The sequence below is a fragment of the Adiantum capillus-veneris genome, chromosome 10 (genome assembly GCF_014529385.1).
Source record: "Adiantum capillus-veneris isolate H3 chromosome 10, ASM1452938v2, whole genome shotgun sequence".
Taxonomy (NCBI): domain Eukaryota; kingdom Viridiplantae; phylum Streptophyta; class Polypodiopsida; order Polypodiales; family Pteridaceae; genus Adiantum; species Adiantum capillus-veneris.
In genome coordinates this window covers 14,830,363-14,974,541 of record NC_140940.1, presented here as the reverse complement: position 1 = coordinate 14,974,541, position 144,179 = coordinate 14,830,363, and the positions used below count along the sequence as shown (strand labels likewise).

The following is a 144,179-nucleotide window of genomic DNA, read 5'->3' as shown; positions in this document are numbered from 1 at the left end:
GGATCACCTAGAGTAAAACTTTCTCTTTAAAATCGCATAGCTTAAGAGTGTCTTCTTTTGCTGTTTGTAGGGGTAACTTGGGAGTAGATTGTACTTGCTAAGTACCTTGTAGGATTGTAGGATTAGGTAAGGATTTTGAGAATGATTGATGGACAAGACAAGTTTTAATATCAATGCTCAGGAAACCATAAAAAACAAGAAATCAAGTGTTTGTGGACACCTTCCGCAACCCAATTGCAGTAGAACCTAGGAGTAGGATAAGTAGAATCCAAGGTGCAATCTCAAATCATTGCTCACTCCAAAAGAATCATCTGTGAGTTGTTTATGTGAAGTTGTAGTATTTCAGGTCTAGGCTTGAAACAGCACTAAAAGACTGTCAACCATTGATCGGTTTGAGATTATGCTCATAAAAGTTGTATGAACCAGTGAGTAAGCTTAAGGATGCATTTGAGGTAAATTTTCAAGAGTTTGTAAAAACTCAGATTATTTACTTTTTCTTGAGAATTTAGGCCGAATTAAGTTTTGACTTGACTCAAAGGCTTAAAACATGTCACAAAAAGACTGACCATTGAAAGAATTGCAAAAAGTGTTTAATTTTAGGCCAAAAGTAAATAATTATGATTATTTACTTTTAGCTCAAAATTGACCAAGGTTGATACTAGAGACTCTATGCATGATTACAAACATCTTTTGTGAAGGCTCATAGAATTTGAATCACAAAACAAACCAAAAACTTGATAAAATTTGAAATCTATACTAATGAGTTTGACTTGATAAATATTGCTCAAATTAAGTTTTGATTTGAACGGTGGCCTTCAATGTTTCGAAGATGAAGACCACGGAGGACTTGATGAAGTCACTTGACGACTTCTACGAGAAACCATCGGCATCCAATGAAGCGCTTGTTCAATCTAAAGATGACAGAGAATGGTTCAGTTGCAGAACACCTAAATGACTTTAACACAAACATAAGTCAACTTCGATCAGTGAAAATCAATTTCAATGACGAAGTGCGAGCTCTCCTTATACTATCATCTCTACCGGATAGTTGGGACAGCCTTGTAGGAAGAGAAGCTCAAGATTGAGAAGTTCAACGGCAAAAACTACCAACATTGGAAGATGCAGATTGAAGACTATCTCTACCAGAAGGACCTCTATTTTCCACTAGGCGGTCTTGCGAAGAAGCCCGCAACAATGGCAGATGAAGCATGGATTGTCCTTGATCGAAAGGCACTGGGAACAATCCGGTTAAGAATAATCACGATTATTTACTTTGTTCAATTTTCAAACTTTTTTGGCCAACCAAGCATACCAAAAGTTCTATCATGTTGTATTGAGCACTCATATCAAATTTGGTAAGATTTGGATATTTAAAGTGAAAATTGTGGCCAGATTTGTAAAGTCAGTCTGCAAACACAAAACCGTTGACAAATTGAGCAAAGTTTATCCAAATTTGGTGAAACTCGGCAAGGGAGCTTAAGTTGAGTTGCTTTACCTGTTTGTATCAACAATTTGGCAAAAAGTTGCTAAAAAATCCCAAAAGTAAATAATCGTGATTATTTACTTTTGCTCCAGAATTGAGAATTTTTGCATGACTGAGCATACCACAAGGTCAAGCATATCAAGTATACTCCACATATCAAACCCCTTGGTGAAATTTGGATCACAAAAGTGAGACTTAAGCCAGATTCTCAAAAACTGAGTCTACGGACACTAAACAGCTAATAACTTGGGCAAATCTTGTTCAAACTCAGTGAAACTTGTCCAAACACTACAAAAAGATGTTTATATGGCAAAATAATTCTAAAAAGTGAGAAAATTTGAGAAAAAATAAATAATCAAACTATATACTTTTGAGCCCAAGAGACTAGATTTTGGACTTTCAAGCTTGTACAGTGCTAAAACAACACAATACAAGGCCACTGGTCAAGTTTGGATTCCATCGGGTCCAAATTAGTACATGTTAACTCAATTTTCAGGTTGTAGATTAGTCCTTTAGCTCTTTACAAGGGTAGAATTTGGAAATCTCAATTGCTGACTCACTTAGCTCATATTGAAGTGATATACACAGACCAATCACAATAGTTAGCAAAAATTATAGAGTCTTTTAGAGAAAACAGCTATCTTGGTTAAACCTAACACAGGAAGCAGGTTGGAGGCAAAGAATTGAGAGCTTGACAAGAGTTGAATTCAAGTCAAGTGGAAAAACGGATAACAATTCAATCCGTCGGTAAGTACTCTATCTAAGGCTTAACAAGTCTATATGAACCTTAGATCTGGTCGTATACTAGCAAATCAAGGCATATTTGGAGAGACTTCTAGTAGGGTATCCGCAGAAGAGAGTGTAAATCAATGTGATCACTTGGGCACTATCTTTGAAGAAGTCCCAGATACTTATTCTGGTTCAACATCTGAAATGTCTTCCTATTCGACTCAGTCAGGAACCGGAACAACGGTGCCGTATAAGCACATACTCACCTTTTATAAGACTAATGTCCATGGAGCTCAAGTTGACCTGGATCTTAATGAGGAGTATGACATTCGCGTTGGTGACCATGACATAGAGTTTGAAGAGTAAATCAGGGCAAACAAACAAGGAAAAATATATATGGATAAAAACGGGACTCAATATATAAAAGTTCAAAATCCTGATGTGATAGACAAATGGGGGTTAGAAGTGAATACAATAATTTTGGATATGGCAGTAAAAAAAGATCCACCAACTATAGAGTTTGACTAAAACCTCTAAAACGGCTTAGCACTGATAATCCTAGAATTGGAGTCTATTGTTAGGAGGATAGGAATGTCAAGCATCTTTTATGGACCTCTCATGCCAAACTACGGTAGTTAACACCCATGAAGATCATCTATATCTTCAAAAACAAAGACAAGGGTTCATCAAATCTACCATCTTACCTATTTTGGGATTGTTATAACAATAACTTTGTTATGATGAGTCCTGAGGAGGTAGAACAGACCAAATACCAGGGTATTCTATAAGAGATTGGGTATTGGGACAAGTACCTAATCCTATTCCAAGAGAGGAACTCCACGAGAGATCTTTTGGGAGAAATGCTAACCTACCTCATCACGAAGAAAACCTAGTGACATTAGAGCCAATGCACGCTACGTGAGTCACTATTTTTAACAGACTGGTTTGAAGGACTCGAGATAGGACCAACTGCTAGAAGAGTTGGAGCTAAACCAAACAAACGAGTCAAACCAGCTGATTTTCAAAAATGGGTTAGAAATACAATGGATTCGGGGATCCATATGACCACTTAGCTAGCTTCAAGCAACTGCTAAGAGCAGAGTCCATATTTGATTTCCACACTCAATTTGAGGGATTTGGAATGACATTAGTAAGACCCATGATTAAGCCAAGGACTGGAAACTGCTATAATTGTGGCGCAAATGATCATTGCAAATATTAATGCCTAGAACCTGACAAGAACATTAACCCAGTTGAAGCTTTTTGTACACAATGTTGCAAAAAAGGTGGACACTTCCCTGAAGGGTGTTCAAAAAATCCGTTAAACAAAGGAAAAGCAGTGGTGAATATAGTCCAAGTGATACCTAGTAGCTCTTTGGAAAGTGAACCTATTGTTCCAATCAAAGTGATCACTAGAGCCCAAGCTAAGAAAAATAAACATAACTTCTTTGATGAATCAGAGAATACTAAAAATTCCTCTCAAAAGACCAATAAAAGAAGATGTCAAAGGTATGAGATGGGAAGACAGAAACAAAAGGATGAAATTGAGGAAAAAGCCAAGAAACTATTTTGGGAAAAAATGAAAGAAAATGAAAGTGAAATCCAAGAAACCATAATAAAATCTGGAGGATCAATTTTGGTAGACAAAATTTTTTAGCCAATCAATGAAGCCTTGGAATCTTTTCAACCGGGACTTAAAGCAAGCCAAAACATGGAAAACAGATGGAAAAACTATCATTCTCTAGATATGGAAGCAGCTAAGGTTGAAGCTTGTTAAAATTTGGTAAGAATTACTCAAGAAATGTTGAAAAAACAAAAACCAAAGCTTGAGAGTATAGCAAAACATGAGGAGCTTATGGTAGAAACCAATAAAGAGAAATCCCAAGTGGTGGTAGAACCCCTCCTTGAAACTAAAAAGCCAAAACTCATAGTGCCTGATAGTGAAGATGCTTTACATGGAATTTGATTTGTGGAGGAAGACTGGCTAGGACATTTATGAGAAAAAGTAAGAGAGATTAATGATGGGAGCATAACTTTGAAGTCATCTCCTATAGAGGAAGTTTGGTTGGACAATTTACCTCCTAATATGGACATTGATATACAATTCTTGTATGGGGATTGTGGTTCTAAAGCATCAGGAATGTCTAAACCAATGACTCTAAAAATACTACCCTCTTATCTAGAAGACAACAAAGGTGAGTCCATAGTGTGCAAAACCACTCATGTAAAAAGAGCGGAACAGACCCTAGAGGTAGAGAACATCCATACCCTCTTACCTAGAAGACAACAAAGGTGAGTCCATAGTGTGCAAAACCACTCATGTAAAAAGAGCGGAACACACCCTAGAGGTAGAGAACATCCATACAATCATGTCAACACCCATTCAATGTACTCTTAACTTGAGAGAACTGTTAAAAATAAGACCATATTTATGGAATGATTTACAAAAAACTCTAGAGAAGGTGGGGATAATAGGGCTAATTGCAAAAAAAAATTGAAACATGAAATGGATGACAAAGAGATTAGATCCATCCCTATGAACAAAGGTGGAGAATACTACGAGGGGGAAGCAGGAAACACAACCCTTCCGGTGAAATATAATGATGTAGAAACCATGGTAATACTGGACAGTGGAGCTGGCATAGCCATAGACACAAAAGAAGTATGGGAATCATGGGGAAAACCGGCCATTAGACAAACTCGAATGAAATTACAAGAACATACATCGGGCATAGAGCTGTAGAGGACTTCTTCTAAAGGTTGGCCACTCAAATCATAGCACAAGCCTTTGTTATCTTCTAAAAAGGACATCCATGGGGCTCCTGCTTGTTCAGGCTCATGAAAGACTTGGATACATGTGAGCAGCATTCTGTAGATTTTGAATAGCATTGCACATGAGAGGTGGGGAAGTTCGTTAGGATTTTCACCATGTATTCCTCAGTTGCCGGTCCTTGCTCTAGAGTTGGCAGTTTTGGGTAGTTAAGCCAAGTCGGCCTCTTCTTCTTTAATGCTTCATGTCCTTGCCATGTCCTTACCCTTGGTACATAACAGAATGTTGGGTCTTTCCCTCTTCTTGCATATCCTTGTAAAGTCTTTTTTTTACTTGGAATAGCTCCACCTTTGTCAAAGGGTAAGGCAACGATTGTTGATGCTATTGAGAATTGATTTGGTTGGGAGTGAGCTGTGTTACATTGACAGAGTGAAGAACCCCTCAACTTCCAATTCATAACCGCTTTCCATTCAGCATCAGCTTCATGAACAACCTGCTCTTTAAGTGCATCTTTTTCAGCTTTAGAGAGTTGGACCATTGGCACTTGTTCATTTTTGGTGATTGGTACTTGGAATTCAAAACCTCTTGTATGCCCTTCTGTTGGATATGTTTCCATTTCTTCAAAGGAGATTGATGGTATCTCTAGATTTTGCTATTCAGATGTACCTTCCTCCTCCTGAGCTTCCACATCCCCTTCTCTCAGCGACCGATTGGCCTCTATCTCTTTAAGCAACTACTCTTCTTGTTGTACCCTCATCAGGGCGAGGTCCCTTCTTTGTGTTTGTTCCAGCTTCAACTTAAGTTCCAGGTCTTTGTTTCTCTTTTCCAAAGTCTTGTAAACTTCATATGTCCCCTTGAGTGAAGATACGGCTGGGTTTTCCCTGATTTGCTTTAGGAATGCCGCTTGGTCATTAATTCTCTGTTTTGAGTATTGTAAAGAAGCATTTGCTACATTTAATTGTACATAAAGATTTTATACTAACTAAGTAGTGCTCAAAAGTTTGTATGTCACTTCACTCAGCTATTCGTTCTTGCTTTTACATGCATCTGATAGCTTTGTGAGAAGCTTCCCTAATTCTTCCATCTCTTTTTGTATTTTTTCCTTGACGTTTGGTGTTGTTCCACTTCATTCTCGAGCTCTTTGATCTGGCCTTGGAGATTTTCAATGATGTTCATCCTGTCTTCAAGCTCGCCTTGGAGACCATCAATCACATGTTCTTTGTATCTTCTTCGTCATCATCTGCATCTTCTTTGCATATTCATTAACCTGGATGATAACTCCATCCGTTGTTTCCCATTCTTCAGATTCTACCTGAAGCTGCTTAGAAGGTCCAACAGATTCGGCTTGCATATCTTTAGACGGTTCCGCAAATTCTGCTTGAGGTTTTACTGAAGGTTCAGCCTCATCTTTGTCTTTTTCCTTGGGATGTTCATGACTGGCTTCCTCCTCTTGTTTCTCTTCTTCTTTTGTTTCCTTGCCTTCATTGGATTTGTCAATTGCTGAAGGGCTTGGACTAGGACATGGTTGATCTTCTTGTTTAGTAGCGGGTGAAGGTGGTCTTGGAGACATCTCTCCTTGTTCATGTTGTGGTTCAATCGATTGTGCAACTTTTGTTTGCTGTGTTTGTTGCACAGTCGACTCTTCTCTCACTTTTCTTTGCGCTTCTAAAGCCTCTTGTATCTTCAGGGCTTTTGCTTCCGCATACATTCTCTCGAGCAGATCCTTTGGATCTTCTTGGATCTTCTTCTTGGGGTTCTTGCTTCTAGGACCCTTGATTTCCCTTGGACTCCATGATTCTGGGTTCTCTCCTACAGCTTGGCGACTTCTTTCATAAGATTCTTTCTCTCTTTCAAACCTTGCTTTTTTCTATTGAGGTTCTTCCTGATGGGCTGCCACTGCTTTTCTTTTCATTTCTTCTCTCCTTGCCTTTTTTTCTTTGTTGTCAGAACTCTCTTCACTGCAATGGGCTTCAGGTGAGCTTTTTGTTGATTCTTCATCTGATTTTTAGATTCTTTTCTTCTTCGATCTAGTGGCTCGTGGAGAGGGTTGAGCTGTGACTATCCATGTATTCTGATCTGGGGCTGGCGGCAAGTTATCGGCCATCCCAATGTCATAGTATGAAATCCAGGTTAGAACTTCTAGAGCTTTTAGATATGTTACTCTTCCTTCCTTCTTTGTGCTCTTGAGTGTTGTAAGCACATACTGAGTATGATCTATAGTTTTTCTTGTTGCTGATTTCAACACCTGCGTGAAGGTGGTTGCAACCGCATGATTTGGAGTAGTGTATCTTGGTGGTCTCTTTGCGAGGAAGTGTAAGTGCTGGTGATAGAGACGGGCGGGATCCTCCACTTACTTTAGAATAAGGTCGCGAAGGTGCAGCAGTTGTATCCTTTGTGAATGTACCAGTTGTCTTCCCATCTCTGGCCCTCATTGTCATACCTTCAGTGGGCAGTTTTAGTGCTTTAGTCACATTGTCTTTGTTAATGACTACTCCAACCTTCTGTCCTTGCTGGTCTGTGATCTGGGCACATCCATCCTCTTTGATTGTTGACAGTAGTTCATAAGCTCTCTGGAAGTCTACTCCGCATGGATCTTGATAGTAAAATTCTCGAAGTCCTAACCTTCTGTTGGCTTCTTTTGTTGATGGCTTTATGGCTACATCATAGACTTCTTTGGGTAGCATCTGCAACTCTACCTGATTTCCATCTTCACTCTTGAATCTGCCGGTGAAGACTGTGGTGTTGTGTTCTTCAAGCTGTTCTTTTGATATGTAGGTTACTTTGGCCATTTTCACTGAACTCGGCTCCAGCTGATATGGTGGAAACTCTTGCAGCTTTTCTTTCTGGGTCATTCTCTTCTTTGCTTTCTCAGCAGCTTGCATTACGCCTATTAGGAGAATACAGTTTTAAGTTAGAAAATTCCACGAATTCTGCTCTAAAATGCCGTGTGTCTGAATTGCTGGCAAATGATGTCCATTTTGCTTCAAATCAATTTTGAAGCATGCATAGATGCATAAAAACATGTAAAGATCAAAACCATTCAATCCAAGTAAAATTTGCAACCAAAGTAAATGATCAAGATTATTTATAACAGGGGAATTTTTCAATATTTTTGCACTTTTGACTTCATAGGCTTGAAGAGCATATCATTTAGATACTCTGAGTGAAATGTGGGCTCATTTGAGTGTACAGGGTAGAAATGGTGCCAGATTTAGTCTTCAGATTGTGAAACAATAGATATGAAGGGATTTTGGGTTTTTGAGATCCAAATGTGATCAAACTTGATTGGTGGGCTTGCCACATCATGTACTTTGGTCCCATAAGGTCAAAGTTGAAATTTGAACTCATTCTTGCAAAAATGTAAATAATCGCAATTATTAACATTTTCATCAAATTGGACACTTTTTGTTGCAAACTGGTTCTAGACATGCTACAGACCCTCTGCGTGAGATATGGAATATTTTGGATCAAAAAATGTGACAATTAACTCAAAATTTGGACAGAAGAGCCTTTAGTGCGTTTTTTGACAAAATGTGAGATTTCTTGATCTTTTGGGCTCAAAGTTAACATGTGGCTTGAGATAGATGTGTACAAGTGATAGATGAAGCAACATAATGATTTTCAAGCCAATTGTGCACAAAAGTAAATAATTAAAATTATTAACAACACTTGCAATTTTTTTGCTTGAAAAGATAATTTTATGACCTACACATCTTCATTACATCTAAAATAAGTTCTAAATTGAGTTTGGTAAGATTTGGCAATGTCGGCATCACTTTGTGCTCTTTTCGACTCTGAAATCATCGGTTTTTGTTACTACTTGGTGTAGAGTTGTTCGGTTACTTTTGAAGCCATACACTTGTCCGCTACATAGTCCTGATGTTGCTCATCCAGTTTGGGCTCATTCGGAGTCAGTTTGACTCCATATGTCAAAATTGACACCTTGTAGTCTTCGAGCTATTTCTTGTTGTTAGAGAGCTTGCCTTGAGTTTTTCCTTGAAACCATCTAGGTACATTGTGTATAGACCTTGTCTATAAGCTGCCCGTGGAGCCAGAATTCAATTCTAGCATGTGGCCAAAACCTAGGTTGTTTACTTAGGGACCCCCTCGACCCTTGCCAACTGGTCAACAAATGATATGGAAGTGTTCTACTATCCAGGGGCATGCTACAGTTCAAGTTTTGTCTAATTAGGTTGAGCTGACATGCCGCTATGGTCGTTTTTGTGTCATAAGAATTCGTACACAACTGAGATTCTAGGATTTTTTCCTCGGCTTAGACTTGCTACTTGATCGTATAGAAATGTTCTTTGATGAGTTTAGAACTTACCTCTCATGTTTTGTGTGAAATGACACTGAAAATGGGCGACTATGGACTCCGGAAATCGCGCGCGAAGAACGTAGAGAGATCTCTTCTCCAAGAGTGACTAGTGAAAATGAGATGATTTTGGGCTACCTTGGATATCTACACTCGGACTTCCCAAACTATTTTTCCTCATATTCACTTGTTAGTCCTAATAGGCCGTGAAATCTATGTTAGACTCGAAAATTTCCTCAATCGGACTCCGTTAGCTCATTCTGCAAAAAATTGCAAAAACACATCCTGGCGGCTTAATTTAAGCCTCCAGCTTCCGTTTTGTCGTTTTGATTGAAAATTTTTGTGTCTGTCGTCTTGTGCTTTTGATCATCAACATATCTTCAGTTTCTCCATCTGAGCTCATTTGCTATTCATTATTAATTTTTGACATGTTTATTGAAAAATCAAAGAAAATAATAAAATGTACTAAAAAAGCAAATTGAAAAATCAGTGATTAAGAAAATCTATTGAAAAATACTATTTTATTACATTTTGATAAATTTCTTCATTTTTAAACTCTAATATCAAGAAAAATTAATGAAAATAAGCAAAAAAATATTTTTTGATAGTATATACTCTATTTACACTCATCTTCCCATGGTGATGATTTTTAAGGACATTATTAGGTAGTTTTGCAAAAATCACACGTTAACATCCAACTTTTTCCTCTCTCTTCAAACATTGCCCTTAATCAATGAAGTTTCCTTCCTTCCACCCCTCCTAGATGGAGTACTCCGGGATGCTATGTGCATGGGTTGAACAATTGTGTCTATGCATAGTCGTGGTTGGCTCTATCATGATTTGAAGGTCAATGGAATTCAAAGCAATATGCGGTGCAAGAGTTGGGTCTTGAGCAGTTAACTCAAGGGTTTCCGTAGTCGAGGTTTCTTGTTGTTGTTTTCTAAATAGCAGATTTTGTAATTTGTGTGCTCTTTGTTTGATTGTACCATCTGGATGCTTTGGCACACTAATTTACTGAGTTGTAGGTAGCAATGATGACGATTGTTGAGAGTTAACTCTCCATTGGTATTTTGGTTTTCTGTTGATGAATTGTTGTGGTAGAGTTTTTTGAGATTCAACTTTCCACTTATTCATCAGCTTTACTGTTTATGGAGAAGATAAATGCTCCTTTGGTTTCCAAACCCATGTAGTACTAGTTTCTCTTCTGAATGATGTTTTTCTTTTAGTTGTTAGATGTGAAACTTTCTTCAACATGATAGATGAGTTGTCGGGCACCCAAATTTGAGACGGATTGTCCTTGATTTGTGCTTTTGGTACCCAAATATGTCTGACTCCTTGCATGCTACTTGTAGCATTTACTTGTCTAGAGGTTGACGTAGATTAATTATTCCCTTGTTTCTTTTGTGGGTGACCTCTTTTCCATTCCTCTTTTCTTGGTGCAATTGGAACTAAGAGTTGCCCCCCTTTAAATGAGAGCTTGAGTTGATTGGTATCCCAGTCTGGTACTGCCTTGTATGTCCGCATCCATGAGATTCCAAGAATCACCGTTTCATTCATATGTTCATCTGGTATGCATACAAATTGATGAGGGCATGAAAATCCATTTACTATCACATTCAAGTTAATCACTCCCAATGCCGGTGTTTGGTTTTTGTTGCATCCTTTGATAGCAGATATTCCCGATGCTAAAGACTGATTCGTAGCTTTTTTTTAAGTTGAATAACTGATTGCATTCATTCGAGCTTTGGTATCTACTAGTGCATTTGTGCTATGACTGTTCAATTGTACCATGATGCGAAGGTCAATTCCATCCGACGATTCATCATCCGTTGGCACTGCATCATTCTGTGATTCCCATAGTATTTCATCTGGTTCCAAAATTTTGATAGGAATAGGTGTTTGTTGATTCCTTAAAGCAGCTTTCCTCTTGAGTACTTGAAGTCAAGCTTCCTCTTGAGCTTCATCAATAACCTGTTGTCGTTTAATCTTTCTCTGCTTTGCTGCATGCATTTTCTCTAGCAAATCATTGGTTAATGGCAAATGGTACTTCTTTAAGCGACATCCACTAATCCAGTTAGCCATTGGTTCACCATCTATAGTAGACAACTTAACTTCTCCACTTGGAGATATGTCTTCAATGATAAACGGTTCATTTCTCTTTTTCTTGAATTTTTGAGAATGTGTTGCTTAAGGGAATAAACTCAAACTAGGTCCCCTTTTTTGAAGATTTTTGTGATTGTTTTTGCTTCCGTTTTTGTACATAGATGTGAGCTACAACTGTTAGCCTTTGTTCATCAAGATTTTCTAAACCTTTAAGCCTCTTTGACAATTCATGCCCTGTCCACTCAAGATCTTTAGCTACCCTTAGTGTCGGCACTTGAAATTCTATCGGCACTATGGCATCAACACCATAAACAAGATTAAAAGGTGTAGCATTTAAAGTTGTCTTGAATGAAACTCTATAAGCCCATAGAGCAGCATATAGATTCATTTCCCAATCTGTTCTTCCTGAACTAACCACTTTAGTCAATACCGGGCTAAGAATTCTATTCGTGTGCTCAGCTTGTCCATTTGCTTGTGGAAGATATGGAGCGGATTTGTTATAGATGACCATAAATTCATTCAACAGATACTCAATTATCTCATTGAGGAAATGAGTTCCCCTATCACTGACAATTTCTATTGGAAATCCATATCTTGTGAATACATTCTCATACAAGAATGTGACTGTTGTTTTGGTATCCTTCTTCCTGGTTACCTTAGCCTCTGTCCACTCGGTCAAATAGTCCATAGCTACAACGATATATTGAGCTTGAGTTCTATAAGCAAGTGGTTGTATTGATCCAACAAAATCCATGTCTCATTTTGCAAATGCTCTAGCCCCCATCATTGGTCTTAAAGGCAGGCTATCTACCCTGGTTTGCATTTTTGCTCTTTGGCATGCATCACACCTTCGAACATATTCTTTGGCATCTGCAAAAAGTGTTGGCCACCATATGCCTGCCATTAAAATTGTTGTAGCGGTGGTTTCACTAGAAAAGTGACCTCCAGCTAATCCAACATGTGCCTGTTCTAGAGTGGACATATATGCACAGAGACGCAAATGTTGATCCCTCCCTCTCTGATACAATTGGTTCCACTAAGAGCATAGTCTCTTGCTTTAGTTTCAATAGCTCTTTGGCAGGGTTTACTCATATCCTCCAAACATGTTCTGCTTGATAAGTAAGTATATAGTTACCCCACTTAGGAACAAGTGATATTCGAAATAATGTCACATGAGGTATGGGTGTTTGTTTATGGCATTGAAGACAATTTTTCACAAATGAGTGAACATCACTCCTCATGGTTGGCCAAAATACTCCAAGTCTCAAGATCCGTTGCATAGTTTGGTCTTCCACAAAGTGAATTCTTTCATGGTCATGTGTGCTTGATTTAGGTACTGGGTTTTCTCCTCAGGATTAATACACAAAAGCAATATTTCAAGTCAATTTCTTTTGTATAGCCTTCCAGGTAGTAATTGATACATAGTTCATTCCCCAATTAATTGTAATGTAATAGGAAGTGGTATTTGAGAACCCACTTGAGCTATGGTCATCAATGAAACCATATTTTCTGACCAACGGGGTATCATTTCCACGGAGAACAAATATGCATCTGGTAGATCATTGTCTATCCCTTTTGGTGGTTCTCTTGAAATAATCCTTGATAAATGATCTACTCTTTGGTGTGGGGTGCCCTTTTTTACAACTATAGTGAAATCAAATTTTAAAAGAATGATGAACCATCTCACTATTCTCTCTGTGTTGCATGGCTTGTTGACCAAGTACAATAAAGCTTGGTGGTCCACAAAGAACACAAATTTGTTGGCTAATAGGTAATGTCTATACTTTTTTACGACATAGATCACCCTAATCCTTGTCTTTCAGCGGTTGCATAATTATTCTTTGCCACATTCAGCTGTCTACTAGCATAAGGAATGGGAAAATCAAATTTTTTGTCTTCTGGTTGAGCTAATATACAGCCAATGGAAAAATTGGAAGCATCAACATGTATATGGAGTATCTTATTCCAATATGGTGCTTTCGATGTTGGGGCTGAAGTGAGAGCTTGTTTAAGCTTCATGAAGGATTCTTCACACTCATCAGTCCATACAAAGTGTGTAATCAAGCCATACATGAGTTTTGGGATTATAGCATCCATATATATAACTCATCTCTAATATCCACAATGTCCCATAAAAGCATGAATCCCTTTGACTGTTGTCGATCTAGGCAATTCAACAGTAGCATGAATTTTATCCATATTAATCGCTATGCCGTTTTTAGACACTATATGTCCAAGAATTTTTCCTTGTCTGTCCATAAATGTACACTTTTTTGAGATTTAAGCAAATTCTATAAAGTTTACATTTCTTGAATACCTTTTTGAGATGTTCAAAATGATCAGCCCAGATTGATGAATGTACACATAAATCATCCATATATACTTCCAAGAAATTCCTAAGATATTCTTTGAAAGCATGGATCATCAACCTTTGGAAGGTGGTAGGAGCATTAGTTAACCAAAAAGGCATAACCCTATAGGCCCCAATTCCCCATTCAATAGCAAAGGCAGTTTTATGTTGATCTTTGGGATCAACCAAAAGTTGATTGTACCCGAAAGCCATTTAGAAATGTGTAAGCTTCGTTTCCTGCAACTCGTTCTAAAACATGCTCAGTTGATTGGAAGAGGGTAGTTAACTCTAATGGTGGCTGCATTCACTTTTTTGAGATTAACACACATCCTTAATTTTTCATTTTTCTTGGGTACCACCACAGTTGGAGACACCCAATCTGTCTATTCAATTTCATAAATGAATCTGGCTTCCTTGAGCTTCTCTATCTCTTCTTTGATCTTTTTGGAAAATGTTTCATTATAAGTATATGGCCGTTGTCTACTTGGTTTTGCATCATCTCTCATAGGTATGGTAATTTGACAAAATTTTGGATCAACACCCTTGAGATCTTTATAAGATCAAGCAAAGATATCTCATTATTCTTTCAGTAAGCATAGCAAAAGCTCTTTTTCTTTTTCAGTCAAGTCGTTTGCAATGTAGGCAGGTCTAAGCTCTTCTCCTGGTTTGGCTAGATCTAGTTTCTTTGCATTTTCAGGTCCTTCATATGACTCAACGTGTTTTCTTAATTCCCTTACAGGTTGTTTGATCTTTCAGTCTTGGAGAGTATATTTCTTGTAATGGGATGGAACACTCTTACATCTTTACCCTCTTCTTTAGTTGTTTCCATTTTAGTGGTATACACCTCCTTTAGAGTTTTCTTTAACTCTTGATATTTTTTCTTTTGTTCAACCCGTGTCATGGATGATCCATCATCCTGGTGTTTAGGTTTTGATTGAGTTTCCTTTCTCATTTTCCTTGATGTTTTTGATGTCCTTGTTTTGTTGTCTGAAGGATATCTACTCGTGATTTTGTCTTTCACACAATCATGTGCATCTATCTGCATAAAAAACTGTGTTGTGCTACTAGAAACTGATGGCATAGGTCTAGATTTCAAATTTTTTGTGTCTCTTTTTCTTCTATACCATTTTTGTCTTCTTGTTTTTTGGTTTGGAAAGTCAAAAAACTTTTCCTCTCCTCCTTTTCGGTGTAGTTGGGCTCTCACATGGTCGTTTTCTGACCCAAAATCATTAGATGTAGCTGAATGTTATTCAAACTCGTCAGTAGCATCATAATAGAGGTTTGAAAAGACTAGTTGAGCTCTCAGTATATCCTTGGGTTCCTGAACTTCATCTTCAACGTGAAGAGTTGAGATCATTTGTATAAGAATTATGTCATAGCCATCCTTATTGCAAAATTGAGTAGGCATAGACGTATTCACCCAAACATCCATTGTTGCCAAAATTTGAGTCCATTCAAATGGCTCAAACAAATGCTCTGAAAAGGGTTCAGGTACATATACTTCATCTGTGCAATCCCTTTCTAAGATACATTCTTCTCGTTTTAAACTCTCGTTTTCTAAGGGTCCACACATCCAAATAGGTGTGTCTTTGTTTAACCAAGACGGAAGCTTTGATTCAATTGAAGAGACAGAGTCAAATTCTTGAATGGGTGTTTTCATTACATCTCTATAAGTGTGATATTTCAAATTAACCCTTGTGATTGATCTTACTTGCTTCAAATACAGGTAATTGTTTTCCCAATCTTGAATGATCTCATAGTTAAGCTTCTTTCCAAAGTCCACTATGGCAAAAGTATGTTGATAATCAATCCCACAAGAACTAACTATCACTTTTTCAAGCAGTCTTAGGGGTTTTGCTATGTGTCTATCAGCCAATGAGCCCTCTGCAGTTGACAGGTTTTCAGCAAAAGACGAAATCGACAGAAGTTAAATCTTTTTTTTAAACTTAAACCTCACCCTTTGTGTGCAAGGGTGGGTGCACACCTCCCCCCCCCCGGACTCGCAATCAACAGCTCATTCACATGAGCTTAACCGACCCCAACTCTTTGACCACGTTCTCACACACTCTTGGAATGGCTTACAACTTGAGAAATAGATGCGAAAGTGAAAGAGGGAGATAGAGAGAGAAAGAGATAGATTCTTTCACTCCGGGAAGAGCTTGAGATAGAGAGAGATTGTGAGAGAGAGATGGAGAGAGAGTGACAAGTAAAGACAGAGACTCTTTTCTGGTGTGCGCTCATGCACACAGGCACAAATGTGTGCAGGTACTGGCGAGTAAGCCCGGACATCACTCGGCATCGGCCCGATTTCGCCGCCCTTTACGGTGATTTTTTCTTCTCTTCTAGACTTCAGATTTCGGCAACCCGACAACGGTTTCGACACCATTTTTAACGTTTTTTCTCAGCATCTCAACATTCCTCCTCTACGGCTTCGAGCATTGACGGCTCGGCTTGGCGCATCGGTTTTGACATCGATTTGCGGCTATTCGACTAGCGCGCTTTTGCCCGGAGGATGTCGGCGAAAGCCGACATCCAACGTTTTCTCGACTTCAAGCTCAAGTGGCCATACCATTGGTACTTCCGCCCGGCGATGGAAGACAACTCCGACGGCCATCCCTGGCTTTACGACTTCGACAATTTTCTCCAGTTTCGGCTTCGACGGCACATATCGACACATACGGCTCTGACGGACCATTCTAGAGCAGCTTTTTCCTTGAGCGCACACACCTCTTGGATAGCATTTTCAAGCAACATGTTTATCAATCGATGAGGTAGTAGTTGCCAGTTTTCAGCAGTTTTGCTTACAGGTTGCGAGCAGTTGTGTGGAGATCTAGAGAGCGGTGTAGTTTCAGGCTATGTATGCTTATGTGGATACAGCTTGAGCTAGGTATAGCTCATAGGTAGCAGATTTATAGGTTTACAGGTGTTTTTGGACAGGTACACGTCCATAAAGCCACTCGGTCAGGAGTGAGCCAGACAGTTCGCCAGGCTTTTGGCAGTGCATGTAGACCATTTGTGGATCTGTTTACTAAGACACTGTGTGTCTAGTTTTCATGCGATTTGGTGAGATCTTTTGAGTTTTTCTCAGATTCCAGGGAAAACTCTACCGGATTTTTTCCAGATTCTTGCCATGGTTTGCACGTATTCACAGTTTGCTCTCTGATGGTGTAGTGGGTGAGTTGACTCCCACTCTCGCAGTTATTTGCAGTTTTTTGGCTTGCAGTTTGCGTTGAGTTTTGACACATTTTGCAAAGAAAATTCTATTCATTTTTCCCCGTCTTCTCGCCATAAGAGTTTGTAGTGTTATGCCATCTTGTACAGTGGTTGATATATTCTCACTTTGACAATGATTGAGTGCTTACTCTCACTTTGATAGATTATGACAGGTTTTGTCAGTTTGGACACAGTTTGGTGTTCTTGTACCCACTCTCGCAGGAGTGAGGATTGTGATTGTGTATGCTTGTGTGGCTACAGATAGAAAGTCACAGGTTTCACAAGTTTTTGCAGATATTTGCAGTCAGTTTCTCTCGTGGGATGCGTTTTGAGCTAGCTTGTTCTCTACTTGCGTATATGGTTATGCGCTTTACGCTCAGTTGAGCAGTTTGTCCCAATTTATGCTTCTAGCATGGTTTATGGTTGAAATTGTACTTCAGGTTTTTCTCAGTTTACAAGGGAGATTCTGTCAGATTTTCCCAGATTTCTCGCCATACTTTGGCTCTTAGCCATTCATTTATAGTATGCTCGTAGTGGCGACAGGTTTCCTTTGATTTTGCCTCATGTTCTCACATCAACACATATTCCAAGTGTGAAACTACAGCATGCAGGTTACAGGTTTTCATTGAGCTACAGGTTGGTTTATGCTTGATTAGCGTAGTGGTCGAGTGATCTCCCACTTTGTTGCCATTTTGGCGTTCACTTATGGCAGCAGACATGTGTCACATTGAGAGATGGTGATCTCATTCTTGCCGACATATGCGTTGTTGGCATTGCGGTCACACAGGGCACATTAAACACCATTGTTTCAGACATATGAGACAGCAGCGGAGATGGATGCAAGATGCAGTTACAGCTTTGACAGATGTTAGAGAGGCAGTCCCAGTGGCAGCCTATGCCAGGGATGGTGATGTCACGCTTGCCTCCAGTGTACCTCTTGCAAATTTTTCTATGGTTAGCACACTTGCTCCATAGTGGTTACTAGATAGCGATGAAGTTTTCCATGTCACACCATGTCTTGAGTGGTTTAGCACATTTTCTAGTGGGCGACTTGGTTGTGTGCACTTGGCCGATGGTTTGACGTTTGACATAGAGGGTGCAGGAGATGTTTGTTTGTCATTGCCGAATGGTGCGTCATACACGCGACATGTGCGTTATGTTCCTCAGTTGAGAGAGAGCTTGATCTCAGTGAGACAGTTGGCAGATTTTGGTTGTCAGGTACTGCTTAGAGAGCAGTCTTTCTAGATGCATTGTGGTTCACTAGTGATTGCAAGAGGAGCCGGTAGTGGCCTGGTGTATCCTATGCATGTGTCTGAGGTTTGAGACGCGTAGTTTCAATTTTGTTGCTAGCATGCTTTCAGCGAGAGACAAGACGTGTCTTTTTCGCCAGTGATCTCCATCATACTTAGGAGACAGAGCATTTAGCTGTGCAGGACGTGCTAGTAGACTCTATAGAGATAAAGCGGCAGTGCTCTAGTGAGACACAGCAAGCATTTTCAGACTTTGTGCAGGCAGAGGTAGAGCAGGTCTGCTTTCTAGAGACACAGACCGAGCTGACAGATATGGAGTTTTTGACATGATCATGTCAGAGGCTGATGAGTTGGTGTCAAGATGCACAATTTTGCCTATGGGTGAGAGGGACGTAGCTTCCCAGTGTCGGTGTTGACACATCCATACGTGGTGGGTAGTCCTGAGGATGTAGTGATTGCAAATAGCGCAGGGGAGGCGAATACAGTCAGTCTTGCGTAGATTTCATCAGTGTTCGAGCGTCTCATGTTCGACTTGTTACTGTCGAGGCCCAACCTAGCAGCTGTGCAGTGGGAGCGTTTGCAGCAGGGATTGTCAGTCGTATGATGGCTGACACTAGCATGACGTTTTATGGTGCTTTGCAGACCATACAGAGTTGTCTGCGGAATTTACATGCAGGCTCTAGCATGGGTACGCACACTCGCCTACCACACCAGAGCCGATACGACTGCTTGTAGATCAACAGAGTGAGCCAGTGGGTGTAGGTTGAGATACCACTCTCACCTAGTTTCTTGTACATACTAGTAGTTTAGCTAGTAGCCCTCACTTATCGGCGCATTGCCTTTAAGTGAGAGATTGTTGGGGTAAAGGTGCTACGCCTTTTGCTCGCCTGGACGTCCAAGCCGGTCTCCCGCCCACGTGTGTACATATCCTTATTCTTCATCACATATGAGAATAAGGAGCTCCTCATCTTGAGTCTTGTGAGGCTGCTCCACCCACACTAGCTTGTGCCCTTGTCCCTTCCCCGCACGCACGCACGCATCCACGCCCACGCGCACTCATCTGTCACAAACATCCTCATACAAGCAATCCATAAACTTAGCTTCAAAAAATTTGGATTTTCTGCATGAGTTACCTTGATAAGATGCCTCCAAAGGGCTTCAAACTCCCTCTCAAAATCTCAAAAGTTGCCATCTAAGCTTTGCTTCAAACTCTCCAGCTTTTGATTTATCTCACCCAACTTTGTATGTGCCACAAATTTGCACCAAAAAGCTTCTTTCAAAGAGCTTTCAAACTTTCCCAATTTGCCTTCTCTTCATTGTGCAACCCATCATATCATATATTTGCTTTACCATGAACCAACAGAGGAAAAACTTGAATTGTATCTACTTCTCTTAACATTCCATTCTCTAGAAAAAATAGTCCATAATCCTGTAGCCATGTTTCCGCATCTTCAACCCCATTGAAACTTGGAAATCTTGGCCACATCTCTTCAGCGACACCTACTCTTCAAAATCCACACATCCAACATCACCAAAATCCTGCTTTCACCTTCAGCAATCAGATGCTCCTCAGTGGGGGCACCAGAAAATGGAAAGATGGAAAGGGGAACCACATTTGACAATGTTGGAAATAGGGTTGTAGGGAAACACACACAGCTTGGAGAAGATGAAGAAGCTCAAGGCACACAACAGAGAGTAGGATTACTTAGTGTGCAATGGAAATATAATTTAGCCCTGGAGTGATGGGAGTATATACAATGCTAGGGGCGAAAAACCCCCTAGTGAGGGAAAAAATACCTTGGCATTCCTAAGTGTGTTCACACATATCACTACCACATATGTATGGTAACAAATTCCCCTTGGGAGTGATGGGGTGAACGAGAGTTGGCACATAGTGTATAGGAAAGTGAGACATGTCCTAAGTGCATGATCAATCCACAAAGGGGAGTAAGCCCAAAGCTTTGCAAAAAACTTTGAACTTCTCACGAGGCAATGGCTTTGTGAACATATCTGCAAGGTTGTCCTGTGTTGGCACATAAGCCAAGCTTATCTTTCCCGTTGAGAGTCTCTCCCTGACATAGTGGTAATGCACCTCAATATGCTTTGTGTGAGCATGAAAAACTAGGTTCCTCGTAACTGCCAATGCGCTCTTACTGTCAGCGTAGATGATGTTTGCAATGTCATGTCCAACACCCAAATAAGCTATAAGGTGTCTGAGCCATACACACTCAACCATAGCTATGAAGAATGCCATGTACTTAGCCTCACAATTGGAAGTGGCCACCACAGATTGCTTCTTGCTCAACCACAATATGCATGAGCTGCCAAGCATGAAATAGAAACCACTTGTGGACACTCGCATGTCAAAACAACCAGCCCATTTTGAGTCCCAAAAAGCATGTAAATCTGGCAGCAATAATCCCCCCTTGGGATAAAACAACCCAAGATGTAAAGTGCCACTCAAGTAGCAAAAGATCCACTTGACAGCCTGCCAATGCTTAGACCCTGGGCTATGCATAAATCTGTTGACATGTGAGACTGCAAACTGAATATATAGTCTTGTGTTGCATACATAAATAAGGCATCCAATAGCAATTTGGTAAAGAGTGACATTGGCACCAACATCATGAAGATTCAATTTTAAACCAGTTTCCTTGGGAGTAGTAATAGGCTTGTAGTCCTGAAGTCCAAACTTACATAGTAATGATATTATGTAGCTTGTTTAACACAAGGCAATACCACCGTCACACTGCTTAAACTGTATGCCCAAGTAATGATGCAGCAGCACTAGGTCTTTCATCTTGAAAGTAGAATTTAAATCAGTCTTAAATTTAGCAATATGTGTCTCACATACAAAGTTCTTTTCGTTGGACTGTTACAAAATCCTCGTTTAACCAAATGAGTGTCAACTTTCTCATACCAAGCACAAGGATATTGGTTCGACCCATACAAAGCTTTCTTACATTTGATTCCTACCCTTTCATGACAGAATTGTGAGGCTGCATTACATAAACTTCCTCAAATATATCACCATTCAAGAAAGCAGTAACAATATCTAATTGATGTACATCCCATCCAAAATGAGTTGTCAATGCACATAGAAAATGCACAATAGCCATGGGAGAAAAAATCTCTTCATAATATATGTTTTTTTCTATGCATAACCCTTTTCAACAAATCGAGCCTTATAGTTATCAATCTCACCATCCGGCTTACGTTTCAACTTGCAAACCCACTTCGTACCAATGGCCTTTTTGCCAAGAGCTAAACCACATAAGGCCATGTGTCAATTTCTATAAGTGCATCATATTTTGATTGCAAGGTAGCCATCCAATTTTTAGAATTGTGTGCTTTATCAAAAGACAGAGGTTCCTCTACATCACACAAGCTAGAAACAGCCAAAGCATAAAAATCTCATGCATAAGATGCATGGAAAGAACCTGAACGAGTACGACTAGACAAAGGTGCATCTAATTTACTGTCACGCAAAGTATATACCAGCCATTTGGCATACCTCTAGCCTACTCATTCTCATTCCTTTCCACATTAAGTACATCATGTACATCTGCATCATAAATTGGTTGATCCGTAGTATTTTTTGAAACTCCCATAGACTGTACATTTGCCTCATTGGAATTTACAATCAAGTTTCCACCACTGGAAAGAGGAAACAAAATGTCATAAATGTCATGTGAGCTTATACTATTGTCTCTAGTACATGACAGCAAAGGCTAAATAGAATTTTCCACAAAGACAACATCCCATGAAGCCAAGATACACTTTGTTTGCGGATGGTACAACATGTAACCTTTGCTTTCAGTATTGTAACCAACAAAAATGCATTTAACAACCTTATCATCTAGTTTTCTACGTTATGTTTGTGGCACCAAAGCATAAGCCAAACAACCAAAAACGCACATGTGATCAATAGATGTCTTCCTATCATGCCATGCTTCATAAGGAGTCATAGACTACAAGATTTCATAGGACACCTGTTAAGTACATAAGTAGCACACATGATTGCCTCAAGCCAAAACTTTTGACCATACATTGTGCCATCTCCGTAGACGACTTGTTTTTCCTTTCAGAAACACCATTTTGTTGAGGTATATATGGCACTGTACATTGGTGCTTTATCCCACGACTAGCCAAAAATGCATTAAACTCATGAAACATATACTCTCCCCCTCCATCTAAATGGAGGGTGCCCATAGTACATTTAGAGACATTTTTAGCCATAGCCAGAAATTGCTTAAAGCACATAAACACGCCGGACTTAGATATAAGTGGATACACCCATGCATGCATGGAGTAATCATCAATGAAGGTCACGAAGTACAGGTAATTGCCGAAGGACGGAGTTTGCATAGGCCCACAAACATCACTATGAACAAGCTGCAAATTGCATGTAGCCCTTACGGAACCATCCTTTTCAAACTTTGAATGCTGCATCTTACCCAAAATACAACCTTCAAAAACATGCTTCACAGGTGCTTCAAGAGGTGGCAAAGTAGCAACCATATCAAATTTTTGCAAACGTGACAACCTGGCAAAATTTAGATGCCCAAAACGTGCATGTCAAAGTTTTGCATCCAAAATAGCTTTTGAATCCACAACTATTTGCAAAATTCTACCCACACTTGACATACAAACTGAGCTTATACAACCCACATCATAAAATGCCAGATGCAACAATTTCATCAGAGAAATTGAGACATGAATTGTACAACAATGAAGATATGCCTTACCTTGTGTCCAAGGACCTTGAGCTTGAGATCTTTCAACATTCCAATAGGTGTAACAATAGATCCATTGGCCATTTTTACCACTACGTTTGTGACTTCAAGATGAGGTCTTCCCATAGATTCCCAATAGCTTTTTGTTACAATGTTGACTCCCACACCACCATCAAGGATTCCCTTGACAGTTAATCGTTTAGTAGTGATTGGTAGGCTTGCATTAGATTCATCACCTTCAAAGCCCCAACTTGCTAACATGTATTTCAACAATTGAGCTTTCATTTGGTTTGGGTTGTGGATCCAAGCATTCCTCCTCGATTGGGATATTGTTGGGCCTATTCATCTATGAAAATTGTGCTAAGCTAACTTTTAGTTCTCCGATGAGAATGCTCAAAGAGCTAGGAATAGCTATGGATCCCCTGTACAATCTAGATATGATAGTGGTTTTGACTTTTGAAGCCATGAAAGCTGTTAATTTGGCAATATTCAAGGGAATTTTTTTCAATTCTGGTCCATGGCCTAAGGCTGGTGAAGATGGGATCTCCATTTCTTTGATGGGGTTAGGTATTCCCTCTCAAAAACATTCTTTCAATCAAGAAAGGAGTATGTCCACTTTCCAATGTTTTGAACTCACTTTCTTCCCAAATGATACTAGGTATGGCCAGTGGGTTAGGATCTACTTGAGGTTGAGGTTGTGTGGAAGACACTGTAATTATAATCCTAATCCGCCTAGGTTCTAGCTCAAGCCCTCTTTGGGTCTCCTCGACCAATTTTCTTGAATGCTTGACTCGCTCAATCTCCTCTATAGGGTTTGAGTAAGTCCCAATTTTCTTTTTGGTTTATTTGGGTTTTGGTCCTTGTGGCCTCACTTGGAGGCTCTCACCCAATTTGGTTAGCCTTGAAGGCACTTGTTGCATCATCATCAAGGGTATAAGAGTGGTTTCCTTATGTCCCCCCCTAATACTATCTTTGCTTGATTTCCTCTTGTGGTGGTCCTCATTGGTTTTCTTCCTTATGGTGGCAGTTTTAGTCTCCATGGTTTCTATTGAATGGGAATCATCTTCACGATCGTTCATATACACGGGACGGGGTCATCACCGGTCCCTATGTTGGTCTTTGAACTATGGTTTGATTTTATACCTTTTAGTGATCTCTTCCTTCATGTTTTCTTTTTCCTTGCTCGGCCAATTGATGCTGCATCTCTCTCTTCGAGATTGTAGTTTTGGTTTTGAAGCATCGACCGTGTGAGTGCATTCACTAGTACTACAGGTGTAGTTTGTGGTGTCCCATCAATAATCTTGATCGTGCTCAATGGTGTAATCTTTGGTACATTCGAATTATTAGGACATTGGGAAATCAAATGATTTATGCTACAACATTTACAAGTATTGGCATTGCCAATGTGCTCCTTTGACTTGTTTGCACTGGTCCAACATTCATTTGCATTCAAGTAGGACACTCGGCTACTCGATGTGGTCAACCACATTCGTAGCATTGAAGAGGTGGTCTCTTGGCAATGATATTGATATTTTGGCCTCTTGCTACAAGAGCACTAGCTTGATATACAAGCTTGAATTGCCCCAACTATCCTCCACGTAGTGCTTTGGACACTCCTCAATCGTATCAACTCCATAGGTGATACCAGATTCTATGTCATCTTCATAGTCCAAATAAGTACTAGATGGCTCACGACCTACTTGGTTCATAAGGGTAACCCTCGGATACAGAGGCTGTAATGAAAATGGAAAATGATTTATTTATTGCAGGTGACAAATGGAAAAGACTAAGGGTTATGCAAAATGAGAGCATTTTGGACATTTCATTATTTAAATGCTCTTTATGAGCTAAGGCCATTTAATTTTGGTCGGCCAATGTGTATTCATTTTTTAACATGGAAGAATCTATAGATAAATATGTGCAAGAGGGAAATGCTCACTCTTGCACGGGGAGAGATTGCACCCAGTGCTTGTGTCTTTCTTCTCTCTTCTCCTCTCCTCTCCTCTCTTTCGTTGTGTCGATGTAGCACTCAGCTCTAGGATGTGCATCTGCACGCGCTCTCTTACTCTCTCCCGCTCTCTTTCTCTTTTTGTTCGTGTATAGCAACGATTATTGTGCACAAGTTATTCGTCAGGTATACAATTTTGTTGATTATGACTTGTAGTATGTTGTTTTTGCTATTTGGAAGGGCCTTTCGCATCTCTGTTTGTAGTAGTGGTATCAAAGCTTTGGCAACGTTCATGAGCATAGAAGTTAGACTCTGGAGAGCTCCAAGGGCTAGGTCGAGCTAAGCTTCTTTTTCCCTCGTATGTGTTATTTTCACTCTTACATGGTGAAAATGTTTTCGTATAGGGAGAATATATACATGTGTGTGTGTGTGTGTGTGTGTGTGTGTGTGTGTGTGTGTGTGTGTGTGTGTTTCTTTTTTTGCATTAAAGAAAGACCCCATAACTGCATAATTTGTATGTTTTATAGCATGATTTGTACGTCTATTGACTAAGATCTATAGTCAATATCAAGTAATTAATGTAGTAGCATTGTTGGGTATATTAAACTATTTTTTTTAATTTAAAAAAAAACAATCCACAGGGAGGGAGTGACCTCAGGACGATGATGAAGAAAGTCAATAGATTTTACCTTAGTAGAGACTCATATGCATCATGAAGTAGTAGAAGAATGAAAGAAGCTCTACTATTGTATCATCCTAGTAGTTCTTTATAATTTATTTAAATATATATATATAGTTTTTAAAGAAGAGAGAAATAACACAGGATTCGTTGTCGATGACCATCATTTAGGAAAATAATTGCCCAACTTCTTGGTATGTTCGAGCAATCCTTGTGTTGTTCGTGCTTGCAATCATATATCCTAGCATTCTCTAGTTGGCCAAGGTGATATAATGAATTGGAAGGGGTGTAGCATCATCTTGGCCATGGCTACATACCACGGTTGATGGAGCTACACAATATAAGGGGTGAGGGGGAGCTAAAAGACAACCACAATCTTTTCTTCAACTCACAGGAACCCTCCCATATTGAAAGAACAATAGCAATAGCACAAGGCAAGCCCACACGAGCACAATGCTAAGGCTAGAAGTAGCAATAGCAACACATGTTGCACTTGCACCATGAACCGGCTAAGAAAAGCTTCCAACCAACCACGTCACCTTCCCTCTTGAGTCATTAGGTAGCAATGGCATCGTGGGCGAAATGTCATTACAGCAACAATATTAACAACTCCAGGAGCATGCAACCACTAGATGGCAGCAACCGATAACAACCCGGAGCACAGAGAACCACAATGGTGGGCAATAATAGAACTTGACACTGGTGGTTGGTAATCCCCTCACTCTTTGGAGCCTCTTGCTACAGTTTGTGGCCGATTCTTTACCTCAAGCAAACTCACATGCACCATTAGTTAGTGGCTCTACCCACAAACTCAAGCTGAGACTGGTTGCCAACTTTTTCATCGTCCACCACCTCACATCCATCTACCATGAAATTCATTAACAACCAGTATCTCTCTCTCCCTTGACCAATCATTATGTGCGTGGTGGCCCAACCCATTAATCACCCACGCCACATAGCAGTAGTGGCCTCTATAAAATAAGCACTCTCGCCCGTAAATTTTTTTTCCTTCGCTAGCATAGTCCTTATTGTGCCAAAATTGCCATGTGGTGCACACTGCAACCCCCACCCACTTAACTCTCTCTCTCTCTCTCTCTCTCTCTCTCTCTCTCTCTCTCTCTCTCTCTCTCTCCTCTCTCTCTCTCTCTCTCTCTCTCTCTCTCTCTCTCTCTCTCTCTCTCTCTCTCTCCATCCAACTGCCAGCTACACACACCATCCCTATCTATCTGGTTTGGACTCCCATTCATGGACCATCATCACTTTCACCATGCATCCCACTTTATAGATGTGGAAAAAGTATCAATTGTCTCTCTCTCTCTCTCCCTCTCAATTTATAGCATGCCGCTGGCTGCGCCCCACCCTAGCTTGTCATTTCTCATGGACCACACACACACACACACACACACCCGTCTCTCACGTACACTCTCTGTGTCTGCTTGAAGGAGCTTCCTTTCCATCTATAGGAGAAAACGTTTTCATGGAAGGAACATGGATACCGACAAGTGGTGGTGGGGTGGGAATGGCAGCGGTGGCGCTGCTCGTTGTAGTGGTGTGATAGCTGATAAGGGGAGGCAAGCTGATGGGAGACAAGATGCTTCATAGAGACATAATCGGTCGCTCTTTATTGTTCTTGATGATAGGGTTCATTCCCACCCTCGTGCCCTCAGACATCATTTTCGTCGGAGCTCATTGCTTGAGCGGCCCAAAACGTAGTCTTCTACAACCAGGTATCCTTGGAAGTTACACACCATGACAGTTTTGGGCAAGCATCAAGTTTTCTATAAGGAGATGAGTGGCGACATGTCCGCAAGCTCTACCGCCTTCAGCTCTTCACTTCAAAGAACGTGAGAAAATTTGAACCTATATTATGCAATAGCGAGATTATGGAACTAATGTGAAAATTGCACTCCAAATAGGGCATCCCCTCAACGATACTCAAGCTATTGCAAGCCTGTTGGCGGCTACCATTTGTAAGATACTTCTAAGCAAGCCATTGGCACACACACTGATGCAACCCTCGGCGTCAACATGGCCATGCTAGTGCGCCCCATGATCGACCTCCTCATAATCCTGATCATACGTGACTTCATTACACGCTTGGGCTTTTTGCAGTAGAAGCTAAAATACAATTAAGATGAGATTCACACACAATTCGACACTCATTGCTGAGCTCATTAATAAATGAGAGCAATGCCTACCAAGTTCCTCCAAAATCATTTATTGCTTGAAAATCTAGAGAGAGACCAAACCAAGACTACCATCATGTGTGCTACTCGTGTATCTTGCAAGCCCTACGCTCTCAACTGTAGCAATAGAGGCCATGCAAAGCATCAATCTGTACTATAAGATGTGCTCTACATTCTATGATGACTAGCTTTTCTCATAGATGACATCATATAATAAATTGTACTCGTGTATTTTTCTCTATCATCATAATCAACACGGACTATTAGTATGATCACTTTTTCTTTATTCACAAGCCAATAATAATTATGATACAACATGTTCAAAATCTACAGGCCCCTTAATTAACACTAGGTTGGTAATGGGACACTTTTATGTCCAGTTAAGTAACCATTTTCCTTGAATTATGTCAAGAGTTTCAAAATGGATTTTGAGGTGTTATCTATCTAGAAAGTTGTCTCATGAGCTGAAAAAAACTCGACATTTTTTTGGAATATCAATTCCATCTTTAACCTTGTCCTTGCACAACATTTCACAACCTAAACTGTGTGAAAAAACGGGTCCTGTTTTTGGCTTTTTTCAACTTTTTGCAACTATACCACTCTAGAATTCATGTTTGTGAGGTCTATAATGCTAGAGAACTAGTTATCTTTAGTAGTCTTCAACATGTCCTAATGCTTCTAGGGAGAAATAAATGTTAAAGTTGTAAGTTATGACCAAATTACAAAAAATGTCAAATCCTTTTTTTTAGCCAATTTTAGCTCTTCTATGATTTTTTTGTTGGCTTTCATGATATCCAAATGCAGTTTTGATTTTCTATGTCGCATATTGTAACATAAAGCTAATATTCCTTGAGTTTTGGGGCACCTAATACCCTATTTTGCATAGTAGACAACGATGGTTGATTTTTTCAATTATAGAAGAAAACAAAACATTATAGTATATCAAGCATAGCTTTTTCAATATTGTTAGTTTCTTGTGACAACTACATGCATTTTGTAGGTAGTAACCATATCTAGTCATAAGCATCAAATTTGGCTAGATATTGAATAGTTTCTATGGGATTCTACAACTCATAATGTTGAACCCAGTTTTTTCATGTTTGTTGTATTTAGTACTTCATCTTTGTCCCCAAGATTCCCCTTGGTAAGAGATGTATTATTCTTTTGACATGCTCCATGGCTCCTTATGAACCTAAAGGACAATAGGGAACTAAGAAACATGCATATATTATTTGTATTGAGCGTGGCTATAGAAACTTTGATGATAGGTTTGCAGAATGGCAAAAATTCAACTTTTTTGTACCTATTTCTTTTGGCAAAACAAAAAATAGTGAGTGAGAAGCAATCATATGTTCTGATCACCAACCCATTGAAGTTAACTAGGGAATTTATCTCAAGTCCTACAAAAATCCCTAATCTTATTTTTATGCAACAAAACGTAAGAAATGACTATTTTAATGAAAATGTACTTGTCCATCAACTTTGGAGGCTTGGTGTGACCAAAAGATGAGAAATTTTACAAGTTTTTTATTTTTTCCATGTGTAGTGGGCCTTGAACTATAACCTCATGAAAGGATTTTACAAAATAAGTGGATCTACTATGGTTTTGGAGGTTTTTTTCAAAACCCTGAAAGGACACTTTTATGTCCTGTTAGGTTACCAACCTAGTGTTAAGCTTTGAGCTTTGACAACTTGGCTAGTTTGCTCACAACGTTAATGAAAATATTATTGTAGATATTATAGCCCACCTGAAAGTGGTACTTATTCCTTTCAATTCTAGCTAAAATAAATTGGAGCTTGGTTCCTACATTTGTTTGTGATTCTAGTTGATATAATCTATTTGCAGAGTTTTCTTCTCACTCCGTTCCAGCTTAATTTATTTTAACTCTGCGGTTGTTGAGTCAAGGTGCTAGGATTGTACGTTCATATTATACAATTGTCTATAATCCTTTGATTTTCTAATTATGTTGTATACAATCATAAACAAGACAAGTCCTCAATGTGCAATCAAATTTAATATCTATATTGAATCTTTTATATAGTGGTATCATTCTAGAGACTAAGTGATAATCCTATCCTTTTCAAGTCTTTTTGGATATAAAATAGTTTTTTTTTTTAAAGAAGGAATATTGTTTTATTTCATACCCAATTATCATCACAAAATTGATAGTTTTGACTTGCTAATTATACTTTGAGGCAAGTTTGATAGTTACAGTTCTCCCTAGCTTATACAAGAATTGTATTTGACAAAGCGTGAGATTCACATTATGATTCTTTCAATTATAGTTGAGCATTGCATTATTAATTTGATTTGTGAAAATACGATCAATTGTCCAATATTGTGTTAGCAGATCAATGAAACGGTACGTGCAATACATCAACCTCACTCATGTTTCATATTTGTTTTACCTACATTATCTTATGAATTGTGGAATTTAACATCTCTCACGACATTGCTTGTACTTACACTAAATGGAATCACTTTTGTGATTATTTTTTCGCTGAGATGGAATGATGGAAAATAATTTGTAAGTACTTTTGCACTCCAACATACTCTAGTATTGTATTAAACAGATAGTAAATAATTGTCTTTTTAATGTCAAGGAGTACAACTGAAGGATAGTATGAACCTTGTCAATGCTTACAATGCTACATTAGAGTAAGCAAATGTACAAAATTCTTTTAAATGACTCATGTTTTTGTCTTATATGACTAGTCCTCTTTTTAATTGTGCACAAATTTAACTAGTATGCATGCTTAGAATCATGTTTGTGATGACGACGTCTCTCAAACACCAAGTAGAATTTGTCACTCTACATTGGGAAGAATGAAATGGACTAAAGAGCAGACATGCTTGCGGCAGCTATGTCTCCCAAGCACCAAATGGATTAGTCATCCATCTTGGAAAGATGTCGTAGGGTAAAAAAGGGATCCTCTACCCGCTAAGTACGATTGACTAATGACTAAGCCTTTATCTCTTCTACCTCATAGTCGAGGACGACTATGATTTCAAGAGAGAGATAATGTCATAAAATCTAATATCTAACCAACCCAAATGATTTTCTCATATTAAATTGATCACTTAATGTGGGAGAATAAACGGGAACAAGTGTTAAGATATAGATATGTGCTTATAGATCTATCTCAACACGGGGCCAATAGTAAAGGGGCCCAAATGGGAGATGGTCTATCAAGAGCAAGGCTAACCAATGGAGCATAAGACCTTAGGGTTATCTTCATTGAAGACCTCCAATAATGTGTGAAAAAGTCCTTTGAACTTAGGTAAGCTAGGGCTGAGCTTGAGGTGGGAACCCAGCCCAAGCTCGAGGTGCTTGACCTGCTTGAGGTGCTTGTCGTGCTTGAGGTGTTTGTCCTGCTTGAGGTGCTTGATTAAGGTGCTTAAGGTGCTTGACTTACTCCATGCTTGAGGTGCTTGACTTGCCGCTTGATTAAGGTGCTTGAGGTGCCTTGACATTCTTGCCTGAGATGCTTGTGGGAATACCCCCCTAGTCCAAGTGCTTTGTCATGCTTGATGACTAACTTAGGTGCTTGAGCTCCTAAAGTCCAAAAGATCCCTACAAGGAGGGGGGCGAGCCTACAAGGGGGGGGGGGGGGGGGGGGGGGGATGAGAGAGAACACACACACACACACACACACACACACACACACACACACACACACACACACACACACACACACAAGGGAAGCCCCAGCTTGAAGAGGCAGCAAGGACACTTGTCAAGTTCCTCCTCATGTTGCCCTCATTGTGTGCCTGAAGCCTATTGGTTGGCCACCCAAGGGGTCCAATGATAATTTAGGATATTTAATTAATTGATTTTGCATTTATCAAGTCCTCTCTCTCTCAAAGGGGAAAGGGGGACACTTGTCCCAAGGCTACCCCTGTTGCTTGTAATGGATCCTGCTTGTTATTGTGTGCTATGCAAAGTGCAAGAGCTCCCTCTCCAAGCAAGTAGAGGTTGAGAGCCTACACCAACACTCTTGGCTATGGAGTGTAAATCCAACCAAGAGCCATGCTTCAATGCTTGAGCTTGTCATCTCCTTCTTCTTCATTACTATGCTATTATGTATGCTAGCTCAAGAGTTATGATAAGTGAGGAACTAGCTCTTTCTCGTATGAAATGTTTCTTCTTCCTCTTCCCTACCCTCATTCCCTGCTAGCTCTCTCCACCTTCGAAGGTGTTTGAGGTCTTGGGACTGAGGCTTGGTATAGTTAAAGCTTTCTTCAAGTTTAGGTTATGCTATGATGGTGATGCATGAAGCTTTCCATCTTCATTGCTTCACCTAGGTCACAAGGAACACAAAGAATGTATTGTAACAAGTCTCTCTTTATGGGAGAAATCATAATAAAAATGCCTATTGGAGGGGGGGACCGGCTCCACATAAATCCGGTCCTCAACTGTTGTTATGTTCTCTAAATTCTCTCTCTTGCAAAAGTATTGTCTATGCCAGGTTAACTAATTGCTATGATTATGTTGCTATCTTCAATTATGTCTACCCGCTATGCTCACAAAATCATTTCTTGAAAGTATTCTCATTAAATTCCGCTACTCTCAAATTGAATAGGCAAATTCCATTACATTGGTATCAGAGCATTTGGTTTCTCTTTTCTTGCTTAAGAAGAGAGGTCCTTAAGTAGCCTATAAATGGTTGATGTTGTTAATTATAATAGAGTACGTGGAACTGGGATCTAATATCGGTTTTGTTAAGCCCACTATGTGGGGGATGGTGCACACCTCGGGAGCTTTGGACTTAATAATGGAGTCATTTTAGACTTGCCTACGGCTTTACCATTATTGAGCCATAAGAAGTCCGAAAGGAGCTAGCCCTTGGCAACTCTGCTATGTTAGACCTACTCCTCTACTCTCTATAATTAACCACTTTGAGCCGTGGGTGTAGATACTTAAGAGCCGATTTTCAAAGGCTAAAGGAGTGGCAACTAAGGTTTTGTATTGCCAAAGCATACACTAAGTATAAACATAAATTTTGTTAACATGGCTGACAATAATCAAGAGAGTAGAATGAACATTGATAGCTTTGATTTTGCACATGAAGGTGCTAATGATGATGCTCCCATGTTTGTGAATTATGTCGTCACTAGGTTGCAACAAGCTATGGGCAACCCTGTTTTGCAAGCCGAAGTTACTCAACAACTTCGTGCTTATGGAATTTCCCTTCCTCTCCCAGAAGAAAGAGAGCTTAGGAGGCCTCTTGAAGAGACCCCCAAAAGAAGACTCTCTCCCATTCGAGAGGAGGAATCCAAAGAGAAAGAAAGCAATGACAGTCTAAGTTCTTCTGAAGATGTGGCTCCACGAAGACGGCGGTCTAGACAATCGCCTACTCCTCCCAAGAGGAAAAGAGCAACCTATAGTCCTTCTCCTCATCACTCTGAAAGGCAAGGGAGGAAACAAAGGAAGAAAAGGGCTAGGAAGAGGTCACCCTCTTCTCCTTCTTCTTCACCTTCCTCCTCTTCCGATGAAAGTTATGGCTATTCTCCTAGAGAATACAAGAGGGGAGGACATCGCAAATCATTTCCTGCATGGCGAAGGTCACAAAAGCTAAAGAAGTTCAAGGAGGGAGGAAAGAGTATCTCTTTTCTCACCTACGATGGCACCTTTGGTGCTACCGGCAAAGTGTTGGCCTTCATCCAGCAATTTGATGCGGCCTTTGGGGACGAGGGCTTCACAGAGTCCTCCAAGCTACGCCATGTAGCTATGCACTTCCAAAAATCAGCTCGTCAATGGTGGGCTAGCCTTCGTGGCAATGGAGAAGCCCCAAAGACATGGAAAACTCTACGAGTTTCCATCATGAAGCAATTTCTTCCAAGCGATACTAAAGATAAAGTTCTTACCGAATGGCGCGGCTTGAAGCTTCTCTATCATGAGTCTATCAACAAGTATGTAGACAAGTTTTGGGATTTACATCTCAAAGCTACTGTCTTTCAAAAGATAGACTTTGCTGAGCAAAGACAACAATTCTGTGCGGGATTACCTGAAGAGATGGCCGAATACATCAACTCTCAACGGCCTGGTACTATTACCGAAGTAATCCATCACACCATGGTTGCTTCACGCATCAATTTCCATCAAGGGGCTAGACGTAATGTCAAGCCCATGGAAAACAAAGATAAAAATTATGCAAAGGGGAAATCCAATGCTCAAAATAATTCTTAAGGCACTTCCAACAACAACAACAACAACAACAATCGGTCCAAGGAGAAGGGAGTTTACAAAGGTAAAAACAAACTCTCTCCTGAAGAGCTTGAAGCTTTTCGCAAGGACCATAAGTGTTTCAAGTGTGGAGAGCAAGGACATGGCTATCGTTCTTGCCCCAAGAAGAATACTCACAATGAGACTCCTAGGGCTTCCACCATCGAAGCTCCAAAAGAGGATGGTCATTGCAAAGGATCATCACTTTCCTATGCGTGGGGAAAGGTAAGAGAGCATGATGCCTTCATCCTGTTTGACCCAGGCTCTACTCTCAACTTCATATCAATAGAGTTGGCCACCAAGTTGGGCATTGAAGCTTTTGAGATGGGAGATATAGTAACCGCCGATGCAGCTTTCAAGGGACAACAAGCCTCTGTTACTCCCTTGATTGGGAAGTTGAGGCTTCATGTCCAAAGCTATGTCGACAAAGAAGACTTCTTCATCTCTCCTCTCCAACATCAGGATGTTATCCTAGGGGCACCATGGTTTGATCGCATGGCTACCAACATGAAGTTCCACAGGGGAAAGAACATGTATATAGATGTTAGTGAGCGTGTCGCACTATTCCACTTGTAAATCCTCTTTCTTGTGATAAATCAATGAAGAGCTTTGTTTCTGCGTACATGATTTATGTCAAAGAGTCTCTAAAAGCTAATAATGTTTCATCAAATGAAAATGATAGGAATCAAGAAGAGTTAGACTTGTCTACTTTTCTAAAAGGATTCCAAGATGTGTTCATCGATGATATCCCTATGGACCTACCTCCAAAACGAGGGGATGATGACCATCGTATTGAGCTCCTTCCAGGAAGCTCACCGCCTAACAAACCTCCTTATCGAGTCTCACAAGCTCAACAAGAGGAGATTATGAGGCAAGTACAGGAATTGGTAGACAAAGGGATGGTGAGGCCTAGTTCCTCTCCCTTTTGTTCTCCAGTCCTTTTAGTGCAAAAGAAAGATGGTACATACCGTATGTGTGTGGACTATCGAGCACTAAACCATATCACTATCAAAAACAGATTTCCCGTGCCTCGGGTAGAAGATCTGTTTGATAAGCTACAAGGCTCTACCTACTTCAGTAGGATTGACCTTAAGAGTGGCTATCATCAAATAAGGATAGTGGATGAAGATATCCTAAAGACCGCGTTTCGCACAACATTTGGTCTTTATGAATATCTAGTCATGCCTTTTGGCTTGACTAATGCACCAGCTACTTTCAATCGTCTCATGGAGAAAATTTTTAGACCATATCGTAAATTCACTGGAGTGTTCTTTGATGATATCATCATCTACTCCAAGTCTTTGGAGGAACATAAGCAACATCTCCAAGTGATTTTTCAAGCCTTGAGGGAGAACAAACTTTTTCTCAACCAAAAGAAAAGTGAATTCTTCCTTCAAGAGATTCAATATCTAGGTCATATTATCTCTCACGATGGTATTCGTATGGATCCATCAAAGTTAGAGGTAATAAAATCATGGCGTAAACCAAGGAATCTACATGAGCTAAGAAGCTTTATTGGTATGTGTGCATACTATAGACGCTTCATAGCAAAATTCTCTCAAGTAGCAGGACCACTACACGACTTAACCAAGAAGAACGTTAAATTTGTATGGACTGCTAAGGAGCAAAATGCTTTTGAAAAACTCAAAGAGAAGCTTACTTCCCAACCAGTCCTCGTGCTTCCGGATCTCTCAAAGCCATTTGAGGTCCAATGTGATGCTTGTGGTGATTGCCTTGGAGCGGTTTTGCTTCAAGAAGGGCATGCCATAGCATATGAGAGCCGAAGGCTCAATAGTGATGAACGAGTCTTGGGCATTTATGAGAAAGAGCTTTTAGCTGTTCTACATGCCCTAGACACATGGAAGCACTACCTATTGGGGACTCCATTTATCCTACGAACCGACCACCAAAGTCTCAAGTATTTCATGACGCAAACCAAGCTTTTCGACAAACAAATGAGGTGGGCAAATTTTCTTTCGCAATTTAATTTCCATATTGCTCACATAGCTGGTAAGCACAATCAAGTTGCCGATGCACTTTCACGACGACCAAAAGTTAATGCGGTGTCTATAGCTACTCACAATGATCTATCCTCTATGATAGATGAGTATGCTATTGACCCTGACTTTAGAGACATAATGTCAGCCCTTGCTTTGGGGAAGAAAGAGGAACCATTCACCTTGCAGGATGGTTATCTTCTCCACGGCAATAGGCTATGTGTTACCCATTCCCTTCGTGAGAAGGATATGTATGAATCCCATGCTCCTCCATATGCAGGGCATAGAGGTATTCAACCTACTCTCCGAGGAGTAGAGACGTATTTCTATTGGCCTACCATGAAAGTGGACATACAAGAGTATGTTTCAAAATGTGTAGTATGCCAAAAGACCAAGTATGATAGAGGGAAGCAACCTGGATTACTCCAGCCATTGCCTATTCCAAATTCACCATGGGAGAGTATATCCATGGATTTCATCTTTGGATTGCCCAAGTCTATCCATGGGAATACATGAATATGGACAATAGTCGACAGGTTTAGCAAGCAAGCACATTTTATTCCTGTCAAAAAGACTATTAAGGCACATCAAATGGCAACTCTCTTCATATCTCAGATTTTCAAGCACCATGGATTACCCACATCCATCGTGTCAGATAGAGATCCTAGAATGACCAGTAATTTCTGGAAAGGTCTCTTTGAAAATCTAGGAACAAGATTGAATTTCTCTTCGGCCTATCACCCACAAACGGATGGCCAAAGTGAGATAGCCAATCTTACGATACTCGATCTACTCAAAACTTATGTTACCGAAGTAGATCAACGCTCACAATGGGAAAAGTATTTACCGCTAGTAGAGTATGCCTACAATAATATTGTACATACTTCTACGGGGAAAGCACCTTTCGAGATCATAGAGAGAAGACCTAAAAGTCCCTTGCTACTGAAAGTACATGATCTTTGCTGCCGATGAGTATAGCCGTGACCTACAAGAATCTTTTCAAAAGATTAGGGAGGCTATAGCCATCTCTCAACAAAGGCAAAAAGCTGCTGCTGATAAGCACAGAAGAGCCTTAATGTTCAAAGAAAATGATTGGGTCTTACTCAAGTTTCCTAAGGCTCAATTAAGGCAAACGACGGGCAAAAATCCTACGGGCCATCAAAAGTATTATGCTAAACTAGCAAAAAGATACTATGGTCCTTTCCAAATCTTGAAGCCCATCAATGAGACGGCTTATCAACTCAAGTTGCCCAACCAATTTGCTTATACACAATGCCTTTCATGTAAGCCTACTTAAGCCCTACAAAGGAAAGCCACCAACTGAACCAATTATTGAAGACCCTCCCGAAGTCGAAGACCAAGAAGAGGTGCTACAATCCGAAGCTGTCCTTCGGCATGAAGACAAGGTACTACGACATGGTAAGATAATCCGACGGTATCTTATTAAGTTCAAAAATTATCCTTTTGAAGATGCTAAATGGATGCAAGGAGTACAACTGAAGGATAGTATGAACCTTGTCAATGCTTACAATGCTACATTAGAGTAAGCAAATGTACAAAATTCTTTTAAATGACTCATGTTTTTGTCTTATATGACTAGTCCTCTTTTTAATTGTGCACAAATTTAACTAGTATGCATGCTTAGAATCATGTTTGTGATGACGACGTCTCTCAAACACCAAGTAGAATTTGTCACTCTACTTTGGGAAGAATGAAATGGACTAAAGAGCAGACATGCTTGCGGCAGCTATGTCTCCCAAGCACCAAATGGATTAGTCATCCATCTTGGAAAGATGTCGTAGGGTAAAAAAGGGATCCTCTACCCGCTAAGTACGATTGACTAATGACTAAGCCTTTATCTCTTCTACCTCATAGTCGAGGACGACTATGATTTCAAGAGAGAGATAATGTCATAAAATCTAATATCTAACCAACCCAAATGATTTTCTCATATTAAATTGATCACTTAATGTGGGAGAATAAACGGGAACAAGTGTTAAGATATAGATATGTGCTTATAGATCTATCTCAACACGGGGCCAATAGTAAAGGGGCCCAAATGGGAGATGGTCTATCAAGAGCAAGGCTAACCAATGGAGCATAAGACCTTAGGGTTAGCTTCATTGAAGACCTCCAATAATGTGTGAAAAAGTCCTTTGAACTTAGGTAAGCTAGGGCTGAGCTTGAGGTGGGAACCCAGCCCAAGCTCGAGGTGCTTGACCTGCTTGAGGTGCTTGTCGTGCTTGAGGTGTTTGTCCTGCTTGAGGTGCTTGATTAAGGTGCTTGAGGTGCTTGACTTACTCCATGCTTGAGGTGCTTGACTTGCCGCTTGATTAAGGTGCTTGAGGTGCCTTGACATGCTTGCCTGAGATGCTTGTGGGAATACCCCCCTAGTCCAAGTGCTTTGTCATGCTTGATGACTAACTTAGGTGCTTGAGCTCCTAAAGTCCAAAAGATCCCTACAAGGAGGGGGGCGAGCCTACAAGGGGGGGGGGGGGGGGGGGGGGGGGGGATGAGAGAGAACACACACACACACACACACACACACACACACACACACAAGGGAAGCCCCAGCTTGAAGAGGCAGCAAGGACACTTGTCAAGTTCCTCCTCATGTTGCCCTCATGGTGTGCCTGAAGCCTATTGGTTGGCCACCCAAGGGGTCCAATGATAATTTAGGATATTTAATTAATTGATTTTGCATTTATCAAGTCCTCTCTCTCTCAAAGGGGAAAGGGGGACACTTGTCCCAAGGCTACCCCTGTTGCTTGTAATGGCTCCTGCTTGTGATTGTGTGCTATGCAAAGTGCAAGAGCTCCCTCTCCAAGCAAGTAGAGGTTGAGAGCCTACACCAACACTCTTGGCTATGGAGTGCAAATCCAACCAAGAGCCATGCTTGAATGCTCGAGCTTGTCATCTCCTTCTTCTTCATTACTATGCTATTATGTATGCTAGCTCAAGAGTTATGATAAGTGAGGAACTAGCTCTTTCTCGTATGAAATGTTTCTTCTTCCTCTTCCCTACCCTCATTCCCTGCTAGCTCTCTCCACCTTCGAAGGTGTTTGAGGTCTTGGGACTGAGGCTTGGTATAGTTAAAGCTTTCTTCAAGTTTAGGTTATGCTATGATGGTGATGCATGAAGCTTTCCATCTTCATTTCTTCACCTAGGTCACAAGGAACACAAAGAATGTATTGTAACAAGTCTCTCTTTATGGGAGAAATCATAATACAAATGCCTATTGGAGGGGGGGACCGGCTCCACATAAATCCGGTCCTCAACTGTTGTTATGTTCTCTAAATTCTCTCTCTTGCAAAAGTATTGTCTATGCCAGGTTAACTAATTGCTATGATTATGTTGCTATCTTCAATTATGTCTACCCGCTATGCTCACAAAATCATTTCTTGAAAGTATTCTCATTAAATTCCGCTACTCTCAAATTGAATAGGCAAATTCCATTACAATTTAGGCACCAATTATACATGCAGATCCACCGATTTAGGCAACACGAGTACAGATCCACCGATTTCAACAACACATCAACAAACTACAGATTCATTATTTTAAACAAAATTACATGTAGATCAGCCAATTTAGACAGCATTAGTGCAGATTCATTGATTTAGGCAGCACGTCTCATTGGTGTAGATTCATCGGTTGAGGCAACACCGATCACAAACTCATGCTGCAAAACGATTTTGTTACATAGATATATCTTAGCAGATATTTGGAATTGGATTTGGAATTGGTGTACAATGATTTCTTGTCGTGAAAGTATTATGGAATTGAACCTTACATTAATGAGAATTGATTAATTGAATGATGAGTGTGACCAATGATATCCTAATTCATGAGGGTATGACATATACTACTCATTCTAGTGGTGTGGGACACTAGAATAGGTAGTATGTGGATGAAGGCAGGTATAAGCAATGTTGTTTAGTTCTATGACTTTTTCTTTTACTATGTGATATTTCTGATAAAGAATACTAACCAATGTTTTTGACAAGTATGGTCCTAGCACTGGAGGGGGTAATGGTGTGGTTTGGACAATGTTTTGGGTTCTAGGGACCATGTGCTATGCTAGTTACTCAATAGGTGGGACATGCATTGATGCAGGAACTCAAGGCGTGTCTGTCCAGGTTAAGGGTGGTCTATTTTCCATTATGCATTTAAGCACTAGGCAATCCTTAGCTTGATGGCCATACCTACCACACGCATTGCAAGTCCCGTTAAGTTTCACTATAAAGGTAGGGCATTCACTGGTGTTATGTGGTCCCAATCAAATAGATCACCATTGTTGCTCCCTTCTTAGATACATATGATTGTTTTGTGGAGTACGATTACCCCTAAGGCTTTCTTGGATAGCCTTAGTGAGATCGACAGTCATCTTCGATATCTTTTTCTCTTTCATGATTGGTTTTATTGTCATTGGCTCATGCTTAGATGCTCGTGAGCTAGTAGACTTGGGTTCAGAAGATACCCTGGCTCCTGCGATCATTGAATTGTCTTCTATTTGGATTGCATTGGCAATGACCGCTTCCCAAGTAGTGATACCTCTATTGACTAGGCCATTGTAGATACCCTCATGTTGCAATCCTCTAATGAATCTATTGAGCAGCTGCTTATTGTTGAAACACTCATTCGAGGTACAACGAGAATTCAAATGCTTCAAACGACTAATAAAATCTCTCACTGACTCCCCTTCCTCCCTTTTAGATTTTTGTAGTTGAGATGCTACGCCCCAAAGTACACCCTCTTGTATGTACTCTTTCAAGAGCAATCTCCTAAGAGTAGCGTAATGTGTGCGCTCTTCAATCCCTAAGTTTCTATACCAATCTCCAACCTTCCCACTTAGGGTCAAGCTCAAGGCCTTATATTTATGTAGCTCATTGTGCTCTTCCAAGGAATCATACATGTGTTCAAATACCTCAATATGATTTCTAACATCTCCATCACTACTAAAAATTTTTGTGAGCTTGGCCACTTGTATCGCTTTACTTCTAGGCTCTCTCTCTTTGGTATGCTACTCATATTATCCGCAGTAGATCGACCGGTAGTTCGAGCAAATGCTGCCAAATCTTCTAAATGAGTAGATATAGCATGTGTAGGTGATCCTAGAACTACATGTGGAATGGGGGATGGCTTGGTCTTGGCATACACAGGGTCCTTAGGTCCCATACTTTGTACGGTGTTGTACCATGTGGTGGTCTAAAGTTCACAGGTGTGGCTCTAGGCATAGCAGGTGCATGATATGACATGTTATTGTTAACTAGAATGGCGCCGCTTGAATAAGAGCCTGGATAATGCCATTGTGGAGCAGAAGCCCTTGGAATAATTGGGGGTATAGGAGCTACATAAGCATGAGGGGCAACATGTACATATGATACACACTTGTAGGTACTGTTGTAGGCACTGTGCTACTTGGTAGCAGAGCTTTACTAATGAATGAGGTTCTAGATGTACTTTTTGCCATGCTTATCATTGGGGTAGGCATCATAGCCGTAGTGTCTTTGAGAGAAACATGATCTAAATTTGGAAAGGTAAAACTATTGATTGTGCGCTTAGATTGTACCGATACTCCACGTAAAACAACACATGAAAGATCCATGGGACTCACTAAGGGAGTCTCCATTTGTGATAGGGTCAGTTGTTTGGCCTTTCCCATATCCAAGAATCTCATAAGACCCATCGAAGGAATGTTAATCCCCTTGTTTTGCCTCTCCAATTGGGCAACCCTATGGATGACATCATAGACCACCTGTTGCCACTCCTCTAGAATTGTGGCACTGGACATGGATTGTACAACGTCTAACCAACACACATGTTATGTGTAGCTCGTGTACACGTTGGTCAAAGTCTTGGCTTGCAGGTCATATTCCCAATTTTTCATTCATGACTTGACGTTGTTTTATCATACATAAGCTCACAATTCCTTCTCCCTAGCTGCTTGCACATATCATTCAACTTCTTGTACTTTCGTAAGACTTCTACCATCGGGTAGTAGAACTTCAGAGGGTGATTTATTTGTAGGGTCTTAAGTGAATGAAAGAGGTAGGATATTGACATGGACACTCTTGGGGAGTATAAGGTCTACATGAGATGTGAAAGGAGAATCTATCTCCCTGTCCCCTTTATTTACTTCACTACCCGTAGGCTCCGAACGAGTGGCCCAACTAATGGTTTCCATTAGGTGACTAAACATACTAGCACTTGGTGGTGGGGATGAGACATGTACAATTTGGTTTGTATTTTCAGGGTATTGGGTAGGATGTCCCTCCATCATGTCGGAATCAGAGGAAGAGTCTGCTCACAAAGTATTTTCAAAATTGATTCAAAGACTGGCTCCTTCTAAATACAATAGGCAATTGGTCGTCTTCTCCAACATCAAATTTTATGAGGCTCACTCCTTGTTCTACCCTAGTAAACAATGTTCATAGGCCTGGGAGCTTCAAAGATCTACAAAGTGGTGGTTGAGAAGATTAAAGCAGATTTGTTCCTTGAGACGCACCTTTCAACAGGAGGTTTTTCTTTGAAGAATTATAATAGAAGCTTTGGACCTAGACACTCTCTCTCTCTCTCTCTCTCTCTCTCTCTCTCTCTCTCTCTCTCTCTCTCTCTCTCTCTCTCCCTCTTTTGATCTGCTATCACCTATGCACTCACGTATACTTGTGTCTTGAAGGCTAGTGCATGCATTCACGATGGGTGGGAGAATTCTTGATGAGATTTGTGTGGCGAGAGGCAAGGAGGAGGGAAGTTGGGTAGGGTGAAAGGGAGGGGGGGCCCGAGCACAAACAAATCTTGATGACAAGGTGCTTTTGACTGTTGCAAGGAAGCTCTACGCTAGCGAAGGCCTCTCTCTAGATGCAATAGGTGGGGTAGGTGATTGTATGAAAGGTGGGTGAGAGGCAATTGGAAGAGGAGGGAAGTTGGGTAGGAGGAAAGAGGAGTCAGGAATCTCTAGATGCAATAGGTGGGGTAGGTGATTGTATGAAAGGTGGGTGAGAGGCAATTGGAAGAGGAGGGAAGTTGAGTAGGACGAAAGAGGAGTCAAGAATCTAGAGAAGAAATGGAATTTTTAGTGCGAGTATACTAGAATGTACGATGCTCAAGTGCATGCACGCTAATCGGCTTGCGTGTAACTTATTTTGGTCTCTTTTTATCGTAAAAGCGGGAGAAACATTAGTCTCTGGTTGAGTTTAGTCTTACACTAGTACGGCCGGCCGCCTTCGGCGGTCTCTCTCTCTCTCTCTCCCCCCCCCCCCCCCCCCCCCCTCTTTATCATGCGCAAAGGAGCTTATCTTGTTTCACAATTTTCGACACATGTAAAGGGCACTCCCTCTGCTGTTAGGTAAGTAGTCATGCTCCCTTATCCACTTGTCTCTCCCTATATGTGTTTGAAAGATATGCCCTAATGAGAACTACTGTCTACAAGGTGGTGTGGTTTCTAGTGCTTTTAAAATATGAAAAACGTTAGTACTCGTCATTTTCTGGAGGCCAGCAGAGCGGCTATTAAAAAAAGCCTACTCTTAAGTAGTGAGTACCGAGCATGCCATTGTACCGAGTTGCAAGGACGATCTCAGCACGCAGGTCTCCCTCACCCTTCTCCCATACCCATACCCGTCAATGCAACCATGGAAGGCATCAATCTCATTGCCATGCGCAGCAAAAACGTGGATGGGAGGATCTCTTGGCCGTCTCTTGCGCCAAGCGATCACATATCCAGCTCGCCATCGCTGCTGATTTTCGTAGCCACATGAAATCATCAGCTCTGTAGCTTCTTCAAGTCTCCAGAGCCTTGGAAAGCCCTGCTCACCCTCACAGTAACCTGCATTTCCATCTACTTTGTCATGATGGCAGGGGCTTTGTCTCCAGGAAAGGAGAAGAAAGAAGCAGCCGGATCCATTCTTAGCATGAACAATAACAGCACGAGCGGCAATCATCTACTGCCACAATCAGTGGGGGGCAGTAATAAGAAATCTAGCAGGCTTTTCACTGGCAGCTTAATCGCAGGATGGTACTGCTCCAACATAGGCGTGCTTCTACTGAACAAGTACCTTCTATCTAACTATGGTTTCAAGTACCCCATCTTTCTCACAATGTGCCACATGATGGCATGCTCATTGCTAAGCTACATGGCCATTGCCTGGCTGAAGCTGGTGCCTATGCAAACCATTCGCTCACGTGTCCAGTTTTACAAGATTTCAGCTCTCAGCATCATTTTCTGTGCATCAGTTGTGAGTGGCAATATTTCATTGAGGTTTTTGCCAGTCTCCTTCACTCAGGCAATTGGGGCGACTACTCCTTTCTTTACTGCAGTGTTTGCCTATTTGATGACATTCGGACGAGAGGCTTGGCTGACTTATGCTACCCTTGTGCCTGTTGTTGCTGGTGTGGTGATCGCCAGTGGGGTATGTAATGGCTGTATGTGGTAACTTTCATCTGCTAATGTTAGCTACTCTAATTTTGGGGATGTGTATGGAGTGTTTATGGCCTGTCATGCCTTTTGTACCATTCCAGTGTTTTTGAGTGTGTTGATTGTAGGTCCTTAGTTTCCTCCACTCTGTTGATCTTGTTTAATGTGGAAATGGAAGTTATTGGTTTGAAGAGGAATGGATGATGTTATCAACCGCTTTTGACTCCAGAGGTTAAGGCACCTGGTTTGATGTACAATCTCTTTATGAAATTAAAGAAAGTAAGATTTAGAATATGATGAGTGGAAATACAAACCAGATGCAATGGTTCTATAACCTACCATTAGACCACCCTAGCCTAGCCCTTATGTATGCAGTTGAATGTTCATGGTGGATTGACAATGTTGCTTACAAGGCTTGCTGCACAAAATACTTGGACGGCTAGCTGTCGTAATAAGCTACTTAATTACGTCAATTGTTTGGAACGTTCAATTAATTAGATTGCCATTCAATCTTAGAGGAATGTTCAAAGAGGTTTCCTAGATGGATCTCTTCTCTTGTGGCATCAATGATCATACCAGTGTGCATTCTGCATAGATGACTGCGCTGGTCTACTTTCTTATTTATAGTTTTAAAAAATACTACCATGAGCTTACATGAAAGGATGGAATTGGACATATTGCCCACATTTTAGTAGGGGAAATGTAGAACATAGGAGATTTTGACTCCGGGTAACCCTAGGAATAGGGGTTCCGCCTCATGCTAGCCTACCGGATGGGCACAACAGTGACCGTAGGAAATGCAAACATTGAATACGGGGGTCACAGTTATGGTGCACCCGCGAGAGGGTAGTTGACTCGGTGTGCTCTCGTGACCACCTCGACATAAAGAATTCCTAGCATGGATATTTGTAGTCATAACTCATGACAGATCGCATCATCGAAGACACGCATTGGAACATGAAGATGTTGATTGTAGGTATCGTAATTTGTTAGCGGCCTATGACGACAAAGGAAGGCGCCATCCAGATCAGCCTATTAGCTTTGGAGTCTTGGCATTGTTTGAACAACCATCTCTCCCATCTGCTTGAAGAATTCCATCATTCCAGAAGAGGCATTGCATCGTCATTGATGTGTACACATCTTTGGCAGCACATCTTGTCCACACCGTTTGCATCTTCTTAGCAATCGGTAGCCATCAATCTGGAGCAAAAGGATTCCAATCCAGAGACAACCACCGTGGGAGTTCGCAGGCACTGCGAGCCTACATTCACAGCCGCATCTGCTACAGAGATGAGGATTCATCTAGAGCTTTCATTATACGACAATCTAGTCGAAGCTCCAAGAGGAGCCTCTATCTTTGAGGAGTTATTTGGTAGTTTCATGAGACATCATACAGAGGACTTGCCATGATTCGTGGGCATTCCAAAGGACATATCCATCTTCATCTCCCATTCGGTGTTGCTCTCGTCAATCTTTTCGTTTAGGGGCAGCATAGGCTGGCTGGTAACCTTCGTGGACATCAACGTTTGCGTAGGCGTGACGATGACGAAGGTGTCGTCGTCAAGATAGGGACTGCGATGACGATGACGATGTCGACGACGACGATGGTGTCGACGACGACGTCAAGGCTGAAAACTGAAAACCTAGATGCTCTGCTGGGGATCTGCTGCTATGGTGGTACTGCGGCTTGAAATTGTAGCTGCTTCGCCAGACTAGGGCTGAAATGCAAAAACGTTGGGCTGATCGGCTGAAATCTGAAAACTTTGGCTGATCTAGTGAATTCTGAAAACGCTAGGCTGATCTGGTAGTAGATGGGAATCTGGCGAGGATCTGCAACTGGGTGGGAGTGGGTTCTCGCGAGGCTAAGGGCCGAAAACTTAGTCTGGTTGCACTTTGCACATGTGCACCGAGCCTGACTTCTGTTTTCTACTCCTACTGGGTGTCCATTGGGTTTCTTTTATAATTCCGTAGCAATTTGCCCTACCTACTTTTTCAACAAAAGTCACTTATTAATAAACAAGTGAAAAATGTGTACTTTGGCAAAAAGGTTCTATGCTCTGGAAAATGCTCATGATGGGTACTGAATCATGAATGTCATGCTCATGATCCTACTGTGTGCAATCAGAGGGTATGCAACTATTCTAAGTGCCTGGACATGCACGGCCTGCGCACAGGCTCACAAAGGTGCCAGAACACTTCCTAGCATAACGTGAACCCTAGACCTGAGATAATTGTCCACATGCACATAGGGGTTAGATGTGCATGTGACAGGACGTGGATTGTGTTTTGGTTGACACCGGAGGATTGGAGGCAGGAGATACAGGCAAGACGATGCAAACTGATTGGTTTGGCCTTTCCTCTTCTTAGAGGCCCTTCACAACGCAGACTGTTGAGTCTGGCTTTCCCCTCATCTTGGATTACCCTACCTACTGACAGGACACCATCCGGTGGTGGTCCGTGCGGTCTATTGGTGACTGTTGTAGCTTACGATAGCTTCTACAGTGCAGATCGCTTAGTTTGGCTTTCCTTGATTTGGAGGACGTTTATGGTGTAGATTGCTACATTTGGCCTTCTTGGAGTTTTACACAGCTTAGCCACCTGGCCACCTGGGTTATACGTTCATGCATTGACAGCCTTCCGTTCATTCTCACGACGGTTCCTAGGTTTCCCCATTTTCTCTAGACTGTTTGACTAAAGACACCAATATCTTATTGGGCAGGACACTTGCAGGTCTATTGGCACTTCTTTTACGACAAGGAGTTGTTTTTACACTCACTTCGGGATCTTCACGCAATACTTTCACCGTGTGTTGACGGAGTACAACAATTTGCTACACTGTTCGTGACGGCACTTTACCATGGAGATTTCTTGGTGATCGGGACACCCTAGACTATTGCTACACTTGCGGAATATGCGGGAATATTGTCCTTCAATGGACATCGCAACAGACTAGTGTAACAGGGAACGAGCGAAACACACCCCAAACATTATGAAACTGCATTTTGGAAGAGTCCCGTTCTTGAAACAAAGTCGGGAACGGAACGCCGTTCAGGGATGGGGTGTAACCGGAACGGTGTTTCGGAATCGGGGGGAACGGGAGGCGAAACGCGGGGCGGAACTGGCAAAAGCCAACATTTGGGGGCAGATTTAGGATTGTTTGGGGGACACATTTGGGGCAGTTTGAGGGCAGGTTTGGGGGATAGTTTTCGGGTTGTTTAGGAGTTGATTTGGGACTAAGCTAAATGAAGGTAATTCAAGCCATATTTTAGTCGACCGTTCTAGCCCCGCTCCCGTTCGGCCCCCACTCCTCCTCCCCGTTCCTATCCCGTTCCGGATCCTCATGTTCCAGTTCCCCGTTCCTGTTCTGGGTAACTATGCAACATACATCTTCATCATTTGCCTCACATCTTTCGCTTCACGCGGTTTGTTCAGCATCCGGTGCTGAGAGGGGGTGTTAGACTTACATCACTCTGCTGCTTCACAGGTCTAAGGCATACATGTACGGCTAGTGTGCCTCCGGGCTGGCCATCCATTGCATATGCATTTTCTCTGCACTGTCTGGCCACCCACCTTGTTCGGATGGCCTCTATATTCCTATTTTTTCTTGTTGGGTCGTGGGGGATTTTATTTGGCACTGCCCTACCTCCCCTTGGGCACCTATTTATGGGGGTAGGGGGGTATCCACTTCCACACTATCTAGTTATTGTGTATTGGGTCTTCTGTTCTGATAGTCAGTGGGGAGGACTGATCTCCCCCCTCTTCACCACATCTCTGGCGTTTGTGTCTACTGCCTCTCAATCTCTCTCCTCTCTCACGCTTTCGCACACGCGCACTCTCACAGATCAAGCCTAATTGAATGAATATTGAGCAGTGACAAGGGCTTGATAATAAGCAAGTTTAATGCTAAATGTATGCTAGATGCAGCTTTAAAGGGCTTGAAGTGACCACATGTAAGGTGCAGCGGAATGAATGTTTGCGCTTTTGCTCAAGATGAGTTCTCCGAACTGTGCTCAAGGTTCCTTTTGTTCTTATGGAAGGGAGAGCCTTCCGTTCTTAATGAGAGAATGCTATGGTCACAAACAAAGTGAATGGACATTGTGCGTGCAAGTGTATGAGATTGAGAGATAGAGAGAGAAGAGGGATAGGAAACCAGAGACGTTGTAAAACCCTCCTCTGAAGGCCCCACTCTCGTCGGCGAGAGTGGTCTACTTATGATTGCACAATCTGGTACAAATGGTATGCATGAGACTGATGCAACTTGGGACTATGCCGATGACGACGATGGTGATGACGAAGTCGACCTAAGGGCTGAAATCTGCAATCTTTCTACTGCTGTCCAAAAACGCTATGGGCTGAAATCTGCAAATCTTGTATCTGCTGAATTCTGACTCTATGTCGATGAGGATGTCGATGGCGACGATGCAACGACGACGCGCTGAAAACGCAGGTGCTGAAATGTGCGTTGTCCGGGCTGAAACTGTAAACCTTGCGGAAACTGACCGTGCGGCGAGGAACTGCTGCGGGAAGGTGAGATCTGCGAGGTTCGGGACTTGATCTGCGTGTACTAACTGCTGAAAACTGAAAACACTAATGATACTTGACTTTCCGCTGCGATGATCGGCAAAAACGGTGAGGTGGTGCTGCAAATCAAAAACGCTAGGGACTGAAATTGGTGTTTCTGTTGCCGGGATTCTGCAAATGCAAAAACGCTAGGCTGATCTGCTGTGGTCTTGTGGCCAGGGATTTGCAAGAGCAAAACACTGGCTGATCTGCGGTGGTCTTGTCCAAAAACGCTAGTCAAGTTGTTGTGAAGCAAAAACGCTAGAAGTCCTTGGGTTCTGCTGAGAAGTTGCCTGTTGAGCAAGGTGCTCCTGCTGCCTCTTCTGCCATTGAGTGCTAACTTTGGTTTGCTTATATATTTTCTTAGCAAAATTGCCCTACCTACTCTTGTTGGAAAGTCACTTAAATTAATAAGTGAAAAATGTTGGAATTAGGGTTGCAGAGAAACACACACAGCTTGGAGAAGACGAAGGAAGCTCAAGGCACACAATAGAGAGTGTGTTACTTAGTGTGCAATGGAAAGATAGATAGCCCTAGAGTGATGGGCGCAAAGAGGGAAAAAATGCCCCGACGGTCCTAGTTTGTTCACACACATCACTACCACATGTATATGGTAACAAATCCCCCCTAGAGTGATGCGGTGAACGAGAGGTGGCACATGAGTAAAGGGAAGTGCCATGCCCTGAGGACAGGATCAGTCCACAAAGGGGAGTAAGCCCAGAGCTTTGCGGAAAGCTTCAAGCTTCTCACGAGACAATGCCTTTGTGAAAAGATCTGCAAGGTTGTCCTATGTTGGCACATAAGCCAAGCTAATCTCTCCTGGTGAGAGCCTCTCCCTGACATAGTAGTAATGCACCTCAATGTGCTTTGTGCGAGCATGAAAACCTGGCTCCTCGCAATTGCCAATGTGCTCTGACTGTCGGTGTAGATAGTGTTGGCAGTGTCCTGTCCAACACCCAAATCAGCCATAAGGCGTCTGAGCCATACACACTCAACCCCGTAGCTGTGAAGACTGCCTTGTACTCAGCCTCACAACTCGAAGTGGCCACAGTAGGTTGCTTCTTGCTCAACCATGATATACATGAACTGCCAAGCATGGAACAAAAACCACTTGTGGACACTCGCGTGTCAAAACAACCAGCCCAATCTGAGTCCGAAAAAGCATGTAAGTCTGGCGGCAATGATCCCCCCTTGGGATAAAACAAGCTAAGATGTAAAGTGCCACTAAGGTAGCGGAAAATCCTCTTGACAGCGTGCTAATGCTTAGACCCTAGGCTATGCATAAATCTGCTGACTTGTGAGACTGCAAACTGAATATCCGGCCTCGTGTTGCATACATAAATGAGGCAGCCAACAACAGTTTGGTAAAGAGTGACATCAGCAGGATTGCCAGCATCATGTAGACTCAACTTCAAACCTGTTTCCATGGGAGTGGCAATAGGTTTGCAATCCTCAAGTCCAAACTTATATAGCAATGTCTCTATGTAACTTTTCTGACACAAGGCAATACCACCATCACACTGCTTAAACTGTATACCCAAGAAATGATGCAACAGCCCCAAATCTTTCATCTTGAAAGTAGCATTCAAATCAGCCTTAAATTCAACAATATGTCTCTCATTTGGTCCAGTGATCATCAAATCATCAACATAAAGAACCACAATGAGAAGTACATCACCCTCATGCTTTACATACAATGTGCTTTCTGTTGGACTGTTACGAAAGCCTCGTTTAACCAAATGAGTGTAACAGACTTGGACACTCCAAGTCAAGAATCAACCGCGACAGCACCAAATAACCACTTCAAAACAATTCACAGATCACAATAGATTTGCACTGGCCCGGCGGAGTTCCGTGCCTAGAGATATTGGCCCCAAAGACTAGCGCCCCTTTCGGTATTTCTTTTTATATTAATCAGATCAAAGTACAAGAGAGTGGCTAGGGTTTCACTCTCAGACTCTGCGTCCAGATGCTCTGAGAAGTGAAGCCCTGACCACTTATTTAAAGATACAAGGGATGCCCAAAAGTAGAGCCCCAAAAGCTTCAAATCAAAAGCAATTGCTCTCTCTCTCATCACAGAGAGTCAAAAAGCAAAATTTGCGTCGCTCATCATTTTCCAAACTTTATTTTATTTTTTTAATAGCCTCTGCGATTTCCGGAAATTAGGGTTTCTGGCAGAAATTAGGGTTTGCAAGAATTTTAGGGTTTCTAGCAGAAATTAGGGTTTTTGCTATCCGCCACGTCATCACTTTGTGACATACCCCCCTCTTGAAAGCATTGTAATCGACCGTGATTACGCCTGCAAAACCGACAAAAGCCATAAACCGTCTTAGCAGACACTGACTGTTAGTACCTACGTACTAGGAACACACATCTAGCACATGTACAAAATCGACAGTCACATCACACGACATCACAGGACATCACCAGACGTCACAGGACATCACATGACATTCAACATTCATTCGGATCTTAGACCATGATTTATCGGCAATGTAGCTAGCAATCACATCTAGGTCCAATCGGGACCTCATTGATGTCCGATTGACTAACCCCTATTGCAACCATGTCTATTCGAGATCAATCAGACCAAAATGCTGCAGTCATTTCGTCTATCAGTTCCTGCAATCACAAGAAGTCAAGAACAAATCAGTATCATAATCAGGAATTCCATTTCATAAAGTCATCCAACAGAATACTGCCAGCTCTCAGTATCCCTGAAGCTCAAAGAGACATCAGTGACTTTAGTATCAAAATCGAGGCATCTGTTGACAAGGGAGCGGAGTGACTCCCCTCTTGTGCATCCCACTGCACCAGATCTCCGGCCAAGCTGAATTTTTGGTTTCTGTTTGGAGTAGACTATGCTAAACCAAAACATCGAGGTAAAGTTTCACAATCCGAGGAGTATCTGCTAGGTCCTCCTCCTCCATCCACTTCGCATCAAATGCAGGAAAGTTCTTGAACTAAACCAAGAACCGCCTTCGGACTTTACCTTTCTTCGTATCGTTATGTGCCAAAATCTGTTCAGGAACAAGGATCTCCTCGTTTTCTTCCACTTCGGGTTGCTCATCAGGCTCCACATCATCAGACACATCACCCTTAACAGGGTTCAAGAGACTCACATGCAATGCATTATGAATCCTCCAAGTATCTGGCAGTTCCAATCGGAAGGAGACATCATTTATCTTGTCAGTGATCTGGAAAGGTCCGTAGTATCGCATACTAAGCTCTGGAAAAAGCCTCTCCTTTCCCTTTTTCTTTCTTAGGCGTGCCTTCTCAAAAGTAAGAGCACGCAATCATCCTCCTTCAGTTTCAAGTCGTGACGATGGCGATCCGCTGCCTTTTTCTGTCGTTCTTGAGACTCCTGCAAAGTCTCGCGAACCTTGGCAAAAGCCGTATCCAAATCTCGCGAATATTCAGCCGCTTCAAATATCTAATCTTCATGCTCAGGAAGGATGGAACCTTCGCAGCACTTTCAGCAATCTCACATGGCGTCTTCCCCGTCGAAGAGTGTATCGTGTTATTGTAGGCAAATTCCACCAAAGGTAAGTTCTTTTTCCATTGAGTCTTCTGATCCGAGATACAAGACTTCAATAAATCTAAAATCACTGAATTGGCAATCTCAAATTGCCCGTCAGTTTGCAAGTGGAACGATGACGAGAATTGCAACTGCGTGCCAATGTTCTCCCAAATTGCCTTCCAAAACAAACTCATAAATCTGGGGTCTCTGTCGGAGACAATCGTCTCAGACGTGCCATGTAATCGAAAAATCATCGTGATCTTTCTGTGTTCTCGGGAGATCAAAAATGAAATCCATTGCAATACTTTCCCAGGGGTGGGTGGGTATGGGTAAAGGCTGTAACAATCCTTGTGCCTTATGCCTGTCAAACTTGACCTTCTGGTATACCAAGCAACTGCGCACAAACTCTTCCACATCCTTTTTGAGTCTCGGCCCAAAGAAGTATCTCTCTACCCCCTTCATGGTGGTAGCAATGCCGCAGTGACCCGTAAAGGGTGGACAGTGGCATTCAGTCATAACCTTATCCCTCAAAGGCTGTGTAACGCACAATATAGTCTTTTTCATCAAGTAGCCTTCCCGAAGGGAGTATCCAGCTACTGTCTCCCCATCCCGTATCCGTATGAAAATATCGCAAAATCTGTATCTGTGGCATACTGATCGACCATATCCTTGAAGCTCCTATGATGTATCGCGGAAACAGCCAGAACCAACGGTTTCCGAGAGAAAGAATCTGCCACCACATTCTTCTGTCCGTGCACATGGACAATCTGGAAGTGGAACTGTGACAAGATGTTCGCCCATTGCATTTGCTTTTCCGAAAGCTGCTTCTGTGACAAGAAGTAGCGCAAACTCTGATGGTCTGTAAAGACAGTAAAATCTGCTCCGAGTAGGTAATGTCGCCACTGAGTAAGAGCATGGATAACCGCCAAAATCTCTTTCTCATAGATCTGTGCTGTCATCTCCGGCCTAGAGAACAAACAGCTCTCGTAAGCTATGACATGGCCTTCTTGCATCAAGACCGCACCCAGACTACGACCACAAGCATCACAATATACTTCAAATGACTTCTGCAAGTCCGGCAAAGTCAAAATAGGTCTCGTAGTCAATTTCTCTTTCAATGTCCGAAAGGCAGTCACCTCTGTGGGTCCCCACGAAAAAGGTACTCCTTTCTGTGTCAAGGTATGCAAAGGGGAAGCAACCTTTGCAAACTTTCGTATGAACCGCCTGTAGTACGAACACAGTCCCAAGAAGCTTCTAACTTCATGGACATTCCTCAAATCGGGCCAATCACGGATAGTCTCTATCTTGGCCGGGTCCATTTGCACTCCTGCTGTTGACACAATGTGTCCCAAAAAGTGTATCTATGGTAGGAAAAATTCACTTTTCTTTGCATTAATCACTAGCGTGTGATCTCGTAATGCCTGGCAGATGATCTCTGTGTTCTGTCTCATTCTTGGAGAAAACAATGATGTCGTCAAAGAAAGTGCCAACAAATAGCCTGTACTCTCGAAAAATCTTGTCCATGATCCGGTTAAATGTCGCAAGAGCATTGGTTAAGCCAAAAGGCATCACCAAAAACTCAAATAACCCAAAAGTCGTCCGAAAAGCTGTCTTGTAGACATCTCCTTGCGCTATCCTGATCTGATGATATCCACTCTCCAAGTCAATCCTGCTAAAGCACGAGGATCCCTGTAACCTGTCAAGTATATCATCGATCCTAGGAATCGGAAATCTGTTCTTGATGGTGATTTTGTTGAGAGTGCTATAATCGATGCACATTCTCCAAGATCCGTCTTTCTTCAAAACCAACAACACTCGAGAGCAATATGGTGAAGTACTAGGTTGGACAAGACCCTTTTCCAAGAGGTCTTTCACTGGGTTCATAATCTTTTCATTCTGTACTCGGCTCACACGATAAGGTGGCCGATTCGGTGGCGTGCTTCCAGGTATCAGATCACTGGTTTGATCTTCAGGCCCTCTGAAAAGCAATTGGCATGAGTGTGGAGAAAAATCTTGGCGTTCTTTTGATCAGGTCAAAACATATTCAACCTTTATCCAACGTTCAGTTCTCTCCCAAAAGAATGAGTAAGAAACTGAAGTTCATCAAGTACAACTCTAAGCCCTTCATTTATCAAAGTCGCTTTCTCGGCCCGGTAGTCAACCACGGCATAGTTCTTGTGGTACCAAGGGATTTTGAGTAGAACGTCACTCGCGAGCCTTGAACACCCCTGTCATTGCAAGCGAAGTTTGCCAATGCTCTGTGTAATGGCAACATCCCATCCGGGTGCCAATCGAACTACCTCCGCCTGTGGCATCAGTCTGTGGGGCGTAATTTCCAAATCGAGCCGCCAATTCCAAGTGAAAAGAAGTTGGCCTTGGCTCCTTCAAAAGAGCTTCCTGATCCTTCACTTTGCCCCAAAAGCGGCAAAGTTTGTACTTTCATTCATTAGATTCGGTGCACGTCCCACGCCATGTGGTACCAGTTCTGCTTTTCTATCTGCCTTTTCTGCCATGTTCCTCAATTGCTCTCGAACTCTCAGGCCTGTCGTCGTCTTTATCATTCTGTTCTTTCTGTGCCTTTTTAGGGCACTTCACGGAGATATGTCCATGTTCCCCGCATCCAAAGCACTTCCCCTCTTTGATGAAGTGAGCTCTCTCCTCAAGAGTAAGCTTGGGTCGTGCATCCTTTTTCTTTGGGTTGCTCTTTTTCTTTCTACTTTCATTCCTAGAAGTCTGTTCGGCTCGTTGTGTCATGGCCTCATCTGTGGGGTAGGTCAGACTGCCAGAGTGAATGGCAAAGGCCCGCTTCGCATGACTCATCAACTCCTGAATAGAAGCTGACTTCTGTTCCAAGCAGTGATCTCGGATCTCTGTAGGTAGACCCAAGGTAAACCGCTCAATCTGTTCTCTGAACGAGATCTTCTTGAATGAAGAGGCGGGTAGAAAAGAGCTCCAGAATCTTTCACAGTAAGCATTGATTGTATCTTTCTTGGTCATCAGAAGATGGTTCCAAGCAGCTCGTATATCTCGTTCATATTCTTGCGTCAACCAAGAAGAAATAAAAAGCTTCTTAAATTTCAGCCATTTACCTGGCGCAGTCTTGTTTAAAAGAAGCGTGGACCACCGAGTACGAGCATTCCCCTTAGAGTAAGAGGCAGCTCTCCGAATCTTGGAGTGCTCTGAATAGCGTCCTCCCGCGAAAGCGATGTCAAACTGCTGTATAAAAGACAAAGCCTTCGAAGCATCCGAGTATCCTGAAAATTTCATCTTCGAGAAAGTCATACTGGTTGGCTTTGTAAAAAATTCTTCTTGTTCGCATAAAAGTTTCCATCATCGGAATCTGAGCTGTCTGTAGACGAGTCCTCAGTAGAACTGTCAGTCTCTGGGTGAGATGTAGCCTTCTTTGCCTTTTTCTTGCCCTTTCCGAAGCTTTGTTTCTTGCTTGCTTTTTGCTTTTTCTGTCTTCTTCGCTCGAATCCGAGGAGCTAGAAGAACTGTCAGAAGAAGAAGAAGAAGAACTGGGTACTCCTTCAAATCGAACACGCTTCTCCCGTTTCTTTGCCTTGTCAAAAGTTGACTGACTACCCAAATAACCTGGAAAGTCAATGCTTTTCTTCTGCTTTTTTGCCATGCTTTTTGGCTTTCCTTTGCACGTCAAAAAGCTGAGCAATCCGTGCATCAACCACGTTCTCCAGTTCCTTCTCTGTATATTTTCTTGGAGGCAGAAGGTTTCTTGAGAGCGGGTTTCGGGAGTGGTGTTGTGGTTCTCTGCCACTCCATCTGTACCTCTTCCAAAGAGGTATGGTTCATATATTTTGCCATCTTCGGGTCCTTGGCAAAATTGAGCATCATCTTTGTTGCATTGCCGATCAACTGGCGACGCTCCATCTCTCGCCACTCCGCCTAAGTAGGCCAAGGCGGGCCATACTCTCTGCCGGAATCTTCGTTGTGATCCCTACCCGCATCTCCAGATGCAGAGGGAGTCGACTGATCATTGCCTGAAGCCATAGGTGCCGCGGAAAAAAAATTCGAGGATCGAATTTCCCATAGAAGAGAAATCGGCCGTGCTCTGATACCACTGTAACAGACTTGGACACTCCAAGTCAAGAATCAACCGCGACAGCACCAAATAACCACTTCAAAACAATTCACAGATCACAATCGATTTGCATTGGCCCCGTGGAGTTCCGTGCCTAGAGATATTGGCCCCAAAGACTAGCGCCCCTTTCGGTATTTCTTTTTATATTAATCAGATCAAAGTACAAGAGAGTGGCTAGGGTTTCATTCTCAGACTCTGCGTCCAGATGCTCTGAGAAGTGAAGCCCTCACCACTTATTTAAAGATACAAGGGATGCCCACGAGCAGAGCCCCAAAAGCTTCAAATCAAAAGCAATTGCTCTCTCTCTCTCATCACGGAGAGTCAAAAAGCAAAATTTGCGTCGCTCATCATTTTCCAAATTTTTTTTAATAGCCTCCGCGAATTCCAGAAATTAGGGTTTCTGCTATCCGCCACGTCATCACTTTGTGACAATGAGTGTCAGCTTTCTCATACCAAGCACGAGGAGGTTGCTTCAACCCATACAAAGTCTTCTTACATCTACACACTTTGCCCTCTTGTCCTTTTATGGCAAAACCGCGAGGCTGCGTTACATAAACTTCCTCAAATATGTCACCATTCAAGAAAGCAGTAACAATGTCTGATTGATGTACATCCCAACCGAAATGAGCTGCCAATGCACATAGAAAACGTACAGTAGTCATACGACAAGTGGGAGCAAAAGTCTCTTCATAATCTATGCCTTTTTGCTGTGCATAACCTTTCGCAACAAGTCGAGCCTTATGGCGATCGATCTCACCATCCGGCTTGCGTTTCAACTTGTAAACCCACCTCGTACCAATGGCCTTTTTGCTAGGAGGCAAATCACATAAAGTCCATGTGTCATTTTCTATAAGTGCATCATATTCTGATTGCATGGAAGCCATCCAATTTTCTGAATTCTGTGCTTCATCAAAAGACAGAGGCTCCTCAACATCATGTAAGCTAGACACAGCCAAAGCATAACAATCTAATGCATAATATGCATGGCGAGAGCTTGAACGAGTACGACTAGACAAAGGTGCATCCAATTTACTGTCACGCAAAGTGTGCACCAGCCATTTTGGCATACCTCTAGCCTGCTCATTTTCAGCCCTTTCCTCATCACGTACATCATGTACATCTGCATCAGTAATAGGCTGATCTAAAACATTTTCAGAAACCCCCATAGGCTGTACATTTGCCTCATTGGAACTTACATTCGTATTTCCACCATTGAACATAGGCAACAAAGTGTCATAAATGTCCTGTGAGCTTACATTAGCGTCTCTAGTACATGACAGCAAGGGCTGAACAGAATCTTCCACAAACACTACATCCCGAGAAACCAGAATACGTTTTGTTTGCAGATGATACAACCTGTAACCTTTGCTTTCAGCATTATAACCCCCACAAATACATTTGACAGCCTTATCATCCCATTTTTTGCGCTGCACTTGTGGCACCAAAGCATATGCCAAACAGCCAAAAACACGCATGTGCTTAATAGAAGGCTTTCTATCATGCCATGCTTCATATGGAGTAATAGACTGCAAAGCTTTCGTAGGACACCTGTTAAGTACATAAGTGGTACACATGATGGCCTCAAGCCAAAAAGAATGCGGCAAAGCTTGACTTTTGACCATACCTTGTGCCATTTCCGTCAGTGACCTGTTTTTCCTCTCAACAACACCATTTTGCTGAGGTGTATAAGGCACTGTACATTGGTGTTTTATCCCACGACTAGCCAGAAATGCATTAAATTCATGAGACATATACTCCCCCCCTCGATCGGAACGGAGGGTGCCCATAGTACATTTCGAGACATTTTCAGCCATAGCCAGAAATTGTTTGAAGCACATAAAAACTTCGGACTTCGCTTTAAGCGGAAATACCCATGCATGCCTGGAGTAATCATCAATGAAAGTCACGAAGTACAGGTAATTGCCGCAGGACGGAGTTTGCATAGGCCTACAAACATCACTATGCGCAAGTTGCAACATGCATGTGGCCTGAACTGAACCATCCTTTGGAAACTTAGAACATTGCATCTTACCCAAAATACAGCCTTCACAAACATGTTTGACCATATCAGATTTCTGCAAACGCAGCAAACTGACAAAATTCAGATGACCAAAACGTGCATGCCAAAGTTTTGCATCTGAAATAGCCCTTGAATCTGCAACAACATTTGCAAAATTTTGTCCACACTTGTCATACAAAGTGAGCTTATACAGCCTACGGCACAAAAGCCCAGATGCAACAATTTCATCACCAAAACTGAGATCATGAACTGTACATCTGCCATCCACAAATTTGACTACAAGTCCAAGACTAGCAAGTGCGGATACAGACAAGAGATTCTTCTTGATCCCAGGTACATAAAGTGCATCAACAAGTGTGAAGGAACTGCCATTAACAGCAGTGAGCACAATCTTTCCAATTCCCTGAACTGGATAAGAGGCGTTGTTGGCACAAGTGATTGAATTCCCATGAGGGACAGACTCGAGAGAGGTAAACAATTCACGATGTGAGGTAATGTGCTTTGTAGCACCACTGTCGAAATACCACAAATGTGAATCTGCAGCAAGTGACAAGCATGCATCATGGACAGCAGGATTGTAAGTGCACTCTGCGCTAAAAGCCCATTCTACATCAACATCAACATTACAGTCTCCTTTCACAGAAGACTCAACAATGGCTGCATTTGTAGTGGAACCAGCATTTGCAATGGAAGCACCCTCTTTCTTCTTAGCCTCTTTGGCCTTCAACTTAGGACACGACTTGATCAAGTGATCATTAGCTTTACAATAATGGCAACGCATCTTCTTTTTGCCCTTGTCACCAGAATTTCCAGACGAATTGCTGCCAGCAGAAGCATTAGGAACAAAATTTTTGCCACTCGTAGCAAAACCATAAGAAGTGGTTGCAGTACTGTTACCACCCTTTCTTTGAGAAGCAATAAAAGCCTGTTCAACTGCACGCTGCCTAGTCCCGTTTTTTCTGGAAAGTGACTCTTGCAACAACAATGTGCATAATGCATCAAACTTGACAACTTTTGGATTTCCTTGGGTCATAAGTCTCCAAGTACTAGCAAAAGTCTGGTAAGAATCTGGTAAGGCATCAAGAACAGTCTGCACAAGGGAATTGTCTGAAATGACTTCTCCTGCAGAAATAAGTTGCTCATTGATATCCTTGACACTAGCAAGGAAAGTGTCCATATTATCTTCTTTATGCATAATCTTCGACTCCAGCTCTTTACGCAGCAAAGCAATTTTAGCTCACAGAAATCGGAGAAAGTGAGCAGGCGTGTGCTGGAGTAGCTGGCGACTAAGCCCGGGAGGACGTGACGTGCTCTGATACCAATTGTTGGAAGTAGGGTTGTAGAGAAACACACATAGCTTGGAGAAGACGAAGGAAGCTCAAGGCACACAATAGAGAGTGTGTTACTTAGTGTGCAATGGAAAGATAGATAGCCCTAGAGTGATGGGCGTATATACAATGCACAGGGGAAAAAACCTCCTAAAGAGGGAAAAAATGCCTCAGCGGTCCTAGTGTGTTCACACACATCACTACCACATGTATATGGTAACAAAAAATGCGAAAAATAGGCTAAATGCACTGGAAAAATCCCCTGACTAATTCTGATGGATTCTGATGGAAATACTGATGATCATGCTGTGTGCAACCAGAGGATGTGTGTCACGTGACACATCCAACTCTATGTGTCCGTGGACAAGCTACACCATAGCAGGGTTCCCGTCAGTCCAGTCAGTGTAGATTAGAAGTGATCTGGCACTTTTGTGAGTCTATTCGTAGACTGTGCATGCCCAATCACTCAGTGTAGATGCATATCCTCTGGTTGCACACCGCATAAGCATAAGCATTTCCATCAGATTCCATCAGTCAGTTTGGGGATTTTTCAAGTGACCTTATCCTATTTTTCCCTATTTTTAACATTTTTCACTTATTTATTAAGTGACTTTTGTTGGGTACTCAGTAGGGCAAATTGGGTAAGTTAATATATAAGCAAACCCAAGTTAGCACAATAGGGCAGATGAGCAAGGAGCACAGCAAGCTACCAAGCAACATGTGTTCCCTCCCTCTTTCAGCAAGACCCCAAGCCATCTTGGTGAGGCCATTCCATATTCAGCCATCAGCATTTTGGATCGCCAGCTAGCCTCTCTCTTCCCTTGGCGTTTCCATCACCTGCAGCATCGCCATCAAGCCTCCTTGCCTGGCGTTTTTCCCCTACCACAGGCAGTCAATTCAGCCATTTACTAACGCTAGCCAACCGGCCCTTTCCAGCGTTTTTTTCAGCATTGGAAAACCTGTCATTTCCAGCGTTTTTCAGCATGGGAAATACCTGCAAGTCCAGTGTTTTCAGCCTACAACAATGACCTAAAAACGCAGCCAGATAAGTACAAGAACTTCAGCGTTTTTTTATCCTCATACGAACCTCGGCAAGCGGGTCATTTTCAGCCATAAAAACAGCAGTAAAAACCAGTCATTTTCAGCCCCCAAAGTGGTCAAGATTCTCAGCCTTTACCCCTTTGTGGACAGCAGATAGAAGAGCATCGAATTCAGCCCTAAAGTCTTCATCATCGTCATCGACATAGTCACCGTTTGCATCAGTTCATGAATCATCATTGTACACCTTTGTGCAATCAGAAGTAGACCACTCTCGCCGACGAGAGTGGGGCCTTAGGAGGAGGGTTTTACAACCTCTCGGGTGTCGTATTTCTTTTCTCTCCCTCTCTCAGTCTCATTCACTTGCACGCACAATATCCACTCACTTTGTTCGTGACTATAGCACTCTCCATAAGACGGAAGGCTCTCTCCTTCCCTAAGAACTAAAAGGAACCTTGCAATATAGATCACTAATCTTGAGAAAATACAACATTCATTCGGCTGCACCTTACATTGGTATCAGAGCTTTGGAAGTGTTCTGTACTACTCAAGGGAAGAACCACAAGAATTTTTTTTTGTTTGTTGCGGTCGCACGAACCCAAGTTCACTTGGGCGTGTCTATTCCTAATCGTGTTTTGTTGAAGAGTGACAGGAATCGCAAGAAAGAAGGGCTTGTCCAGCCTCCCCTTGTGTCTCTTTTCACTCATTGAGAGCGGACCGTGCACTTAGCGACCGGCCAATCAACGTGAGGTGGGAAAAAGCAACCTTGGAGTGAGCGCAAGGCCGCCAAGGGGTGCGCCCGTAGAAAGGAGTAGAACTCGGGTGAAGAGAAGAAATTTCTCCAACGCGATTTGCAAGTAAAAGAAAACCTCAAGAACCTCAAGACCCTCAAGAACCAAGTTCCTCGTGAACTTAAGAACCAAAGATCCTAGTGCATGGTCGTCACCCGAAGCGGAATGGATACTTCGCATTCAGGCAATGAGCATGAGAGAGGCGACGAAGGATTTTTCCCACCAGGAGATTTTTCCAACCCTCCCCCTTTGCCATCTACGCCACGAGTTGTCCTAACTCCTATGGAGATGATGGTCAAGTCGATGTTGGACATGATGGCACAACAACAAGAAACGAATCGAGTTGCATTGACACAACTCGCAAGCAAAGCAAAACAACAAGAAGCTCGAGACCGTGAGCGCGACGACAGAATTGTAAGAATTGCTGCAGAACAAGTAGCTAAAGACCGTGAAGAAGAAGCTAAGGACCGTGAGCAAGCAGCCAAGGACCGCGAGCGCGACGAAAGAAACGCCAGACTTGCCGCACAACAAGAAGACAAGCGCCTTGCTTTCGAATGCGAGCGCGACGTAAGAAAAGAAAGAAAAGAACTAAGAAAGGAGGAAGCGGCAGCACGAAGCGCGGCCTTGGAGGCCAAGCGTGAAGCTCAAAGGGAGCTACGCACTCAAGAATTGCTTGCCCAAGTACTAGCCTCGAAGACCGAACCACCCAAAGATCGTGGGAGTTCCTCAACTGGTACAAGCCACGATGCGGATTCCAACAACCCAGTTACTGAAAAGTTGACTTTCAGTAAGTATGATGGTAAGATGGATGCTACGGTTATTCATTCTTGGTTGCATCAATTTAATGCTTATTTTGCGACAACTAAGAAAACAAGAAATAGCAAAGTTTTGACGGCAGCTATGTACCTTGCCGGTGATGCCATCAATTGGTACCACGCATGGCAAGAGGCACAGCTAGCCACGCACCTAGAGGCAGTCGACGATTTCACGCCCCTCTCTTTTAGTTGGGCTGATTTCCAAGACAAGCTCAAGGCGCGGTTTATGCCACCTCAGTACCTCGCACGATTGAAAGAGGATTGGCGCAATCTCAAGCAACATGGTATGCCAGTCATGCCTTTTTCTAACCGTGTGTTGCAGCTAGGCACTCAATTACGCAAATCGGATAATGAGCGCAAAGAGGCTTTTCTCTTTGGGTTAGATGAATATATCAAGTTTGATGTCGAAGTCTTTGACCCCGCGGATCTCAACGAGGTGGTAGTAATCGCTCTTGCCCAAGAGATGAAGCACAACAAGGGAAAGCCTAAGGAGAACAAGTCTTCTCAAGGGACCTCTCAGAATTCTCAGAACACATAGAATGGTAATAACGGTAAGAATGGTAAGAATGGTAATTCTTCTAGCCCTTCTTCCTCTAATTCCTCGGAAAAGAACTCTAACAATGAATCTAAGGGTAAAGCTAAAGCACCTGCAAAACCTAAGCTAACCCCTGATGAAAAAGCTTCACAAGGAATTATAGGAGGATACATCACGGCTGAAGAACAAGTGATTTATGCTAAGGAAGGTAGATGTTTTCAATGTCACGTCAAGGGTCACATTAAGAAGGCCTGTCAGTCCCACCTAAAGAACCATAGGCACCCACAGCTACCACAAGCACTGTCACAACACAACCTGCATCTTCTCTTGACTCTGACACACACATTGATGAATCTCTATTGAAGTGTTCTGGTCATGTAAAGGGGCAGCGTTTTATCATATTGTTTGATCCAGGCAGTATGCATGATGTGATTAATCCCCTTCTCGTTGAGAGAGTCCGCCTAGAGGTTAGTCAGAAAGCTCCTCTCGAGGTTTCTGGCTTCGCTCCTGGTATGGACTCTCTCATCACGAAGGAGTGCTTTGATGTGATGTTTACCGTTCAACATGCTTCGTTTTGTAGGAAATTTCTCGTATCTCTTTTCTCTCCTTCTCTCAGTCTCATTCACTTGCATGCACAATATCCACTCACTTTGTTCGTGATCATAGCACTCTCCATAAGACGGAAGGCTCTCTCCTTCCCTAAGAACTAAAAGGAACCTTGAGCAATATAGATCACTAATCTTAATATGATTTTGGGCATTAAATGGTTTCGTGAACACGCTCACATTAAATTTGGTGCTAACACGATCACTTTACATTCCGACACTGATTCCCCCCTCATCATTCGTGCTGAGGAGGGCTTGCATTCTTTGCCTCTCATCTCGCATGTACAGGTAAAGCGTGAATTACGACGAGGAGCACAAGCGGCATTCATCTATGCTGCCCAAGTTTCCGAGAGTATTCAGGCTCGAGGTAAGTATTTGGAGTTGTTTACGAAGTTTAAACATCTCTTTTTGCAAGATGATCTTCCACCTCGCCTCCCATCCGAGCGGCCGGAGGACCATCTCATCGAGCTTATGGAGGGAGCACAGCCTGTCAGTAAGGCTCCCTACCGTTTGAACAAGTCACAGGAGGAAGAGTTAGAGTGTCAACTCACGGAGTTGGTGGCTAGAGGATTCATACGTCCTAGTGTAAGTCCTTTTGTTGCCCCTATTTTGTTTGTTCGCAAGAAGGATGGTTCGTCTCGTTTGTGTGTTGATTACAGGGCATCAAACAAGATGACCGTCAAGAACAAGTTTTCGATGCCTCGCATTGAGTATATCCTCGATAGGCTCAATGGGGCAAAGGTTTTCAGCAAGGTCGATCTCAAAAGTGGATACCATCAGGTACGGGTATTCAAAGGCGACATTTTCAAGACCGCCTTTCGCACCGAGCGAGGGCAATGGGAGTACATTGTTATGCCTTTTGGATTGACAGGAGCCGTGGGTACATTCAATCGTCTCATGGTAGGTCGTTTCGGCGATATGGTCGGTGTATGTGTGTTCATCTTTTTAGATGATATTCTCATTTTTTCTGCAACATGGGAGCAACATGAAAGAGATGTTGAAAGGGTACTAACTCGTTTGAATGAGTGTCAATTGTACATTGCAGCTAAGAAGTCTGAATTTTTTCTTATTGAAGTCACTTATTTGGGTTATATCATTTCTGCAGAAGGCGTCAAGCTAGACCCCGCGAAGGTGGAACAGGTTCGTAATTGGGATTTGCCCAAAACTGCATATGATGTGTGTTCTTTTCTTGGTTTGTGTCAAGCATATAGTTCGCACATAGAGAATTTTGTACGCATTGCTGCATCTATGACTGATGTTTTGAAAGGGGTAAAGACTCGCCGTCAGCGCGTAGACTTGTCCGAGGCAGCCATTGAGGCTTTCGCAGCTCTCAAGGTTGCGGTGACAGAAGCACCGTGTCTTATCCTTGCCTCTTGGGATGATCCCTTTGAGGTATGGACGGATGCGAGCAATGTCGCCATAGGCGCTGTGCTCCAGCAGCATGGTCGTCTTGTAGCTTTCCTTAGTCGGAAGCTCAATAGTGCGGAAAAGAATTATTCAGTTTATGATAAAGAACTTTTGTCTGTCATTCACTCTCTTAAGCATTGGAAGCATTTTTTGTATGGTAGAGAGTTTACAGTGCGCACAGATCATCAAGCCCTCAAGTGGCTCCAGTCTATGCCTAGTGCACATTGGAGTGATCGCCAAGCCGATGGTCACAATTTTTTGAGGAATTTGGCGGTTTGATTGAGTATGTGCCTGGAAAAGCTAACCCTGTTGCAGATGCGTTGAGTCGCAAAGGACAGATTTTGGCTCTTGAGTCAAGAACCACATTTTCTATACAGGGTGAGTCTTTTGATAGCATGAAGAATCAGTATACAGATTCGGAGTTTGGTAAGTATTGGTTGCAGGCTCTTGCTTCCCAAGGGCCCAACAACTATCTCATTCGTGATGGAGTGTTATTTTTTCGTCAGCTCTCCAGTTCTACTCGTGCAGAAGAAAGATGACACGTTTTGAATGTGCATAGACTACAGGTCTTTAAACAAGATCACGATCAAGAATCGCTTTCCGATCCCTCGGATTGATGATATACTTGATAAGTTGCAGGGTGCAAGTGTCTTTAGTCGCATAGACTTAAAGAGTGGATATCATCAGATACGGATCGCCCCTGAGGATGTCCATAAGACTGCTTTTCGCACAACCTTTGGAACATATGAATTCTTGGTAATGCCTTTCGGCTTGACCAATGCTCCTGCGATGTTCAATCGCATGATGGACCGCATTTTCAGTTCGTATCGAGCTTTCACGGGAGTATTCGACATACTCATCTTCTCTAAGTCAGAAGAGGAACATCGGAAGCACTTGGACTTAGTGTTTCAAGAATTGCGAAAGCATGAGTTGCATGTGAATGCAAAGAAGAGCGAGTTCTTTCTCTCAGAGATACACTATCTCGGCCATATAGTCTCTCACAATCAAGTGAGTATGGATCCCGCCAAGATCCGAGTGGTAGAAGATTGGCCTATTCCCACTACGGTACATGATGTACGTAGCTTTCTGGGATTATGTTCATATTATCGAAGGTTTGTCCGAGGATTTGCTCATGTAGCAGGACCACTTCATGATTTGACAAAGAAGAAGACTCCTTTCAGATGGGGATCGAGACAACAAGGAGCTTTTGATCGGCTCAAGTACTTGCTAAGCCATGGACCTATTTTGATAGTGCCTGACTTAAGGAAACCATTTGAGGTTCACTGCGATGCTTCAGGCGATTGCATCGGAGTAGTGTTAAACCAAGAAGGCCATGCAGTGGCCTACGAAAGCAGACGGCTTAAGGATGCATAGTTGCATGCATCAATCTACGAAAAGGAACTTACGGCTGTGATTCATGCCTTATCCAACTGGAAGCACTATCTTCTAGGAGCGGATTTTGTGATCAAAACTGATCACCAGAGTTTGCGGTATTTTCTTACGCAAAGGAAACTATTTGAGAAGCAGATGAGATGGGCAAACTTTTTGTCTATGTTTCACTTCGAGATCCTTCACACGGCTGGGAGTAAGAATGTGGTTGCAGACGCACTGTCTCGGCGACCAAGGGTGAACGCTATCACTTCGGTGTATCACCAAGAATTAGAATCACTACCGGATTTATATCCGAATGATCCAGACTTCTCCACCATTTAGGGCAAGCTACATTGTGGAGAGAATGAGTTTCCCTATTCCATTTGGGACGGTTATCTCTACCACCATCAGGCCATATATGTGGCGGAACCATTAAGAAAGAAGATCATGGATGAAGCACACGCTTCGCCTTATGCGGGTCATCGGGGTATTCTCCCTACGACCTTAGCAATGGAAAGATATTTCTTTTGGCCTAACCTCAAAGCAGACATTGATAAGTATGTCAGGGAATGCTTGGTTTGCCAAAAAGTGAAGTATGATCGGCATAAGACGCCTGGGTTGCTACAACCTTTGCCTGTGTCTAATGAACCTTGGGAAAGTATTGCCATGGACTTCATCATGGACCTCCCTAGAACTCAGACTGGAAATGATGCGATCTGGACCATTGTGGATAGGTTTAGCAAGCAAGCACTCTTTATACCAGTCAAGAAAACGATCAAAGCAGATCATATGGCTAGGGTCTTTCTAGCACAGATTGTCACCAGCGTGTGACTACTATCTATCCTTTTTGTTGATTTCTTTCTTATTATCTATTTACTTTCACTTTTTGGAAACACCCCTCGGGAAATCTAACTGCCCTGCATTGCATAGCTAGTGTGGAACTGTCCAGAGGGAGTCCAGGCCTGAGGGCAAGAGAGCACTAAGGTTGGACAAGGACTATGGTTAGCCAAGTGGGGTCATTGACTAGCCAAAGTGGAATCCTTTGCTACAGAGGCTACATTTCAGTTCTGGATGTGGCCGCAGTGTACAAAGAGGGTCGGATGACCTAGAAAGATACAATGGCAGCATCTCCTAAAATTTAGGGAACTGCTATTTTGGGACCTGAAAATGTCTTCGCGTCATTACGTGCAGTTTGACATGGGGATCATTTTGTTACTCTGTGGCCAAGTCAACAGAGGCTGCAGGTGAGATATTTTTAGACCCGAGGGTCTAAAGCGGGAAAATGCACAAATGAGTGACACTTGGCACTTTGAGGCCAGTTTACTACTTATAGAGAAGGCAAAAACGTGATTTATAGTTGGGAGGCTCATTTTGCAAGTCTCTGTCACAGGTTAAGAGCTATGGAGTGCTTGCTTTCCCTCTTATGCACAGTGCGGTGCCAGGAGTGATGCCCTGCACGCTACGCACTGCCCTCTCTCTCCCCTTTGGCAGTATGTTATGCCCCTCTAGTGGGCTTTTCATTTGACCAATGTACAGTTGTGTGGGTTCATGCGCGATTGCCGAGGCAAGAGCCTCTTGCACAGGTACTGGATTAGCTAGCGGCTAATCCCCCCGCAGGTACAGGTGAATTCGGAGAGGTTTCACGCCAGAAATCTCGTCCGATTCAAAGGGCAAGTAGCCCTACAGGTGCGGGAGCTCGAGGACTTGCTAGGGATGCGACCGGCACGCGGAACGGAGCCCGAAACAGTGAATTACAGCCTGCTGTGTATTTTTGCAGGTTTAGGGTTTTGGCCCTAAACGGACCCTAATACCCCCAGGAGGTTCGGGGACGCAAGGGGACCGCTGTACAGGTGATCTGGCGCATTTTCAGGGCTGAAAACAGAGAATTCAGCGTGCTGCAGATTCTCGCCAGGTTTTGCAAAGTGCCCGTAGGCGTCGGGAAAGTCAGCCAATGCGTGGGAATACGGACCGTGAAAGGTTCTAGTACAGTTATGCTGCCGAAATCGGGCTGGAACAGTGGAAATTCAGCCGAGTTTGTGCGGGGCAGCTTGTAGGAACCACAGCGTTTATTCCCTCTTTTGAACAATAAAGAAATACCGAAAGGGGCGCCTAAGTTAGGGGCCAATCTGGTGTCTGTCCACTCATACAGGTGCAATCTAGCAGCCTGTATCCCTCTCCCCTTTGTTGTGTCTTGAAAGTACAGGTAAAATAGACGACTAATAATGGGTGAAAGCTAAATCAAGGTTTAAAGTAAAGTCTACCGCCCTTTTTGGATTGAACAGGCCGGTTTCATGGTTCCATCGACGGGATTAAATCACTTTTTCCCATAGAAGTGAGCCTTGGTCAGTTTTCGGCTTGAAGACACAGGGGATCATAGACGAGACACAGGGAATTGTAATTATGGCTGACAGACTAGATGATGTGACTGAAGAGGTTTCCTCTTCACAGGGTCAACAGACACATGAAGTGGGTGAGTCCTCAAGACCACCACAGACTGATGATGATATATTCAGGACCCAGTTGGCTACTGCTGTGGCTATGTTCACACAAGTAATGCAGAATCCGAGGTTTTTAGCCTTTCTGCAACCTCCGGTTCCGTCTCAGCAAGTTGGGTCACTGGATCATATTCAAAAGCCTGTTAAGGCTCGAACACAGGTGATTCATACCGCACAGTCAATGGAAACACCTGTACACTTGACGGAGAACATGCAGTCTCCACAACGTATGCCTAAGGTGCAAGAACAGGTGGCTGAGATGCCAGTTTTTCAAGCTGTACCAATTCAGCCCGCCACCTTTCAGCAGCCTATAGCTGGTTCTAATGGGCAGGGAAGCAACCTACAGGCTATGCAACAGGTCTTCCCACCACCTTCAGTACACCCTGGCTATTTTGGAGGTGGATCGGTATTTCAGAGCATGGCTGGTCATGCACCTGGAAATCAGTTTTATACGCCAGGAACAGTGTTTGCGGGTGCTCAAACGATGATGCCTAACCCCATGTACAGTGTCATGGGTATGCAACCAGGGTTTCAAAGCACTCAGGGACAATTTGGGATGCCACAAGCAAATTTTGGTATGGCTGGAATTACAAATCAGCAGCCAAATATGGCATTTCCAGGTCAAGTTAATAGCGGCCAAGGAACACAGATGAACCCTAATAGTGTTCCCATGTTTCAGTCACTTCCATATGACAATTTAACGCCGCTGGAGAGGCCAACTCCGTACAAAGAAGGTGGCAAAGGTGTGTCATTCACGACCTTTACAGGGTTTGATGACAGGAAGAAGGCTCTTTCATTCCTCCAGCAGTTTGATAAGGCCTATGCAGGGGGAAACTTTACAGAGGCTTCAAAGGTCCGCAAGGCAGCCACTTTCTTGACAGGGAATGCGGGACAATGGTGGACAACTTTATTGCTTCAAGGGCAAGCTCCGTCCACATGGATTTACTTTAAGCAGATTTTTGCAGCAGCATGGTTATCTGATGATTTCGAAGCAGATGTCATGACAGAATGGCACCAGCTTAATGCTGCCACTTGCAGAAATCTGGATGATTACAATCGGAAGTTTTGGAAAGCTCTACTTCCAGTAACTTCCTATAGGTTTGTGCCATTGACAGAACAGATTGAAAAATACTGTTGTGGCCTACCTAAAGGATTGAGAAAGTACTGTACGAAGACAAAAGTCACTACTTTGACGCAGCTCATCGAGGTAGCAAACACTGGCAATGGTTTGCTCAAGGGAGAAGATTGTGAATTTAACACTGGCGTCAAGGCAGGATCAGGCAAGAAAAATTCAGCCAAGAAGCACGTTCCCAATGAGGCTCCTAAAGGGACTCAGGAGTCAGCCAACGCAGGGAAAGACAAAGCTACGGCTGAATCAGAAAAAGGACCAGCAAAGAAATGGAAAAGACGTTTTCCTCGCAAGTCAGAAGAGCAAAAGAAGGTCCTGAGGACAGAGAACAAATGCTTTATATGTGAGCAGCCTGGCCACATTGCTTACAACTGTCCTACAAAGAAAAGGCCAGCTGATTCTGAAGACAAGGAAGACAAGAAAGGAAAGAAGCCCATGGCTGGTCTAGTGCCAGATATGGTGGGCGACAAGCCAAATTCAGATGCAAGTGAGCTTTGCAGAGCATGGGGAAAGGTTAGGGATCAAACAGTGCTTATCTTCTTTGATCCAGGTGCCAAAGCCAACTTTATTTCCCCAGAATTGGCTTCAAAGTTGGGAATCAGACCTGAAGAGATGGGGTATACAGCAGAGGCAGGTTTGGCATGTCCTGGCCATACAGAGGCTGTGACACCCATCATTGGAAAGTTGCGTCTACATATCCAGTCCTATGTAGATGCTGAAGAATTTTACATCATGCCACTGGACGGATGTGATGTGTTGTTAGGTATTCCTTGGTTGTTTCGTGTACAGGGAATCATGGATGCCTACAACAAAAAGATCACTGTACAGAGCAGGGGAAAGACTCACATTCTGGATGTAAAGCTTAAAGGGGAGTCTATTCCTACTGTATCAGCTTCTGCTATTACTTCTGTAATGAAAAAGCATCTTTCTGCGTACTTGGTTTTTGCACGTGAAGTGTCAGATTGTGATGAATCAAATTTATCTGTGCTAGATAAAGAAAGGTCAATGTTTTTACAACAGTATAGTGACTGTTTTTCCGATTCATTACCGTCTCAATTACCGCCAGAGAGACCCGAGGACCATGCGATAGATTTGGTGCCAGGCTGTAGCCCACCAAATAAGCCTCCGTACAGGGTTAGTGCGGCTCAGCAGAAAGAGATAATGGGCCAAGTACAGGAGCTGTTAGAAAAAGGGCTGATTCAGCCCAGTTCATCTCCATTCTGTTCTCCAGTATTGTTGGTGCAGAAAAAAGATGGCTCATGGCGTATGTGCATCGACTACCGTGCACTGAACAAGAATACCATCAAGAATAGGTTCCCTATACCTAGAATTGATGATATTATGGACAAATTAGAAGGAGCAGCTATGTTTAGCAGGATAGATCTAAAGAGTGGGTATCATCAGATCCGCATTAGATCAGAGGATGTGCACAAGACTGCTTTTAGAACGACGTTTGGCCTTTACGAATTTTTAGTGATGCCCTTTGGTCTCACAAATGCTCCTGCTACGTTCAATAGGATGATGGACAGAATTTTCCGTCCACACCAGCAGTTTGTTGGTACATTCTTTGATGACATGATAGTCTACTCAAAGAATGAAGAGGAGCATAGGCATCACTTGGCCATTGTGTTCAAAGAGCTACGCAGTCATAGGTTGCTCATCAATGCAAAGAAAAGTGAGTTTTTTCTGAAAGAGATTCACTTTCTGGGACACATTGTCTCAAAGGATGGTGTCAGAATGGATCCTGCAAAAGTTGAAGCGATCAAGTCATGGCCAAATTTGAAGACGGTGCATGATGTCCGAAGCTTTTTGGGACTATGCTCCTATTACAGAAGGTTTATCCGAAATTTCGCTGAGATTGCTTCACCTTTACATGCTCTTCAAAAGAAGGCAGTCACCTTTAGATGGACACAGAAAGAGATTTCAGCTTTTAATCTCTTAAAGGAAAAGATGACTTCAGATCCAGTCATTGTGTTGCCAGATCTTAGGAAGTCATTTGTTGTCCAGTGTGATGCCTGCGGTAGTAGCATTGGTGCTGTGCTAATGCAAGATGGCAGGGTAGTAGCCTATGAGAGCAGAATTTTGCAAGGGCCAGAGATGACCATGCAGGTCTATGAGAAAGAGTTACTGGCTGTGATTCATGCGCTCTTAAGTTGGAAACACTACCTGCTAGGTGCAGATTTCGTTGTCCAAACGGACCATCAGACCTTGCGATACTTCTTGACACAGACAAAGTTATCTGAAAAGCATATGCGATGGGCAAATATCTTGTCCATGTTCCATTTTCAGATTGTGCATGTGGAAGGCAAGAAGAACGTTGTGGCTGATGCCTTGTCAAGGAAGCCACAAATTTCAGCTGTGTCGATTCCTTATCATCATGAACTTGATGATATGAGAGAACAGTATGCAAATGATGAAGATTTTGCAAGGGTCTTCGAGCAACTAATGGATGGACAACGTCATGAACACTATCTTCTTAAAGACGGGTTCATGATGATGCATGGCAGATTGTGTGTCACAAAGCCATTGCGACGCAAAGTTATGGAAGAGAGTCATGTCCCACCGTATGCAGGGCATCGTGGTATCGATGCTACAGTTAAAGCGGTTGAGACATTCTTCTATTGGCCTACATTGAGAAGGGATGTGGATGCCTTTGTGCGAGAATGCCTAGTATGCCAAAAGGTCAAGTTTGACAGGCAAAAGGCACCAGGGTTATTGCAACCACTACCTATTCCAGATAAACCATGGGAAAGTATTGCTATGGATTTTATCTTTGATCTTCCAAGAACGCAGACAGGAAATGATGGTATTTGGACCATTATTTGCAGATTCAGCAAACAGGCTCATTTTATTCCTGTCAGGAAGAAGATAAAGCCAGATCAGATGGCACGCTTGTTTATGAGCAATATTTTCAAGTATCATGGCATGCCACAGTCGATTGTTAGCGACCGTGATCCACGCATGACAAGTTTGTTCTGGAGAGGCTTGTTTGAGAATATGGGTACCACGCTCAAATTCTCTTCGTCATTTCATCCTCAAACAGATGGGCAGTCAGAAGAGGCAAATTCTACTGTCCTAGATCTGCTGAAGTGCTATGTGTCAGAGCATAAAGGAAAGTGGGAGCAGTATTTGCCATTGGTGGAGTATGCATACAATAATACAGTGCATTCATCAACTGGCAAGGCACCCTTTGAGATAGTTGAAGGTGGCAAGAAAGTTCCTCCCATACTGCATACAAAGGACAAGATATTTGAAGCAGATAAGTATGTTCAAGACATGGATGAAATGTACAAGAAGGTCAAAGTCGCCTTAGAAAGGACTCAGGCAAAGCAAAAGAAAGCAGCTGATCGTCACCGTCGTGAAGTGGTATATTCACTTGGTGATTGGGTGCTTCTACGGTTTGAAAAGGCAAGGTTAAAGAAGATGAAGGGCAAGGAAAGACTGTTTCCAAAGCTCAGCATGCGTTACTATGGGCCTTTTCAAGTGTGCGACATAATCAGTGATGTTGCATATAGGCTGAAATTGCCTGACAGTTGGAAGATTCACAATGCGTTTCATGTGAGTCTTCTCAGACCCTATGTGGGTGATGTGCCAGAAGCTATTCCAGCTGAAGATCAGCCGGAAGTCGAGGAACTTGACGAGATCTTGGTCCCTGAACAGATTTTGGCACACAAAGAAAGGAAAGTGAAAGGCAAGGTTGCTAGGCGTTACTTGGTAAAGTTCAGAAACTATCCACCAATGGATGCTAAGTGGATGGAAGAAGGTGAACTTGCAGAGTCACCAACTGTGTTATCACTTTACCTGGAAGCCTTCGATTTGCAACCTACCTTGACCCCTTGAGTTTCAAAGCTACATGGATTGTCAGTGTGACAATGGCTTCTGAAACAAATGATGTACATGGTATTTAAAGTGAGCTCAAATGAAATACCTGTTACATGAATGTTAGAGCTGTACAGATTGTCAGTTCGGCAATTGCTCTTATGGAATGTCCAAAAGTTTGGTTAGTGCTATAGAAGTGAGTATTTCTTGTCAGTCTGTCAAGGATACAGTGATTGCTTCTATTAAAGAGTACATGTGTAACTGCATTCTTAAACTGTCGGTTTGGGTATGCTCGAAAGTGTTACGGGATCCAACGTGTACTATAAGACAGTGGCAAAATGTGCAGCTACCATTTTGTCATTGGAAAGTTAGTGACTCAAAGCAATGGCAGAGTGCGAAGCTACCACTATGTCATTGGGACAGGGTTCACACGCAGGCAATACATGAGTCGACGAGGTGTTGAATACACCAGGGTTGACAATGAGCATGTATGTGTCGTATATGTGTCGACATGTGTTGAATACATTAGTGTTGACAGTAAGCATGGACGACATAGATGCAAACGAGGACGTTTGAGATTTCAAGAGGGGGGTATGTCACCAGCGTGTGACTACTATCTATCCTTTTTGTTGATTTCTTTCTTATTATCTATTTACTTTCACTTTTTGGAAACACCCCTCGGGAAATCTAACTGCCCTGCATTGCATAGCTAGTGTGGAACTGTCCAGAGGGAGTCCAGGCCTGAGGGCAAGAGAGCACTAAGGTTGGACAAGGACTATGGTTAGCCAAGTGGGGTCATTGACTAGCCAAAGTGGAATCCTTTGCTACAGAGGCTACATTTCAGTTCTGGATGTGGCCGCAGTGTACAAAGAGGGTCGGATGACCTAGAAAGATACAATGGCAGCATCTCCTAAAATTTAGGGAACTGCTATTTTGGGACCTGAAAATGTCTTCGCGTCATTACGTGCAGTTTGACATGGGGATCATTTTGTTACTCTGTGGCCAAGTCAACAGAGGCTGCAGGTGAGATATTTTTAGACCCGAGGGTCTAAAGCGGGAAAATGCACAAATGAGTGACACTTGGCACTTTGAGGCCAGTTTACTACTTATAGAGAAGGCAAAAACGTGATTTATAGTTGGGAGGCTCATTTTGCAAGTCTCTGTCACAGGTTAAGAGCTATGGAGTGCTTGCTTTCCCTCTTATGCACAGTGCGGTGCCAGGAGTGATGCCCTGCACGCTACGCACTGCCCTCTCTCTCCCCTTTGGCAGTATGTTATGCCCCTCTAGTGGGCTTTTCATTTGACCAATGTACAGTTGTGTGGGTTCATGCGCGATTGCCGAGGCAAGAGCCTCTTGCACAGGTACTGGATTAGCTAGCGGCTAATCCCCCCGCAGGTACAGGTGAATTCGGAGAGGTTTCACGCCAGAAATCTCGTCCGATTCAAAGGGCAAGTAGCCCTACAGGTGCGGGAGCTCGAGGACTTGCTAGGGATGCGACCGGCACGCGGAACGGAGCCCGAAACAGTGAATTACAGCCTGCTGTGTATTTTTGCAGGTTTAGGGTTTTGGCCCTAAACGGACCCTAATACCCCCAGGAGGTTCGGGGACGCAAGGGGACCGCTGTACAGGTGATCTGGCGCATTTTCAGGGCTGAAAACAGAGAATTCAGCGTGCTGCAGATTCTCGCCAGGTTTTGCAAAGTGCCCGTAGGCGTCGGGAAAGTCAGCCAATGCGTGGGAATACGGACCGTGAAAGGTTCTAGTACAGTTATGCTGCCGAAATCGGGCTGGAACAGTGGAAATTCAGCCGAGTTTGTGCGGGGCAGCTTGTAGGAACCACAGCGTTTATTCCCTCTTTTGAACAATAAAGAAATACCGAAAGGGGCGCCTAAGTTAGGGGCCAATCTGGTGTCTGTCCACTCATACAGGTGCAATCTAGCAGCCTGTATCCCTCTCCCCTTTGTTGTGTCTTGAAAGTACAGGTAAAATAGACGACTAATAATGGGTGAAAGCTAAATCAAGGTTTAAAGTAAAGTCTACCGCCCTTTTTGGATTGAACAGGCCGGTTTCACAGATCTTTAAGCATCATGGAATGCCTAAGTCTATTGTGAGTGATCGAGATCCTCGCATGACAGGAAATTGTTGGCGTGCCTTGATGGATAATCTTGGTACAGAGCTGAATTTTTCATCTGCCTACCATCCTCAAACGGACGGGCAAAGTGAGATAGCCAATTCCACAGTATTGGATATGTTAAAAGCTTATGTGTCAGACCGGCAATCTGATTGGGAGAAATATTTGCCTCTTGTCGAGTATGCGTATAACAATACCAAACACTCATCGACGGGGAAAGCACCTTTTGAGATTCTCGATGGTAAGCCTTTGCTTCCACCCATCCTTTTAACTAAGGATAAGATCTTTGCAGCAGATGAATTTGTCCGGGATTTGGACACCGCCTACAAGCAAGTTAGGAGAGCTATTCTACGCTCTCAGGAAAAGCATAAGAAAGCTGCAGACAAGCACAAAAGGAATCTAGACTTAACAGTCGGACAATTAGTCTTACTCAAGTTTGAGAAGGCAAGACTTAAGAAACAAGCATCTCATAAGGGGAAAGTGGTAAAACTTTCTACCCGTTATTATGGGCCGTTTAAGATTACTGAGCGAGTGAATGATGTCGCTTTCCGATTAGAGCTACCGCCTAATTGGAAGATCCATAATGCTTTCCATGTCAGTTTACTCCGGCCGTATGTGGGACCGCCTCCGAGCCAGCCTAGCGCTGAGGAACCTCCTAAGGTTGAGGAAACATAAGAAATACCCAACCGGAGCAGATAGTAAGTCATCAGGAGCGGTCTCTCAAATCCGGAAAGATAACACGGAAGTATTTGCTTAAGTTTAAGAACTATTTGAATCTAGATGCTCAGTGGATGACGCAGGAGGAATTAGCAGCTTATCCCGAGATACTGGAGGTATATGTCCAAGCACTACAGTTGAGGTCAACTGTTTAGAAGCCAGAGGGATGTTGCTAATTGGACTATTTTCTTATTTTTAATGATTAAATCTTTTTTTTTAGGATATCTTATTATGTGCACTAAGAACTGTTAAAAGATTGTAGCTACAGGAACTGCCATCAAGAACGGACAAACTCTGATGTGTCATTTGATGGGTGATGGTAAACATCGCGAAGGAGTTTCCGTAAGTTCGGTGGAAAGGGCCGGGTTACGAGTGCCTCTGATGCGTCACATGATGGGTGACGGGTGCATCAGTAAGGGGGCATCCCGTAGGCTAAGGAGGAAATCCGAACTAAGTAAGAAAATACGCGTAAGAACGCAAGCACAAGAATAAAGATGGGTTCAATGAAGCTTTTTACGAAAAGCAAGAACAATCGCGGGAGGACAGATGTTTTTCCGCGAGGAGTCTGTGTCTGCATTGCATCTGTGTCGTGTCTTGCACCCGGGGACGCCTGGAATGTGTCCGTGTAGCATTGTTTTCACTAACTGAGTGAGTTTTTAAAGTTTGAACAGGTTCACACTTTATTTTATAAAGTGACCGGTCACTTTTAAGTGACCGGCCCCTTTATTAATAAAATAAAGCAGGCAAGGCTCTTATAGAAAAAGCCAGCGCTAAAAGCAACGCAGGGGGGGCTGAATTGCGATCTCTCTCTCCTCTCTCTAGAAAACGCGATTTTCTCTCTCCTCTCTCTAGGAGCGCCAAGCTCTGCTTTTGGATCCCTATTCCTGCCGGGTGTCAGACCCTATAAAAGGGTAGCCAGCGTTTGAGTTTGGAGGAGCCGGAAGCAGCAGGAAGTGCAAGCGCTGGGATTCTGGAGTAGAGACTGGCGACGGAATTTGCAAGTGCTCGCGTGACGACTGAGTACGGAGGTTGATTCTCCGAGCAAGGAGCGACAGGTATAAGGTGTTGATACGCATTGAGAATTGTTGCTTTGTGTGGTTTGTTTTGCAGGAATCTCCCGTCTCACGGGAAGGCCCTTCACGGGAAGTACGGCTTTACGCCTAAGTCCCTTACGGGAAAGTACGGCTTCGCGCCTAAGTTCCTCACGGGAAGGAACGGCCTTGTGCCCAAGCCCTTTACGGGAAAGCACGACCTTCGGGTCTAAGACTACAGAACGGAGGGGTTTCCTCGGGTTCTTGTGCTTGTATAAGAATTCTCCCTGAATAAAAGAATACTCTTAACGGGGGGGGACCAGCCCATCTTGTGGTCCCCAATACTGTGTCGATCTTCTCCCTTCTCTCATGTTTTCAAAGAATTATAATTTTCAGATTTTCTAAGTGCTCGTGTATGATCCCGTCTTGTGACATGCCCTCTCTCAGGCCAACCATATTGCATGATGCACATGATTCTCTCACGGGTGGGCACAGGGGTATGAACACCACATTGGAAAAGATTGAACGTTTTTTTTTTGCCCTAAAATGCGGAAAGATATGTTTCGTTATGTCACACAGTGTACTATACGTCAAAAAGTAAAAGCTCCTCGGGGTAAGCAGCAAGGCCTCTTGCTTCTGCTGCCTATTCCCGAGGGACCTTTTCAGGATATCTCTATGGATTTTGTGACTAACTTACCACCAAGTCTGCATTCAAGGAACACTCAATGTTTAACGATTGTTGATCGTTTCAGCAAATTTTGCATGTTGATTCCTTGTAAAGCCACAATTACTGCACAGGATGTTGCACGATTGTTCGTTAAGCATTGGTACTCCCTCTGTGGTTTGCCAAAATCCATTGTTTCAGATAGGGATGTTATGTTCACGTCCAACTTTTGGCGTGCACTCTTTGAAAATTTTGGCACAAAGTTGAAATTTTCATCCGCTTTTCATCCACAGTGAGATGGTCAAACTGAAATTTATAATCAGTTGGCTTTTGATGTGTTAAAATCTTATGTTCATGATCAACAGTCTCAATTGGAGCTCTATCTCCCATTGGTTCAGGCTATTCTAAATGATTCTTTTTCTTCTGTTCCAGTCACTTTTGACTAGATCGGTTAGTCAAATGCCTGATGCCAATGCTGAGAGTCAGTCATTGGATGAGATTTCTGAGAGTGTGAAGCTTCGGCTAAGCAAGGCTCAGGAATCTTATTCTCGACAGGCTAACAAGCATCGTCAGGAGGTCTCGATCAAGGAAGGAGATTGGGTGTATCTACGAATCATGAAACAGTGTCTTAAGCAAGTTGGAAAGAAATGTCCTAAGTTGTCTTTTCGTATGTATGGTCCATTTCCAGTCATCAAAAAGATTAATGAGGTTTCAATGAAATTGCAGTTGCCTAACTCATGGTCAATGCACAACGTTTTCCATGCTCCGTCCTGTGTAGTTATCAAACTTCACATCCTTGTCACCGGATTTGAAAATCCGCATCTTGCGGTGACGTCTGCGGTTATCTCTCTTGAACTGGGGCTTCTCTTTAGTAGCATGTAGGGAAGTAGTAGGAGTTTTCTTCTTGGGAGAAGATTTAGATACTGTATGAGAAGTAGATGTAGTAGTATAATCAGGAGAGTATTATGGAGAAGAGATAGAGATATCCTTGCTTTCATTAAGCAGAGAGAGTTCTTTTTCCTGGCCCTTGCTCTTAGAAGGCTGTTTGTCTTGATCCGGAGATCCCTTGTGCGTTTCGACACCTTATTCCGCACTATCCACCTGCTGGTTGCTTCCATTAATAGGATTTTCTTGACGCCCATCGGCATCCATTTCTTGTGGCTTCTTGATTCCGTCCAAAGCCTTTTGGACAGCCGGCAACAAAATGAGTTGTTGCAATTCCGCGAGTTGGGCTCGCACATGCTGAAGTTCGTCTTCAGCGGTTCTTCCGTGGCTTGTCATGGTTCTTCCCGTTCCTTCCCGGAATCGTCCTTCTTTGCAGAGAAAAAGAGGAATCCGAGCTCTGATACCACTGTCACAAACGGGAGCGCACACGAATAATCAACAAGATGAAAATAAATAATCTTTCAACTAAACAAAGTTGAGGGAGAAGTTCGACACAGTATTTGGGACTAGGAGATGGTCTGGTCCCCCCCCTTTAAAGAGAATCCTTTATTAGGGAGAATCTTTTTACAAGCACAAGAACCGGAGAAAACCCCTCCGTTCTAAATGTCTTACTCAATGGTCGTTTCTTCCCGTAAGGGAAATCCAAGAGACGAGCTCTCAATCCTTTTTCCGTCTGTACTCGGAGTCGAGACTCCGCAGACAATTTCCGAATTCCGTTCCCGAAATTCCCAAGTGTAGGCCAAAGCCTTCTCGCTTCTCCTTCGCGATGAAGTACCTGCAAACACACACACAAACATGCGACAACAATTCGTATGGCGAATCCACAATAGATACCTTCGCTCTTGTGCGGGAAAAGCGACTTCCGTGCTTCGTAGTCTCGCGATCTCTTGCGGTAGAGTCTTCTCTTGCTGACGTTGGTAACCTTCTTTGAGTGAGGGCATGTGGTGCTTTTATACCTCCTTGGCCACGGCACGAATAACTGCTCGCGTAGAGATCGCTGCCGTTTTTTTTTTTTTTTTTTTTGGCGCTGCTTTACTCGAAATAGGGAGTGAGAATTCGTTGGCTGGTTTTGTTGCTTTATTTTCTAAGTGGCTGCCCACTTATTAAGTCGGCGGCCGGCATATTTTAAAATCGGTCTGAACCTGCCCAAAAACTCAATAAAACCTTATAAGTTAAAAACAATGCCTTTCACAACATTCCCAGGCGTCCCTGGATGCAACCACATGCACGAATGCAATGCAAACATAGATTCCTCGCGGGAAAGCGTCTGCTCTTCCCGGAAAACTCGTTAAAATATTCCACTTTTTAAGAAAATCTTCTCAGAACCCATCTTTATTCTTGTGCTTACGTCTTTACGCGTATTCCTCTTTCCAATTCGGGTTTCCTGCCAGACCCACGAGATATTCCCTTTCCGATGCTCCCGTCACCCCATCATGTGACGCATCAGGAATATTCGTTTCCCGGTCTCTCCCACCGAACTAACGGTAAAACCCCTTCGCGATGCTTAATGTCACCCATCATATGACGCATTAGAGTTTTCCGTTCCTGATGGCTTTTAATAATTCCAGTTGATCTACAGTTCCTAACCTTACGGTTCAAGTGCACATCTTCAAATATCCTAATTTCAATAAAAAGAAATTACTCGAGAAAATAAGAAAATAGTCCATTTAGCAACAGGAGTCGTCCCCACGGTGAGCACAACCAATGTCTACTAGGTGTAGGCACTGGGGACTGTTCCCATACAGTATCATTAGTACCCGACCTAGGTAGTACCTACCGCATATGAAGCACCTCTTATCAATAACTCACTTATTGATATTTGCCAGCATGTAGAAGTGGTGGGATTTTAACCAGCATGCTCAATCGAGCCTAAAATCCCTATAAAGGTGTGGGAGGCCATGTCACGTCAGCTATAGCATCAGGACTATGGAGCAGACAAGGCATGCACGGATAGGGTATGAAGAGCACACCGTGGGTATCATGGTTCAAGGGTGGAGTTGTACATGATTTGGGGAGGCCTGGAAGGCCATGGGGGTGTGTAGTCCGGCACAACATAGGCTTCGGCATGCTCGTCTGGCTAGGTCCATATAAAGGGGACTCCTTTGGTTGGGCTGTATTTTATGCAATGCTGATATGTCAAAGAGCTCTTAGGAGACCTCTTCCAAGAGGCATTCAAATTTCAACGCCTTCATTTCAATGGCATTGCAAGTTGCACCACTCTCACTCTTCTCTTGTGTTCTCTCTTGAAGGTCTCTTGGGATTGTTTCATATGACGTGAAGATTCTTCCTCTTTTTCTTCTCTGCTCTGCACTCTCCTTTGAGCTTTCATCTTCTACTTTCTCTCTTATAGGATGTTTGAATTATTATGTCAAGGTTTGAACATGTAACAGACTTGGACACCCCAAGTCTGGAATCTGTCGCGACACGAGAGAGATTTACTTTAAACACTTTACAAATTTTAATCACAATTCAATTGAGTCGACAAGGCTTGGCGTAGTTCTGTGTCCAGAGAGATTAGTCTCAAAGACTGGCGCCCCTTTTGATATTCTTTTTTTTTATCAACAATTGAGCAAGTACAAGTGCCCTGGGCTCTCCTCTGCTCACCGGCTCGCTAGCTCTGCATGAGCCAGAGTGTCACGTGCATATCTAACCTTATGTGCATGTGGACAAGCTACTGCATGTCTAGGGTTCAGGTCAGCTTAGGAAGTGTTTTGGCACCTTTGTGAGTCTGTTAGCAAGCCGTGCATGTCCAGGCACTTAGAGTAGTTGCATATCCTCTGGTTGCACACAATATAATCATCAACATTACAATCAGTAGCCATCATGAGCATTTTATAGTGCACAAAACCTATTTTTCCTATTTTAGCCACTTGTTATTAATAAGCGACTTTGCTGGGAAACTGGGTAGGGCAATTTGGCTGAGACAATATATATAAGAAAAGCTAGCGCTAGCACTTTCTGGCAGAAGAGGCAGCAGAGACCCAATGTCTGACAGTGCACCTTCTCAACAAGATCCGGCAGGACAACCTAGCGTTTTTCAGCCAACAAGACTACCTAGCGTTTTTGCAGCAGATGGCCCTAGCGTTTTCTATAGCAGCTTAGCTGGCGTTTTTCAGTAGATAAGCCCTTGCGTTTTGCAGCTTTGCAGATCAGCCCTGGCGTTAGCAGATCATAGAGATTAGGCAGCAGATCCCGTCTTCTAATGGTGTGGTTGAGGGGGCTTTCTAATCAACGAGCAAAGGAAACCGAGCCAAGCCAATTTTCTAGCAAATATGAGCAACACCCTTGACAAATTGATGCGAACGCAAGGTCTATTGAAGAAAATAATCATGTCATGTTGGATTCAATCGGTACCTCAATGCACAAGGGTTGTACATCTTAAATTACCACAAAGCAGCAAAGGCTTCAGAATCTGAAACCTCCTTACATATTGAGGCCCAAACAAAATCTCAAGTCATAGAAGTACATATAAAGGGGTTGATTATGGATGTGTCCTAAACACCCCAAAAGATTAGAGCTTACAAACTTCCAACAAGTCTATTGAGGCCAGTCAGGTATCTACCAAGGCTTGAAACAACTCATGGCCAACGGAATACAAACCAAGGACGCGAAAGAACACGAAGTAGATGTGTTTACAAGGCACATATGTAGCATGTTTGATACAAGTGCAATGATGGAATTCAGCAAGGTAATTGACAACATAATTAATCCCTTTCTCCAATAATGTGCCTCTACTCTTTGGCCCAATGGAATATTGCCACCATAGATAGCTAAGGTCTTTCACCCTCTCATCCAAAATCCCTTTCCTCATCAACCAAAGGTTGGAAATTCTTGCCTTGCATTAAATGCGCAAAAAGCATATATACAGACCAGCAAAAAGCATTGCATGTTAGAACCTTATATAAGTGCAAAGGTTTTAAGGATTGACAACTTAGCACAATGGACGTTAATGGTCATGCTCTTATTTATTGGGACATGTGGCCAAGTTCCTTTCCTTGCAGGTTGGCGACATCAATCGACATTGAGGGAGCCTAGACGAGCAACCACCTTCCTCTAACTCTTTCTGGGCTTCCAAACTACAACTTTAATGTACTTGTCATGCACAAAGGCACACCTAGTCTTTCACATTCTTTTCAAGATTTTGACTAGCAATGATCATGTTATGGATGTCCCTGATTAGACGATGGTCACGCAAGGCTTAGTTACGCCCGACCAACTATGATACAAGCAGCTTTTCACCGGCTTAATTGGGTAACTATGCCAAAAAAGACATAGTTACACCAACTATGTCAGTTAGCTGACGATCAATGACGTGTTCTCTCTCCTGCTGTGCCTAGCTCTCTCTCTCTCTCTCTCTCTCTACCGCTGATGTCCATCACACTCAAAGCGTTCATACTTGCCATGGTCAGGCTTACGGATAGCTAAGCCTCAGGTGACAACATTCGTGTATCATTAAGTGTAAAAATTTGGTTACTTTTTTTCGGTACCCTACCTTGTAGCATCATCGTAGCATGTACAACAAGTCACTTGTCTCTTTAATTATAAGACTGGTTTTGACAAAACACGCTCTTCAATTGTCTCTTTGAAGTAGCTTTGCAAATGGCACTTCAGGATACTAGCAAGTGACTCCCTTCGTTTATGCAATTAGCCCCTTGCCCTGTTTGTAAAATCTTTCTAGTTGAAAGCTACAAATTTTGGTGCATTAACATGGTCTTGCTTCTATTGGAGTAGACGTTGTTCTCGGTTCCATTTCCTTCTTGTCTTTTTGGATTCTTCTAGTTTTTTCGGCATTCACGCTTATCCCCACTGGGAGGACCGCATGTGCCCTCGGTGGGAGTGTTCTCATAGTTGTGTTTAAAGTGGAGACTCCAACACAATCTTATGGGGCCATTGAGCTCGCCATATTGGGCCTCCTCTTTGACAGCATGATGGTGAGTGTATATGTTAAAGAAAGAAGGCATGCTCATATATTCCGCTCATCCTTTTTCAAGGTCAAAAGGACCTTCTGTGTTGAATGCGCGTTGCACATACTGAGCGCCATCTGAAGTGCCCTTTTCACAAACAACATGAAGCATTGCGGGTAGAAAAACGACAGTGATTTCAGCCAACATTGGCAACCTATGTTCTGTTCTGCCGAAGCCTTTTCTGGAGCCGCTTGCCAGGAATTTTCCATTTCCATTCGTCGAAGCCTTTGCTTGTCGCTGTATCTCTTTACGGGATTTCTTGTGGGCCTCTTGCTTTGTCAATGCCCTTCTCAAACCTGTCGAAACCAGTCCGCGCTGGTGCGGACCGGTTCCAACAGGTTTTGCATGCTACACATTAATGCTACCTAAAAAAGTTGTCATCACGCTATACAAAGTAGGTTTTTAACTTTTGTGTATTTTTAATATGAAGACGGCTCCAACATGCTATACCAGCAGGCTCCAACAACCTTGGTGAAACTATGCCAAACCAGTCTGCGCCGGCACGGATTGGTTGTAGCAAGGGACGATGTGATGTCGATGGATCCACGATACACAAAAGTTTCTAGCTTTTTTGTATCTTTTAAATTAAAATAGCTTCAATAGGCTATGCTAGCAAGCTCCAACAGCCTTGGTCAAAGTGTGCCAAACCAATCCGCGTCGGCGCGGACCGATTCCAGCAAGGACAACGCCATGTCGTCGGATCGAGGTGATGTTGCAATACTTCTTTGTTTTTTTTTTAATAACAAAATCTGCTTCTTGGTTAAAGTGGATCACATTTGGAGGTGCAATTTTGCACAAGAGGGGTTTCACGTTAGTTTTCAAGGCCAAAATCCGTGCCTCTTCAAGCTGGCTCCCTATGTAGCAATCAAGGTTGTCGGCGTCCACAATTGCCATGAATGTGTTCTATTTAATTCGTGAAATTTGGCAAACTCTACCCATTTGGGATTCGTTACACCAACTGTGCATGGTTAACGCTTGCATGTACATGTGAACCCCAGGTCAACCCCCTTCCATGAGAAACGCCTCTTCTATAAAAAAGAAAGCCACGACACATGTTGGAGAAGCTGAAAAACTGCCGAAATGGGTCCGTGGTAAGGTCCTTTTTGACTATGTTGATGTGCCTAGAGAGATTCCACGGAAGGTCCTTGCTGACTATGTTGATGTGCCTAGAGGGATTGATATCCCACATGGCTGCACCATCGAGATGTGCTACACCGAGATATTCTTTGACATCGGAAAATCTTTTTCCACTTGAAGTAGCAATGGGAAAAAAAGCCAAGGATGTGGAAGTGCAAGCTATAAAGAAAATTTACTACTACTACATGGCATCTCAATGATTAGTTTATCGATGATAGTTAATTCATCTCTATCCGTCACTTGAGAGGTATATATATTCATACTTGTTTTGAGCATGCTATTATACTCCATGTTTGCAAGATACTTTGCTCATTTTTTGAGCACGAGCCACATTGTAGACATGCCTTATCCATTTAAGATTAAGTTTTTAAGATGTCTTATCCTTTTTTTGCTTAAAGTTGAGTACTTGTTTTAAGCCAAGTAAGTTGCGTTATTTTACACATGCCTTTTCTAACAACATTTTTAAGTTAATAATGTTTTGATTTATCTAGTTTTGTTTCATAGCAAACAAAGTGATTTAGTTAGTTTGAAATCTCCAAATCTTTATTTGCTGAATTCTGACTCTATGTTGGTGACGATGTCGATGGCGACGATGCGACGACGACGCGCTGAAACCGCAGACGCTGAAATCTGCGTTTTCCGGGCTGATCTGTGAACCTTGCGGAATTTTACCGTGCGGCGAGGAATTACTGCGGGAAGGTGAGATTCGCCAGGTTCGGGGGTCCTACTGTGGAGTCTCACTGCTGAAAACTGAGAACGTTGATGCTTGTGGGGATTCCGTCGCGAAGATTTGCAAAAACGCTAAAGTGTCTTGCAGATGCAAAAACGCTAGGGCTGAAAATGGTCTTGCTGTGGAGAATCTGCTATGCTGGGGAATTTGTTGCTTCTTGTTGTCGCCAGGCTGTTGTCAAAGCAAAAATGCTGGCTGATCTGAGGTTTTGTCCAAAACCGCTAGCCCATCTGCCAGGGAGCAAAAACGCTAGGGTTCTTGGGGGTTCTACTAAGAAATTGCCTGTTGAGCGAGTGCTCCTGCTGCCTCTTCTGCCAGAAAGTGCTAGCGCTAGGTTTCTACTTATACAAACTTAGCAAAATTGCCCTACCTACTTTCCAACAAAAGTCACTTAAAAATAATAAGTGAAAAATGTCAAAAATAGGGAAAATAGGTCTATGCACTGTAAAAATGCTACTGATGGGTTCTGACTGGAATTTGATGGTCATGATATTTGCAACCAGAGGATATGCATCTATTCTAAGTGTCCGGACATGCACGGTCTGCGAACAGACTCACAAAAGTGCTAGATCACTTCCTATTCTAGACTGACTTGACTGATTGAATCCTGGTCCTGCTGTAGCTTGTCCACGGACACATAGGGTTGGATATGTCACGTGACAGATTGGTTACTACATTTTGATCACTAGAGATTTTCATGGTGGGATGCATTCTCAAGCATGGATTTTTGTACATGAGCACATGCTTAGGGCATGATGGACAAAGGTTTCATATAGAAGGGATGGTAAGACAATGTCATGGAAAGTTAACTTAATGATTGATATTTTTTGTTTTCTTGTAGTGTGTTACTTCTATCATGTTTCTTGTACTCCCTTTGCTTTACATTGCAAGTTAACCCTCATCTCTTTAATATACAAAAACCTTTATTGAGGGTCTCGCTCGTTTTTTTGGTCGCTCGAAAAAACTTGCTCACCATCTTGTGTAACTCTGACTGAGAGGTATAATCGTACTTTATGTGAGAGAGTGGGTTGCATGTTGTCCATCGCTAATCTTTCCGAAGAGTTTTGGGTAGAGGCATTGAAAACTGCAGTTCATATTTGCAATCGCTCTCCTGAAAAATGAGATTCTAGAGGAGGTTTGGTCTGGCAAACCTGCCTCTTATGATCATTTGAGAGTATTTGTCTGCGAAGCTTTTGTTCATGTACGCAATGACTTGAGAACAAAGCTTGATATGAAGTCCATTAAGGGAGTCTTCCTAGGTTATGGGAAAGAAGGTGAAATGGGCTATAGAGTGTGGTTACCACAGTTTAGAAAGGTAATTCGCAGCCGAAATGTAGTGTTCAATGAGGCAAAATTGCTTAAGAATGCTACAAAATTTGATGCTGACAAGAAAACAGTCAGATTTCAGACTAACGTGCCACCCATTGATGTTGAAAAAGAGCCTCATGAAGCATTACCGCAAGCTGAAATTGATAATCAGCCGTAACCTTGAGCCAGAAGAGGTAGGACATGATATTGATGCTCCTAATGAGGATGGACAACCACGTTAATTGGCTGAAAACGATTTTCAACAGCATGATAGAGCTGAAAATGAGTTGCCTTATGATGTGGAACCGTTGCCTGAGAATGTAGATCATTGGGTACGTAGGTCAACTCGTTTGAGAAGGTGACCGCAGAGAATTAACCCCTCTTTGGATCATATAATGTTGACAGATGAGGGTGAACCTCTTACATATAAAGAGGTCAAATCATCTAAGTCAAGCAGTAAGTGGGAGCTTGCAATGCAAGAGGAAATGAAATCCTTGTATGCAAATGATACTTGGGATCTTGTGCCATTGCCTAAAGGGAGAAAGGCTCTTCTTAACAAACGGGTGTACAAGATTAAGATTGTGGATGAAAAACCCAAGTACAAGGCAAGATTGGTTGCAAAAGGATATGCACAGAAAGAAGGAATTGATTTTCAAGAAATCTTTTCCCCTGTTGTAAAGCTTACGACTTTGTGTCCTTTTTGCTCTCGTTGCGGTACCACTTTATACGTCAGGTATTGGAGGATGTTCTAGTCACCCTGACTAAGATCCATACAAAGGATAACCCTGCAGATGTTCTCACCAAGAGTCTTACTAAGTCTCAACATGAGCATTGCATACAACTGGTGGGAGTTGGTTATAACTTAAAGGCGTCACTTATGTCTTTAAGTGGGAGGTTGTTGGGTTAAAGGCCCTAAATGACTCCCATGTTGTGCGTTAATGTACATTTTATACTTTGTCCAGTCCAGGTTCACATTGAACTTGGACCAATTTTTAAAGTCACTTATAATAAAAGTGGGAAAACCCACAAACTCACTAATGTGAGTTTTCTCCAAATCGTACGTGCTCTCTCTCTTCCTGCTTCGATCCCTAATGCTTCCTCTCTGTTGCAGTGCGCCTCTTGCTTCTTGTCCCAAATCCTGACACTACATCACGACGCGCACCTACCGGTACCCTTTGCTTCGCGCTTTCACGTAAGTAAAAGGAACCCTTGAGCACAGTTCGGAGCACTCATCTTGAGCAAAGTTCAACATTCACTTCCGTTGCACCTTACATTGGTATTAGAGCTTTGGCAGTGCTCTATATCACTCAAGGAAAGAACCACAAGAATTTTTTTTGCTTGTTGCGATCGCATGTAACCCAAGTCATCTTGGGCGTGTCTATTCCTAATCGTGTTTTGAAGTGTGACAGGAAATCCAAGAAAGAAGGGCTTGTCCGGCCTCTCCTTGTTCCTCTTTTTCACTCATTGAGAGCGGACTGTGCACTTAGCGGCCGGCCAATCGACGTGAGGTGGAAAAAAGCAACCTTGGTGTGAGCGCAAAGCCGCCAAGGGGTGCGCCCGCAGGTAAGAGTAGAGCTTGGGTAAGAGCAGATCCTTCTCTAACATAGATTGCAAGCTAAAGAAAAACCTTAAGAATCCAAGAACCACAAGAACCCAAGTTCCTCGAGAACTTAAGTGCCAAGAACTCAATGTATGGTCATCACCCGAAGCGGAATGGTTATTTTGGTGAAGATAATGAACATGGAGGTCGCGAAGAATGATTTTCCCCAGCAGGAGGTTTTTTTGACCCTCCCCTCTCCCCATCTACACCACGGTTTGCACCAAATCCTATGGAGGCTTTGGTCAAGACGATGATGGACATGATGTTACAACAAGAAGCGCAACGCGCAGCCTTGGATCACGAGCGTGATCAAGCACGCTTGGCGGTTGAGGAAAGAAAGGAAATCTTGGATTGCGAGCGCGACGAAAGAAAGGAAATCTTGGATTGTGAGCGCGAAGAAAGAAAGGTAGAATTGGATCGCGAGCGCAAAGAAAGAAAGGCAAAATTGGATCGCGAGCGCGAAGAAAGACGGTTAGCCTTGGGGCGTGAGCGTGAGTAAGTGCGCTTTGCGGTCGAAGACAAATGAGCGGTCTTGAAGTTAGAGCGTGAGGCGCAGAGAGACCAATGCATGCAAGAGTTGATCCTACAGGTACTTACCTCGAAACACCAGAGCTGGTCAAAGATGTTGGTAGTTCATCAAGTAGCACAAGCAAAGACTCTGACTGCAACAACCCCGTCACAGAGAAGATCACGTTCAGTAAGTATGACGGTAAGATGGATGCTAGTGTTATTCATTCTTGGTTGCATCAATTTAATGCTTATTTTGCGATAACTAAGAAGACAAGGAATAGCAAGGTTTTGAGGGCAGCCATGTACCTTTCCGGTGATGCCATTAATTGGTACCACACATGGCAAGAGGCACAGTTGACTGCGCACCTAGAGGAAGCTGAAGAAGGCGCGCCCCTTTCCTTCAATTGGACTGACTTCCAAGACAAGCTCAAGGCGCGGTTCATGCCACCCCAGTACCTAGCACGGTTGAAAGACGATCGGCGCAGTCTCAAGCAAAATGGTATGTCAGTCATGTCTTTCTCTAATCATGTTTTGCAGCTCGGCACCCAATTACACAAATCGGATGATGAGCGCAAGGAGGCATTCGGCATTCCTTTATGGATTGGACGAGTATATCAAGTATGATGTCGAGGTACTCAATCCAATCTATCTCAACAAGGCGGTAGCGATTGCTCTCGCACAAGAGATGAAACACAATAAGGGAATGCCTAAGGAGAACAAGTCTTCTCAAAGTACCTCTCAGACTCCTCAGAACGGTGAGAATGATAAGAACGTTAACTCTTCTAACCAATCTTCCACTAGTCTTTTTAAAAAGAACACTCAAAATGAATCTAAGGGTAAAGCTAACACATTTGCTAAACCTAAGCTCACCTCAGATGAAAAAGCTGCACAAGGAATCATAGGAGGATACATCACGGCAGAAGAACAAGTCATTTATTCTAAGGAAGGTCGATGTTATCACTGTCACATCAAGGGTCATATAAAGAAAACATGTCCTAAGATTGAATCTAACGAATCTAAAGAACCCACAGAACCCACATCCTCTGTTAATGCCATAAATAAGAACACTCATGTGTCCCAAGTTTCTCATGATCCTATCATTGGTGAGTCTCTCATGAAGTGTTATGGTCATGTGAATGGTCAACACATGGTGGTCTTGTTTGATTCTGGTAGTATGCATGATGTGATTGGTGACTCTCTTGTCGAAAGAGTCCGCTTGGAGGTTCGCAAGACATCTCAACGAGGTGTCAGGCTTTGCTCTCGGTATGGACTCTCTCATTACAGGAGAGTGCCTTGATGTGTTATTCACGGTTTAACAAGTGTCCTTCCACATAAAATTTGTAGTGTCTTCTCTTTCAGGATGTGATATGCTTCTTGGCATTCGATGGTTTCGTGAGCATAACCCTCTCATTGATTGGGCGGACAATACTTTCACTTTCAATGCCAAAAGTGACTCTCCCATTGTCATTCGTGGAGAGAAAGTTGTTCATTCTTCACCTCTCATTTCTAATGTGCAGGCGAAGCTTATAAAGAAAAAGAAGGAGACTCTCTCAGTCTTTTCTTCTCCAAAGCACGACATACATGATTTGCATGATAAAGATGTGATTATTCACAAGGATGATGATTTACATGATAAAGATGTGATTGTTCACAAGGATGATGGTTTAGTTGATGCTTTTTCTAGTGAAGCTAACCTCATTGCAGATACGATCAATCACAAAGAACCGATCTTGGCTCTAGAGTCGAGATCTAAGGAACCCACCCAAGAAGTATTGTGTGTTCGCATGATTAGTCAGCACGCATTGTTAGAGTGTTTCATTCGTGATGATTTTCTTGTATTTTCGTCACCGTCTTTACGTGTTCCTTTTCCATAGGCATGCCGTATTGTAGGATGCACATGATTCACTCGTGGATGAGCACGGATGTATGCGGATTTCTATCGAAAAGAACAAAAGTTTGCATGACAGAGTCTTAGAAAGAGCACAAGAAATTTTTTCCATCAAGCATCGGCATTTTCATTGTGATTTGCCACAGTTGGTTGATTTAGATCAGAAAGTCAAGATTCGATATCATTTTTTGCGTGTGTTTGGTGAACAACTTGACACTTCGCCACTTTGTTCATCCCCATTGCATGCACATTCATTTAGAAAACATAGTATTTTTCCAGTCAAATTACATGGAATGGGTATGTTCATGTTTTTGTGTTGGAAGTGGTTTCAGGAATTTTTCTCCTTGGAGATTTTTGAAGAAGGTGGACCTACGCCCAAAACCGAAGTTGGAGCATTGAAGAAGCCACAGATCCCTTTGTGTCGCTTCGGTGCGGCCCAAAGAAGCAAGCATTAGAGACCTTTATGAAGTTCAAGTATCGCACGACCCACGCATCAGAGTGGGCCGGCGAAGAGTCCTTCCCAGGATTCCAGACGTTGTTGGCGCTCTCCCTCGACGCCATACAGTTTGGTATTAGTACGTCACTTTGAAAAGGAGGGGATGTCACGTGCACAATTAACCCTATGTGCATGTGGACAAGCTACTTCATGTCTGGGGTTCATGTCAGCTTAGGAAATGTTCTGGCACCTTTGTGAGTCTGTTTGTAGGCCGTGCATGTCCGGGCACTTAGACTAGTTGCATATCCTCTGGCTGCACACAGCATGATCATCAACATTACAGTCAGTAGCCATCATGAGCATTTTACAGTGCACAAAACCTATTTTTCCTATTTTAGCCATTTTTCACTTATTATTAATAATTGACTTGGTTGGGAAACTGGGTAGGGGCTAAGACAATATAGAAGAAAAGCTAGCTCTAGCACTTTCTGGCAGAAGAGGCAGCAGAGACCCAGTGTCTGATAGTGCACCTTCTCAGCAAGACCCGACAGGACAACCTAGCGTTTTTCAGCCAACAAGACTACCTAGCGTTTTTGCAGCAGATGGCCATAGCGTTTTCTGCAGCAGCTTAGCTAGCATTTTTCAGCAGATCAGCCCTGGCGTTTTGCAGCTTTGTAGATCAGCCCTGGCATTAGCAGATCGCATAGATCAGGACTAGCGTTTTTGCAGCGGATCCCAAGATCAGCCTGGCGTTTTTGAAATTGCAGTCTCTCTAGCGTTTTGCAGATTCCTGGCGACAAAAGCAGCAACGTTTTCAGTTTTCAGCAGCTAGACTCCGCACAGCAGCTCCCAAACCTCGCAGATCTCACCTTCCCGCAATAGATCCTCGCCTCGTGGTCAGATCAGCCAGCGTTTTCAGTTTCAGCCCGCAGTTCACAGATTTCAGCATCTGCGTTTTCAGCGCATCATCGTCGCCATCGTCGTCCTCGCCGACAGAGTTAGAATTTAGCAGATAGCAGATTTGCAGATTTCAGCCCTTAGCGTTTTCAGATATCAGCCTGTCTCGTCGTCGTCATCATCATCGTCGGCAAGTCCATTGCATTCAGACCATTGTACAAGATTTGTGCAGTCAATAGCATAGAGCTCTCTCGCCATAGAGAGTGGGGCCCTTGGAGGAGGGTTTGACAACATTCTGGTGTCGTATTCTCTTCTCTCTCTATCTCTCAGTCTCAGTACCTTCATTCACAGTGTTTATCCACTTTGTTTGTGATCATTTGCACTCTCTCACTAAAGCAACGGAAGGCTCTCCGTTCCCAAGTAAAAGGAACCCTTGAGCACAGTTCGGAGCACTCATCTTCAACAAAGTTCAACATTCACTTCAGCTGCATCTTACACAGAGAGCCATAGGGTCTTATATAAAGGCCCTTGGCCTTGGAAAAGCAGTTTACATGAAAAGCTTCAGTTCAAAAAGCATATGGTGCCAAAAGCTGCTGTGCAAAACAGCCAGTGCGATTTGCGGAATTCCGTACAGCATGCCACGTTAGCAGCGCAGTTCGCGAGCGTCCGTACAACCAACCACTTTAGTTGCTTCTTCGCAATTTTTAATGTCTTTATGTTCCTTTGGCACCGCTGGCAATTGCCTATAAGTTGGAACAACTTATAATTGAGAAATCTTTATTTTAATGTCCACAGGTCATGCCACGTCATCAGTTTGTGACATACCCCCCTCTTGAAAGAATTGTAATCGTCCTCGATTACGCCAGCAAAATAGACAGAGGCCATAAACTAGTTCAGTAGACACCGACTCTAAGTACAGACGCACTAGACCATTTCTTCTTAGGATTTAGGCCCCTCGGCCATGATCTGAAGGTTGGCTCTACTCTTGAGTTATATGACACATCAACAGTTTGTGACATAGTGCACATTGACATCAGATCAATGACATAAAAATTGATTCCAAATCTAAGTCCATGATTCTTGGCAACGTATTTAGCAATCGCATCTAGGTCTATCCCAGACCTCACTGATGTGGGATTAGCTAATTCTTATTGCGATCATGTCTATAGATTTTCAAGACTGAAATGTTGCAGTCATTTCGTCTTTTAGTTCCTGCACTCAAACAAATCACATGAGAGGGTACACATCATTCAAGTTCAATTTCGGAAATTCCCATTTTCAACATTTGTAAAGTCATACATTAGAATACTATCAGCACAACAATATGCTTGAAATCCAAGAGAAATCAGTGACTATATTCCATCCAGGTAATTTGGATGCAATAGAGTATCCTTGAAATCCAAAGGGAAATCAATGACTCTATTCCATCGAGGTAATCTTTGACAAAGGAACGGAGTGACTCCCCACTTGTGCAATCCTGTTTGCACCAGATTCAACCCTGCTGATCCGCGGGATCTTTCGGAGTAGACGCAGCTAAACCAAAAGCCTCAAGATAAAGTTCCAAAATCTGAGGAGTATCTACTAGGTCCTCCTCCATCCACTTCGCATCCAATGCCTGATAGTTCTTAAATTTCACTAAAAACTGCCGAGATCATCATTTCACCTTTCAGACTCACTGAAAAGTATCTCTTGCAACTTGAGTCTGAAGGATACATCATTTATTTCTTTAATCTTGAAAGAGCCATAATACCTCATTCTAAGCTTTGGAAAAAGCCTCTCCTTTCCCTTTCATTTCCTTAGGCGTGCCTTCTCAAAACGTAAGAGCACCCAATCATCTTCCTTCAACTTCAAGTCGCGTCGATGTCGATCTGTTGCCTTCTTGTGCCGTGCTTGAGACTTCTATAGAGCCTTGCGAACCTTGGCAAAAGCAGTGGCCAAGTCCCTCGTATACTGATCCGCTTTAAAAATCTTATCTTGAGTGCTTAGAAAGAGAGGGACCTTCTTACACCTTTGATTACCTCAAATGGCGCCTTCCAATTCAGGGAGTGAACCGTGTTATTGTAGGCAAATCTCACCAAAAGCAAATATTTTTTCCATTAAGTCTACTGATCTGAGATATAAGACTCCATTAAATACACAACAAACGCTAGATGTGGAAGAGGGGGCGATCAACCCCCAATGACTACCAGAGCAGAAGACCCAATACAACAACCAAATATGATGGAAGTCCCTGGCCCCATAAATAGGTGCCCAAGGGGAGGTAGGGCAAAGCCAGATAAAATCCCCCGTGACCTAACAAGAAATAAATGAAATATGAGGGCGCCCGGACAAGGTGGACGGTTGGCCTAGAAGTGGGAGGCCGGACAATGCAATCTATATGCATATGCAAAGGGTGACCATCCCGGAGGCACAATAGCTTTACATGTATACCCTAGACCTGTGAAGCAACAGAATGGTGTAAGTCTAACACTCCCTCTCAGCACCTGATGTTGAACAAACCGCGTGAAGCCGAACATGTGAGGCAAATGATTAAGATGTCTGCTGCAATGTCCACTGAAGGATACTCCATGAGTGTAGCAGCAGTCTGAGGTGTCACAACCTCCGAGAGACCTCCATGATAAAATGCCGTCACGAGCAGTGTAGCAAACTCCTGTACTCCGCCGATACAGGGTGAAGATACTGCGTGAAGGTCCCAAACTGAGTGTGAAAACAACTCCTTGTCGTAAAAGAAGTGCCAATAGACCTGCAAGTGTCGTGTCTGTAGTCAAACCGTCTAGAGAAAATGAAAAGCCCAGGAATTGTCATGAGAATGATCGTAAGCCTATCAATGCATGGACCTGTAACCCGGTGTGGTCAGGTGGCTAAGCTGTGAAAACACTCCAGGAAGGCTAGATGTAGCTTCGGATATAGTCGCGTAATGATGCCTGATCTCTTGGAGAGTTTACCCGCATCTCGCGGGTAAACTCTCCAAGAGAGTCCAAGGCACTGAAGTCCCACTCCAGTCTGTAGATCCAAGCAATGAACCTGTCCAAGAAGAGATCCAAGATCCTCTCTCTAAGTCCATGTAGATGCTCCTGTGTAAGCAAGTGATCTGACATGTCGAGGTCAAGTGGTAAGTGTGTGTCCACCAAAGATGGTGGTGTCTTCTCTGGGAATTTCGGATCCCATATGCCATGAGCATGTCCATATCTCATGTGAACTCCTCTGATGAGTGCATAGGTGTGTCCATAGCAAACCACAAGTCACCACCCCCTCTGGAGTGCGCAACCGCCGAATGATGGCTGAAATGTATGGATCTCCCAAGGATTGTACGCCCGTAGATGATCAAGCCGATGTCAAAGAGATTGTGTACTGTAGCAGTCACTGAGAGACCACATGGACCACCATCGGATGGTGTTCTGGCAGGAGGTAACTTCATCCTCTGTGAAAAACGTAAGCCATGTGGCTGCTGTCCACCCAAAAACGCAATTGTGAGGTGATGAAAACTATGCTGTCCAGCGATTTTCAGTGTGCTCGGCAGTGTCCGGAGTGGTGCAGCGGGTCTTGGCAGGGTGGGGAATCAAAGTCACTGCCCCTGATTGCTAGACTTACACCACTCTGCTGCGTCACAAGTCTAGGGCATACATGTACGGCTAGTGTGCCTCCGGGCTGACACCCTTTGCATATGCATTTAGGCTGCATCATTGTCTGGGCGCCCACTTCTGGGCCGGTCACCCACTTTGTCTGGGCGGCCTCATATATTTCATTTTTCTGTTGTGTCGTGGGGATTTTTATCAAGCCTTGCCCTACCTCCCCTTGAGCACCTATATATGGGGCCAGGGGGGTACCCACTTCTACATCTCTTATCACACAGAGAACATACTGATTGTACTGAGGGTCTTCTGCTCATGGTAGTCATGGGGGGACTGATTGCCCCGCTCTTCCTACACATAGCGTTTTGGTGTCTACTCTCTCTCTCTCTCTCTCTCTCTCTCTCTCTCTCTCTCACGCTTCCGCACACGCGTGCACTCACATGGTACTCACATGGTATCAACAGCTTCAGGCTCTCCATGGGACCAACACTTCCATCATCCGCATCAGGAACTTCTCCCAAGATCAGCAACAGCCAGCAGATCTCTACACAAATAGGGTGGCCCCATCACTTGGACAACATCCATCGCAACGGATGTTCAGCCACACCTGCGTTTTTGCAAATGAGGCCTAGCGTTTTTGCATCTGGCTGCTAGCGCCAGCCATTTCTGGACATTTTTGTCACCGGAAAACTCCTCCAAATCACTTGCGTTTTTTGCTCACCCTTGCGTTTTTGGGGAGCAGGTGCGTTTTTGGTGGAAAAACCTTGCGTTTTAAGCAGAGGTGGGCAGCGCTAGCATCAGCCCACTCGGATCTTTGCCCCACCGGCTCGGCATCCGGTGCCTTGCCGGCGAGAATCGTCGTCAGATTTACTGTTTTCTGCCATAAACACCTGCTTTTTTCTCTGTTTTCAGCCCTCCGACGGCTGTGCACACAGAGAAAAACCCTCCCTACACTCTCTGCACTACTCCGTATCTCGCCAAGAGCGTACGAGCATACTGGAAATCGCTGGACAGCAGCGTTTTCATCACCTCACAGTTGCGTTTTTGGGTGGACAGCAGCCTCTTGGCTTGTTTTTTTTTACAGAGGATGAAGTTACCTCCTGCCAAGACACCATCCAGTGGTGGTCCATGCGGTCTGTCAGTGACTGCTGTAGTATACAATATCTTCGACATCAGCTTGATTATCTACGGGCATACGATCCTTGGGAGATCCATTCATTCCAGCCATCATTCGGTGGTTGCGCACTCCAGAGGGGGTGGTGACTTGTGGTTTGCTATGGACACACCTATGCACTCATCAGAGGAGTTCACACGAGATATGGCCATGCTCATGGCATATTCCCTTCCGAAATTCCCAGAGAAGACACCACCATCTTTGGTGGACACACACTTACCACTTGACCTTGACACGTCAGATCACTCGCTTACATAGGAGCATCTACATGGACTTAGGGTGGAGAGGATCTTGGATCTCTTCTTGGACAGGTTCATTGCTTGGATCTACTGACTGGAGTGGAACTTCAGTGCTTTGGACTCTCTTAGAGAGTTTACCCGCGAGATGTGGGAGATCAGGCATTACACGACCACATTCTGAGTCACTCGGAGCTTGGCTTGGATGGTAGTGCAGTTGCTCTTCCACACTTCTGATCATTTGCATTGCTACCTTCAGAGCTGCTTACACACCCTCGGTAACCTTACAACAGACTTATCCCCCGACCTGGGCAGTAGGCCACTCCCAACTCATTTACAATGAGAGCCACACCGAGTTGCGGTTTGGTGGCGTTGTTGGCGTGGATTTTGTTTTGGTTGACACCGGAGGATTGGAGGCAGGAGATACAGGCAAGACGGCGCAGGCAGATTGGTCTGGTCTTTCCTCTTCTCAAAGGATCTTCACAATGCAGACTGCTCAGTCTGGCTTCCCTACTTCATACAGGATGATTATTGTGCAGACAGCTTGGTCTGACCACACCTCTTCTCAGAGGCCTTTCATAGCGGAGACTGTTGAGTCTAGCTTTCCCCTCATCTTGGATTACCCTACCTATTGACAGGACATCATTGGGTGGTGGTCTATGCGGTCTCTTGGTGACGGTTGCAGCTTACGGTAGCTTCTACAGTGCATACTGCTTAGGCTGGCTTTCCTTGTTTTGGAGGACGTTTACGGCTCAAATTACTACATGTTCCCTTCTTGGAGTTTTTATACAGCTTAGCCACCTGGCCACACTGGGTTACAGGTTCATGCATTGACAGGCTTCCGGTCATTCTCATGACGGTTCCTGGGCTTCCCCATTTTCTTCAGATGGTTTGACTAGAGACACCACAGATCCTATTGGCCAAGACACATGCAGGTCTATAGGCACTTCTTTCACGACAAGGAGTTGTTTTCACACTCAGTTCGTGACCTCATGCAATACCTTCACACTGCATTAGCAGGGTACAACAGTTTGCTACGTTGCTTGTGACCGCACTTTACCATGGAGATTTCTTGGCGATCGGGACACCCCAGACTGTTACTACACTCGCGAAGTTCACCGGAGTAATGTCCTCTCGTCACAAAGTGATGACGTGGCTACGGACATCAGAAACCCTAATTTCTGCCAGAAACCCTAAAATTCTTGCAAACCCTAATTTTTGCCAAAAACCCTAATTTCCAAAAATTGCAGAGGTTGAATTTTTTTAAATTTATTATTATTATTTTTTTAATGATGAGAGACGCAAATCTTGCTTTGTCTCTACGTAATGAGAAAGAGAGAGAGAATGCTTTTGCTTTCAAGTTTTGACTCTGTGTGAGAGAGAGAGAGCAATTGCTTTTGATTTGAAGCTTTTGGGCCTCTGCTTTTGGGCATCCCTTGTAACCTTTAAATTAGTGGTGAGGGCCTCACTTCTCAGGGCATCTGGACACAGAGTCTGAGAGTGAATCCCGACCCACTCTCTTGTACTTTGAACTAATTGATATAAAAAGAAATACCGAAAGGGGCGCCAGTCTTTGGGGCCAATATCTCTAGGCACGGAACTCCGTCGGGCCAGTGCAAATCTATTGTGATCTGTGAATTGTTTGAAGTGGTTATTTGGTGCTGTCGCGATTGATTCTTGACTTGGAGTGTCCAAGTTTGTTTCAGTGTTATCAGAGCACGATTGATTTCTCTTCTACAAGAAATCCGATCCTCGATTTTTTTTTTCTCCACGGCACCTATGGCTTCAAGCAATGATGAGTCGCCTCCCTCTGCATCTGGAGATGCGGGCAGGGATCACAACGAAGATTCCGGCAGAGAGTATGGCCCGCCTTGACCTACTCAGGTGGAGCGGCGAGAGATGGAGCGTCGCGAGTTGATCGGCGATGCAACGAAGATGATGCTCAATTTTGCGAAGGACCCAAAATTTGCAAAATATATGAGCGAGACTTCTTTTCAGGAAGTGCATGAGTAGTGGCAGAAAACCACTACACCCACTCTCAAGAAACCTTCTGCTCACAAGAAATATTCAGTGAAGGAATTAGAAGAGGTGGTTGATGCACAGATTGCTCAGCTTTTTGACGTGCAAAAGAAAGCCAAAAGGCATGGCAAAAAGTAGAAGAAAAGCACTGACTTCTCGGGATATTTGGGTCGTCAGTCGACTTTTGACAAGGCAAAGAAACAGAAGAAGCGTGGTCGATTTGAAGGAGTACCCAGTTCTTCTTCTTCTTCTTCTGACAGTTCTTCTAGCTCTTCAGATTCGAGCGAAGAAGACAGAAAAGGTAAAAAGTGAAGCAAGAAACAAAGCTTCGGAAAGGGTAAGAAAAAGGCAAAGAAGGCTAAATCTCGCCCAGAGAATGACAGTTCTACTGAGGACTCGTCTACAGACAGCTCAGATTCTGATGACGGAAACTTTTATACGAACAAGAAGAATTTTTACAAAGCTAAACAATATGACATTCTCGAAGATAAAAGCAAGAAAGTCCGAGAGTTTAAGGAAGGTGGCCACTCGGTCAAGTTTGATACTTTTTCAGGATACTCAGATGCTTCGAAGGCTTTGTCTTTTATACAGCAGTTTGACATCGCTTTCGCGGGAGGACGCTATTTAGAGCACTCCAAGATTCGGAGAGCTGCCTCTTACTCTAAGGGGAATGCTCGTACTTGGTGGTCCACGCTTCTTTTAAACAAGATTGCGCCAGCTAAATGGCTGAAATTTAAGAAGCTTTTTATTTCTTCTTGGTTGACGCAAGAATATGAACGAGATATACGAGCTGCTTGGAACCATCTTCTGATGACCAAGAAAGATACAATCAATGCTTACTGTGAAAGATTCTGGAGCTCTTTTCTACCCGCCTCTTCATTCAAGAAGATCTCGTTCAGAGAACAGATTGAGCGGTTTACCTTGGGTCTACCTACAGAGATCCGAGATCACTGCTTGGAACAGAAGTCAGCTTCTATTCAGGAGTTGATGAGTCATGCGAAGCGGGGCTTTGCCATTCACTCTGGCAGTCTGACCTACCCCACAGATGAGGCCATGACACAACGAGCCGAACAGACTTCTGGGAATGAAAGTAGAAAGAAAAAGAGCAACCCAAAGAAAAAGGATGCACGACCCAAGCTTACTCTTGAGGAGAGAGCTCGCTTCATCAGAGAGGGGAAGTGCTTTGGATGCGGGGAACATGGACATATCTCCGTGAAGTGCCCTAAAAAGGCACAGAAAGAACAGAATGATAAAGACGACGACAGGCCTGAGAGTTCGAGAGCAATTGAGGAACGTGGCAGAAAAGGCAGATAGAAAAGCAGAACTGGTACCACATGGCGTGGGACGTGCACCGAATCTAATGAATGAAAGTACAAACTTTGCTGCTTTTGGGGCCAAGTGAAGGATCAGGAAGCTCTTTTGAAGGAGCCAAGGCCAACTTCTTTTCACTTGGAATTGGCGGCTCGATTTGGAAATTACGCCCCACAGACTGATGCCACAGGCGGAGGTAGTTCGATTGGCACCCGGATGGGATGTTGCCATTACACCGATCATTGGGAGTGCAAATGGATCCGGCCAAGATAGACACTAGCCGTGATTGGCCCGATTTGAAGAATGTCCATAAAGTTGAAAGCTTCTTGGGATTGTGTTCGTACTACAGACGGTTCATTCGAAAGTTTGCAAAGGTTGCTGCATATTCTTGATACAGAAAGGAGTCCCTTTCTCGTGGGGATCCACATAGGTGACTGCCTTTTAGACATTGAAAGAGAAATTGACTACAGAACTAGATTTGACTTTGTCGGACTTGCATAAGTCATTTGAAGTATTTTGTGATGCTTATGGTCGTAGTCTGGGTGCGGTCTTCATGCAAGAAGTCCATGTCATTGCTTACGAGAGCCGATTGTTCTCTAGGCCGGAGATGACATCACAGATTTATGAGAAAGAGCTTTTGGTGGTTATCCATGCTCTTACTTAGTGGCGGCATTACCTACTCGGAGCGGATTTTACTGTCTTTACAGACCATCAGAGTTTTCGCTACTTCTTGCCATAGAAGCAGCTTTCAGAAAAGCAGATGCGGTGGGCGAACATCTTGTCACAGTTTCACTTCCAGATTGTCCATGTGTAGGGACATAAGAATGTGGTGGCAGATGCTTTGTCTCGGAAGCCGTTGGTTGTGCTATTTCCGCGATACATCATAGGAGCTTCGAGGATATGGTCCATCAGTATGCCACGGATACAGATTTTTTAGATATTTTCACACGCATACGGGATGGGGAGACAATAGCTTTCTCCCTTCGGGAAGGCTACTTGATGAGAAAGACTATCTTTTGCGTTAGACAGCTGTTGCGAGAAAAGGTTATGATTGAATGCCACTGTCCACCTTTTATGGGTCACCGCGGCATTGCTACGACCATGAAGGGGTAGAGATATACTTCTTTTGGCCGAGACTCAAAAAGGATGTGGAAGAGTTTGTGCGCAGTATGCCAGAAGGTCAAGTTTGATAGGCATAAGGCACAGGAATTGTTACAGCCTTTACCCATACCCACCCGCCCCTGGGAAAATATTGAAATGGATTTCATTTTTGATCTCCCGAGAACATAGAATGATCACGATGAGTTTCGGATTACATGGCATGTTAGAGGGGGAAGGAGAAACCAATTGCTGAGTCCAAGGCCTTTGTCCCCCTAGCGACGAGGAACAAAGCATGGGCCCTGAAGCAGGCTACCTCGTGGTTTGCTGCGGAATCGTCGAGAAAGCGGGTGAACCCGTAGTCGAAGAAGTCCCAGCGGCGTCGGAGGTCAATGCTCGTCAGACCACGAGGGATAGCTGCAAGGGAAGATGTCTGAATCTGCAGAGGGGGCCGCAAGAAGGGTTGACCCTCTCTCGCTAGGCAACTCGTGGCAAAGGCGCTGCCAAGAGATCTCCTGGCTGCCGGGGAGGGACCAGTCTCCTGAGTCGACTGTGGAACTGGAGCAGGAGGGGGGGGGAGAAGGAGCTGGGGGGAGCGGAGGAGAAGAGGGGCGGGATGGGGCGACAGAGGTAGAGGGGCGTGGTGGAGAGGCGACGGGAGCAGAAGGCGGGGGGGAGGATGAGGAGGAGGAGGGGAACTCTGAAGGGGAAGCGGCTGTTGTGGGTGAAGCGGAGGTGGAGGCTGGCGTAGGGGACGACTCCTGCTCAAGAGGACCAAAGCGGTTCCCCGTGGGAACCCACTGCTGCTGAGTAGGCACCTGAGGGCCACTCTGAGTGCCAGGCTGTCGCTGTGGCCCCTGGCGTCAATGGCCACGGGCGTGCTGCCACCCCTCCTCCGCTGGAGCCCCAGGCTCGGAGGGTGGCTCTGAATCTGTGCGCTGTGCCGCTGACTGTGGCTGCGGCCCAGCCCTGGCAGGCTGGGGTTGAGGCTGTGGTGCAAGTCGCGGCCTCCTCCGTGGACAGGCCTTCGCCATCTGTCGGCAAATGAAGCATTGGTTCGGGAGGCCCGAGTACTCCATACTCTGTCTAAACCAACCCCCACTCACCCGAGGCAGAAGGATGACCTTCGGGAGCATGTGGGTATCTCTGACCAAAACTCGAATTGAGGGGATGCCAGCCGCCCTGGCAGCTACGATGCTGCCGTACGAGGTGTCTCCAGGACAGTCCCGATGGCGGAGCCGATCCTGGAAAGAAGTGGTAGGTACTCCCTCCGTAAAGTCGGAAAGCAGATTGAGACGGGGATGTCTGCCTCCTCTACTAGAACATCTGAAGTCGGGTCAAAACCATGTCGCCACTGTCGAAAGTGGGCGCGTGATGCTCGGATGGCCAGTGGACTCATAGCTATGACCTTGGAAGCCATCTCGGAGGTCTCGAACTCGATCTGATAGTACCCCTGTCCGAGAATCTGGACATCCAAGATCTTGCCCACCTCTGCGAGAAGGCGGGCCTGGAGAAGGTCTCGCAGCTCTCCTCTGCTAGGTCGGGTGCCGAGAATCTTGCAGATGACCGAAGTCGCCTGCAATCGCTCTACCTCAGCGGCAAGGCTCGCTTGCTCTGTCGGCGAGAGAGCAAGTTGAATGGCGGGCTCAGCGGGGTCAGGCGAGGGGGCTTCTGGCAAGTCCCTCTGTGGCGAAGCTGGAGCCTCCATCCGTGTCTACTGCTGTGTCGTAAGAAGAGGTCGACGGGTGGACGCTGCAATCAGGCGCAGGAGACACTGCCCCAAAAAATGAAGCAATGCCGAGGAGGCCGAATTGCAGTGGTTGACGGGGAGAGACCGAGGCGGGTGGGAAGCCGGGCCGGGGGGGGGGGGGGGGGGGATGGCTTGCGCAGGTGAAGCAGCAGCAACGAGCCAGTTTTTTTTTTGTGCAGTCACAAATTATTGCTTTGAACTAGTCGACCAAACATCGTTAAGCACCTCATTGGGCTTACATATCAAGCAAAGCATGCGAAGCTCGACATGTTTCTCCAAAAGACCTGTTTCCCAATGACTCGAGCATCGATCAGTATTCTCTTGCAACTCCAAGCATGTGGCTAGCAGTAATTCCCTACATAGACCATCATCCCTGGCCATGTCTAGCAAATACAGCATTCAATCGTAATTTTTTGACTTTCCAATCGTGTGCTCACAAAAGTCTTTAAAGCTATTGCTAGGGTAGATTAATTCTATCTAGAACGGAGTTTCATAGCGTGCTCAGAAGCAATTTACAACAATACGCATGCGGCGATGGGATGGGCATGAATGTTTATTGATTGTAAACCCTCAGGTTCTGACAGCTGCTGCAGCCTGCTGTTCTATCAGGCTATTGTATAACTGGCCATTGTGCTAACTTTTGTGCCGACTTCTCACATGTGGAATGGGCTAGTCATTATTGCTTTGTTATGTAGAGCAATCATATCAAGATGTGAAAATCGTTTTTGCGAAATTGTTGTGTTGAGTATTGTAATGAATAAAGAAAATTTGTTACCTTCATTACGACTTGAAAAAGTTTGGTCAATCTAGGTTAAGGAAGCCAGAATATAAATAACAACACTACAAGGATCATTAAAGGTCTTAATGTGAAAATTTTGGGACCCAAATATTTTGAATTTTTTAGTCTGTTAATATTGTGCTTTTGGCTGTTTTTTTTGGAAACAGGGAGAACCCAGTTTTCAATTTTATGGTTTTATCATGTGTCTCGCTGCAACTGCTGCTCGAGCTCTAAAATCAGTTCTGCAAGGAATACTTTTGTCTTCTGAAGGGTAATTATTTCTTCATGCTGGACTATGGTGTGCAATAAATTTTGCCATTACAAATTCTCACCTTAGGAGCCCTGTCTCGTGTTGGTGTTTTAAAACAGGGAGAAGTTGAACTCTATGAATCTGCTCCTTTACATGGCCCCGATTGCAGTCTTGGTGTTATTACCTGCAACTATGATCATTGAACCCAATGTTCTGAGCATAACAATTGCATTGGCTAGACAAGATCCAAAAATGATTTTGTATCTTCTCTTCAACGCTGTAGTAGCTTATTGCGTGAACTTGACTAATTTCTTGGTCACCAAACACACAAGTGCGCTAACTTTGCAGGTTTGCCTACACCCTTGTTTCTTCAAGTTAATGCTGCATTATTGCTATGACATACAGATTGGTTTAACACTGAGGTATAACAGTTCCAATTCTTGACAATAACCAATGAATAGACTGTCCCATCACCAGGAAACCGGAATGAACAGAAAGTGAAACAGTTAGTATTCAGGCAACTGAATTTTCCATGTACACAAAACAGGAAAAAAGGCACATGAGAAGTGTCTATCTATGTAGAGAAAGAAAGAAAGAAAGAAACAAGGTGAAGAGTCACAATAGCCTACATAAAAGATGATGAGAGGAAGTGGGTGAAATCTCACGATGGCTTGACGAAATAATGGTTGTGTGTGTGTGTGTGTGTGTGTGTGTGAGAGAGAGAGAGAGAGAGAGAGAGAGAGAGAGAGAGAGAGAGAGAGAGAGAGAGAGAGAGAGAGAGAGAGAGAGAGAGATGGTTGTGTGTGTGTGTGTGTGTGTGTGTGTGAGAGAGAGAGAGAGAGAGAGAGAGAGAGAGAGAGAGAGAGAGAGAGAGAGAGAGAGAGAGAGATGAAATGAAATGTTATATTAACGTCTTCAAAAGGCCAAAGTGACCTATGAGACCAGAAAGTTACAATGCGGTGTATTTGATACAAAGTCAGATTAACAAAATAAATTAAACTAGGATAACAAAATATAAATACTGCGGGATCCTAAACTAAGCAGTACAATGTGAAGACAATATGGGAGGGGGGTAGAGATCCATCTTCATGTGCACTCTGGACGACGAAAGAGTATGGCTTGAATCCTTTGCCGTAGCCTCCTTCGAAATTGTGTAGCTCCTCTCCTCCCTCGGGGTCGTCTAGATCTCCCTAGCTCCAATGCTCGGTCTATGAGAATGCCAGTAGTGCAGGTAGACCCCTCCACCGTCGCTGGTTGCTCCTCTGTCTGTTCTTCTGGGTGTACAGTATCTAGTGTAAAGAAATCTGTGATCTGTCTCTGGGGATGTCTCTCTTCACCTCTCCTCAGTAAGGTTCCTCTATGCTTGTGTAACTCAAGTAGATAAAGCCCAAGACATCTTTGATCCTCATAACTCATGACCCTAGATAGAGGCCCAAAACCTTCTTTGAATAGACAGTGAAAACGACCTCGTATCTCATAGTACACTGTGCAATGACATATGTAATGTACTTCTGTCTCTGGCTCTAGATGGCATAAGCGGCATATTCTGTTATCTGCCGGTGTCCTTCTGAATCTGCCAATCTCAATCTCGAGCTGATGTGAGGACGTGCGTATCTAGCCAATGGCACACCGCAAACCATGCGAAAGATGCGTGTCCATATAGCTAGGTCGAATCACAAACCCATCCCTTGTGAGGTGGAGAAGATGCTCTCCATAGAGAGAGAGAGAGAGAGAGAGAGAGAGAGAGAGAGAGAGAGAGAGAGAGAGAGAGAGAGAGAGAGAGAGAGAGAGAGAAATGAAATGTTATATTAACGTCTTCAAAAGGCCAAAATGACCTATGAGACCAATCAGTTACAAAATAGTGAATCTAATACCATGTCTGGGTACAAAAGAACTAGAAAAGAACTAGAAGTGGAACAAAATACTACTACTACTACTACAAGCTAAAACTACGTGGGTGTAGCAGCTGATACAATAGGTACCCGGTAAACTGGATGTAACAGTGTGTGAAACAAAGATGGAAGAAATGGTGAGGATCCATCCTCATCTGCACTCTGGATGTCGAGAGAGTATGGCTCGAATCTTCTGTTGTAGTCTCCGTCGATGCTGTGTAGCTCCTCTCCTCAGTCGCGGTCGTCTGTATCTCTGTAGCTCCAATGCTCGGTCGATGAGAGTGCCAGTAGTGGTCGAATGAGTGTGGGACGAGCTCTGCAGTGGTGGCTGCTCCTCTGGCTGTCCCATATCTAGTGAAAAGAAATCTGTAATGTGTCTCTGGGACTGCCTCTCTCTAGCTCTCCCCAGTAAAGTGTCTCTATACCTGTGTAACTCAAGTAGATATAGTCCAAGACATCTCTGATCCTCATAACTCATGACCCTAGATAGAGGACCAAAACCCTCTCTGAATAAGCAGTGGAAACGCCCCTGTATCTCATAGAACACTGTGCAATGACATATGTAGTGCAACTCTGTCTCTGGCTCTCTCTGGCATAATCGGCATATCCTGCTGTCTGCTGGTATCCCTCTGAATCTACCAGCAGAGAGAGAGAGAGAGAGAGAGAGAGAGAGAGAGAGAGAGAGAGAGAGAGAGAGAGAGAGAGAGAGAGAGAGAGAGAGAGAGAGAGAGAGAGAGAGAGAGAGCAACTACTTTATGGATATTAGACAATTTGCAGATTTGTTTGAGAGTCAGTTTAGTGAGGCCTTGGGAAGTGGGATTTTGTGAGGTGCTATAGGAGGTTTTTGCAATGGATGCTTTATATCAGTCAGATATACAACACTCGACTTTGTGGTTTTTGCTACATTGCCTGAGGTAGCTTTGGGCAGATTTGTGTAGACTTGATCACAATACAGATAGCTACATTTCAGCACCTGATTAGAGTTTCTTTATCCCTAGATGTGGCTTATGGGGATTTCTCCTCATGATATCATTGTCTTTCAGGGTTTTTCCCATATTTCTTGTATATGGACCTATGGTCAGTTTTATGAGTTTTATGTAATGCAAAGGGTCAAAGCTCCGCTTTGTGTGTGTGTGTGTGTGTGTGTGTGTGAGAGAGAGAGAGAGAGAGAGAGAGAGAGAGAGAGAGAGAGAGAGAGAGAGAGAGCCCTAAACTATGAGGCGTGCTGCAATCCTAACCCTAAATTGCACATCCTTTGTTTTCCCTTTGCCTACTTGTATACCCTCATGGCATGCTCTTTTTCGCTGTCCACCTGTGGACATAGCCGCCACCTCTATTCTGTTCTCGTTGATCTACTAGTGGTAAAAGTAGCGTTGACAGAAGTAGTTGCAGACCAAAGATGAGAGGCATGTGCTGGTAGACGCCAACACACGGCTAGCATCTTCAGTAGATATGGATGGTGTCAAGAAATATGCAGTGCGGGTGCATGCGCTCACTGCTGCTGTGCTTCGCCCGCCCCCCTCGCGCTGCTGCTCCTCCATCCCCTCGTGCTGCCCTGCCCCATCCCCCCCGCCTCCCCATTCGTGCTGCCCCCTCCCCCCCCCTCCAGCTAGCCCGCCGCTGTTGGTTTCCGCCCCCCTCCTTGCTAGCGTGCAGCTCTGGCTGCTTCCCCCCCTAGCCTGCCCGCTTCCTACCCGCATTGTTCATTGCCGCCGCTGCCCCCCCAGAGACTACGCAATGACCTTGCCTTGATAGTGATGTCTTTTTGACATTGCTCCTCGGTGCTTCCTCAGAGGGTTTGTCTTCATTCGACCCCTTTCCTTCACAGCAACAAACATAGATGGAGGCTCATGCTCCGCCCCATAAGGACTATCACGAAGCCCCCTTGCTTGACTTTGCAGAGCCCACCATCCGACTTGCTCTCTAGCCGACAGAGCAAGTGAGCCTCGTAGCAGAGGTGGAGCGCCTTTATGCAGCCGCCGTCATGTGCAAGATCATCGGCACCCGACCTAGCAGAGGGAGATGCGTGATCACCTCCAGGCCGGCCTTTTAGCAGAGGTGGGAAAGATCATCAACGTTCAGTTTCTCGGCGTGGCTACTATCAGATGGAGTTTGAGACCTCCGAGATGGCGTCTAAGGTCATTGCGACGAGCCCCTTTGCCATCCGAGCAGTCAGAGCACATTTTCAACAGTGGCTCCATGGCTTTGACCCGATTACTGATGCTCTTGTCGAGGAGGCAGACCTACCAATCTCAGTCTGCTTCCCCGATGTGAGGAGAGAGTACCTCCATCTATTTTCCAGGATAGCATGTGAGATTGGGACTGTCTCGGAGACACCTCGCACCACAGCTTCTATCGCTGCCAAGGCAACATACATACCTACAATACACATTCTGGTTCGAGACACCCACACCCTTCCGAAGGTTATTTTACTACCTCTGGTGAGTGGTCGTTGGTTTGGTCAGAGTGTGGAGTACTCAGGCCTCCCGAATCAGTGCTTCATTAGTTGACAGACGGGCCATCTTGCGAAGGCTCGTCCATGGATGAGGCCTCGACCCGCGGCCCAGACCCCGACAGAGCCTCCTAAGGTTGGCCAGGCCCAATAGGTAGTGACACAGGGACCTCAGGTGGGTTCTTCTTTCGAGACTGGTGCACAGCCAAAGGAGGGCTGATAGCAGGTCCGTGGTCGACGTCGCCAAGGACGACACGTCAATAAGACGGCCCTGGTGGTCGACTTGCACCAGGCTAGTAGTAGTGAGTTGCCGCAGGGAACCGTTTCGACCCCTTACTGCTGCAGGACAAGCCCAGAGATACCCCTCCCACCTCAGCTTCGGCTCCGACTGCCCCTCCTCCCGCTTCGCCCACCGCCCCTACCCCCCCGTCTCCATCACCTCCACCACCTCCCCCCATCCCCCCGTTACGGTCCCCTCTCCTCCCATTTCACCTTCTAGCCCCCCCTACTCTGTCATCCACTCACTATCCTGCCTCACAGTCGTCTTAGGGGACAAGACCTTCCTCGACAGCTAGGAGGTGTCTTGGCAGTGCGTTCGCCACGAACCGCTCGGCAAGAGAGGAGCAACCATTCCTGCGGATGCCTCTATTGATGCAAACCTCACCTTTTGCAGCAGTCCCTCGAGGCTTGACTAGTTTTGACATCCGTCGCATGTCGGACTTCTTTGCTTACGACTTCACACGCTTCCTCGGCGATTCCTCTCCCGACTTTGAGGCGGCTTGCTTCAGAGTCCACCTACTGTTTCTAGCAGCTAGAGGGGCAGAAACCCTGGACACAGCGGTTGGTTTCTCCTTCCCACTATGTGGCAGAGACCATAGACTTAGTGTTGGACGGGCTTCAGGTTCAGGTTCTTGAGTTCTCCCATCAAACGGGAGACTTGGGAGTGACGGATTTGATATAGACTATGTGGCCGTTGGCCAAGTTCTCTATGGCACCACCGGATATAGTAGGATGCATCTTCGCTTGTTTCTTGGCCCGGGTGGTACGCGAAGGCAACTTCCGCATCATAAGCATCGAGTCGGTTTGTCAAGCAGGTAAGGCGAACTGCGCGCGGAAAGGAAAAGAGAAGGTCGTAAAGATGGCCTCGTTACCTATATCAGAAGTCAGAATAAATGATAGAAAGAAACTTAGTCCTCTATTTTAGTTATCTCACGGGCCAACCATCGGGGTTTCTCAAAAATGAAAACACACGCACATACTCCGCGAGGTCACTATTACGACCAACAACCTTTGCATTTCGGCACAGTGGAACGTGTAACCAGCCTGGAGTTCCGTTTCAACCTACACTTGTTTCATGTGACTTAGTACTGGACGGGCTTCAGGTTCAGGTTCTTGAGTTCTCCCATCACACGGGAGACTTGGGAGTGACGGATTTGATATAGACTATGTGGCCGTTGGCCAAGTTCTCTATGACACCACCGGATACAGTAGGATGCAGACACATTGTGGTCTACTTCTTTGCTGACACGTACAGTACACCTTGCTATGTATATATACATAAGAACTCTTGGACAGAGGATGTAGCTCGACGGATCGCACACTCTTTTTGGGCTTGGGTTGGACAGACTGTGTAGTCATGACTATTTGGGGTCGCTCGGATGCGGATTACTCCCCATCCAAGCCGACCTCGAAGATAGTGAGATTGGCTGCTGTTGCAGCATCGGTTTTTTCTCATTGACTCCATGAGGATTGTCTCATGGAATGTGCAGGGATTAGGTGGACCCCAGTTTCAGCGTCAGAGGGGTCGCTTGCCTTAGGAGCTTCAGAGATGCCTTGTGGGTGGTACGATTGATATTCTTATGCTCCAAGAGCACCATCTTTGTGAGAGCCGCATTCGGCGATGTGGTCAGATTTTACGTAGTCGGTATGAGACATCTTGGTTAGCTGCTTTTGGGCCTGGAGACATCTAGGGACGGGTATGTATGAATATTGCGGACTCATGGCAACAGGCCATTGTGGACAGAGGTATTATTGTGCCACCAGGCAGGACCCGATGGATGACTATGCAGGTTCATGGTTGCCTCATGGGCTTCCTGAACATTTATGTGCTCAATGTGGCAAGTGCACGGGCTGACTTTTGGTCACATATTGTAGAGTCCTTGCCGCATGCAGAGCAATGGTTTGTCGGGCGAAACTTCAACATGTTAGAGGATCCCTCAGATAGGATTGGAGGTAGTCATGCTACTGTGCACGGGACTGAGTTGGCAGCATGGGAGCATTTATATATGACCTTGAGGATTTCAGATGTTTGGCAGCATGCAGGCTTTGTGCGGACCCTAGACAACTTTTCTTTCTCTCGCTCTGACCGCAGAGGAGGAGGAGCGAATCTATTTGGGATAGATCGCTTCTACACCAATGACCACATCTGTGACTCGGGAGGATCTGTCGGCATTCTCTCAGGGACTACATTTTCAGATCATGCGCCAGAGATTCTTACGGTGACAAATAGATAGAGGAGTGGGAGCACGATGCTGCACCGCACCCTTGAGAGGATCGTGCTGGATACAGAGCTCAGGGAGCGGGTGGTGGCACTTTGAACAGAGAGTTTGGGCACTCAGGGCACCTTTGCTGGTAGAGTGTCCTCCGGACTTGCTGAGCTCAGTCGCTTTTTCCTCCAGGAGTCTGCAGCTCGCGTGGCTGTAGCCAGGGAGGAGGAGAAGCGTCTCCAATGGGGCATTGCTTCCATATAGTGGATGCACCTAGACTGTCCTTGGTTGGAGGAACAGATGCAGCGGGCTTGACAGGAGATGACTAGCATTGAGGAGCGGCCCATGAGTTTGCCTTTCATCGGTAGGCATCTCAATGGACCCAGGTGCGTTACTGGGGAGTTCTTTGAGACTGTGGGGCCCCATCATACGCACACCAGAGTTAGCCGGTTGAGGAGATCTGACAGGTCAGTTGCTTCAGAGCTTGAGGACATGCGTGCAGTTGCTACTGACTTTTACAGTGATTTGCTGTCAGCTGAGCCACAATTAGAGCGTCAGGATGCATGCAGAGAGCAGGTTTGGGCACAAATGCCTTGCCTTGTTACTGAGGAGATGCGTCAGAGACTAGAGCTGCCTCTCTAGTCAGAGGAGCTGCATGAGGCCCTAAGGGAACTTCCACGAGGTAGCTGTCAAGGGGAGGATGGTTTGACTCCCAGCTTCTTCTTGGAGTACTGGGAGACGCTTGGTTCGGATCTTTGTAGCGCCTACCAGTACATTTTGCACATTGGAGAGATGCCTGGCAGCATGAGTGAGGGCTTGATATACCTTATTCCCAAGGAGGAAGGCTCCTTGGATGAGATTTGGTAGTGGTGACCCATCACCATTCTCAACTCAGCCTACAAAATCTTAGCCAAGGCTCTGAGTTTGAGGATTCAACCGCTAATTGAGAGCATTATACATGGGACCTAGATAGTTTTTGTCAAGGAGCGTTGTATCCTTGACAACATTCACCTTTTTGGGAGGCATCTGCCGTCGCACGTCTTCGAGGAGAGGATCTTGTGATACTCCTCGAATTTGAGAAGGCTTACGATAGAGTTGACTGGGAGTTTCTTGGTGGGCACTCTACGTAGGATGGGGTTCTCAGATGCTTGGATTAGAGGTGTGTCAGCCCTCTACAAATGTGCGCACAATCAGGTGCTCTTCGTAGCGAGAAGAGAGGAACGCTTATGCTTATGCGCTCGGTTAGATAGGGTTGCCTTCTTGGCCCCTTCATCTTTCTCTTCTATGTTGAGGCGATGAGCAGATTTTTGACTTCACAGGAGCTTAGCATGCGTGGTTTAGAGATCCCTATTAGGGGAGAAGAGCTACTTGACGCTGAGTTTGGTGACAAATCAGCCATGTACTTGGAGGGCCATGAGTCCAATTTGCACAGGTGTGAGCAAGCTCTTGAGGTGTTTTGTTGTGCATCAGAGCACTGATCAACTGGATGAAGATGATGCCTTTTTGGGTTGGCGGTGCTCCTACGCCTGAGTGGTCACCGGGTGAGGGCTGTAGGTGGATCTCCTCAGGGACTATTGTACGCTATTTGGGTTGTCAGATTGGATTGGACTTATCCCCAGAGCAGCAGATTGCTCCCCTCCTCATGTCCATTAGGAGGAAACTGCTTCATTGGAGTTCTGCACGTCTCTCTTTGGCAGGCAGAGTTGTGTTGGCCACCCAGGTGTTGTTGGCTACTATGTGGTACATCACGTCCTGTTGGATCTTCTCGAGCTCTTGTATCAACCAACGGGACACCCATCTAGCTTGGGCCAAAGTGACGTGGCAAGTCATCACCCTACCATGCTCTCAGTGGGGGCTGGGGATCATCCACCCAGCACAGGAGAGCAGAGCCCTCCCTGGGAAGCTTCTGGTCAGAGGACTGCTTCCAGGGAGGTGCCCTGGAAGGAGCTGTTGCTTCACCGGATTTGAGCTTGAGTTCCTCATGCGGGCGGCCCTTGGAGCCTGTCCACCGGGTGGATTTTTACAGAGATGCGCAGGGTTGTCCTTAGCAGGAGATTGGAGGACTGATTTGCTTCGAGCCTGCTTAGGTCCTAGAAGCAATTGAGGAGTGGCCTGGAGCAGCATCAACCCACTTTCCTGGAGGAGCGCTCGAGGAAGCCTCTTGTTTGGAACCCCATGGTTAGCACACAGAGAGGCCACCTGATTGGTAGCTTGCCTCACGTCTCTTGGGGTCCCATGGCAGAGGGTCTAGCCCGCACTTTCGGTGAGTGGCTTCAGTTTTCAGGCTTGCCTGAGGAGGTTCAGAGCATACAATTATGAGGCATGAGGGGGGTCAGAGCATGTGTCAGGACATTACAGAGGCTTTACGAGCTGAGTGGCTTACCCCTCTAGAGGCAGAAACTTCCAGGTGGATGGGGGCCTTCACGCGGTTGGAGGTTCTCATTGCAGTTCGAGCTTGCTTGGAGTCACTACCCTGCATGTTCCTTGAGGTTCAGGTAGAGGGTCCCCCTCACAGAGGCTCAATAGAGGCTCCACAAGTTGCAGAATGCCATTTTCAGAGGACTCGAGTTGTGTGCATCTGTGTGAGGACTTATGTCATTGATCCTGACCCAACAGATCTTGAGACAGGACATTGGCGGATTTGGACCTGGGAGAGCAGCCCTCTAGCTTGAGTGCTGTGGGATCTGAGAGAGTGGTTCTAGCAGGATTCTTTCTCTTCAGCCGATCACCCAGGGACTCTCTTTTTCCAGTGCACAGCTCGTTTGGGGCGTCACATACTGGCAGCACGGAGAGAGGCTGGCCCTGTTGCAGCACTACATTGGCAAGAGGAGAGTCTCACATCCAAGTTCTTGGTAGGTTTCTTGGAGCGGTTGTGGGACAGCAGGCAGCGAGGAGAGCTACTATGTTTTGTGGCTAGTTGCACATAGAGCTACAACAGTTGGGAGCTGGCTAGTACACAACGGCTTCTCAGCAGCATGTGCAACTTGCGGCCATCCTTTGCAGAGTCAGCGGCGGCATCTGTGGGAGTGCCTCATGTCACAACAGGCTTGGCTTCGGGTTCTTCGGCTGATGCGAGCCCTTTCCACAGCTCGACAGTACACTTGGAGCGTGGCAGCTTGGTCCACTCTCACGGGCCCTTCGCTCCATTTTGAGTTGGCTTCCACCAACATGATAATAGTGATTCAGGGGAGTCGACCTACACTCCAAATTGCTACAGAGCTCACCTCCCAGGAGTGGTGCAATGATAGAGAGTGGTGTTGGAAGCTTGTCTGCAGCTTGACACTTTGGTTCATTTGGCGGGCCCGCTACTTTCGCATCTTGGAGGCTCGCCTTGTCCCACCGGCATAGACTGTTCGTGACTTTTGGGTGGAGCTGATTCATACACGCAGGGGCCAGTTGGAGAGACTTCAAGGTAGCTCCGACCGCATGTGGGAGCGCCGAGAGGCTTTCTTGCAACTTTGGTGCCCGGGGCCTTTCTTCACTATGGTCAATGGTGTGCCTAGATGGCATTACCAGCCACCAGTATGGCTATTTCCTCTTCCCATCTCGTGATTTAGCCCTCATTGTACATATTTTGTTTTTTCACTAGGAGAGTCTCCCTATGTTTTTGATGTAGCCCTCTCTAGTAGAGGTGGTTGTAGCCGTATGGGCAGTTTTATTAACTAATCGAAATATCTTTTTCTTGTAAAAAAAAAGAAATACGAAGTGCGGCTAGGAAAGTGTCGGGCCTTTGACTGTGAGGGTTCATAGGAGAATCAAGCGAATTACAGATCGGAAGAAAAAGACACTTACTGTCCCCGCCTGCTTGTGTGAGACCTTGTCTACCCGACCTTGCTCCTATTTGCCCGACCCAGCCCTTACTTGCTCGGATGCCCTTTCCGGCTTGCTCGCCTTTGCCCTTTCCCTCTTGTCTGTAACCCTTAGCTCCACCCCGCTACTGCTAAAGCCTTTACCTGTCAGAGTTCAAGCATCTCTCTTGGTTCGTCTAGTCGGTCCTAGCTCCTCCCAGGGACACAAGTGCTAGGGAGTGGGAGCAGTTTTGTGGCTCTGCCCGGCCAATATGAGGTAGGTTTCTCATGTCGGGTTGTGTCTAGCCATGTTTAGCCTTGTGTTTGGGCTCAATTCCATGGCTATCAGGCTCCTATAGGCTGGGGGTATTTTTCCCATCCTTGCTGGTATTTTTCTCTATAGCCCATAGGGCTTCTCTTGCCTTGTCACCCTATTTTCCTAGTTTACTAGGTTGTGGGACTGGTGGACAGCTGGCCGACCTGTGCAGTTGGGAGTATATAGGTGTCAGCAGGGGCATAGGAGTATGCATTGCATAGTGCCCCAGGGGCAGGAGGCCCTAGGGAACAGCCCTAGCACGGGTGATGGGCGGGAGGGGCATATCAGCCCAGTGTTTTTCCCACAGCCCAACGTTTTTGCCATTCCCAGCATTTTTGGCCACACTCAACTTATAGGTAGTTGATGGGCAGCAAGGGATCAGCCTAGCATTTTCCTTCGTAGGGTAGATGCATGGAGGCGCTATGATCATGCAAATGCAGAGCACCTCCATCATGGTGCAGGCATACAAGAGGAGTAGATTTGTGTTCGCCAGGGGGCAGCCACACCGTAGGTTAGCCCCGTTCCGGTTTCTTCTCCCTTCAGATCAGCCTTCCTACCATGAGAGATCCCGCCAAAGCCTTGCTTCCAGAGGAGGCTAGGGCAGCCCATGACGAGACCGTGTCAGTGGTCTCGTGTGCAGTCGCCATTGTTGGTAGCAGTCACAATTGTGTGCACCTCGGGTCTATCTATTGGACATGTCAGTTCTATGCCGGACCACCCTTGGTCACTTGTATGAGCATATTGTTATCATCATGGATAGCCTTTCCCAGATCTCTCTCTCTCTCTCTCTCTCTCTCTCTCTCTCTCTCTCTCTTTCATTCTTAGATGTCCTATCTCTTTCTATTTGAGTGATCTCTCTTCTCCATAGATGTGCCTTGTTCATGTGTTTGGCATTGCAAATCTTCTAGATCGGAGTCGAGGTGCCCACCTTATCACGAGCCAGTTCTTGTCTTCACTACATCTTCCACTACTACCTTTGACATGGTATCAGAGCCCTATGGTGATACGTCCACCTTGATGCTCAGATTTGGCTGATCCGGTACCGTTTTGGACATGATTGAGAGAGAAGAAGCTTGCTTTGTTTTTCCTAATTTGGGGCAGATTTGGGTATGTGGAGGCCTTGGATCCTCATCTTGTAGAGCTTGGGAGCAGGATCTTTTGATGTTGCCGTATTAGCTGCAGTCTCAGTATTGATGTGTGCTCCTTTGCAGTTTCACTTTAAGTTCCAATGAAGTTCCTTCAGATACAGTTTGCATTTCACTATATGGTGGTTGGTGTAGATCTTTGGTTCTTCATTGTCAGACATATAATTCCTTAGTAGCCTCGGTTGTCCCATTCCTTGGACTTCACGTAGCAGCTTGGAGATGCTGGCATGTGGTATATGAGCGGAGGTGCAGGTTCCCGACTCGAACCTGGAGGGTGGACACTTTAGAGTTGGGAAATGATCTGGATACCAGTATTTTATGCCTTTACCCTCAGTTTTGATGCATTCTCTTGGAGCAGTTAGCAGCAATACCTTTTTGTAGATGTTGGTTGTGCGACTTGTGAGTCCGTTGGCTTGAGGAGATTCTTGATAGAGCTGGATTTACTTTTAGCAAACAACATTTTACTTCCCGAATCTCTTTCGTGGGTAGTAGTTGGATTGTATATTGCAGGATACTTTTACACTGCGGAGTTTGTAGCAGATATCCTCGTCCACGAAACCCTCTCTTTATCGTTGCAGATTGTTCACTCCAGCTTCCTGTTCCGACTTCCTTTCCAGGAGCTGAGAGGGGGTGTTCAGGCATCTCTCTTGGTTCGTCCAGTCGGTCCCAGTTTCTCCGAGGGTTAGGTGCTAGGGAGTGAGGGCTGTTTTGTGGCTATGCCTGGCAAGTGTGAGGTAGGTTTCTCATGTCGGGTTATGTCTAGCCATGTTTAGCCTTGGGTTTTGGCTTTAGTTCCATGGCTATCAGGCTCTTGTAGGCTTGGGTAAGTTTCCCAACCTTGCTGGTACTTTTCTCTATAGCCCACAGGGTTCTCTTGCCTTCTCGCCCTATTTTCCCAGTTTACTGCCCAACATTTTTGGCAGCACTCAATGAAAGAGTGAAACATAAGGTACCGGTAGGTGCGCGTCGCGATGTAGTGCAGGATTGGGGCAAGAAGCAGGAGGCGGAGTGCAACAGAGAGGAAGGGATTGAAGCAGGGAGAGAGAGAGCTCACGTTTTTGGGGAAAACTCAATTAGTGAGTTTAGGGTTTTCCCACTTTTATTATAAGTGAGTTAAAAAAAATGTGTCCAGGTTCAATATGAACCTATTGAACCTGGACAAAGTATAAAAATATACAAAAAGGGGTTATTTTGGCCTTTAACCCAACAACCTTCCACTTAAAGGCATAAATGACGCCTTTAAGTTAACCGACTCCCACCAGCTGTATGCAATGCTCATGTTGAGCCTTAGAAAGACTCTTGGTGAGAACATCTGCAGGGTTATCCTGTGTATGGATCTTAGTCAAGGTGACTAGGCCATCCTCCAATACCTGTCGTATGAAGTGGTACCGCACATCTATGTGTTTGGTACGCGCATGAAACATGGCATTTTTGGCTAAATAGACAGCACTCTGGCTATCACAACCCAACACGGGTGTATGAGCAAGTATGCCAAGTTCTTTTGCAAGTCTGCCCAACCAAATGGCCCCTTCTTTTTTTTTTTGAGAAAAAGATCCTTCTATTAGTTAATGAAAACTGCCCATAGGGCTACAACCACCTCTGCAAGAGAGGGCTACAACAAGCATGATGGGGAGACTCTCCCAATGAAAAAACAGCATATATACAATGAGGCTAAATCAAGAGATGGGAGGAGGGAAGAGCCACACAGGTGGACAGTAGTGTCATCTGAGCACCCCTTGGACTATGGTGTAGAAAGGCCCAGGGCGCCAGAGTCGGAGGAAAGCCTCGCGGCGCTCCCGCATGCGATCGCAGCTGCCCTGTAGTCCCTCAAGCTGTTCTCTGAGAGTATGGATCAGCTCTAGCCAAAAGTCACGAACAGTCTCTGTTGGTGGCACAGGACGAGCCTCAAAGATGCGGAAACAGCGGGCCCGCCAGATGAACCAAAGTGTCAGGCCACTGATGAGCTCCCAACACTCCTCTCTCTCACTGCACCACTCCTGTGGAGTAAGCTCTGTAGAAGGCTGGAGTGTAGGACGCCCCCCCTGTATCACTATCATCCTGCTGGTGGAAGATAGCTCAAACTGAAGTGCCGGGCCCGTGAGGGTGGACCAAGCCGCTGCTCCCCAAGTGTACTGTCGAGCCGTGGAGAGAGCAGGCATCAACCGAAGAACTCGTAGCCACACCTGCTGGGCCGAGGAACAGTCCAAAGACAGTGACACTGACTCTCCACCAAATGGTCACAAGTTGCACATGTGGCAGAGAGACCACTATGCACCAGCCAGCTCCCTACTGCTGTGGCTCTATGTGCGACCAGCCACTGAAACAAGGTGACTCGCCTCGGCTGTCTGGAGTCCCACAACCTCTCCCAAAAGTCTGCCAAGAACTCGATTGTGAGACCCTCCTCCTGCCAATGACGTGCTGCAGCGGGGAGGGCCTCTCTCTATGCTGCTAGTATATGACGTCCCAGTCGAACAGTGTACTGAAAGAAAGGGACTCCTGGGTGGTCTGCAGAAGAGAAGGGGTCCCTCCATAACCACTCACCAGGATCCCACTGTACTCGTGCCAGCGGACAACACTCCCAAGCCCATCGCCTCCTGTGTCCTGTCTCAAGAACTGGTGGGTCAGGGTCTATGACGCAGGTCCTCCCACACATGCCCACTACTCGGATCCTCTGAAAACAGCACTCTGCTACCTGCGGGGCCTCTACTGCAACTCGCTGTTGTCGTCGCCCACCCTGAAGCTCGAAGAATAGGGCTGAGACAGACTCGGAGCAGGCCCTGACTGAAATGAACCTCCAGTCGTGTGAACGCTCCCATCCACCGGGGTGCTACTGGCTTGAGAGGCGTGAGCCACTCAGCTGGAACTGACTCTGAGAATGTGAGAGGGGTGCAGAGCATGGGTCAGGACATCACAGAGTCAGCTTGAGATAAAAACAACAATTTGGGACAAACCCTGCACCTCCTCTGACAAACCTGTGAACTCTAGCCAATCACCTAGAGAGCGCGCTGGACCTGCTATCATGGGACCCCAAGAAACATGAGGCCGACTACCAACCAAGTGGCCTCTCTGCGTGCTAACCATGGGGTTCCAGACGAGGGGCTGCCGTAGGCGCTCCTCCGTGCACGTCGGCTGTCTCTGCTCCAGGCCACGCCGTAAGAGCTCCCAAGATCGAAGCAAACTCACAGCGAAGCGGTCCTCCAGTCTCCTGCTCACCAAATGGCCTTCTTTGAAGCCTCTGTGGCTGAAATATATTCAGCCTCAGTAGTACTCAATGCCACAATTTTTTGCAACCTAGAACACCAAGAGACTACACCACCAGCAATGGAAAATACATATCCATTGATAGATTTCTTGGTATTCATGTCACCTACCATGTCTGCATCACAATATCCTTGCAACTTCAAGTTACTTTTTCCATAACAAATACACTTTGATTGTGTATCTTTCAAATTTCTCAGAATGCATTTGACAGCTTCCCAATGCGCTTTGCCAGGATTCGACATGTATCGACTAACAACTCCCACTGCATAAGCAATGTCGGGACGAGTGGAAACCATAGCATACATAAGAGAACCACAAGCTGATGCATATGGGATTCCCTTCATTGCTTTCAATGCCACCTCATCCTTTGGGCAATCTGCTTTGCTAAGCTTAGTGTATGGAGGTAAAGGTACCCCAAGAGACTTAGCATCAGCCATATTAAATCTGTCAAGTACTTTTGCAATGTACCTTTCTTGAGATAAAAACAACAATTTCAGCTTTCTATCTCTTTTAATATGCATGCCCAAAATATGCTCTGCATCACCCAAATCCTTCATAGCAAATGCTGAATTTAGCTTATGTTTCAGAGCATCAAGACTAGTCTTATGTTTCCCAGCAAGCAACATGTCATCAACATAGAGAACAAGTATGATGGGACTACCATCTTCATCCCTTTTCGTATACAAACAATGATTTGCATGGCTGCGTTTAAACCCTTGAGACAGCATAAAAGTGTCAAACTTCTTATACCACTGTCGTGATGATTGTCTCAAACCATACAGAGCCATTTTCAGTTTGCATATAAGTTCCTCATGTGTAGGAACTACAAAACCTTCAGGCTGTTTCATATATATGTCCTCTTCAATGTCACCATGCAAAAACGCTGTCTTTACATCCATTTGATTCAATTCCAAATCAAGCACCCCAACGAGAGCAAAAAGGACACGTAAAGTTGTAAGCTTTACAACAAGAGAAAAGATTTCCTAAAAATCAATTCCTTCTTTCTGTGCATATCCTTTTGCAACCAATTTTACCTTGTACTTGGGTTTTTCATCCACTATCTTAATCTTGTACACCCATTTGTTAGAAAGAGCCTTTCTCCCTTTAGGCAATGGCATAAGATCCTAAGTATCATTTGCTTACAAGGATTTCATTTCCTCTTGCATCGCAAGCTCCCACTTACTGCTTGACTCATATGATTTGGCCTCTTTATATGTAAGAGGTTCACCCTCATCTGTCAACATTACATGATCCAAAGAGGGGTTAAATCTCTGCGGTTGCCTTCTCAAATGAGTTGACCTACTTACCCAATGATCTACATTCTCAGGAAACGGTTCTACATCATGAGGCAACTCATTTTCAGTTCTATCATCATGCTGAAAATCATTTTCAGCCAATTCAGGTGGCCGTCCATCCTCATTAGGAGCATCAAAATCATGTTCTACCTCTTCTGGCTCAAGGTTAATCGGTTGATTATCAATTTCAGCTTGCGGTAATGCATCATGAGGCTCTTTTTCAACATCAATGGGTGGCACGGAAGGCTGAAATCTGGCTGTTTTCTTGTCAGCATGAGATTTTGTAGCATTCTTTAGCAATTTTGCCTCATTGAACACTACATCTCGGCTATGTATTACCTTTCTAAACTGTGGTAACCACACTCTATAGCCCATTTCACCTTCTTCCCCATAACCTAGGAAGACTCCTTTAATGGACTTCATATCAAGCTTTGTTCTCAAGTCATTGCGTACATGAACAAAAGCTTCGCAGCCAAATACTCTTAAATGATCATAAGAGGCAGGTTTGCCAGACCAAACCTCCTTTGGAATGTCATTTTTCAGCGTACTATTAGGAGTGATTGCAAATATGAACTGTAGTTTTCAATGCCTCCCCCCAAAACTCGTGGGAAAGATTAGCGGTGACAACATGCAACGCACTCTCTCGCATAAAGTACGATTATACCTCTCAGCCACACCATTAGAAGACGGATTATAAAGGGCTCTCAACTCCCTTTTAATCCCATTTTCATCACAAAAACGCTGAAATTCAGCAATACATACTCTCCTCCTTTATCAGATCTGAGGCATTTAAGCTTAGTACTCTTTTGTGTAGTGACAAAAGCATGAAACTTCTTAAAAGCATTAAAAGTCTCACTCTTACTTTTCAACAAATGCACCATCCTTTCCTAGTACAATCATCAATGAATGTAACAAAATACAATGCACCACCAAAAGACTTAACAGGCATAGTGCATACATCGGAGTGAATAAGATCAAGAGGATTAGCTTTGCAAGAGACACCAGAGTAATAAGAAGATTTCTTTTGCTTTCCATAAAGACAATCGTTACAAAAATCCAAGTTTTTGCCTTTTACATCCACCCTCTTCAGAGAGGAAAGCACATCAATACCCTTTTAGCTCATATGGCCAAGTCTCTTATGCCACAATTCCGTGTGTGAAGCAACTCCATCAACAGCAAGAAACTTGCCAGGCAAAGCTTTGCATCGAAGATAGTACAAAGTACCTCTTTTAGACCCTTTTGCAACAAGCATAGAGCCTTTAAGCAACTTCCATGAAACCCCAACAAAGATGGTAGTATAACCATGTTCATCTAACTGGCCAGCAGATAGCAAACTTTTCTTAATGCCTGGTACAAACCTGACATCATTCAACACAAGCTCTTGACCATTGTTAAGTGCCAAACGCATTGTACCCATTCCCTCAACATTGCAAGCAAAATTATCACCAAGGTACACCTTGCCATAATTGCATGCAGCATATGTAGCAAAACACTCCAAAGATGGAGTCACATGGAATGAAGCACCAGAATCCACTATCCATGATTGGGATAGGCCATCGTTAGCACTGAGCAATGCATCAATGACATCTTTCTTCGAGATAAGCATGTCTTTTGCATTAGCTATCACCAAATCTGAGGGGCATGAAGCCGCGCCGCAACCAAGATTTCCTCAACGGCTGACAACTCCTCAATGACCACACTAGAGGATACATTTGCATTCTCAGCATCCCTGGAGGAATCACCTATTGATTTTTCCCCTTTCTTCTCATCTTTCTTCTTCTTATCTTGCGTTTCCTTCTTCCTTTCCTGCTCTTTCTTGAAATACCTGCAATTGGGTTTCTTGTGACCCTTTGTGCCACATTGATAACAAGTGATATCCTTATCCTTTGTCTTGCTCTTACTTCTATTTTGAGTCATGTTGCCCGCATCACGCTTTTGATTTCTACCTCTTGCATTGTATGCAGAATTGCCATCTTCTCGTCTAGACTTGCGTCTAATCTCTTCATTGAGAATAGACTCTCTCACACCATCATACGTGAGGTTGGTACTGTTGCTCAAGGAGACAACCAAGGTTTCCCAAGTATCTGGCAATGTCATAAGCAAGAAAATAGCTTTCAACTTATCATCGAATTGCTGAAGCCCATTGTCTTGCAACTGACTCAACACACCTGTCAAAGCACTCAAATGCTCAGAAGCTGACTTCGAGTCATCAAGTTGCAAATTCACCAACTTTCGTATCAAATGCACCTGGTTCGCAGGCGTGGTGTTTTCATAATTGGACTTTAGCTTTTGTCATATTGCATAAGCAGAGTCCAAACGCTTGATGTCTGTCAAAATGTCATCATTGCTAGCCATTTTCATAGTTTTTTCCAGACGCGTCCGAATGGGCAATCGAGCTTCCTCATGCGTCCGCACATGGTTGCTGCATGGTATCCGTTTCCGGACGTGAGCAGGGCATTTTTTGACGGGCTGGCAAAATTCCCCCCAATTTCTCAAATGTGGCCCAAAACGCCTCTGCGCGATTTTATTAAAACCTGTAGCGTTGCCGTTTTTGCACACAAAGTCCCCATCGAAGCTTGAGAGTCGAGAGGACTCGAGACCGCGAGCCGGGAGCCCTACCCAATGCCCACACACTCTGCCGCGCGCGGCTGATTCTTCACCTACGTCCTCCGTTACTCGTGAGGCCTCCACTTTGTCAAGGTTTGCAGTGTGCACCTTGCAAGCATAGCAGCTAAAATACGGGTATTTTATTTAGGATACACGACGTCCCGTATTGAAACATACAATACGTCTCATAACGTTTTCTATCTAACATTTTTTGGCTCAAAACGTATGTCTTTTTCTAGTTGATCAATTGTGTTTTCGAGCTTCACGGTGCTTGTTTATGTATGCTATGGTGAAATATTGAAGAGTCATTGAGGAGGTCCATGAACCGCTTCATTTCTTCTTATTAAAGTATCATATCGAAAAAGTTGACGTATTTTATTTTTGATTCTCAAAAATACGTCGAGTACGCGTATTGTACACCGCGTATTAAACGTCCCATCTCATACCGTAGCTGCTATGCTTGCAAGTTTGTAGAATCCAGATGGGCCGAGTGAAGCGTCCCGAATGGCAGTATGTAGAACAATTGAAGCCTCAAAAGAAAGGGCAATTTACATGTAAATGCAAGTATTGTGGGCATACTTGGGACGGCAGTCCCTCCCGTATTCGTGCACATTTATTGTCCCTCTGGCTATGGTGTAGGCCCATGTGACAGTGTGCCAGAGGACGTCAAAGAGGTGGTCAAAAGATTGCATGTAGATGTACAAAATGATGGGAAGGACCCAAATGCATTTGTAGATGCCTTGGTGGATGATTTGGGAGGTAATGCCTTTGCCTCGGGCTCAATGAGTACACATGCATCAGGGAGTGCTCATGTAAGTGCCACTGGGACTTCGGCTTCCAAATCAAATGTGGGGTCCTCGAGCAAGAAGAGGAAGGTTGCACAAGGGCCCTTGGCAAGTGCATTTAGCTTGCAAGCACGCAAGCAAACAGATCAAGCCTTGCGCAGGTTTTTTTATGCAGATGACATTCCTGAATGGAAAGTGCGGAGTCCTTTCTTTTTGGAAATGGTCAAGGCAATTGGACAAGTTGGTCCATCTTATGTGCCTCCCACATACAATGCTTTGCGCACCACAGAGTTAAATGATGAGGTCAAATGCATTGGTCATGAGATCATGGGTGTGCGCAAAAACATGGATGCACAATTGTATGTGATGGATGGTCTGACACTAGACGCATGTCTATCATTAACTTTCTTGCATGCTCTATACATGGTTCTGTGTTTTTGAAATCTGTGGACACATTTGCGGAGACAAAGACATCATAATTTATTTTCAAGCAACTTGAGGATGTGATTATTGTGGTAGGACCCTCCAATGTTGTGCAGGTATGCATGGACAATGCAACTAATTGTGTTGGGGTCGGACAAATGGTGGAAGAGAAATGGAAACAAATTTTTTTCACGAGATGTGCATGCCATTGCTTGGACCTCTTGTTTGAGGATATTGGGAAGCTCCCTTGGATTGCAAAAATTCTTGAAGATGCAACAAAGGTTGTCACATTTGTCATAAGGAAGTCCAGTGTCTTGGCATTGTTTCGAATGCTTAGCAAGAAGGAATTGTTGAAGCCATCGGCCACTCGATTTGCCTACTACATCATGTTGGCTAGTCTTGTGGATGAGAGATGTATGCAAGGTGTGCGTAGGCTTATGATTGATGCAAAATTTGTGAAAATGAAGGCATCCGGGACTGCAAAGGCCATAGTGGTCTCGGACATTGTGTTTAATGCATCCTTTTGGCTAGAGGCCAAGTTGATTTTGAAGATTTGTGCTCCCATCTTGAAGATACTTCGTTTGGCTGATAGGGAAGGAGCCACCATGGGGCTTGTGTATGAGCTTACGGGATTGCATGGTTGAGCAAATTCAAAACATGCAAGGTATTGATGCGGCAAGGATGCAAGAGATCAAGGACCTATGCGTTGATAGATGGAATATGATGCACACACCATTGCATGGTGTGGGATACTTGTAGCATCCTAATGGCGAGGAAGAGGGCAATTCAATGATACTGAGGTTCATGACGGGTGGATGACATTTTTGGACAGGTAGACCAAGGGTGATTTGACCATGCAGGGTATCCTCATTGATGAGTTGGACACTTTCCTCACTGAAAGAAAGTCATTTGCTCATCCTATTGCAAAGGATCCAAAGAGAATGCAAGAGGGTGTAAAATGGTGGGAGACTTTTGGGGCTTGCATGCCCACATTGCAGACTCTTGCACTTAAGGTGCTTTCTCAAGGGACATGTGCCTCTCCATGTGAGAGAAATTGGAGCACTTTCTCTCTCATTCACACCAAGAGAAGAAATAGGTTACTTCCTGCTCATACCGAGAAGCTTGTCTACATACACACCAACTTGAGGCTCTTATGCAAGATCAAAGAGCGCGGCTATGAGAGAATGGAGGTGACATTGGAGATGCTTAACAAAGAGAAGGATGAGGAGCGCTTGCTTGAGTTGCAGGAGATTCAGGAGGCTATTGCACAGAGCATTGATGATGTTATGGAGTCTCTTCCGATTAGCATGCCCAGTGATATTGGGACTTCATGCTCCGTTGCTGAGGATGAGGCTTGGGATGAGGATGAGGATGAGGATGATGAGGGTGATGATGAGGATGATGAGGAGGAGGTGGCCTTTGATGAGAGTTAGAGCTCATTGCATTTTGCTCTAGCCTCGGCCGTGACTCCTCTTAGCTCTACTTATGTTTTGGATTCACTATTTAGCATCGAGCGGATGCCCACTTATTAAGTAGGCGGACAGAGAGGTTTAAAAATGGTATGAACCTTTTAAAAACTTAATAAAAACTCACAATCTGACAATTATGCTTGCACAAACACAACCCAACGTCCGTGGATGCAGTCTCATGCAGAAATGCAATGCCAACATAGACTCCTTTATGGGAAAACATACAAGAAGAAACTCACTTTTTCAGAAAGCAACTGCATTTCCTTAAAGCTACTTAGAAACCATTTTCATTTCCGTGCTTGCATCTTACGCGTAACTCATCCTCAATCCGGATTTCCCACTCAGACTGTGGAATATTCCCTAATTGATGCCTTGGTCACCCATCGTGTGGTGCATCAGGAATATCCATTACTCGGTGTCTCATCCACTGAACTTACGGAACAACTCCTTAGCGATGCTTTATGTCACCCATCACATGATGCATCAAAGATGTTCATTCTTGATAGCTTACTCAATCTCTTAGATCTACAGTTCCTAACTTAACAGTCTAATGTGCACAAATGTAAATAGTGCTAATTTCATTAAATTGAAGTTAATAAGAAAATAGTCAATTTTAGCAACAGTGGGACGCTTGCTTTTGGGTAGATTTTAGTAGTGCTTTTGGGGCCAGCTGTGTTTAGTTGAGACAGCTTTTGGGGGCGCCCTGTTTTTGGCCAGCCTTACATTTCCAAGGCTTTTCAGGCTCTTTATACGTGTGCCTTGAGGAGCTCTCTGGCAGATCAGTGTATGGTTACACATTGCAGAGCAAGCTCCTCTGGCAGTACTCTGTGATTATCAATGCGAATAGAAGTACCAAAAAGGGTGCCAAACATTGTTGGTAGATATTGATTTCCAATAGCAGCCGGGGAGTCGGGAGCTCTGGCGATGACAAGGCATTACTGAGGATTTTCTATTTGACTTCTGGTCATGACTTTGGGCTAGTTGCCAAGCTCGCATGATTACAAATTTCAGTGGCTGGTTGCACACAGTGGAGTTTGCAGTGGGTGTGGCCATCGTGTGGTCATTGCTTATGGATTGCCTGCAGGCACAACATCTGTGTGTGATGGCTTCCATCCTCTGAGGCATGGTCTTCACTTGGAGCAGGTCAGGTAGTTCAGAGCCAGTTGTAAGCTATGAGTTAAAGCAGGACAGCCTAGCAATTAGAATTCACAGCAGGTGCCCTCGGCAATCTCTATTCAAGACTTCTCAGACAGTGACATGAACTGAGAAGAGAGACCTTGGATGAAAGTTGATCAGGAGTTTGGGCCTCTGGTTCATTTGGAGGGCTTGGTGCTACCTTGTTAGAAGACATTATGACAGCATACTCTCAGAAGACAGTATGACAGCATACACTGCATCTCAGGCAGGGCTGAGAGACGGCACCAGGCTTTCGTTAGTTTGTGGGGCCAGGACCTTTTTTCACAGCGTTGGCACAACAGGCCTCCTGTTTGGTTTCACTCCTCTTCCCAATATTTGATGTAGCCCTTGTATATCTTTTGTCTATCATTCTTGATGAGTCACCTCTTTGTAAAGTTTTCCCCTTATGAATCATGATAGGGTGATGTAGCCCATTGGGCAGATTTAAAACTAATATAAGGAACTTTTTTGTGCCCAAAAAAAACTAACAAAGATCTGCTATGAGTAGGCAGAATTTCACCAGGCTCCTGTAAATTTTATGGTTTTGGTTGTAACGTCAAGCCAGAATGGCCTTGAAAGTAAGGGATGGGCAACTGCTTGCCTTTTAAGTTAAAAGAATCAAAATTGCATGCATAAGCAGAGACAGACTCAGATCCAGACATAGCCGCATGTTTGCATGCATGCGTGCAAAATATTGTGACTGCACAGGATGCAGTCATGCATAGTTTTAGAAACGGTGGTTTTATGAAACTGTTTGCAGCACACGAACATCAATCACTCTTTTCATTATACGTGGATTCACCACACTGTCACATGCTTGACGCAAATGTAGTGAAATTTTTAGGGCTTGCATTGTGGCATTAGTTTTTACTTGCTAATATAAACTGTCTCTGCTCAGGTTCTTGGAAATGCAAAGGGAGCTGTGGCTGTTGTAGTCTCGATCCTTTTGTTCCGCAACCCAGTTTCTGTGACCGGCATGCTGGGCTACATGCTAACTGTGATTGGTGTAATACTTTACAGTGAAGTAAAGAAGAGAAGCAGGTAAGCTAAGACACTGTTTTGGTGACCACGACAGACTTACGAAAAGGAGGATTGGTTCCAGAAGCAGTACGTGTTTCTTGGTTGGACTGTAAAATGTGTATGATTACATCTGTTTTGACAAGATAAACAAAGCCAGTTCTTCGAGTCTGAGCACGGGATGGTCTGATACAAAATTCTTTTGGAGAAGATGGAGAGTTCCTTGGATGCTTGGAGCCTAAAACATATTGTAAGCAAAATGCATTGTTGTATATGGTAATTTTTTCATTACTCTCATGTAATGTGCAGTCTATGTTTGTGAGTCGAATGCAGGCCAACTACTAAAGCTAGGGGCCCTGTTATCCTTGTCTGCGGAAAAGCCATAATGAAAAGATGAACACTCCTTTCTTGCATACATGCTGCGGTTTGGTGTTTTAGTCTACAGCACAGTGGCCGTTTGACTACATTTGTATGATGTTGAGAACGCAAGCAAAGAAATTTAGGAGGTATTGATGATTGTCTTCGAAATGGCATTAAAACATGTGTATAAGCCTTGGCAAGCATTTACATTCTTTGAAAAAAGTACCCCCCCACATCATTACACAAAATGCACAAAGGTACAAACTATTTGGAATGCAAATGTACCAGTAGACTCTGATTGCAGTTCAGGATAGAATCACAGTTGTTAGTCTTGTGGTAATCTGGGCCTGCCTTTCATGGTAGTAACATCCTTGTGCATTTTGTCATCTGCTGGGAGAGGAATCCTGAAGAGAGCAAAGATCAGTTCAAGCCCTCTTGTGAGAACCTGGCCTTTTGGTGACTGCTGATTTCATTTCTGCAATCTTGCTTTCTTAGCAAGGGATGGAGTCCTGCATGCCCGTTTAACTTATACATGAGATGCATTCACATACTTATGCACACACCAACCTTAGAGACCCATAATAAAATATAAGCCAATTTGACGCCTCGAATAGCAAATCATGGAGCTTACACAATCAAACTTCAGAGAGAGAACCCCAAAGACACTGAGAGACCTACATGTATCATGCAAAGAGGAAATCAAGCAAAGAAGTGCACTTTCATCTTTAAATTGTTTCTGTATGTAACGACGCTATCTTTGAACCATTTGTACATTTTTGCATTAGTCCATGTGTAGTGTCGTAACATTGCATAGATCTACACACAGAAAAACCAACATACAATCACACGAACATGACTGACAATCTTAATTCCCAATCCAGTGAATCTATGCAACCCGATTAGGGTATAGAGGCATCTCACGAGTGATAGAGCTCTATACTTTGGTATTGGAAGAGGACTATTGAAAGAGTGGAAGCGTAAATAGAGAAGTTGTTGCAAGGCCAATCTGCTACATCCTCTTCTCTTCCTCTTCCAACTACAAAGATGGATTCCTACCATTGGAAGAGGACTATCAAGAGAGTGGAAGCTTAAATAGAGAAGCTGTGGCAAGGCCAATTTGCTGCGTCCTCCTCTTCCTCTTCTGACTACAAAGATGGATTCCTACCATTCCCACTACATGCACCTCTCTCAACAAGCACAAGTAAATCTAACCAGAAAGCATGCATTGCCACTCTTTACAATGTGCACACTACTAGTTGCTTGTGCATGCGTGCACATTCTTTTTTTGTAAATCTATGGGATTAATTTACAAGTGTGAAACCTCAAGGCGAGGAAAACCCACTACAATGAACAGATACAAAAGCATGAACATAGAAGTGTTCATATGCCAAGACAGGCTAGAAGCATTCATAGGAAAGTTGATGCATGTTTGAAGTGACATCACCCACTTCCAAGGCAAAACGTAAGGATTGCCCAAGGGAAAGGTTGAAAAATTGAAAAGGATCTGCATCAGCACAAGAGAACAATGTAACTGTTGTGTTGATGCTACATGGTCCAATAAACCCAAAATTTGACCCACATGAAGATTGCAAATTGTTGTCAAGAAGGCGGGAGAATAGCTACAGATAAAATAAAATCAATGACATAAGTGATGTGAGACAATGTCAAGGCTAGCACAACAAAGGCAAATAGAACTGAACATAAGCCATCATGATACTCTGGATAATTCGCAGCCGAACATGCAATGGCCATGTGAACAGTTTTTAATAATGCAATTTGACATTCAAACGTTGCATGACCTAATCCACTTTTTGAGTGTGGGTAACATTCCAACAAATTCCAAAGCTGCCATGTTCACTCGAACATTAGCCAAAGCAGCAAGGAGACATTAAGATACCTTACTGACTTCACAGCATCCATGCGTGATTCACATAGTATAGATGAAGACTTTGCTCAAGTATGGTATTGTTTGCAGCAAGGAGACATTAAGATACCTCACTCAATACGAGAAGGTTTCTGGGGATGATGAAAGATCAACTTTGCATTGTAAGGACAATAAGGCAACGAGTTATGAGGAATGTCATTCGCCTCCATTTGCTAAACATAAGGGTATTCTTCCAACCACACAAATGGTTGAGAGATATCTCTGTTGGCCAACCTTACAGAGATACATTGATGCATTTGTTTGATAATGCATCACATGTCACGAGGTGAAGTTTGATAGAGGAAATTTACAACAATTGCCTATGCCACACATACCGTGGAAAAGCATTACATTGGATTTTATTACAGATTTGCCAAAGACCCAAAAGAGAAATGATGCGACATGAAACATTGTGGAAAGGTTTAGCAAAATGGCACACTTCATTCCAGTGAAGAAGACAATGGGAGCATAGCAAATGGAAACCATTTATCTCTCTCAAGTATTCAAGCACCATGGAATTTTAAAGTCTATAGTGGGAGATATGGATCCCAGATTTGCGAGCCTATTTTGAAGATCCCTCTTTGAGAATGTTGGAACCAACATGAATTTATCTTCTTCTTATCATCCTCAAACTAAAAGTGGAAATGTCGATCTTAAAATCTTGGATTTGTTGAAGTGCTTTTGTGCCAAGGAGAAGACCACTTGGGAAAAGTATCTACCTCCTCTCAAGTTTGCATATAATGATACTATAAATTCTTCTATAAGAAAAGCACGTTTTGAAGTAATCTATGGGAAACCACACGTATATTATGCAAACAAAAAAACAAATCTTTGCATCAAATAAAATTGTGGATCAGATGCTCACTCAAGTGCACCAAACCATAGCAAAGTCTCAAGCTAAGCAAAAGAAAGTTTCTAACAAGCAAAGAGGGGAAGTAGACTACATTGAAAGAGAAGGTGATGCATTGGTTAGACCAAATGGCAAAACCAAGAATTCATACAAACCAAAAGTAGCATGAAATGATATATCTGTGATGTCTTTTGATGCAATGCACACTTGATGGAATTCACTCTTCAAATCAAGCCAACTAAAAAATGGATATGCACTAAGTGTATCCACAATATCATCAATTCTTGAAATTGGGTACATGTATATTATGGTGACTTTATTCAAGGCTCGATAATCCATACACATGTGGAAATAGTAGTCATTCTTTTGCATAAGCAAGACTAGTCATCGAACAAGGCGAATGGATAGGTTGAACCAATGATTTTGCTTCATGATTTCTTCATGTTGTGAGGCACTCACACAATAGGCAACTTGACTGGGAGTTGAAACACTTAGAATAGAACATATTTTATAATCGTTTTCTTGTTCAACATTTTCATCATTTTTAAGTTCAATTTTTTTGCAAACACTTGCAAATAGAGCTTTTCATTGCTTTCTTGATTTGTATTGGCCAACAAGAGGAATGGAGTTTCCTCAAAGTCCTAGATCAAATAGTAGGACCTATAAGGAAGTCCAAATGATCCAAATATCCTTTAATGTGAATCCTCAATGGATCCTTCACAAGTCCCACTTGTGCTACGTGTTGTTCAAAGCGATTGTCTATAATTGTTAGCACACCTTTGTTTTCATTATTGAGACCAATAAATCTGGTTGCCTCTTCAAAGATGAAGTAATGAGTTCATCTAGAATCAATCATTATCACAATAGGTAAATCTTTGAGTTCTCCAAAAGATTTCCATGGTTGCTTTACTTTAGCATAAGTATTGCATTCAAGAACTTGGATGTGAATTATAGCAGTTTGGTTGATTTCTCATGGCTACTATTCTTGAAGGAGGATTCTCTTTTAGTGGAAGAGGAATCCTTCAAATTTTGGAGTTTTTCATTCACACCTCTCTCTCTCTCTCTCTCTCTCTATATATATATATATATATATATATATATATATATCAAGATTTACTTTATCCAAAAAATTGGTATATATATTTTTAGAGATATAGCATAATAGATGAGGATGAGAGAAAGACAAATTAGAGAGATAGGGAGAGAAGAATGAGGAGACACCGCTGATCTGGAATGGCCGAGCTCCTTCATAGGAATAAGGTTATTTCTTCACAATTTTAAGTATATAGGCTAAAATTCCAAAGCTTTCAGAGTTTGTTCCCATACTAAGGCTTTGTTTATTCCTCTAGAAAGGGTTTTGGAACGTAGTGAAGACTCCTCAAGCTTTATGTGCACTAGCACTAAATTACATGCATGTATGAAGAGATTGTCCATGGTCACAAAAGCCTGCAAGCTTATCTTCTTGGGGAATTGGTAGCATTTCAATACACTGTAGGGCACCTAGGTTTACTCACAAGACACTTTAGGTCTACACCATGGGAACATGGGCATAGACAATGCATATGAAATTATCTTTTTGGCATAGTAAAGTGGGAGTTCCACGAAGAAATAATTGATATTCTAAAGAGAAAACGAGTCTCTTACTGAATCTATCCATGTATAGGGTGAAGGAGATACTTTAAATGCATAGGGTGTATATGTCTATGGCGAGCAAGGTGAAGAAACTGTTGCTAGATTCTACAAGTCTAGGGGAGGAGTAAAAAATGTTCGCTTCTTGGATGATGAAGATGAATTCAAGACCACTCACAAGAGTTACTACTTGAAGAGTCATTGGGAAAGAGAAACTATTGAAACCTTGGTAAAAGTGGGAGACTTAGAAGAGCCATACATTGCGTTGATAGATCGTGGGTCAAAAATTAACCTCATGTCAAAGAGTCTTTATTAAAAAGGAAAATGGCCAATTGATATAAATCATGGATGGATGATTTGAGCAGCACACAACTCATCAGGGGATCTATGGAGCTTGTCCAAATGTAAAGGTAACTATAGGGGATGTGAAAGATGATCATAATTTCTTTGCACAGGAGATGTCTACATACCGTCTTATCCTTGGGCAGCCATACATCACTACTACTCGCATGGAAACCAAGGTGATGGATGATGGCTCAACTTATGCTAGGATAAGGAGCAGGGATGGGAAGCGTGCATTACAATTCCTTATTGTTTGTGTGGACCATGAAAGGAACGTGAAAGTCTTAGAGAGCAACCCTTGCCAAAGACAAACAAAGAATTCAAGGACTACATGGTGAAGGAGTGCGACGCGAGAGAGAGTGCGAGAAGAAGAGCACGACGATATGGTGAACTCGCTCTACTGTAATGTGTAGAGCATAGTGATTTCTTATTAGGTTTTTACAAAAGAATATGTGTACATACCTGGCGGCCCGCCCACTTACATGGGCGACCACATTGGGCTTTATACCCCAACAACCTCCCACTTAAAGTCCAATGTGGTACTTTAAGTGTGAGAGAAGCTACTATACAAGCTAATATACAAGAGATGTAGAGAAGTGATGTACTACCCTGCACCTAACTGCTTGCAAAAATGCGCAAAGCTCTCTGAGGGAAGTCCTTTTGTAAGTAGATCAGCAGGATTTTCTGTGGTGTGAACTTTGACAAGCTGAAGTTGCTTATCCTCGAGCATTTCCCTGATGAAATGATACTTCACATCCACATGCTTTGTCTTTGAGTGATAAACTGGATTACGAGCCAATTGTATAGCACTTTGACTATCACAATATAACACAGGCATCTCTTCTTTGATTCCCAAATCTGTTACTAGTCGATTAAGCCAAATTGATTCTTTGCATGCCTCTGATGCTGCAACATATTCAGCCTCTGTAGTAGACTCAGTAACACAATCTTGTAATCTAGAACGCCATGATACTGCTCCACCAGCCAATGCAAAGACATACCCTGACGTGGACCTTCGGTTGTCTAAGTCACCTGCATAATTTGAGTCTGTAACACATTTTACACTTAGCTCCTGACTCCCATAGCATATACACATACTCTTTGTAGCTTTCAGGTATCTCAATATTCCTTTCACTGCCTCCCAATGTTTCTTGCTTGGGTTTGACATGTATCGACTTACTACTCCCAGTGCAAATGCAATGTCTGGGCGAGTAGCAATCATTGCATACATCAAACTACCCACTGCAGACGCATATGGAATCTTATCCATTTCAGCCTTTTCTTCCTCATACACAGGACAATCTTGTTTGCTAAGTTTCACATATGGTGGCAATGGAACACTCAATGCCTTTCCCTTCTCCATATTGAAACGTTGCAAAACCTTGTCAATATACTCTGTTTGAGATAACCAAATCAACTTCTTTGATCTGTCTCTCTCAATGCGCATACCAAGTATATGACTTGCCTCACCCATGTCTTTCATGTCAAACGATTTTGCCATCTTTGACTTCAAAGCTGAAATTTCTTCCAAGTGCTTGCCAACAATCAACATGTCATCCACATACAAAATAAGGATCAGCCAACTGCCATCCTTAGCCTTCTTTGTATATAGACAGTGATCGAACTCACTACGTTTGTAGCCTTGAGAAAGCATAAACTTGTGGAATTTATGGTACCATGCCCTCGGTGATTGTTTTAAGCCATAAAGACTCTTTAACAATTGGCATACCCAATCTTCCTTGCCTTTCTCAACAAACCCTTCTGGTTGCTGCATGTAAATTTCCACATCTAAATCACCATGCAAGAACGCTGTCTTGACATCCATTTGGTGCAACACCAAATCTAATATGGCAACCAATGCAAGAAAGCATCTCAATGTAGTCATCTTGACCACCGGAGAGAAGACTTCATCAAAGTCAATGCCTTGTTCTTGCTTAAAGCCCTTGGCAACAAGCCTTGCTTTGTACTTTGGCTGACTATCATGAGCGGTGATCTTATACCTGTAAACCCATTTACAAGGTAGAGCCTTTTTGCCCTGTGGTAATTTAACTAGCTTCCATGTCTTGTTTTTATGCAGAGCTGTCATCTCTGACTGCATGGCCAATTGCCAATTCCCGGAGTCCTTCATTTGCACTGCTTCCTTGTAACATGAAGGCTCATTGCAATCAGTCAACATGACATAGTTCATAGATGGAACAAACCTATCAGGAGGTCGCGTGATACGTCCAGATCTACGCACAATAGGTGTCTCAGGCTCAGCCACAACCTGTGGTTCCACTCTATCCTGTCCTTGCTCCTCTTGAGCCCTGACATTTTGTCTTGCACGTGCAGGTCCATCTTCTTGGAAGACAACTCTTCTAATCTCCTCAACCCTCTCTGGTTTAGAATGATATTTGGATTCATTAAAGTGAACATCATTGCTGCGGACAACCTTTCTAGATTCGGGATCCCAAAGTCTGTACCCCATCTCACCAGAATTACCATAGCCTAGAAAGATGCACTTTCTACTCTTTGGCTCAAGTTTGTTCCTAAATTCCTTTGGAACGTGAGTATATGCCTCACAGCCAAAGACTCTGAGATGCTTGTATGAGGGCATTTTGCCTGACCATACCATCCTTCTGCAAAACCTTGCTAGGAGATCTATTTACAAGATGAACAGCTGTTGATACAGCTTCAGCCCAAAACCCATTTGGCAGCTGTGCATTAGACAACATACTTTTGAACTTCTCTTGTATGGTCCTATTCATCCTCTCAGCAACACCATTTTGAGGAGGATTGTAAGGAGCAGTAAGTTCACATTTTATACCTTTTGACTCACAAAAGTCCTGAAAGGCCTTTGAAACATACTCTCCACCATTGTCAGTGCGTAAGCATTTAAGCTTCTTGCCACTCTGATTCTCCACAAGTGTCACAAACGTTTTGAAAACACTAAATGCTTCATCCTTGTGCTTGAGAAAGTAAACCCATACTTTCCTCGAGTAATCATCTATAAATGTCATAAAGTAAGAAGCTCCCCCTAGAGATAGGTTAGGCATAGGTCCACACAAATCACTATAAACAAGTGCCAACTGTGTATCTTTTCTACTGCTTCTATGCTTATGTGGCTGCTGTGTTTGCTTACCATACAGACAATGTTCACAGAATTCAAAATCATTAAATGAAAACCCAGGAAAATAACCAGAACGAGACAAGATTTCCATTCCCTTCTTGGAGATATGTCCTAACCGGCTATGCCACAAAGAAACGTTCGGTTGCTCGGTGACATTGATTACATTTTTAGAGACATTTGATACATAAATCATGTAAAGTCCTCCAGACTTTACTCCATGTGCTACTGTCATAGAACCCTTGGATATCTTCCACATGTTCTGTCCAAAAATGGTGATGTAGCCAGCATCATCAAGTAAACCTGTGTTGATCAAGCTCTTTGTAATTGCGGGAACATGTCTCACATTCTTCAGCGTGAAAGAAGAGCCATTTTGAAACTTCAATTGAACATCTCCAACACCTAAGATCTCACATGTCTGCCCATTGCCTAGCTGAACAAGATCTTTAGTGGTCACATAAGAAGTAAACCACTCCTTGTTTGGAGACACATGAAGTGATGCCCCTGAGTCTATAATCTAGTCACTCAGTGCATTTCCATCAGATGCTTTAAGAAGAGCTGAGTCCATTGTATTCTTCAAGAAGTAGATGTCTCCTGACACTAGACTGTCATCCTCTGCAACAGTGTTTGTCACATTTATTTTTTGAATCTTCACTGAGGACTTGTTCTTCTCACCATGGTCTTCAGCTTTCTCTTTGCCTTTTTCTGCTTTCCATTCTCTGCAGTCTCTTTTCATGTGACCCTTCTTGCCACAATGGTAGCATTCTATGTCACTCTTGCCTTTTGCACTGCGGGACTTGCTACGAGACTAATTCCTCTTTCCACCTTTGTACTTTTCTTTGGTCCTTCCCGTGACAACTAAGGCTGTTCCTTTGCCTTTTTCCATTGTCTTTCTATTGGTTTCTTCAGTGAGCAGACTTCCTTCTACATCTGCTATGTTCAAACCATCTGGATGTGCAGAATTACTCAAAGCTGTGCGAAAAGTGTCCCAACTTTCCGGCAATGTGATCAACAGGAACATAGCTCTAACAGGTTCATCAAACTTGACACCTTGAGCTGACAACTGACTATAGATTGTGTTGAATTCATTCAGATGATTGGACATAGGTGTCCCTTCTTTCATCTTCAAGTCAAAAAGCTTCTTAAGCCAGTATACCTATGAAGCTGCACTCTGCTTCTCATAAAGATCACTCAGCTTTAACCATGCTTGATAAGACGACATCTCAATATCTTCTGGTTTTATCCCCTTGAGCTTTATAGGTTTTATCTGCTTATTTTGTACCAACACGTGCCAAATCTGCTTCTTCCACAATGGGAAATTGGTTCCATCCAGCTTCTTGATATTGTAAAGAGCAGTGTCCTGTGATCCAGCCATAGCTACACTTCACATTAGTTTACTTTCCTGGGAAAAATTCGGCAGAGTTTCCCCTGTAAACTGACCTCTGAACCAATATCAACCTGTCAAATGAACCAAGAAAGCTTCAGATTCTGCAAAAATTTTGGTAGAGTCTCCTTTGTAAAATGGCTCTGGTGTACTAAAAACAGACCAAAAAACAGCTCAAAAAACACTGTCTCTCTGACACTGTAAGCTACGGGTAAACCTATCCTGCACCTGTACTGTCTCTCACTGTCCTGTCACTGTCCTACAAGCATAGACTGCGACAATGCCTCAACGGTAGTAAAGCAAAGATGCAATCCCAACTGTCTAACTCACAGTCAATACATCCTAGCTGCCTATCTAAGGGTGCTCGAGGGATCGCTCCAAGACCTGTATCACCGAAAGGATCTCAACATTCGAGAATCCCCCAGCTCAATAAAACCTCACTCGACCCTCAACAAAGGCTGCAGTAAATCTGACAGTACATAGACTTCCCACAAAGTCATACATCCACAAATTTCCCACTGTATGCTGTAACCGCTGCGGCGGTTGTTTGCTGTGTGACTCACAGCCAGCAAACCCTCAACAGACATACATCATCTCTGACAATACATCCCATGTGGAAGTACCTGCAATGTCAGGATGAAATCTGGAATATCAAGCAGCAAACACGAGCTACCTGATGAACTAGTGGATGTCGCCTACAGTCTGTGTGTAGATGCGCCTGTGTCGTATGTGACACGCCTCCAAGAACTGTGAGCCGTCCTTCAATGTGTAGACAACCACAAATCAACACTCTGGGAGTGTCGATATCCTCAGCACATGCAGTCGTAGGTCGAAAACCCCAAATTTGCAGAGTCGGATCTGCACCCGTCGAGACCACGTAGTCGAAAATGGCCTACGCAGACCTTTGTCGAAGCTGAACGGTGGCCGAGATGACCCCACGAGATTTGGGGCCATGTCTTCGCCTGTCGAATTTCACTCCAATCTGAGTTGGTGACTCAAGCCTCCTGCAGTGCTGCCCCGAGCCTCGATCTGAGCTCTGATACCAGTTGAAGGAGTACGAGCGGAAGTGCGACGCGAGAGAGAGTGCGAGAAGAAGAGCACGACGATATGGTGAACTCGCTCTACTGTAATGTGTAGAGCATAGTGAGTTCTTATTAGGTTTTTACAAAAGAATATGTGTACATACCTGGCGGCCCGCCCACTTACCTGGGCGACCACATTGGGCTTTATACCCCAACACATGGATATATGAGGGGTTTTGACCATGTACCATTGTAGAGCGGGATTGTAGTGGTATAAGAAGAGAAAAGTTCTTGCATGATGTATATGCAAATGAAATATTTTCTACAGGTTTTGTAGGATTAACAGATTATGGATCTATTGCTTTTACAAAGTGTGAGGACTTAAAATGGGGTGAATGACAACATGTAAATAGTGTACAAAAGGGTTTGATAACCAATGGTTTGATAGAAGTTGATGAATGAATTGCAGGTGTGTTTGATGAGTGTTCGTTTGTGGATACCTTGCAAGACTTGGAGTCTTCAGTGGATTGCAATTTGCATATGGGAAGTGAGGTCATGAAAGTATGCTCAATAGAAATGTACAAAGTTGTTGAGGATTTAAAAAATGCTCAAGGTGTTGATGTACGAGTGGAGACCAAGTACAAGTTTGTGGCAAAGAAAGTGAAACCAATGGCATTACCTCTACCAAAAGAATGTACGGATAAGATGGATCAAGCTGCTTTCCCAAGGGATTCACCATGGAAAACTTACCGCACCATGTAAGTGCAGGGGAAGGTTTTTTTTTTACAAGTCACATAAGCGTATAAGTTAGGGGCAGGCCCCTAATAATCTATCCCCCAAGCTTAAAAATAAGGGAGGGGGGTGTCATATTTATTTGGGGGTGGGGGGGAGACCTAAGCTGGGTTGATTACTTGTAATGATTGGTCACCGATGTGAACTAGATGAATTTAGGGGAATTTTTTAATCAGGTCACACATCAAATTTTGTATCAAGCCGATCATAGATAAGGGCTAATTTGAAGCAGGTCAAGGGTTGATTTACACCAGCTTTGGATGGGTCACAATTGGATGAGTAGCCAGAGTGCAGATTGATCGGCCACATAGTTTCACATTGAGGGTACATCTAGTTATCACAACAGAAGTGGTTCCTTAGTACGTTTCCAATCACTATGCTACACACTCTTTGACTAGTTTTACTCAGTTAGATCATGTGAGACCTAAATTTTATATGTAAGATAGGGGTATGATAGTTATCTTCATTGATTGTCATATAAGCGTAAAAAGGGGAATCATATTCCCTAATATGAGTCGTCTATAGGGGTTTTATCAAAGTTGTCCGCTCGCAAGTGGCGTCCCATTTTGTATAGAGAGTGAATCCCCATGGGGTTGCTTTGCAACCTAGTCTTCGTGAGCCGAGCAAGATTGGATATAAGTTTACACATGATACTTTGAAGGAGTTAAAGATTGGGTGCAAGGATATTTTGACAGAGGTTGAAAGAATATGATTTTAAGAAATAATTACCAAATACGGAAAGGATTTTGTATTTGAGCCACATGAGATACGGTGTGTTGATCCATCCATTTTTTTTCCTATGGTGATCTTTACTATCCCTCATGTACCTTGGAACTTGAGGCCTATTCTAATTCCAAAGGCCCATTTGCCAAAACTTATTGAGTTGATTATTGTAAAGATCAAAATGGGTATTTTGGAACCTTCTTGTGCTCCATATTCAAACAGGTGGTTCACAGTTTTGAAGAAAAATGGTTCTTTATACTTTATTAAGGATATGCAACCTTTCAATAAGGTGACAATAAAAAATGTGGGTATAGGACCAGTTGTAGATGTTTGTAGAGGCATTTGCAAGAAGGGCGATATATTCTATGGCAGATTTGTACTCAAGGGATGATCAGTTCCAACTAGCTATGAAAAGCAAGGACTTGACTACCATGAGAACACCTTTGGGTTTGATAAGGATGTGCACCTTACCTCAGGGAGCAATAATTTAGCTGCACATATGATGAATGGTATGAACAAAGTCCTATGTGATTTCATACCTCAAACTACAATGTCCTTTCTTGATGATGTGACAATTAAAGGATGTGATGTAAGTGATATAGATGTGGCTTTGGACTCGAGGGGGTGCCGCAAGTATGTGAAAAATCATATCAATGATTGTGATGAGATCTTGTCAAGGTTGGAAGAAGTGAACCTTACCTTTTCTGGGAAAAAGTCAGTGGGCTTATTGTGGGACATATGTGTGGGCCATATGATAGAAGGTTTTGTCCAAAAAAGATTGATGTGATTCAAAGAATAAAAGAGACATGTAATAATGTAACTGAGGTTCAAAGTTTCTTGGGTGCATGTGTGTTCTATGTTATCTGGATTCCACATTATGCGCATGTGGGAGAACATTTGTATCAACTTTTGAGAAAGAACCAAAAGTTTCAATGGGAAGAAATTCATACCCATGCCATTAGAAAAATAAAGAATTTGTTGCTTGTGTCTCCAACTTTGAGGAACGGAAACTATGAATGTGGAAGACATGTAAATGTGATAGTGGTTACTAGCCCCACAGGAATTGGATGGGAGATTGGGCAAGATGATGATGATTGCAAGCGATATGTGGTTAGATTTGGAGAAAAAATCTAAGTGCCCATCAACGCAATTATCGACATGTGAAAATGGAAGTATGGGGAGTAGTTATAGCACTAAAATGTGACAAAGAGTATCTAATAGGAGCAAATGTAATAATGGAGGCTGATTGCCTACCCCTTCTTGGAATGATCACAAGCTGCTGAACTCGCGACATTGCGATGTTGAGATGGATTGCCTACATACAATCCTTAAATCCAAAATTTAAGCATTGTAGGGAAAGATAATCCAATTGCAGATATGCTTTCAAGAGCAAGGTATGAAAATGAAGAAGACATGGTTGTCAAGGGCGATGATATAGGCATGAGGTTCTATAGTATCTCTCATGCCAAGGGTGATCATGTTTGCCTATCGAATGCACTTGAGTAATTTACAAAGGACCTATATCAAGGTGACTGGTTGCTCATTAGACGCTATTTGAGCACTTTGACAAGGTGAGAAGGGTGGACTGATCAAGAGTTCAAAAGAATACGAAGAAAGGTCTCCGGACACTTTTTGAAACATGGGTACTTATGGAAGTATCCAAAACAAAGAAATGGAATGCCGTTGAGAGTCGTGAATGATAAGGACACTCAAAATGAGCTTATGAATGAAGTTTCATGAGAGTCTTTATGCTAGACATAGAGGCGTATGGGCCACCTTTACTAAAATGAAAGAGAGGCATTGGTGGAAAGGTATGTATAAAGATGTATCTCACTTGGTGGAGTCTTGTGAAACTTGTCAAATGTATTCAAATGTACGTCATCGTGATGGGATGAACCCTACTTACCCATTGGCCATGCACTATAAGTGGGTAGTAGATCTGGTTACAATGCCATTGGGCTTATGGATAATGAGATACATAGTGCTTGCACGAGAATACTTAACCAACCAATTTGAAGTTCGTTCTCTAAGAACGAAAATCAAAGAAGGGATATGTAAGCTCCTCTTGGATGATGTAATTAACTATTATGGCTGTGTTGGGAAAATGACATCAGACAGGGTGAGTTGGATGCATACAAAGCCAGGGAGTTTTTCTCTAGGTTGGGCATTAAAATTGCTCTCCCTACTGCATATAATCTTGAGGGAAATGGTAAAGTAGAGTGTGCTCATCCTCCTATCATTAAAGCTTTGGCTAAGACCTGCACAAATAAAATGGGAGAGTGGTCTAGGTTATTGCCTTATGCTTTATGGGCTGATCGTACAACTCATAGCTCAGTTACTGGTTATATGCCTTTTGAGTTGATGTACGGTCAAAAACCTATAATGCCAATTGAGGATGTAATTCCCACATGGAATGTATTGCCTTGGGAAGTAAAATGAGTAGGGAAGACCTTCTTGATCTGCGCATACAACAGTTAGAAAGAAGGCCTCAAGATATTGAGAATGTAGTAGCACAATTGAAAGATGCAAGGTTAAAGAATAAAGACAAATTTGATAAGAGGCATAGGCTCATACCTAAAGCTATTGACAAAGGTGATTGGGTGTTGGTGTATCACAGTAGTCTTGACAACCATCATTCAACAATAAGAAAGCTTTCAAAGATATGGTTTGGTCCTTATGTGGTTCAACATGTACATGGGAATGCAACTTATACCTTGCATGAGTTGGATGGGACATAAATGAAGATTCCCATCGTAGGAAAAATAATCAATTTGTTCAAAAGAAGAGATGCTACAGATCCCTTTGATTCACAGGGAAGTCAAAATGAAGGCTCTGATGAAAATGCTATGGGTGAGGAT

At 43.7% G+C, this 144,179-nt stretch overlaps 1 protein-coding gene across 2 annotated transcripts; it reads left to right on the top strand.

Annotated features, from left to right (window-relative positions):
- Positions 1-43,701: 43,701 nt before the first annotated feature.
- Positions 43,702-129,602, top strand: LOC147448488 (putative sugar phosphate/phosphate translocator At3g11320). 2 transcript variants are annotated; one of them, XR_015189357.1, is made up of 5 exons: positions 43,702-44,394; positions 104,995-105,098; positions 105,197-105,425; positions 129,071-129,439; positions 129,523-129,602. XR_015189357.1 is itself a non-coding variant. In XM_086521075.1 (4 exons), the coding sequence occupies exons 1-4, from the start codon at positions 43,834-43,836 to the stop codon at positions 129,215-129,217; spliced, it is 1,041 nt and encodes a 346-aa protein (XP_086377201.1). In that variant the 5' UTR covers positions 43,702-43,833; the 3' UTR covers positions 129,218-129,602. The 2 variants fall into 2 exon arrangements, 1 of the variants encoding a protein (XP_086377201.1); XM_086521075.1 differs by having other exon boundaries at positions 129,071-129,602.
- The last annotated feature ends 14,577 nt before the right edge of the window (positions 129,603-144,179 follow it).

Coding starts and splice junctions, on each gene's coding strand:
- LOC147448488 (XM_086521075.1), top strand. CDS start 43,834: ATGATGGCAGGGGCTTTGTCTCCAGGAAAGGAGAAGAAAGAAGCAGCC. Junction 44,395..104,994: donor GTGTGGTGATCGCCAGTGGG/GTATGTAATGGC, acceptor TTTTGGAAACAG/GGAGAACCCAGTTTTCAATT. Junction 105,426..129,070: donor CAAGTGCGCTAACTTTGCAG/GTTTGCCTACAC, acceptor GTCTCTGCTCAG/GTTCTTGGAAATGCAAAGGG.